The following is a 121,896-nucleotide window of genomic DNA, read 5'->3' on the forward strand; positions in this document are numbered from 1 at the left end:
TGAGGTCTCTTCCAACGCTATCATTCTATGATTCTATGATTCTATAACGCTTGCTATGCTGGCAAGAGTCATGACAAACACCAGAAATCTGTTTACTCAGTGTATGAAGAATAGAGAATTGGAGACATCACCTACCTAATTTGATCTTCAAAACTACGTAAAATTTTAGGTATGCGCCTACATTATTAAAAAAATTAAAATTCTGATTCATACAATGCATTTTATTAAGTTTTGAAAAAAGGAAGTTATGCTGTCTCACCCTGTATTACAGAAGAGGGACTACCATGATTGAATGTTGTCTAGAAAACAAACATTCTAGGCAAACCATGATTGTTCCTCTAGAAAACAAGTATTCTAGGACAAGAAAACAGTTTTGCAAGAAATATTCCACTCTACCCTTTTATCTCAACATGTTTGTTTTTGATAAACTGGAGCATTCAGTCATATTCCCACTTGACAAATGTACAGCAAAGTTGTAAATTTACCACTTCATAATTGAGGAAGTTGGCCCTGTTCTATCTTCATCTATGAAATTTTCAAGTGACATGTTTAGATCAACCAAAGAGAATGTATTGTATTGTATTTAAGCATATATTACATCCTTCACAACAATAAATTTTGAAATAATTTTTGGGCATTTCATTGACAAAATATCTCTTTCTCACCCAGTTTTCAAGATCTCAAAGATGTTTTACATTTTGCCTGTTCCCAAATACCTACTTGCAATGACATTCACATTAGTTCTTATATAAACAAGACTACTTTCAGGCCCTATAGTTAAGTTACCCCATTTATTTTTCACAGCTTTGACCATGTATTTTTGACCTTCTTTTGTCAAATGAAGCTACATCTAGACACTTCAGACTGCAGAATATATATGGAGATTGAATATACAGACAGTGTGTACAGATAGTGTATGAATCTATTTGTTTATACAAAGACTCAAGCTATGAGCTAGAAACCAATGCAGTCCTTGTATTTCAAAATGATACAAGGCTGGTTTAGTTCAATTGAGCCTGAACGCATACTTAAAATCAGCAGTGTCCCATGAGCCACAGAAGCACAAATAAGGGATTGTTCAAATATTATCACCACCATGATGCTGTACGCATAGTTCTTCATAGAATAAAGGACCTAGAAGAAAGCACCATCTACAATTTATAACAGATACTTTTTTAGTTTTTTTTTCTGCTTGTGTTGACCTCAGTACATAAGTCTGCATTTTAAAATTAGATGCCCCAGAAGAAAAAGGAACAAGTTTATGAACAATTTATTATTTAACGACAGCAAGAGAACAAGTCTTTGGGGTGCACAAAACATTTCCCCAGTATATTAGAGAAAACAAAATCTGGTTTGCTACTACTATGGTTAAACTGTCAAATCATCTTCAGTTTTTAGATAGACACAAATATTTTTGGAAACTAAGTTCCTCATACATTCTTTTAGATACATAGTTACATAACTTGGAAATAAATAGTTAGAGTTAGTTCTTTACAATAACTTTGATGCAATAGTGAAAGTAATAGTATTTTTCTTTACTACAAAAACTTATGTTACCAATGTCTTTCAGTTAGTCTCAAAGATGGTACAAGATGCCTTTGCAGAATGAGCTGGACTAACATGCTATGTCTTTGAATTCTACTGTAACATAACAAGGGATAATTTCATTCCTTTTAACAAGAAACTTTACAAATATATATGTTTTGGAGAACGGGGTGTCAGAACTTGACCCTCTTTCATGTTTTTATCCTAGCTGCTGCTGATACCTTTGTTAGCTTTTACAGAAAATCACACCACCTAGCATTGCAACATCTAAAACTACTGGTAGCAGCAGTGGCACACGACTACTTTTATCTCTGTTCTTGTGACAGAAAATACTAATATACCAGTGACTATTCCTCATGTATTTTCTGTGCTTGAAGAAATCTTCAAACATGAATTCATCAGAACCCTTTGTACAGAATGATTAAATTCTGGCTATTGTAGCCCTGTTTATAAACCCTAATTTTGTGTTAAGTGCCTCACTTCCATAATTGCCTATTTAATATACCAAGCAACAGTGAGGAGAGAGAGAGAATGAATATACTTAGGTGGCTGCTTGCACCTTTCAAGCATTGATACTGTGTTTACTTCCAAGGCTGCCATTTCTCTGCCTTTCAAAGGAGCACAAGAAGGGACCCTGTGAATCCACTATACCACCACTGGAAGAGTATCCTATACACATTCACAAATGGGAAGAAGGAATGCAAAATGGCTAGTGAGCACCTGCACATAATACAATATCCTTTTTTTGGAGAGCAAAGCAGTACAAAAGACAATAGTGAGGAAGGGGACACAGACTATGCAATTGTTTTAGATGTAATTAAAATATATTTAAAATAAATTTACAGAAAAATGAAATACTCTTTAAATTTAAATATACATGCATGTGTATGTTTACATAAAGCTATTCTTGTATATTATCAAGTTCTAGCTAATTAGAAATGTGAAAATATTTTCAAAGTTCTATAGTCACCTGCTTATATACTTCTAACTAAAATATCTGAACTCTCAAGACAAAAAGATTAGACTTATCACAGATTTCATGTTTTCTTTCCATTTCTATCCATAGAAAAATAAAACGTATTTTACTAAATCTAATCAATGGGAAAATGTGAAGTTTTAAATGGGTTTGACTTGATAAAATATTTCAGCTGTAGTCATTTTTTTCAGTGTGGGGTGCTTTCTAAAAAGCTAGTTTATTTTTATTAATATTTTGTTGCATTTTATTTATTGTACCAAATGAACAATGGCAAGCTGGATATTGAAAAAATAGTATGTGAAAACTCAGTTGGTGGATAAGACTTTTCATTACATGAATGAACCAACGGCTATCAGAGAATGCATTTCTAAAGACCCTTTCATATGTATATCTCCAAACTAACAATGGTGCCATTGTGGTCTGTTTTTGTGAGGGGTTTAGCTTATGTGTAGGGAAAGAAGGACAAAGATTATTCCTTCAAGATGTGGTTTGTTGAAAGAATATACTAGCACTGCTTCTTCAGATTTCAGTATAATAATATGCATAAATTATCATGTATGTTGAGATGGGAGCATTATCCAAAACTATAGTTAGCTTGACCGCTACATAACATAGAGGATATTAAATGCATTCTGTGAAGAGTTGGAACAAATCCTGAAAGTTACATGTGAATTCTTCATACTATGAAGCTATGCAGAAGAACTTTATGTAATAATAATTGAGGGACAGTAGATCATAAATTGCAGTACTTTAGAACCATGGTATACTAAATAAGAGACATCAGTTGTGAGATGTTTAGCTGTTCATAGTTTGAGTAACTAATACAAACCTAAACACCTATAAAAACAATAGAGCCATGAGTATATATAGTACCTAAACTAGCAAAGTCATACTGATGCCAAAAGCAGAAAAGCCTTATCCCATCTTCATAGTAAAAGATACAGTTGCAACAGTGTAAAACTATGTATCAATTCACTGATCATTTATAATATAAAATCAGCTGCAAAAGTGACTCCTTGTACATTCAGTGAATCACCTCTCACACCATCAACACCCACAATATTTAACAAGAAAACAAACATGGTTGTTTGTTTGTTTGTTTAATGACTATTAATATTTTCTGTTCAGTTTTCAATTCTGTAAATCTGATTTTCCAAGAGAATACTGCTATTTAAATTAATATCCCATGATTTAAAGTTTAAAAGTTTCCTTTCACCTTTCTAAAAACTATATAACCCCAGGGCAGGAAAAACTGCACAGCAACAGGTGTTTGAAACATATATACACACAAAAATAACATAACTACAAAGTTATTAAATAATAAATCATTACTCGAGATGTTATTTCATAAATACTACGATTGCTAACACTTAAAAAAAAAGATCTATCAGACATTTTATCTGCAGAAGGCTGATTTAGAAAATTAACTTAACTGGTATAATAATACTGCTCATGTCAAGGAGCTCCCAGAGTACATTATGATGAAACCAAATTTCAGCAACATGCACACAATCTCAGTGTCTCCTAATCTTTTCCTTAGCAGGTACATTTTTCCTGAAATCCTACAACTAGTTACCTATAAGTAAACTCCAGTTGTCTCAGTGAGCTTTCATGCTGCACATACAGACACAGCATTACACTAAGGCTGGATCTACACTGTCATATAATCCAAGTTATCAAATCAGATAATCCACATTATCTGCTTTTAACCAAATTATATGAGCCTACACTGCCATATAATCCAGTTCAAAGAAGATAATCTGGATTTTATATAGCAGTGTAGGTGGGGCCTAATAGTCAGTTTGAGTAAAGCTCTAGCATCAGATGATGCAGAACCACGGTGGCTCAATGGGTTAAACCCTTCTGCTGGCTGGACTGCTGACCTGAAGGTTGGGTTGCTTACCTGAAGCTGCCAGTTCGAATCTGTGAGATGGGGTGAGCTCCTGCCTGTCAGCTCTAGCTTGCGGAGACATAAGAAGAGCCTCCCAGCAGAATGGTAACACATTTGGGTGCTCCTGGGCAATGTCTCTGTAGACAGCAAATTCTCTCACACCCGAAGTGACTTGCAGAATGTTCTCAGGTCACTTCTAACATGATAAAAAATGCAGGAAAAGAAAGCATAGGTATAGACTAATCCCTTTACAAACACCAAAACACACACAGACACATACTGCTTCCTTTCTGAACACTGCTTTGCTGATCAGAGGCAAAATATAAATGGAATATCATCAAAGGCCTAGCCCTTATCCAAGAGAGATGGACACATAAGTTTTAAACATTGTGCTCCTTAGGCATCATAATCTTAACGTTACCCTTTTTTAAGAAAAACAAACCAGATAAAATGTGGTAAGGATAATATGCTTTCAAACAAAAATAGCAACAAACCTTATTTACAGGAAGTAAGGCTAGAGAAGGAGAAAAAGTGCACACCATAATTCAGTCATCCCTTATAATTGATCACTAGGGTGTAAGCTTCACATGTAATTGTGAGATTTGCTAATTCACTTCTGTGGATCGTGTGTGTATGCACATGTGTGTGCCTTCAAGATGGCTTTTGTATTAGAGCAACCTCATTATTTTCATTGTGTCCCCTAACCAAATTGAACTAACCTAAAGACAACAAACAAATTCAGACACCAAATGGAAAAACAAAGGGAACACTTCTCAATCAAATAATTCATTCCATAAATACCAGAGTTTGTTTTCCAAAGTGTTAAAATGTTCAGAGCTCAAAATTCAATACCTTAGCAACACTCATTCTCTTTTCATCTTCTAGCAGTGGTTCCCAACCTTTTTTTGACCAGGGACCACTTTGACCAGGGACCACTCTCCAACATTAGTACTAAAAGGGTTATGAATCAGTTTTTGATCAATTTTAGATTCAGTTTGGGGTGTTGATTCAGAAAATTGCATTGGATAGACCGTATCAGCTCTAGTTTCTGATGCTATGTTATAGTCAGCGACAGGGAAAAAGTGGCAGGCAGCACGAAAGGAGTGGAAATAAAATAAATAAAGAGGAAGGAGGCTTGCGGACCAGATTTTCATCCTTGTGGCCCACTGGTGGTCCACAGCCCACAGGTTAAGAACCAATGTTTTAACACTTCCAGTTAATCATAATGAATTAAATTGTGAACAGGGATGTTTTACTCCATTAACTCTTTTGCTTGAAACAGATATGCTAACCATTTAAAATAAATAATCAGCTATAGTTTCTCATATTTAGCAACATTTTCTCAGAACTGATTGCCACAGACAAAAGGTAATTTTCCAAGAATCATTAAATACATTAAACACACATTGCTCAATTCAAATGGTATATTTAGTGTGATGATATAAAATGCTATTAACATTAAACACAGAGAACTGACTCTTTTGGTGTATGCAAGTTTAATCTGAAATTAATCAATCTTGTGGATCAGTAAAAGAATGCACTCAGCTATGCTGCAAGAGAAGACAAATCATTATTACACACCTTAAGTGATCTTCTAAGATCAGTACTGAATTCACCAATAACTTTTACTCAAAACAATCAAAGTGTCATTTTATTTCCTTGAAAACACCTTTTCCCATTACTATTATAACAGTGGTAACTATACAGTGGGGGGGGGGGGGGGAGGCTGAGTGCATTAAAAAAAGAGAAAGTTCCCGATAGGAGTTAAAACACTGATCTCATATGTTTTTCTTGCCTTCTTTTGCTTTTCATCCCATTCTTTTAAAGCAAGTTTGGTCCCTACAGCACAGTGCTGCTTTAACACTCATTGTATAGCCCAGTGGTTCCCAACAATCTTACCAAGGGGACCAACCGATGGAATTTCATCTTTGTTTGAAACCCACTTAACCTAGAAGTGAACTCTTCCCTTCCCTTTATATCTTGGTACTGCAAGTCACACAGGGCACACTACTAGGAGACTAGTGATCCATAAATAAAGCCCTCATGACCTGTTGCAAAAGCCTAAGAATCTACCCAGGAGCTATTGGTTTAATCTCTTACAGCTTTCTATTCAATGCATTTTAAAAAGATTTTCTCTACTAAAATGGTTTTTGGTAATTCTTTTGAGTTGGTAACATAAATGCAAGATATGTTTTAATGAGCAAATACTGAAAGAAGTACACTCCAGGTCTTAAAATACTGCCCACATGTTTCATCTGAATTCATATCCTACTTGAAATTTTACCATGTATTCTCAATATAAAGTTTATCCTAACCAAATCTAAAACAACAGTAAGAAAAAGAAAAATGATCCACTTAATACATCTCATAAAGGTATATAGATCAGAACTGACAGAAATCATAAAATAAAGCTATTTAAAATGTTGGAGTAAAATTTATAACACTTCAGTGTTTCTCAGAGACAGGTTATTTGTTGCAGTGAATAACTGAGTCTTTTAAAAGTGAAAAGGTTTTAACACACTGCTCAGGATGGTAAAAATGTCGATGGAATTTATAGAATTCTTAAGGACTTTGCTAGAGGGGAAAATTCCCCAGAAACTCATACTATATAAATTAATTTCATGGAACTAGTTTTCAGACAAGAAGTAATTTACAACAAATTTATGATTACAATTTTGATTTGCTTATATTTAAAGCTCTTGGAAAATGTACAGGTTCATTTGCATTACATAACTTAATATCAGCAATGTAATAGTTACAAAAAAAAAACCTTAAGAGAACTATTCCTTCTCTATAGCTGGATTTAATCTTTAATATTAGGGGAGCGGGGAGAATTCAGCATTTCAGTGTCAGACCAAGCCACACCATTTTAGCTGCTGAAATGTCAGGACCATCAATTAACCATAGAGAGAAAGAAAAACTAAGGGGCAAGGAACTCAGGGTCAAGAAGGTCAAAGGAAGATCTTGGAGTCCTTGTGGACAACAAGTTAAACATGAGCCAACAATGTGATGTGGCGGCAAAAAAAAGCCAATGGGATTTTGGCCTGCATCAATAGGAGCATAGTGTCTAGATCTAAGGAAGTAATGCTACCCCTCTATTCTGCTTTGGTTAGACCACATCTGGAATATTGTGTCCAATTCTGGGCACCACAATTCAAGAGAGATATTGACAAGCTGGAATGTGTCCAGAGGAGGGCGACTAAAATGATCAAGGATCTGGAGAACAAGCCCTATGAGGAGCGGCTTAGGGAACTGGGCATGTTCCCTAAGCCTGAAGAAGAGAAGGCTGAGAGGAGATATGATAGCCATGTATAAATATGTGAGAGGAAGCCACAGGGAGGAGGGAGCAAGCTTGTTTTCTGCTTCCTTGGAGACTAGGACGCGGAACAATGGCTTCAAACTACAAGAGAGGAGATTCCATCTGAACATTAGGAAGAACTTCCTGACTGTGAGAGCCGTTCAGCAGTGGAACTCTCTGCCCCGGAGTGTGGTGGAGGCTCCTTCTTTGGAAGCTTTTAAGCAGAGGCTGGATGGCCATTTGTCAGGGGTGATTTGAATGCAATATCCCTGCTTCTTGGCAGGGGGTTGGACTGGATGGCCCATGAGGTCTCTTCCAACTCTTTGATTCTATGATTCTAAGAGAAGGCTACAGAGTAGGCAGTGAACCTAGATACACAAATGGTATATAGCAGGGAAAGAAGCTTTAAAGAAGAGAAGAGAATTGTCCAGGAGCTGAAGTAGGATGGTGTTTATGAAAAAGGAGTGGAGATACCACAAGTGTTCTGCAATTCTGAAGGAAACAATGGAGGGAGCTGCATTTCAGATATTCACAGGAAGTAAATAAGCAAATGATTTACTACCAGCTTTTAAATCTTATTAAATGTACTTTATTTTAGAGCTTTACTGTTTTCAGCTGCTGTGAAAAGGATGCAAAATTGTTATGACTCTCACTTCACTCAGATAAAGATAGCACTGGGATGGGGGTGGAGTCCGGCATTTCATCATCACTATAAAGTTTAATTACCCTTATTTCAGGAGAAACAGTACCTTTGATTAATCTCACTAGTTTATAAAAAAAACTTACATTTTTGAATGTCCAAGGACAAGAAAACATTCATTAAAATGAACTTTTGAAATTAAGCGAAGTAGTAATATTATAACACAATATTGTATGTTCTCATCCTGTAATAATATCAGAAGGAATAATTCAGTGAGTTCATGGAAAACAATTGAGTATGTACTACTGCCCAACTGTCTCCTTCCTCCTGTTTAGCATCTAAAATATAAGAGTGACTATTCAGAAAGAAAAGTGAACTAGCCTAGAACTGATAGATTTGGGGAAACTATATCTGGAAGGCACAATCCTTATACAAAAATATTTGGACAGACTAGCTCTCCGGGAGTTATATGGCAAGCGGACTTCCTCTACCCAAACCATGAAAATTCAAATCCAAACTTCCTCATATCCATCAACAGCCCTACCTTATAAAGATTTTCAAACAAGCTGATTGCAACCAATATAATAAAACATTTAAAATATTATATTCCCAGTGATTGCTACAATACCCCTAATTATTAGAATAAATATACCTTTCTGCGACATTTTAGTTGCAAAGATGGAACAGTACTAAGAAAAATGATGTCTAACAAATAATTAATGATCCTCATTGAAACCTGGAACCACCACACAGGGACTATATCTTTATGAGTCATAAAGGAAAGCAATTTCTTCTCAAAACTACACCATTCCCATTTGGCCAAATTGTTGGGTTTTTATGTCTTCACCCTGAATTGCTGTTTTGTGTGTTCAAGTCATTTCTGATTGATGGTGACCCTAAAGCCAAACTTGGCAAACCTATCACGTGTTTTCAAGGTAACATGAACAAAATAGCAGTAACACTGAATTGCAAAAATTGTTATAAAATGCAATGATAGAGAAAAACACAGTATGTCCACAATTAACAATTTGGAATTGTTAAGTATTTATGCAACTTGATCTCAGTTCTTCAACATCAAAAGATAATTATTGAGATATCAGACTACTGTTTTTTAGTATGCCCCAGTCATGAGTAGTACTATTATTGCAAAGCTCAAACAGTATATACTGTGCATAATTTAAGTTCAGTATGATTACTTGTCTGAACGCATCCACCCCCATGTCCCACCTCATAATTTAAGATCATCCGGGGAGGCCCTGCTCTTGCTCCCATCAAAAGCACAGATGCGTCTGGCGGGGATGAGTGACAGGGCCTTCTCAGCGGTGGCCCCCCGCCTATGGAACACACTCCCAAATGAGGTAAGATCCACTCCCTCCCTCCTGGCTTTTAGAAAAAAAAATAATAAAATCATCATTTCAGAAAGAGAATGGCTGGAATGGTGATTTGACAGACGAGACTGTTTTATTGTTTTAATGATTGTTTTATTGCTTGTGGATGTATTGTTTTTGGGATGTTTTTAAGCAGAGGTTCCACTGCACATACATCATATCTGTGCTGAAAGTAAAACCCAATATATAACAACATATTTCATAATGAGCACGCCATATCGTGAAAGATGCTTTAGGGAAAATGTGGAGAAGGAGTCAAACCACTTTGCAGCTTAACTGAGCCGCTACTTCTATATTTAAGCCCTTCCATCCTTTGTTTCTAGACAGTCAAAATACAACTGGGAAGGGAAAAGGAGTATGCAACCAGGTAATGTATTATTTAATTTCCAGCAGTTGGAGAGAGTCAAAAATGTTCGAAGGTAATCTCATACCTACAATGGCCTAATAAAAGCTGGATTTTCAACAAAGTCCCCCAACAATGACTACGCAAACCTAGAAGTTATGGGATAAGAACAGTGGTCTTCATTACTATCAGTTTTAAAAACCCAGAAAGAAACAAATACAAATGGACATCCATTAAAACAGTGGAGTCTCTCAAGATATAGCAGCACATCTCATTTTAAATTATAGATTTTCACGATGTTATACCCAGTACCCAGAGAGTTTCCACAATGCAAGGGACTTGATGTTACAAGTCTCATGTTCCATTAGATCTTTTATAATGCAGAATGTATCCACAGTTTAGTATAATCCACACCAATGAAATGGCTGCATACATGGAGATAATTTGGTATAATAGAACTTACATTCCCTGTGGTGACCAGTTTGCCTGAATGTATCATCAGGTATACACTGAAACATCAATTACTGTGGCCCTGTGAATCAGGTAGCCAAATCACCCACTTGACTTTCATTAAGAAATATAAAGGACATGGAAAGCACAGATCTAATCTGCTACCCAGTGGTTCTCAACTTGGGGTCCCCAGATGTTTTTGGCCTACAACTCCCAGAAATCCCAACCAGTTTACCAGCTGTTAGGATCTCTGGGAGTTGAAGGCCAAAAACATCTGGGGACCCCATGTTGAGAACCACTGTGCTACACCAAGAATTATGTGGCAGAATCAGAGCCTAAAACTCAGCAAAGTCAATGCTTCATATCAGGGTCGATATACTTCAAATCAAAACTTAATTGCAACCTTATCAGAAGCAGTTCATCCAATGTATTCTAAGATGTTGAAATATGGCTAGAGTATTGATTTACAAAAGGAATTTCACACAAGGAAGGGCTTACATTTCAAGTAACAGATTAAAGCCTTCTATAACCTTTTGTTCCACTACAAGAAAGCATCCCAATTTGTCACTTTATCCAACAGGCTGCGAGATTAATTTCAAAAACTGTTTCTCCAACTCGATGGTCTTAAAATGCATATGCATTAGAGTCTCACTTATCTAATATAAATGGGCCAGCAAAATGTTGGATAAGCAAAAATGTTGGATAATAAGGAGGAATTAAGGAAAAGCCCATTAAATGTCAAATTACGTTATGATTTTACAAATTAAGCACAAAAACATCATGTTTTACAACAAATCAACAGTTCAATACATGGTAACATTATGCTGTAATTGCTGTATTTACAAATTTAGCACCAAAACATTGCAATGTATTGAAACAGCTGTGGATTTGGGCAGCAGGCAGACTGTGTTGGATAATACATAGTTAGATGAGTGAAGGCTGGATAAGCGAGACTCTACTGTTACATAGTTTATTGTTAACATATTAAGAGCAGGATAAGTATCAGAAGATGGCTAGGTCTCTAAAATTTGCCACCATATTTCACCTCCATATTTCTTACTCTCAGTTAACCTAAAGCAAAGGTATTAGCATCCATTTCTTAAATTTCTGTTTTTCCTGAAAAATCCTGAAGAATATTAATCAGAGCTGTGTAGATCTGTAATATATTACAGACTTTAGAGTGCTTTAGCAAATTTCATTTGGTCGGAGTCTACGCTTCCAATTCTTCTTCAATTGCTGGATGTATAAAAAAATGTACTTTTTAAAATGCAGCAACAATGAAATAGTAGCAATGGGAATGGATAATGAATACTTCAATTTTTTCATGTCAGATGTCCTTGACATAGATAAAGCCATGTCAAAAGTCCTCTTACAGGAAAGCCAGATGGGAATCAAATTAATTATAAGTATCCAATATCCCATAGCCTACTTTGAACAAGAAATTATGCATATAACAGAAATGTTAGATTGAGACACATAGCTCTTAGGATTTGAAAAATCTACTTTTTAAAAGACCTGATAGCAGACAGTAAAGGTTATTTTTTTAAAAAAAGATAGAAAAGAACAGAAATATCACTGGGTTATAATACACACATCATACTAATCGCAAACTATTATGTGTTTTTAATTGAGCAGCTCACATTAACCCATAAATTTTGTAATGGAAAATCCTAAATGACCTTTAAGTAAGATAGATCATAAGTGGAAACATTGAATACAGTTTAGTTTAACAATGGGAAAGCCAACTTTAAGTCCTTTTTCTAGACAAAAAAAATGCTGATTTTGCATATGATCAGTTTCTAATAAGTAATGTCATTGTCATTTAAATACTCCAACGTAGCACATACAGTCTTAGGACACTAACAACAGTGGGATCCAAGAGATCTTTTGGTCCTCAAAAAAGGTTTATTGGCAATGGCTTTTTAACTTTGCATGAGCAAAGCATAACACTCCACAAAAATGTTGCTATGAACTTTCATGTCATGGTGACCCAATGGCAAACCCATCACAGGGCTACCTGCAGCTGAGAGTATATGACTTACCCAGGGTCATACTGTGGGTTACAGTTGTGTTTAGTTGTGTTACTATACTGAGATTGCATTTTAATGCCTATTCTGTGTGGGAGAACAGCACTATATTGTTATCTAGTTTATATATTGTGGAATTGTGTGCAATTGGACCTTAATATCCACTGGGATTTCTTTCTAGCACCTTCCCCTCAATCCATGGATACCAAAATAAGTGTATGCTCAAATCCCATTATATGTAATTACATTGAAATGTTGAAATTGGACTATTCCTGTTTAGATTTCTAGCAACTACATTCCATTATTCTTTCTTCATTCCTCTGCCAACAGGCAGTATTGTGTGCCCAGTAGCATGATGAGATTTGTAATCCAATGGCATATGAAGGTTAATGGTTTTGCCACTCCTAACATATCATATGCTAATATATTATCATCATTTGAATCTTGAATCTTGACTGGCCAAGAAACTGACCCAGCAACAAGAGTCGGAAACTCCATTTGAAATCTTGGAAAGGAAATAACTGCTGACAGACTAGAGTTACTGGACAGTTGGAAGTGATAATTAGGTCACTTAGGTAACAGAAAAGCACCATGCTAACTTTGGCAGGACCAAACTATCAGAAAAGCTACACAATATATAAAAATAGGATGACCAACATTAAATTCATTTTAATTATTATGATACAGAGTATCATTCAACAAAGTTAAATAATGACATTTAAAATCTAAAATCTGGATAATAAATGAGAGCAAGCAAGCTATCCCAAGATGAATCAGAATCCTGAAAGGCTGCCTTAACAGGTGGAGCATAATCTTGATATGCCACTGATTTCAATTGAGAAATTGAATTTACACACACACACACAAGAGAACAAATATGACAAGGCAACAGAAATGTTAAATAGTGTTAGATTTAAAAGATGGATAGATTAAAACATTGGTTCTTAAAACACTGGCCGAGACCCTGCATCCTTAGATACTGGTACGATAACAGAGTTCTATAATCATTGCTACGTCTAATGTATTGATATGCACCTTCAAGCCATTTCTGACTTATAGTGACCATAAGATCAAGGGTTTTTCTTGGCAGAATTTGTTCAGAGTGGTTTTGCTCTTGTCTTCCTCTGAAGTTGAGGGAATGCAACTTGCCCAAGGTCATTCAATAGGCTTCCATGGTCAAGTAAGATTCAGACACTAGTCTTCTAATCACCAAATCCAACACTCAATTCACTACAACACATTGGTTCTCTGCCCACTTGCCAAAACCGTACCTCTTAAACCATGGAGGAATCCAACCAAAAAATGTCCAAGACACTATAGATCAGGATACTGATAAGGGGCACAATGCTCTCCCATTTACAAGGCACATTGTGACAGACAGCTGAAAAATTCCCTTGAGGTCCTGCTGCAGCTACTTGTCTCTCAACACACCCTGTGACTGGAAAAGCAATTCAGTCATAATTACCTCATATTCAGATGTACAGTACCCTGTAAACCCTTTGGTTGAGATCATTCCTGGCATCATCATAACAACAGCAACAACAAATATCATTTGTTACCCACTCCTCCTCACAGTTGGGTACAGTGCACTTAAAAACCCCAGATAAAACACAATACCCCAAAAAACACATATTGACGTACAAAGCACAAAGATTAAAATACAGTACAAATAGAATGTAATTTTATAATTGTTTAAAATTGACTGAGTAGGCATGCCAGAAGCGATGTATCTTAATTGTATCTTAAATTTTGACTCTCTTCCAGCAGGTCATTTCACACTCTAGGGGCAGCCAATGAAAAGATCTTCTGGCAGTCAGGTGCTTGGTGGTTGAAGTAAGCCTTCCCCTGAGACCCTGAGTGTCCAAGGAAGGTTATATGGGAGAAGGTAACCTGAACCCAAAACATGTAGGGTGTTAAAGGTCAAAACTAACACTTTGTACTTTTCAGGGAACGAAAGTGACAATCAGTGGAGTGATTTTAGTATAGGTGTAATATGCTTGCTCCTAGCTGTTTTCTAAAGAGTCCGGCCGCCATGATTTGAAGTAATTGAAGTTTTCAAACTTGATACAGAGATAGCTCAATGTAAAGTGCATTGTGGAAGTCCAACCTTGAGATGATCTGCATATGTGCTACCATCCTGGGTCTTCCAGTTCTAGGAAGGGCATAGCTGGCATAAATGCCAAAGCTATTAGTAAGCATTTCTGACCATCACGTCTACCTGGACTGACATTTGAAGAGATGGATCCAGGAGTACTCCCAAGCTGCAAACACAGTCTTTCAGATGAGTGTAACCACACCCAGAACTGGTTGACACACCTCCAACCGTACATTAGGACCCTTAATGGCAAGCATCTCTGTCTTTTCTAGATTCAGTCTGAATTTGTTTTTCTTAATCCATTCCATTCCCTCCTCAAGGAATTCATTCAGGAGAGACACACTATCCTTAGCTAAGGCTGTTTTTGAAGGCATGGAAAATATATATGTATATGTATATTTTTTGCATGCACTCTTTAATGTCTAATAGAAGTGATGCTGATTATTTGATTGCTAACGAATTTAGGATTTCAACATACTGAAAGCACCTTGCCCCCTATGGATGAACTCTCCTAGGAGTGTCATGTAAACATTAAAAAGCACTGGGGATACAATGGCCCCTTGTTGTATGCCATATAACAGCTCGTTTTTTGAGGAGCAGCTATCCCCAAGGACCACAATCTGGAACCTGCCTGAGAGGTATAATTGGAACTGCTACAACACTGTGCCTCCAACACACACACATACACACAGCATTCCAGAGGGATACTATGTTCAGTGGTATAAAACGCCGCTGAGAAATCAAAAACTATACTGCTTATATTCTCCATTTGTTATTCTTTCTATTGTTGTTCAGATACATTGTTACTATTCTTAACTGGTATGTCAGTTTAACGTTTTCCATATAATTACAGCAAAACTATTTTTTTAAATCACGAAAAAGATGCAAGTTTTAATTATCATGTTTGATAGCTAATGATAATAAAATTAATCCTAAAAATTATGAGATCACAAATCCAGTTTATGACTGCACAAATACAGTCAAATAACAAATATATTTTATAGATTGTTATTGTTATATAAATATTTATTTAGAAGAGTTACTGAAAATATTTGGAGGAAAATGCTTATTTTATTCACATGTTGGGTTGTTGTTGTCTATTATTTTGGGTTGCTTTTAATAAGACTATTATCTCATGCATTCTGCAAGTAGTGCCATCTAACATAAGTATTCAGTATCTGTAAATACATGTTAGGCTTTATATTTAATTTCCTCAGTTTACTTGGCTATATACAGTACATACATTATGTACACATTGCATACCTAACTAATCATCTGGCAAGGAAAACCTACAGTGTTCTCCACTCACATGAAAAAAAGTGTTCACTGCCCATTGTGCACACAGTCTGTTCTTATAATTTAAGCCTTACAATTAAACATTGCAGTTTAAGCATCACAAACAATGTAATTAAGTAGAAGGGAAACCAACTTCCCTTGGGCTTCACAGAGTATCTGCAGTCCATTTCAATCTGCACAAATAAAAACTAATAAAAGTATGGCTAGAAAGTTAAGAATAACAATAGTTCTGCAAAACAAGCATTTTAAAGAAAAAGAGAAAAATTAATAATTTTCAATATATCCCCAGTGTGTAGATAACGTGGGAGGCAAGTTCATGATCCTCAACAATATTAATAATGCATATGTGTTCTGTTTCTCCTATTTTCATCAGCACCATGTGTGTACAGAAACACATTAAGTATTGCAACCGATTTTTAGAAGTGACAAGATGTCTGTGTACGCTATCCAAACACATCTCTTCCCTTCTTCTCAGTGTTCATCTATACCAGATTCGCACAACATATGGCCCATGGGCCATTTGCAGCCTGCCAGAGGAGTTTATTTGGCCCAGAGAGATTGCCACTCTTCCCAGTTCCCATACCATCAGCATACATACATACCCCTGAACTCTAGTGACTTGCAACCTACCTCCCACAAAATGCATACTATATATCCAACTTTACAGTCCTAATCCTAATCCCCCATGTCCTGAAAGGTCTGAACCAGCTAATAATAATAATAATAATAATAATAATAATAATAATAATAATTTAAAAAACTACCATCTCCCCAAGGGACTCGGTGCGGCTTACATGAGGCCGAACCCATAGAACAACAATAATAAAAGCAATTAGAAAACATCAATACAAAACAATAAAAAAAATTTGTCGTGTCAGGAGTCACTCCTGGTGTGAGAGAATTGGCCGTCTGCAAGGACGTTGCCCAGGGGACGCCTGGATGATTTTGATGTTTTTATCATCCTTGTGGGAGGCTTCTCTCATGTCCCCACATGAGGAGCTGGAGCTGATAGAGGGAGCTCATCCGCCTCTCCCCGGATTCGAACCTGCGACCTGTCGGTCTTCAGTCCTGTCGGCACTGGGGTTTAACCCACTGCACCACCGGGGGCTCCTTAACAATCAAAATAAATCTCATAAACAAAAAAAACCAATAATTGCTATACCAAAGTGAGGAAGCACATTCTGATTGGCTAGCTGCTCTTCCTTCATCTCGCATATTCCCTCTTTCTTTCCCTCAGTTTTCCCATTTGTTAGGGACAGGGTTTATACATTGCCCACCTCCTCCACTATTGAACTTTGGGAAGTGTGCGCACACACGAAATACATGCAAGGCAGCCACACATCCCACCCTCCCTCTCTCCCTCTCGTACATGAGCATCCTCCTTTTCTTTGTGTCTCCCTTTTGCACAACTTTGCACATGGGGGAATGGCGGTCATTGAGGCTACAAGAATCTGGTGAGCAAAGCAGGTCAATGTGTGGCTTCTTACTCTCTTTTTCTTCTTTTTGGCTTTGCATTTTGCACTGCATAAATATTCACATGATTTTTCAGGATGCCCCCCCCTCCCAATGCATGAACCCCTCAATATCTAATAACTGATAATTTGATTGCTAAGGAATTTAGCTTTTAGGTGAAATCACTTCTTGTAGTTTGAATCGATTGCTCTCTGCCTTAGGCCCCTTCTACACTGTCCCAATATCCCAGGGATCTGATCCCAGTTTATCTGCTTATCCCAAATTATAAACCAGTTCAAAGCAGATAACCTGGGATCAAATCCTGGGATATAAGGACAGTGTAGAAGGGGTCTACATTGTAGGAGTGATGCAGTTTGACACCACTTTAATTGCCATAGTTCAGTGCTATAGAATCATGGGATTTGTAGTTTGCTGAGGCACTAAAAACCTATCTGCAGCCAGAAGATGTTTCGTCTATTTTAATTTTGGTCCCTACCTACTGCTGAATTGTGCAGGTTTGATCTACATTGAAGGAGGAATGGATTTCAATTACAATGTCTCTTTGCTGTGATATCCTGGCAGTTGTCGTTTGGTGAGGCACCAGCACTCTTTGGCAAAGAAGGCTAAAGACCTTGTAAAACTACATCTCCCATGATTCCATAGTATAGTCAAACTGCATTCATTCTGTAGTGTAAATGCACCTTAGATATAGGTAATGAAATTTCAAAGTTGCTCCAATGCAGACAGTCCAGGAGAATAAACAGGGTTCTGTAAAATCACAGTTTATGGGAAATTTTGAACTGGGAAACTCTCAAGTTTTTCAGCACCATAAACATAGTGTGGTTTTTTTACTTGTTTATTACAAAAACATTTGTAATGTCCTAAGTATTTTAATTGAAACATTTGATAAAGTGGTTAGCCTAACAAAGAAAGGTGAGATAAATAAAATGTCAGACAAGAACTAAGGTAAAAGGTAACGGTAAAGGTAGTCCCCTGACATTAAGTCCAGTCATGTCTGACTCTGAGGTGTGGTGCTCATCCTCATTTCTAAGCCGAAGAGCCAGCGTTGTCCGTAGACACCTCCAAGGTCATGTGGCCGGCATGACTGCATGGAGCGCTGTTACCTTCCCGCCGGAGCGGTACCTATTGATCTACTCACATTTGCATGTTTTCGAACTGCTAGGTTGGCAGAAGCTAGGGCCGACAGCGGAAGCTCACGCCGCTCCCCGGAATTGAACCTGCGACCTTTTGATCAACAAGCTCAGCAGCTCAGTGCTTTAACCCACTGCGCCACCGGGGGCTCCCTATGAACTAAGGTACCTGCGTTCAAATCCCCACTTAACCAGTGAGCTCAGTTTAACTTTGGATCAGTCACTGTTGTTTTTCTTCACTTTCCTCACATGCCTATTTTCTTACCCTGTATATGTCAAACACACATGAGTGGATCAAAGAAAAGCTTAACTGAATCACCAGTATGATGTAATAATTAAAGTCATAGGTCTGTTTAAATTGGAACAAAGAGCTCTTTCTAAATTAGCACAAGCTCTTGCAATATGTTTCTGATGGATTTTGCCAGGTTTTTGTTGCCTCTGCACCCACCTAATTCTCTGTTGCGACAATGTTTTCTGTTCTTCTTGGGCTGTTGGCCCCTGGACTTGGGGTCTTCAAAGTTTGAAGAGTTTGATCAAGTTGATGAGAACTCTAAACTTTGAGATTTAATGGAACTTTTATATGGTTTGAAGGACATTTTTTTCTATCTCTCTTTAAACAAATTATAGTCTCACAGATAAAGGGTATCATATAGTAATATGGTAACATAAGTCTAAATAAACAAATAAGACAGAAAAGGAGGTGAAGAGGAAGATAATAAGATTAGATAAGATTAGAGCAGAATCAGGTCAGGAATGTAGAAATTCAACCAGCATGCAAACATTAAAGTCCATGCCTCCATACTATTATTAGAGTGGTAATTCTCAACCTGTGGGTCCCCATATGTTTTGACCTTCAATGGTCAGAAATCCTAACTGATGGTAAACTGGGAGTTTAAGCCCAAATAGCCAGGAACCCACAGGTTGAGAACCACTGCATTAGAAAGAGTGCACACAAACAATAGTGTGAAGCAGAACACCTACAGAGATGTTCACCTACTGCTTGGGAGGTTTTTGTTATGTCTTGATATGCATCGAAATCTTTTTTAAAAGATTAAAGAAGATTTCAGGGCAGAGATTAAAAGTTGCATTTGGTGCTGGGAATTGCCAGGAAATACTGCAAGGGAATAAGAATGTTGTTTGCATGTTTTGTGGGAGAGGTACAAAAACTAGCATGAAATACAACCTTCAGCCATCTCCCAATACATTTGCTCCAATATTTTAGTTGTAGTTTCACCTGCATAGCCAAAGATGAATTCATAACTTGGTTGAAGTTATTACATGTAGCAATGCATGTAATTCTAACAAGTCATTAAAATACCCTCTCACCCACTTCCTAGCAATAATCACCTGAAAAACATTAAGCATATAAAAACATGAGCACATCTAATCTTAGGTCTGACTTCAGCCTTGCATAAGGATTTAAGAATAGCTATGAGGAATAAGGCAACTTTGAAACTCCCGCTTATCTAATCAGCCCTCACTCATTGTTATAGGCTTTATTAAAACTTCTTTTAAAAAAAATGAAACATTGGAAAATGTTCTACTTTATGTATTAAGTTCTATGGAGAAGTCTCCACAGTTAGTTGCAGTCACACATAGCATCAAGAGATCTCATTAATCTCTGCATTACATTGCTATAATGAAAAGATTCTGCCAACAATGAACTTTTCTGTTTAAGAGCATTACTTACATGCACACACATTTGCTGCTTTCCTCAGAGTTCTCACTTGTTAAACATAAAAAATAAAGTTTCTCACCTTCTTTCCCCATTCAAAAAAGAATTGGAGTCACTATGGTGAATGGTCTGCAAATACATCAGTTTCCACAACTATTTTGAAACCTACTGCAACCTTAGAAATGAATTCTAAGTATTGTATATACATATATGTAAGTCTAGACATTTTAGTGAAAAAAATCTATCAAAAAAGACAGGTCAATTTATCCATGGCTCAACGTAAGTATTGTATCTTATCTCCTATCAAAAAAAGAACCATCAGATTGTCTTATTAGAGTTGAGAAAAATGAGAACCCAATTTATCCCTGAAGAATCTAAAAAAAAGCATCAACCCCTCTACTTTCTCTACCACAGCACTGTTCCAGGCCTTTCTGAATGCCTGGGGAAGAAATGGGGGTGGTGTCAACGAGGGGCAGCTTGCCTTCTTAAGCAGAGCTGGCACTTTCCTCCCTTCATAGAATGGCCCTTGACTTATTCATGGGATATCAAAATCCACGATTTTTGCATGAAGATCTTCATTCGACTTGTACATGAGGTCAACTTATATACATGACTATAAATGACAAATAAAATAATTTGTTCTATAGACAGTTTGCAGAGATTATCTGAGGTGTGCTTCTACTAGATCCTGCTTTTCCAACCAGAATTCACAATGCCCTATACCTTCTGCAACCACATCTGCATCTAAAAAACAGAGCATTGGGAAGCCCTCCAGGTTTGGTCTGCCATAACATCCCAGACCTGAGAAAGAGAAGAAAGTGCTGATTTTACTGGTTACTGCATTCTGATCTATATCACTGGGAATTTGTCATTGGAATTTCATTTAATATTGTGGAGTATTGTGAAATGCGTTATGGAGTGGTTTCTGTTTATAAAACAAAATTAACAGCACTTAGTTTCTGTTGTTGGGTTTAAAAATCCACTCCTTAAAAGCCAAAATGAGTTTTCCATCATGCTCACAGTGGATAATGATCCATACATGTAAGTACCCAAATACCATAGGTATTTCTCTGCCACCATTCTTTCTACCATGGCCATTTAGCAGCTGGAGAGGGGCAGAGAGTATTCAGATAGCATCCAGCTATGATTCTGCAACCAGGAGAAAGCAGTAGCCATCAAACACCTGGACCAGTCTTTTCTCCCAGGTCTTTAGGCATCCCTGACCACTCTTGGCCTTCTAATGGCCAACTGTCTCTTCTTCAGCCACTGGTGCACTAATAGCACTACACAGACAAATACAAGGGTGAGGGCACAAAGAACAGACAGAAACAAGTATTTTCGGGATAGAGATAGACAATAGCTTTCTTTGGTTACAGCTGTCAATAAGCCAAACTGCATGGATTCCTGACCTGCAACTCCATAAGAATTCAACCATCCAACCAGATTAGAAGGCAACATCTGGTCTACTCCATTCAACAACAACAACAACAACAAAACTTTATTTATATACCACTCTATCTCCCCAAGGGGACTCAGAGCGGTGTCCAAGTGACATAATGAATACATACAAAGAGAACAGCATGAACATAAAATTAACAAGACAGGTGGCTAAACATATGGGACTGGAGTCAGACATTGACCAACCCAATATCTGTGTTGTTGAAGGCTTTCATGACTGGAATCCCTGGGTTACTGTGAGTTTTCCAGGCTGTATGGCCATGTTCCATAAGCATTATCTCCTGACGTGTTGCCGACATCTATGGCAGGCATCCTCAGGGGTTGTGAGTTCTGTTGGAAACTAGGCAAGTGAGGTTTGTTTATATATCTGTGGAATGTCCGGGGTGAAAGAAAGAACTATTGCCTGCTTGAGGCAAGTGTGAATGTTGCAGTGGGCCACCTTGATTAGCATTTAATGACATTGCAGCTTAATATTGATGAACTTGAATCTCTGAACCAATCTCAGTCTCTAGAATCTTCTTTGAGGATACCACTATGCAGGTACCCAGCATTTGTACATTCACCCTCCAGCTGAGCAATGTCACTAAAGACCACACACCCTGAGTCTCCAGGGGTAAGCCTCTACCAATACCTGAGAGACACTGGTTATCTGATCCTGGCTTCATTATGGGGAAGAGGAAAGGAAAGGAAGGGAGGGGGTGGTACAAAGCTCAGCCCAAACTGCATGGACTCCTGGCCTGCAACTCCATAACATTTCAACCACCCAACCAGATTGGAAAGCAACATCTGGGCTACTCCATTCAGGTGGCTAAACCCAGTCAGACAATGGATTCAGACCCTACATTGAAACCCATTGGCTGGCACTTCCCATGCTGCCAGAAATCAAGCCAATGATTAAAATGCTTCTGGGCAAGTGAAGTGACAATGTCTTCACACTATAGACCAGGGGTGTCAAATTAATATTCATCAAGGTCCAAATCAGCCTTGTGGTTGCCTTCAAAGGGCCATTGAATCCATGAACAAAGAATCTGTGGATACAGAGGTCAACTATAATTTTTTTTAAAAAAAATATGGTGATCGGTGCTCTTTACTTTTTACCCAGTTTGGATCCCCAAAAGTTGTTGAATGACCATAACGTTTGATTATCCACCTTATGGACTACAGATAATGGGAACTGCAACCCAACAGTCTGTGTGGCTCTGAGGTAACCTTTCCTCAGCCTCAGAGCCACAAGTGCTGTTGGGCTGCAGTTCCCATTTTAAGTCAGGCATCATATCCACAAGCCTTGTATCTAAATTCAAACTCTACTATCCTGATTAAACAGAAGCCTTCTAAATGTTACTGTATCACAGCTCCCATCAGCTTTAGTCATGATGTATAATGATGAGGAATACAAGAGTTGTAGTCAAGCACCTTGAGGGCCACAAAAAATGTCATGGTGGGCCGGATTAAGCCTACAGCCCTTGAGCTTGACACATGTCCTATAAACAGTATATTCTGCTTAAAGATTACTACACAAAGGAAAACCAAAGGAAAAGATACTGTTCATGCAGAACAAAACTGCATAATTTGTCCAGATAATGTAATTCCTAATCTTATACATCCCAAGATCTGTGTAAGAAAAAATCATAAGACAGTATACCATCAACACTGCAGAAACATTATCAGAGAGGCTCCAATGTAATGTAGATGAAAGAGGAGTTAAAATTCCCTCTGCAGCTTAGAAAGTCTTGATAATTCTCACCTCATGCTAATAGCAGCCATCCTCAATACTTTCCTTAAGAAATGCATACTTGACTGCCCTACATCTTTTATAGACCTCAACAAATCATTTGGGAGAAAAATATGCATATCAAAAGCAGCTATTTTTATGAAACTCCTGCTGTGCCCTACATACATAGTGAACACACAAGATCGACAGACAAAAATCTGTGCAGATATTGCAACTCAAACATTTCTGGAATTCCTTTTATTACATCTGTATTTAATAGATACAGATACAGTGAAGACATCTGCCCTTGCGCTGTGCTACTCTGCTGCTGAGTATGCATGCCCAGTGTGGAACACATCTCACCACACTAAAACAGTGGATGTGGCTCTTAATGAGGCATGCCGCATTATCATGGGGTGTCTGCGCCCTACACCACTGGAGAAATTACACTGTCTAGCCGGTATTGCACCACTTGACATCCGCCGGGAAGTAGCAGCCAATAGTGAAAGGACCAAGGCAGAGACATCTCCAGCTCATCCCCTGTTTGGGTATCAGCCAGCACGTCAATGACTTAAATCTAGAAATAGTTTTCTAAGATCTACAGAGACACTCGCTGGAACACCTCAGCAAGTGAGAGTCCAAAAGTGGCAGGCTCAAACCCAGAACCTCAACCAATAGCTGATACCAAATGAGAGACTCCTCCCGGGCACACAGAGGACTGGGCGACTTGGAAGGCGCTGAACAGACTGCGTTCTGGCACCACAAGATGCAGAGCCAACCTTCAGAAATGGGGCTACAAAGTGGAATCCTCGATATGCGAATGTGGAGAGGAGCAAACCACTGACCACCTGCTGCAATGCAACCTGAGCCTTGCCACATGCACAATGGAGGACCTTCTTGCAGCAACACCAGAAGCACTCCAAGTGGCCAGATACTGGTCAAAGGACATTTAATCAACTACCAAAGTCACAAATGTTGTATTTTGTCTGTTTGTTTGCTTTGTTCTGTTAGAAATGTAATATAATTGACTGGTTGCCCTGACACGACAAATAAATTAAAAATAAGCTGCCAAATCTTTAACATTGTTCTGAATGCTGATAAGTTTTTTTCCCCAAATCAGCCATTTTAACTATTGAAAACTATACCATTTCAGTATATCTACTCCATTTATGACAATTCTAGATCCAAGCCATAATGGCATCTGTAGAGTGATCAGAATTACATAGTTCCAAACTATAAAGATACCAGATTGAGTTGATCCCCCCCCCCATTTTTTTCTTTTCTTTTTTATTTGTTGCTCTGCTACTTCCTCCCCTAGTTCCTTAACTTTTTCCTGATACTTTTCCTGGAGCTTTCCATCCCCTTTTACCCTCCCCATACCCGCTTCCCCATGATCTTTCCTAACTCTATCCCAACCCAGCTCTTGCTACTGCTTTTAACAATATTCCCCCATCCCATTTTTTTCAATAAAGATGATTTAAAAACAATTGCAACAGGTTTCAGAAGGAAAAAATCATGTACCTTTGTACAAAGCAAAACGGCTTCCCAGTCTGGAAGCTTCTATGTTTGCACATAACAAGCATCAGAGATCACATGATATATGCTTCCATATTAAAATCCATTTCAAACATACATTCATCATTCATCCAGTGGATTGCACCAACAAGGTCCAATGCCCCTAAAGTCATGTGATGTTACTTCCAACTGCCATTGGGCTGATATTGTGTGTGTTTTTGGGAGTTTTGCAGAGTTAGGGGAAGAAAAATACTGCATTTTGGCAGTTTTGCTCAATTTGGGGACAAAAATCTCCTCAAATCAATCTCAAATCTTTTTAATGGAAAGCTGGGACTGTGGAGGTCTTCTAGAGCAGTGGTTCTCAACTTGGGGTCCCCAGATGTTTTTGGCCTACAACTCCCAGAAATCCCAGCCAGTTTACCAGCTGTCGGGATTTCTGGGAGTTGAAGGCCAAAAACATCTGGGGACCCCAAGTTGAGAACCACTGTTCTAGAGTATCCCAAGAGCCCCATTACAACCCACAGACCACACTTTACCCATCCCTTATTAAATAATTGTGAAAGGTGTTAGTAATACTGAGACAGATTTAAAATAATCCACTCCTAATTGATTTCTTATTATTATACTACTATTCTGTACTACAAATGTTTTTCGAAAGAAAACCTATAAATTAAAGTTGACCCTCTACATTTGCAGTTTTGACTTTTGCAGATTTGATTATTTGTGAATTTGGTTAATAATGTTATCTCTAGTAATCTCTAGAACCTCCAGTACAACTCTATAGTTAACATCTGATGGAAACTGATGCTGGAAAACTTAGAAAGAATACCTCTGTAGGAATGGCTAGATCCTCCAGTATAATTCTATGGTCAACTTCCATAGTGCTGAAGAACCTAGAGGGCTCTTCCACACAGCCATATAACCCAGAATATTAGGGCAAATAATGCACAATATATGTTTTTAACTGGATTATCTGAGTTCACACTGCCTAAGAAACTTCATGAATGTAGATTTTATACAGTTGAATGTGGATGTTATACAGTTGTGTGGAAGGAGGCAGGGATTCCTAGAGATAGGTGTCCACTCGAGGAAAAATTACCATTTTTTTCCTTAGCAGTTTTTCATTTTTTGTTCATCTAACTTCAGTGAACATGGAGGGTTGGCTGCATACAGTATCAATATTTAAGAATGCTGAATTTAATAAATAACATTTTTATTTTAGAAAGTGTAAAGGACAGTCTGCAATAAAACAAAATATCTCATTCAAAAGAACAAAGTAAATAGTGTCTGGAATTGTTTCTCTTGCAATTATCAGAAAACATGTACCTTTTCTGAACCACAGACGTGCTACATCTATATCATATCTACCAAGCCAGATGCTATAGCTTTTCATATGCCTTCATTTCCAGAAATTCCAAACAATTATAAATCCATGTCTTTTTGTACTTGACATATAGTTGTACTTGACATAGATTTTTATATAGCATTTTGGCACAATTCTGTATGACTGGGATCCTCACTCTTCACCTATTCGAGATAAACGAATATTTAAGTTTGGAATTAATGTATATCAATAGACGCACAACAAAATAATTATCAGGCTCTAATTATAGCCACGCAGTAAAAATTAAGTCCCTTTAATTTCTTAAAGGGATCCATTTTCAGTTAAACTCAGCTGTAAGAAACCTGCACTTGCATTTCAAAACACTATGAAAGTTATCCCCAGGTCTCATTAGAAGCCTTTATTACAGCACAATCCTGGATGTATCTCTGAAGAGCATTCACTAAATACAATGAGATTACAGATTATGATATTTTGTTTAACAACTAAATTGTTTTCACTAACCATCAAAGACACCAAGAAAATTTAAGAAGCAAGCTTTACTAGAACTGTCCAGGTGCATTTAACTTTAGAACCTTATCCTTATCACTGAGGCCTTATCGTTGCATGATAAGCAAGGGTAACACTTTCTTCCAATCTGTGTTCAAATAATGGATTGCATTTAGCACGCAGTGGAATACAAGTTTGCTTCTTAGATAATTCACAGCAAATTATCTGTGAAAGCAGTATCACCACAATGCCTAAAATAATTTGAATTGAGCACTTGGATGGTAAAATGGAAGGTCTGCAAGTCTGAAAAGTTACAAAACATTTCAATTGCCCATTAGAGGGAAGTCACTAACAGCTCCACCAATATGCAGGCAGAGAACAGAGTGAAAGATACTAAACTGGACTATAGAACCAGACACAAAACAATAAAAAGATGTAAACCAAGAATTAATATTTCTGTTTTCTTGATTTGACAATCTGCAAATATCTTAGTACTGTTTCTGTTCAAATGTATAAGCAAGTTATGTACTTTACTACATTATAAAGCACCAAAAATGCTTCAGCAGAACATGCTCAGACAGGCCCCTTCTCACAGCTGTATAAAATTCACAGTGAACTGGATTATATGGCAGTGTGGATTCAGATAATCCAGTTCAAAGCAGATATTGTGGATTATCTGCCTTGATAATCTGGGTTATATGGCTGTGTGGAAGGGCCCTTTAATTGGACAAAGAATGGAACAGCAAGGAAAGGAATGTTCTAGTGACTTCCCTGCTTATCAAATTTCACCAACCCAACTGTCTTTTTAAATGGTTTTGAACTCTACAAAGTTCTATATCAGTGTTTATAAAGCGTATGTGGTCCTGCAAGGTGCTTAACAACATTTAGTGACTCCCATGGATTTCATGAAGTTTCTTAGGCAAGATTTGCTAGTTCCTTCCTTTGACATATAACTCACAGTGTCTGAAGGTGAATCTACACTGCACTATATCCCAGGATCTGATTCCAGATTATTTTCTTATCCCAGATTATCTGACAGTGTAGACTCATATAATTCAGTTCAAATAAGATAATCTGGGGTCAGATTCTGGGATACAGGGAAGTGTAGACCCAGCCTGATATTCACTGGAAATCTCCCATCCACATAACTAACCAGAGTTAAGCCTGCTTCGCTTCCAGGATCAGAATGGATCTAGCAGTACCTTCAGGGCAGTGTTTCTTAAACTGTGCTTCTCCAGGTGTTTTGGATTACAGTTTCCAGAAATCTCAGCCAGTTTACCAGCTGTGGGAGTTGAAGTCCAAAACATATGGAGAAGCACAGTTTGAGAAATTTTGCTTTAGGGGATTTAAGGCCCTTCCATACAGTCCTATAACTTAGAATATCAAGGCATGATATCTTAGAATATCAAGGCAAATCCCATAATATCTGCTTTGAACAGAGTTATCTGAATCCACACTCAGAAAATGTGGGGTTTTTTGTTTTGGTATTCTGGGATATAGGGCTGTGTGGGAGGGCCCTGGGTTATCTGAGTCCACACTGCCATATATTCAAGTTCAAAGCAGAACATGTGAGATTTTATTCAGCTGTATGGAAGGGGCCCTAGGCCCTACAGTACTAATAGAGAGAAAGGAAGATTGAAGAGGGGAAATTTTGAAGTAAAGTATACCAGCAGAAGAACAATTGGGTGGTCCTTTCCTTCTCATGTCTTCTCCAAATTGACCTCTTTCAAGCAGCATTTACAAAAGAAAAGGATTTAAGTGTATGTGTAATATCAGTTACATAACAACTTGTGACACCAATGTCAGAAGGACAATAGACCTGCTCCAGGTTTTAGTCCAGATATTAGGGACCTTAGATCTCTGAAGTACAGACTGAAGCCCAAAACAAATCTACTACCCCAGTGATCCTGCAACAACCATTGTATAACTTCTAAATAGCATTGTAATTATGCAAATAAGCTTGTTGTGATAGTCTTTCCAAATGTAGTTACAATTTACTCAGAAAATGGCTGAGAACTTGAGAGTCTCAGCAGTTTGCCCCAGTCATGTATGCTGGGCAACACGCACTTCGTGGAGGACTTGTTGAACTAGAGTAAAGATGGACAACCCTTTCTTCTCCCTGTTAAGGTCACATTTCCTTGGGGAAATTTGTCAAAGGCCCAGTGCTGGTGATGGGTAGAACCAGCCCAAACATAATGTGTATTTTTCTCTACCTGTCCCCTTCCTCCTTGCTTAGCCAGCTACAGCAAATGAAATAGAGGCCCTAGTTGCTCACTTGTACACTTTAGGCATACAATCCCTTCAAGTTGCATTTAGTTTTTTTCAAATATAAATACTAAAGTTGTCTACTCAGAAGTAACGCTTATTGTCTCCAAGAGGACCTACTCCAACCTCAATATGTACAGAACTGTAGTCTCATTTTTCTAACCAAACTGCACTGCTGATTCCTACAACTCCAACATTATTATAATGATGGAAGTTGTATGAATCAGCAGTGTCATTACATCACCATATACTATAACATCAACTTCCCTTTTCATAATTTACTAAGATTTTGTTAAGCACGGAGAAGCCATAGGATAGCTGCAAACAGCACAATGAAGTACCAATTGCAGTTTCTTAAACCCAAATCACAAATTACTTAGCTAGTCATTTGAAACTACAATGATGCTTTTGAAAAGCCATAGAAACCTGCACTTAGGGCCCTTCCACACAGCCATATAACCCAGAATATCAAGACAGATAATCCACAATATCTGCTGTGAACTGGATTATTTGAGTCCACACTGCCATATAACCCAGTTCAACGTGAATTTCATACAGCTATGTGGAAGGGCCTCAGTAGAGTGTCTTTGTGTGATATGTGATGTTATTTTATGTGCTGTGTTTAATAATGTTTAATGTTTTATCTGGGGAGGGTCAATTTTGATGTTTTATACTGTTTTTTATCAATGGCATTGAATTGTTGCCAACACTGTAAACTGCTCTGAGTCCCCTTTGGGATTGTGAAGGGCTGTATACAAATGCCATAAATATAATAAATAAATAAATAAATCATAAATAAATAAATAAATAAATAAATAGATAAATTGAAGAAGTTTGGTAAGGGGCAAATTCAGATAAATACATTGTATGAAGGTACAAACAGGAAGAAACAGAATAAAATAATAAGACACACAAGGATTTCAGGAACAGAAGTCAAAACTTAAAAGCATCAAACAGTGGAACAAGTTGAATGTATATATACTGCTCAATAACAACTGCTTTATATATACCACATTAATCAGAATGGCTCCATACTATGGAATCCTGAGACTGGTAACTCTGGGCATATCTACTGTAAGCATAATGACAGTCACTTTATTCACCATAACTTAATTCTATGGAATCCTGGGAATTGTAGTTTGGTGAGGTGCCAAAAAAGACTGTAGTCCTTGTAAAACTACAGGCCTCAAGATTCCATAGCAATTAACCTCGGTAGTTAAAGTGGTGTCAAATTGCATTAATTCTACAGTGTAGATGCACCCTTTGTGAGAGACTCAGAATTCCCTGAAAGAGAATTTGTCTGTTGAATTCTACATACCTACATCATGCAGAATCAAAAAGATCTTGAAGCACCTTAGAGAGGGATAAAATGAAATTGGTAGTATATTCTACTAATTTAACTATTTCAGGTAGTCCCTAAAATGCTACAAGATCCCTTTACATATTGATTCCAGACTAACACAACTATCTCTTAAATTCCATGTAATGCAAAAAATAAAGTGTTTTTGTTTTCATTACATTGTAATTTATTATCTCAAACATTGCTGCAGCTTTCATTTAATAAATTGGCACAACATAAATACTATGCTACATGATTCAGTGTAGGGCCTAGTCACAAAAAAGTAACCAACTTGCCAATGATCGCTCCGCATTAGTCATTTTTCCAGCCTGGCTTTCTACCAGTGTTTACAACAGTAGGAATTTTGAGAACAAATTCCAGTACAAACAAGGCATATGACAATGGCAAGGAGGATCTGGTCCTTTAGATATTGTTGAAAGGCAATTCCTATAATCCCTTGCCAACTTAGTCAATTGAGAAAACCATAGGATGGGGCAATAGCTGAAGGGTCACACATTTCCCGACACTGGTCTGTGTGCTACCCTTGTCAACCATATTAGACCAGAGTATTAGAATTATTAGTATTAGAATTATAACAATTCAACAAGAATACGTGACAAAGGAAATGATCTGTCTGGATATAGGACAGTCTGAAGATACTTGTGAAAGAAACATGAGTGGACAGCCACACTTTCATTTTAAACAGAAACCAGTTTTATGCTAGTAGAGTTAGAATGGATTTTGAAACAAACCTGGAAATTTGGGAGAAATAGCTGAAAATTCAGATCCCAGGCCACCGACAATACTGGCTTGAGGAACATAAGAATCTGTATCCAACCATCTGACTTGACTTCAGGTTGGAAAAGACTCTATTATGTTGCTGTTTTCACAGCTCAATTATAGCAGTGTGTTACCACTAACGTCCATGGCTCTATCCTATGGAATCTTGGAATTGGTAGCTTAGTGATGGATATGAAAATCTCTGCTAGAAAGTGGTTATTAACCCCACCACCACACCCAATTGTAAATATCAAAATATTCCAAGGGCCCTTCCACACAGCTATATAATCCAAAATATCAAGGCAGAAAATCTCACAATATCTGCTTTGAACTGGGTTATCTGAGTCCACACTGCCATATATTCCAGTTCAAAGCAGAAAATGAGAGATTTTATTCAGCAGTGTGGAAGGGGCCTAAGTGTCTGTCTACGTCATGGAATTAAGCTTATTTAATCCTCATTAACTGTTTTCCATGCAGCTTGTTATATAGCTCAACAAACTACAAACCCCCATGATTCCATAAAATGGACCAAAGTGCTACCAAAACACTCTAATTGTTCAGTGTAGCTACAATGTGTCTATCTCACAGACCAACATGTCTCAGGGCCCTTCCACACAGAATATCAAGGCAGAAAATCCTACAGTATCTGCTTTGAACTGGGTTATCTGAGTCCACACTCAGTGTGGGATTTTCTGCCTTGATATTCTGGGATATAGGGCTGTGCGGAAGGGCCCACAGAATTCCCAGTGAGATGAATTGATTGCTAACCTCTGATAAATCCGCTTTATGGATATTCCCTAAACAAAGGATTACGGAAAAGCATATTTTAGATAAGACCAGTTTGTTGAAAAATAGGTATGTTTAAAGGAACATGGTATTTTGAGAAAGCAAAGATAAACAAGGGATAGAGAGAAAAGTGGTTGAAGAAAAGTTATGAAAAAGTTCAGATTAGACAAGATAAGAGTTAAACAAAAATAAGAGTAAAAGAAATAACTTGGAATATAAAGCAAAATAGCAGAACTTCCAAAAGTTAGTTGGAAAGTGAAAAATACTTGAGCTCTGTGATGAACAATGAAACACACTTCTCAGAGGTACACCATGAAGTGGCCATGAGTTAAAGTTCTTTTGAAAACGCCCATCTTAATCATTGTTAGTTCTACCACAATAAGAGAGTCCTTACACAATGATTCAATTCCAGGTAGGCTTTTCCTTTCATAAAAGTACAGAGATATCTAGTGATACCTCTCTTAGGTTTATCCTTCTTACACCAACTCACAAATCAATAAAGAACCAATATTCACCTGCATCTTACCATACCTGCCATCATGCCCACCTTTCCTTCAGTCTGACCATTTCACCATAGCATTTTTCGATCCATCAGCCTCCCCATAAGCTCTAGTTCAAATCTATGAGAAGCCCCATCTCAGGGACAGGCAGATCCCCCTCACTTGCTAACTGCCCACCAAACTGTCTTACATAAGCAAACTACCAGAATAGCAAATATGAACATAATCACCAACAAAAGTATTGAATTTTAACAACTCTTAGTACTTCTACTCCCTCCCAAGAACCTCCTAAAGCACCTTCCACTTCACACTTCCAATTGATCACAAAGGAACAAGAGAGAAAGAGATACACATATCTTTGTATGTATGAATACTCACCTTGCTTTTTTTCCCCCTCACAGTGAAAAATAAAGACGAAACCCCTTTGGAAGAGAAGCTGGAAAGTTTTTCTGGGTCTTTGGGGAAGTTAAGAAAGCCTGAGGGGGAGAAAAACTCCTGGAAGACCAGATAGCCCAAAAGAGGAGATGGAGAGTTCATCCGAGTTTCCTCTTTTGTTCAAGTTCCCAGAGCAAACAAAGAACCAGCAAGCGGCAGCAGGTTTCTCCTTCTCACCCCTTTCCCCTCCCACCTCTCTCCCCTCAAATCCCCCCTCCTCCTTACCAGCTCAGGTCTAACTTCAGCCTTCTCCGATCCCCCTCCCAAGCTTTTGCTTGGGATCCCTCCGATCCCAGCAACTTTGGGGAGGAAGGGGGTGGGGGGAATCTTTCCTAGACTTTCTTCATCCCAGCCTCTAGTTCCAAACTTCCCTCTAACTGAGCCTCCCAGAAAAACAATTTTAATGGAGGCGGGAGGGGGCAAGGCAGCGAATCTCTCCCATCATTATTTCCGGTAGATGCACCTCTTTGTTTGGATCCCCTTAACAAGTCACTGAGGGCAATTCCCTTGGCAATCCGATTCGGCTAGGTTTGATTTCCTTTTTTTTCTTCCCCTCCAAGCTTCTCCCTTAGGACAAGTTATTGATCTCACGAAAATGAGTGGAAGGGATCTATTCCATACCCACAGTCCGGTTGGGCGGGTGAAGGAGGGAGGGGGGCGGAGTGAGACTGGGATAGAAAATTTTGGCTACAAGGCTTCCCGCTCCCCGCTTTCACTTTTGGAAAGGCATCCAGCCGAGAACAAAGGCGTCAGCCCCCCTCAGCTGCACGCGCGTCGCTTTGCTTGCCCAGCTTCTGACATTTCTCTACCTGTTGCACGCAGAGAGAGAGAGAGCGCGCATCCATCCCATGATACACCAACCCTCCTGCATTTTCACCTGTCCTCCTGGCTGGGAGAGCCCTGGGCTCACTTTTAGCCTCCACTTTAACTTTACTAAATGAGGTAGATCGTTTTCATTCACCTCCTCACGGGCCATACACACATACACCCTAAAGCTGCAAAATATGACATAGCAACACTGCTATTGATAGACTGACCTACTGCCTGAGTTATTCTACGTTTTTGTTTGGAGCCTTCCTTTAGTAAAAAAATATTTTGTTGTTCATTTGTTCAGTCATTTCTGACTCTTCATGACCTCATAGACCAGCCCACACCAGAGATCCCTGTCGGCCGTCACCACCCCCAGCTCCTTCAAGGTCAATCCAGCCACTTCAAGGATTCCATCCATCCATCTTGCCCTTGGTCTTCCTTTTTTCCTTCAATTTTCCCCAGCATCATTGTCTTCTCTAAGCTTTCCTGTCTCCTCATTATGGGGCCAAAGTACTTCATCTTTGCCTCTACTATCCTTCCCTCCAATGAGCAGTTGGGCTTTATTTCCTGAAGTATGGACTGGTTGGATCTTCTTGCAGTCCAAGGCACTCTCAGAACTTTCCTCCAACACCACAGTTCAAAAGCATCTATCTTACTTCACTCAGCCTTCCCTAAGGTTCAGCTCTCACATCCGTAGGTGACTATGGAGAATACCATTGCTTTAACTATGCGGATCTTCATTGCCAATGTGATATCTCTACTCTTTACTATTTTATCAAGATTGGTCATTGCTCTCTTCCCAGGAAGTAAGCGTCTCCTGATCTCCTGGCTGCAGTCTGCAACCAAAATAATAAGCTATTTTTCAGAGGAAGGCAATATTCCTGGCCAAATCTATGAAATCCATGGGATCATTTTTGCCAATTGAAGGCATTTACTTTACTTTTCTAGAATGAAGTAAGTTTTTTTCATTCATCTCCCTGCACACAACACATGCCCCAAATTGTATGCTACACAAGCAGTCCCCAAGTTACAAACATTTGACTTACAAATGATTCATAGTTAAAAACAGGGGTGAGACAACAGGAAATGGGAGAAATCTACACCTCCTGAAAGTTATCATGGGGAAAAGGTATCTCCACTGAAGCTTTCTCACCAATCTTTGTTTCCATAGCAAGCCACATTTTTCAAAATCTGAAAGATCTGAGAAAGGAAGGCGTCAGGGTGGGACAGAGTCAGCATTTTCACCCATCACCCCATTTTTTTTTCCCAGACTGTCTCAAGTGCAAAGCAAAACTTTTCTGGCCTGGCTCGTACTTTGAAAGGAGACAGCTGGCAAATTGTAGGCTACAGTAAAATAGATGCCGAATGGAGTTTTAAAGACTCCCCTTTACTTTTCTAAGGAAAGTAGGTTGTTTTTCATTCAGCTTCCCATAGACAAAATGGGTGTGTGCATCTACACTGCAAAATTAATGCTGTGTCTGACCCAGGCAAGGGTAAACTTTGGCTGGTAGGCTGGTAGAAATTGTGGGAGTTGAAGTCCAAAACACCCAGAGGGCCAAAGTTTGCCCATTACTGGTCTGGCCCAACTTTTAACCACCATGGCTGTATGCTATGGAATCTTGAGGGTTGTAGTTTTACAAGGTCTTTAGCCTTCTCCACCAAAGAGTGGTGGTGCCTCAAAAAAACTACAACTTCTGGGACTCCATAGCATTGATCCATGACAGTTAAAGTAGTGCCAAATTGTATTCATTCTACAGATGCATTTTAAGTCTCTCAGCCTCCAACCCATCTCCCAAGCAGGCTTCCTCAACAGGACCTCAAATATCCTATCTGATCTGCAAAGGAAAACCAGATATGTCCCAAAGACTATATTTCAGAGGAAGGCACAACCAGACACAATGAAGACATCTGCCCTTGCGCTTTGCTACTCTGCTGTTGAATACACATGCCCAATGTGGAACACATCTCATCACATTAAAACAATGGATGTGGCGCCTAACAAGACATGCCGCATTATCACAGGATGCCTACACCCTACACCGCTGGAGATATTATACTGTTTAGCTGGTATTGTGCAACCTGACATCTATCAAGTAGCAGCCAATAATGAAAGGACCAAGGCTGTGATATCTCCAGTCCATCCTCTGTTTGGATATAAGCCAGCATGCTTAAATCAAGAAATAGCTTCCTAAGATCTACAGAGGTACTCGCAGGAACACCTCAGCAAATGGGATTCCAAGAGTGGCAGGCTAAAACCCAGAAACTCAATCCATGGCTGATACCCAATGAGAGACTCTCTCCTAGGCACACAGAAAACTTTTCAAAGATACTGAACAGGCTGCGCTCCGGCACAATAAGATGCAGAGCCAATCTAAAGAATCTTAAGAAATGGGGCTACAAAGTGGCGTCCACAACATGCAAGTGTGGAGAAGAGCAACCCACAAACCACCTATTACAATGCAGTCTGAGCCTTTTACTTTTCAAAGGAAAGTAAAGGACCAATGCACAATGAAGGACCTTCTTATAGCAACACCAGAGGCACTCCAAGTGGCCAGCTACTAGTCAAAGGACATTTAGTATAATGTCAAGTTTGTGTTTTCAAATAAATTATACCCTCAATTCGCTTCTGACACGATAAACAAAGAGGAAGACAAAGGCCAGCCTCCTCTGAATATTCCTAGCTGAATCCATGAAATCTATGGGGTCGGCTTAAACCTCCATTTGAAGGCACTAGGTCTTTTTCACTGGCCTCCTTGCAGGCAAGACACACTCACACATCTCAGATCATAAACTATATTTCAGAGGAAGGCAATGTCCAATCCCATATGAGGATCCAGGCAAAATCTATGAAATTCATGGCCTCACTTTTAGCCTCCACTTTAACTTTACTAAATGAGGTAGTGATGTCGAGCACCCCCCCCCCCCCAATAAGGTATAGTGACTTATAATTCTCTAAGGACAAGGGCAGCATTGGGCCAGCATTCACTTCCTCACAGGCCATACACGCACACCCTAAATAGTAAGCTATTTTTCAAAGGAAGGCAAAAGCCTTCGCGGCATATTCCTGGCCAAATCTATGAAATCCATGGGGTCATTTTTTGCCCCCAATTGAAGGCATTTACTTTACTTTTCTAGAATGAAATAGGTCTTTTTCATTCATCTCCCTATACGCAACACATGCCCAAAATTGTATGCTCCATAACCAAGCTACAAACATCTGACTTACAAATGATTCATAGTTAAGAACAGGGGTGGGACAACAGAAAGTGAGAAAAATCTACCCGGGGGGGGGGGGGGATTCACTCTTGGAAGTTATCATGGGGAAAAGGTGTCTCCACTGAAGCTTTCTCACCAATATTTGTTTCCACAGCAAGCCACATTTTTCAAAATCCAATTGTCAGATAGGCAGAAAGTGGGGTGAATCTTCTGAACTGGAACACAGACAGCAAAACAAACACCACAGGGGTGTTAACCCTTCCCTATGCTATCCAAATCTAAATAGTATATCCTTTTGGCTGGAGTTATACTTAAAAAATGTATCTGTTCCAACTTACAAATTCAACTTAAGAACAAACCTACCGAACCTATCTTGTTCATAACTTGGGGACTGCCTGTATTTCAAAGGAAGGCAAAAATCAACCTCATGAGTCTTCCTAGCCTAGTAGTTCTCAACCTGTGGGTCCCCAGATGTTTTTGGCATTCAACTCTTAACAGCTGGTAAACTGGCTGGGATTTCTTGGAGTTGTAGGTCAAAACATCCGGGGACCCACAAGTTGAAAACCACTGTTCTAGTCCAAGCATGGGCAAACTTTGGCCCTCCAGGTGTTTTGGACTTCAACTCCTACAATTTGGAATTGTGGTAGTGGAAGTCCAAAACACCTGGAAGGCTGAAGTTTGCCCATGCCTGTCCTACTCATCCTGGCCAAATGCCTTAACCTTCCATTTGAAAGTACTAACTTTACTTTTCATCCCCATCTGCACTGCCAAACAATGTAGTTTCATAATGCAGTTTAGTTGCATTGAACTGCATCATATGGCAGTGTAGACTCATATAATACAGATCAATGCAGTTAGACTACATTACCAAACTGTCTGACATGGTAATGTAATCCCCTTCCACACATCTGTTTAAAATTCACATTGATCTGGATTATATGGCAGTGTGGAATCAGATAATCCAGTTCAAAGAAGATATTGTGGATTATCTGCCTTGATATTCTGGTTTATATGGCTGTGTGGAAGGGCCCGTAGATGGGGCCTTCCAAAGTGGATGGTTTTCATTCTCTCAGGGCCCTTCTACACTGCCATATAATCCAGTTTATCAAAGCAGATAATCCACATTGCTTTGAGCAGGGCTATATGAGTCTACACTGCCATATAATCCAGTTCAAAGCAAATTTTTGGATTTTGTATGGCAGTGTAAAAGGGGTCACAGACTTCATACGCCGCTGTCTTCCAAACACCCTAATTTCCCTTTTTAATTTTTTTATTTTATTTGAAGGCACTAACTTTACTGAGTCAAGTAGGTCTTTTTAGTCACCCCTCCCCACAGGCAGCAAGTCTCTCAGCCCCCAACCCATCTCCCAAACTTTTCTAAAATTTCTAGTTCTAGTTTCCTTTTTCTAAAAAAAATGTGTTATGTTATTTTAATTGAACAATGGGGAGGAGAGGCACTGCTTTTCCCCTCAGTAAGCAGCCCTTGGCCACGCGCCACACAAAAAGAAGGCGGGGGACCGAGAGAAAAGCGCGCCAACTTTTCCCGCTCGACAAAGTTCCGCCGAGAGAGAGAAGGAGGAGGGAGTGGAGAGAGTGAAGCGAGCGAAGTAACAAAAGGACAGACGCAACAGAGAGGCAGAGAGGAGGAGCAACAGCCTTCCCCCACCCTTTGCCAAACTGTTGCATGAGGGAGCGGAGGGGACAATGCAACTGCTGTCCGTCCATCCACATGAAGTTAAATGTCTCCCTCCCCCTCCCCATAAAACCAAACACTTTGCAACATCGCGCCCCCCCCCCACCCCTCCAAAAACAATGCCTCTGGATTCGCTTAGGCTTTGAAGTTTCTCGTTTGGACAACCTGGCCCCCAAGTTTCTCAATTGACTTGCTGTTGCACTGGAGGAGAGAGCATCTTCCTTTGTGGTTGCATACAGAGTAGTTTGACAAATTGAAAGGCTGCCCATGGATTGCAAGAAGGCTCGAAGTGCAGTTTTATTATCCACAGGGATGCGGAGGTCCCTCTTGGAAAGAAAGGCTTTTGCTTTGTTTAGGCTCCCCCAACAAAAGTCACCTGTGAAGATGATGAGATAAAAATGCCCAAGTGAATGGCCCTGAAGATGAGGGTAAAAATGGCCAAGTCAGTGGCCCCCAAGCTGAGGGTAAAAATGACCAAGTTCATGAGGTAAAAGTGGCCAAGTCACTGGTTCCCAAACTGAGGGTAAAAATGGCCCTGTAGGTGAAAGTAAAAATGGCTAAGTCAGTGACCCCCTTTTTTTTTCCGTGTCAGGAGCGACTTGAGAAACTGCAAGTCGCTTCTGGTGTGAGAGAATTGGCCATCTGCAAGGACGTTGCCCGGATGAATTGATGTTTTTATCATCCTTGTGGGAGGCTTCTCTCATGTCCCCGCATGAGGAGCTGGAGCTGATAGAGGGAGCTCATCCACCTCTCCCTGGATTCAAACCTGCGACCTGTCGATCTTCAGTCCTGCTGGCACAGGGGTTTAACCCACTGCGCCACCGGAGGCTCGTCAGTGACCCTGAAACTGAGGGTAAAAATGGCCATGTTCATGAGGTAACAATGCCCAAGACAGTGGTTCCAAAGCTGAGGGTAAAAATGGCCAGGTTGAAGGCATAAACATGACCAAGTCAATGGTCCTAAAACTGAGGGTAAAAATGACCAAGTGGATGAGGAAAAATTGCCCAAGTCAATGTCACTGAAACAGGGGGTAAAAATTGCCAAGTAGATGAGGAAAAAATGACCAAGTCTATAGCCCCAAAGCTGAGGGGTAAAATTGCCAGGTCGTTAGGATAAAAATGCCCACGTCAATGGCCCTCGAAACAGAAGGTAAAATTGCCAAGTGAATGAGGTAAAAATGCCCAAGTCAATATCACTGAAACTGAAGGTAAAAATAGCCATGTTGAAGGAATAAAAATGCCCAAGACAGTAGCCCCCAAGCTGAGGGTAAAAATGGCTAGGTCGAAGGGATAAAAATGCCCCAAGACAATGGCCCCGAGACTGAGGGTAAAAATGACCAAGTGGATGAGGAAAAAATGGCCAAGTTCATGGCCCCAAAGCTAAGGAGAAGTTTTGAGAGTCACAAATCCCTGCCTCCTGCCCTTTACATCAGAAGTTAGCCAGGGCCCAGAGAAGAATTCAGGCCCCATGTACACTTCCTTATAAATTCAGATAATCTGCTTTGATGATCTGGATTATATGGCAGAGTAGCTCCAGCCTCAGAGCAAAGCTGGGCAACCTTCCTCTCCAAGTCCCTGCAAAGTTAGTGGGATCTCGCCTTTCAATTTGGATCCCCTACATTATCCCTAACTACTCTAAATATGCCAGATCCCCTCTGATCTTGGAAGCTGATTTAGCCTGATTTGTACTTGTCTGGAAACCTGCCAAGGAATACCAGGTGCTGTAGGTTGTATTGAGGAAGAAACTGGAAGAACTATCTCTTGAGTATTATTTGCCTAAGAAACCCCTATGACATTCTTGAGGTCACCATAAATCAACAGACAACTTGAAGGCACATATATGCACACTCCCATCCAGGTTCTATCCAGATCTTAGGGATATTCTATTTTAGCACAATCTTCTATGTGATATGTTTGTGGAAATGGAACAACTCAACAATAATTGGTGGCATTTTCACTGATCCAGTAACTCAACTAAGTGCAATAGAGAGTAGTGGTTCCAATATTAACGGGCCAGTGAATTGTTCTGGATGTAATCTAAACTTTAAAGGAGAAGCTCAAGATGGTCAACCTATTCTGTTCTCAGAGCCACCAGCCTCCACTGGGAAACCAGAACAAATGCCTCCTCACAATTGAACTCCTTGCAGAGTTTACTGTAGGTGACTTGAAGGTACACACACATCCTATCCCAATTTCTTTTCCTAGCAATAATAGTGAGTATTTTAAGTGGTAAGCAGTCTAGCACATCACCTTCCCAAATCAGTTGAGCTCTTTAGGTTTACCCAAATCTTAAAAAGCACTCCATAATTTTCAATCATTTTCATTAATTTTTCAGTCATTCAGAACTTGAAAAGCCAAGTTCAGGACAGATCTACCATTAGCCAGAGTGAGATGGACAGAACTGTGTCTGCCGTCTGCATCTGCCACCTGTTCTGTCTTTAAAGTTAGCTTCCCTAGATGCAATTGAATCCCAGACCATGCTAATGTTGAAATCAGGTTCAATGGACAATTCACTGGCTTCTATATATGGAACTGGGGTAATGCAGGAGGAACATTCTTGTTCCATATCAGGGTGGACATCTAGCATTATTGGACAGCAATTCCCAACACCTCTCTCTACTAATAATGCTTGGCTAAACTTGTTTAAAGTGGCAGTCCAGGATCTAGACTAGAGGAAGGATGAGAACTTCGCTTCTCTCCAAACGTTGCTGGGCTGCAACCCCCAACATTCTTCAAAACTGACTGTGCCAGGTGCTTCTGGGACTTGCAGATCAACAATATCCAGAGGGCTGCATCACTCTCTCCCTCCTCTGTCAGATCTAAAAGACCACAATTGCTCTTGGGTACTCAAATGTCTGTAACCATCCCTTTGTCCAGTGCCTACAAGTTCCTGAAACCTAACACTCCTTTCCTATGAAATAAAATAGAACTCACTATGGGGAAGCAGAGGGCAGAAAAGTAATGTTCTGCTTGAACTTGGCTGCACACTTGCCTCTGTTCTCTTTGCAAGAAGCATCCATGCTGAGATAAAGGATCTCATCCCAATTTAGAAGGATCTTCTGTTGTCAGCTCACTAAGTTCTTCACCATGTTCTTAATATTTCTCTTACAACTCTGCTATGAAGTGACCTTTTACTCAGGTTCCATGCAAGGTGTTGAGAATAGAAGGCAGTGAGTTCCTTAAGGTCTCAAGTGAAAGAGGATCTAAATAAAGATTTCAGTTTGGGTCTTACAAGTCGGTCCTGAAACCAAAATATTACAAAGAAACAGACCCAAAAGAACCTGGAGACTAGTTAATCCAGTCACTAATGAAATACAGGGTGATATTGGTACCTCTCTCAGTTCAGTCAAAACATTCTGCATTTTAAATTCTGTTGTTAGTATTAACTATAGCCAAGACACTGAATCAACAGAACTTTATTTATTTATTTACATTATTTACATTATTTCTATCCCACCCATATCAGCCCGAAGGTATGGACTTATCATGTCCATACTTAGTTAGGACTGTCCATTGGCTTTGGGCCTGGATTAATATATACTACAATTAAAAAAACAACAACAGGTGCACTTGGAAAGAGCCCTACAAAATATTAATTGACTGATATTTTTGAAAATATTTATACCCACCTTATATCAAAGATCTCAGAGCATGATTTTATATGATAACTCCAGTTAACAGTAGAACTGTTGCATTTTTCAGCTTCCAAGTCTGCTTCCAAGTTTAATGTTGAGCACATTACAGTATTCTAACTAATACTTACCAGTACATGGACTAATGTGGATAGGTTAACTTTGTCTAGGAAAAACCACAGTTGAATCAATTCTTGAACGCAAGAATCAAACAGCTACTGGCTGTTAAAGCAAAAGCATGGTAGCTTCTCACCAAAAAGGTATGTTTTATCATTACAGTATGTTTAACAAACCATGGAATCAGAAACATCTGCAGAATGAGCTTTCCTATTTTCCTACTAGGGAACATAATATGTGTTTTGTTTTACAGGTTTTAATTGATTTATTTCTTGCTGCTGCTGCTTTGGATTTGATCATTTCAAGAGTATCTTAGGCTTTAAACTGTTACTGTTTAGACAAACTGTTCATTACCTTAGTTACATTGTAAGTTTTCATTTATTCTGACTTAAAGCATAGGTGTTCCCTTCTGATATCTGTTTGAGGTTTGTATTGTTTTATATCCCACTTTTGCACCAATAGAGGATCTAAAACAGTTTATAATACAAGTTTTAAAACTGTTCAAACATAATACGAAGTTAAAACAATTAAATAAACATTTTACATGTTTGGGAAGAGAAATATGTTTCTACAAAATTCAACCATCTACTCAAACATAAGAATGTGCCACATATTTTTGAAGATTACAAAATAGCTAGAATCCGCTTGGTCACTGGTTATAATGAAAACCTTTAAATATAGAAAACGTTGCAAAAATGACAATAATACCTAGCCTTAAAGCTGGTATACTTATTGGACTTTTTTGACTTAGACAAACAGACAATAAAAGAAATTGGCAATTGTTTCAGGACATGGTGACAGTCACAAAATAATTTATGTCAAATACTGGAAAATATCCAAGATCCTATATTAAGACAAATGGATAAGCAAATTAGTAGAGCTTGCAGGATGGATAAATGAACTCAGCTATTGAAAGATAAGCCTAATGAATAGTTTTCACAAGACTGGAACCTTCTTATGTTATATTTGCTGCTAAGAGAAGGAAACGTGATGTCAGCAGGCTTTAAATACTAAGTGACCATTTTATTCATTTTAAGAAATATATTAAATAATAAGTGTATTTTTCTTGTTTAAGTTAGAAAGAATAGAAATTTAAAATGAACTTAACATAAGAATATAAGATATGAATTGAATAATTAAAATATAAAGTGACATGTTGTTTTCTTGCCAAATTGGAAGCCAACTTTTAAAGGTGGAAGATATATGTATATAGGTAGATGTAGATGTGGACAGTGAACAGATTCAGATTCAAGTTGGTCATACTGTCCACACTCTTCCCAGAATGTGGGGCTGCTATAGAGTTTTGACAAAACTCCGTAGCATTCCCTAGTTTTATGTACCTGCATTAAGGGCCAGAAATCCCTGGATGTCATTTTGCACATCCATGTTCAACTTCTGATCCAGTACGGTGGATAGGGCCAGTGTAGATAAGCAGTAAGTAAAGCCTTTTGGCAGCTTTTCCAAGCATACAAAGCAAGGTTGTGTGAGCCCACCAACCACACATCTCTTCTACCATGTTCTTTCTTTCTTTCTTTCTTTCTTTCTTTCTTTCTTTCTTTCTTTCTTTCTTTCTTGGATTTATGTTTTATCTTTCTCCTAGAATAAGATTCAAGGAAGCTAGAATGGGATTCAAGGCAGCTTCACCATCTAGCCCAGTATTCTCTTGGTGAATGTGGTGACAATTACTGGGAATTATGATGTCCATTGGTAATAACCAAGCAGACAGATTCATCAACAAGAAGATATATAATCATGTGATTATGAGAATTGATTGGCAACCTGAATAAAATAGATCAAACATAAACAGGCAGAGGTTATGGCCCAGTTATGGTTCCATGGTCTATACTTTACAATCTTGCAGCAGATATGTGTATGTGCTCCATGATACAAGACCTCTAAAACATAACATGCAGGTTTTATTAAACCTGCATGTTATGCATGTTAAAACTATTGAATAATTTGATTCATCTCCAAAATTGTCCCTTACTATAATTGGTTACTCCATGTCATCGTAAATATAGGAGTCAGTGCACTGCATTCCATTTATTATTGTATATTTTAGTATCTTCATCCAGCTTACTGAATTTGAATTATCAGTATAATAGAGATTAATGGACGACAAGAAATACAGATGCATTTGTAACAAAGTGGTCAATACATATATGAAAGAAGGCTAACAAATAATGTCATTTATTCGCATTTCAACAAAGCTGACCTTTCCAGATTATAGATGCTTGGAAGGTGGACATTTCTCTTGTCTCTTCCAATCCACAAACATAATAAAAGGGTGCCAGGCAGAATCAGATGAATTTTGCTCAACTAGTATATTTACCAAACAAATTCCATGTATGTCTGCAGTCACATCACCATTCAGTGTGCTGGTCTTCCATTTCAGCACAGTTTCCTGCCAGTCTGAGATCATTAATGTGGTATTCATATTCAGCCTTGTATATAAAACATCTTCATGCTGACCATCAAAAATATTTTAACAATTGCAAGAAAATTCCATTTATTTGCCTCTATGATGATGATAATGATGGTCTTTATTTATATTCTGCATTTCTCTCTATAGTGATTCAAGGCAACTAACAACCACACAACCTAATAAGAATTTAAAACAAAACAAATACAAAAATGAAAAAAATGCATACCTACAAAGCTAAAATACAATTAAAATACAATACAATTAAAATTACATTTAAAAAGTCACAATTCTCCCGAAATCCTATTCATAACCACCCTGGCAGTGTATCCCTTATCCTTCCCCAAATGTCTGGTAGCAAAGAAATGTCTTTACCAGCTTACAAAAAGCAACCCTGATCTCTCTTTGGAGGAAGTTCCAGTTAGAAATTTACTAATCTGCTTGAGCAAGTGATGGGACAGAGAGAAGGCCCTCCCCGGAGAATTGGAAATGTCTAACATGTTTGGAAAGAGAGATGTGGTCATCCAAATAGCCTGGACCCTAAGCCATAGAAATATGTGCAGGTTGAAGTAATTGCACAGATTTCTCTGCTACTTGAGAGTAAGGGAGAGCCAAGAATACTGAAGTTGGTGTGATCTAGCCTATCTCCACACCCTTCTCCCCAAACCTGAAGGGGATACTCCACAACACTGGTATGACAGCACATATGCCTTGTCTTTCACTGCACTGGATCCAATCACATGTCATAACAACAAATGCCTGATAAGTTGGAATTAATGTTTGATAAATGTGTTTCACTATTCTCCCAGAGCCTGGAGAACCATTCAGTATCCATAGAAAGAAGAATGGTAGCACGTCCTCAAAAGATGTTATCCAGTTAATGCAGCATCCCCGTACCTTCCGATGAATCAGAGGACAACTATAGATAAGAACTACATGTATATGCACCATTTTATCAGTTTCATAACACTTTACTTATCCTGACTCCATGCTATGGAATCCTGGGATTCATAGTTTGGTTAGAAACTTTCTACCACAGAGCTGTAAAACTGTAGTTAAAGGGAACATAGTAGAAAATGCTAATTCACCAGGCTAAAAATTCCAAGATATTGTATGGAGCCATGTCTATTATAATAATAACAATGTGCTATAGTTGAGTAGTGTTGATGGACCAAAATGAGTATGCCAGCATAAGACCACTTTCATTGGACCAGGGCTCTTTCTTTTTCCTAGAAATGCCACAGCATAGTATCACTGTAGTTTTGTTTTATTCCAGCTAAGACAAAAACAGAAGCTTGCAATTCAATGTTGGTCTCATTAGTGGGGTTGTGATCCTTAGCATACTTTGAAAGCAAAAGCCCTTTTTTGCAAAGTAAATTAATTTAGGGTCAGGGCATCTAAATACAGTGCATGTTCAAAGTTTAATCCTTTAAAACTTAGAAGCATTCAACATGATACATTGATTTGGGGTACTTTGTTGTCAAGCGTTTGTTTTTAAATGTTCTAATTAGCTAATTATATGCTGTTATACTCAATAGTGGATAGAAGCATACTGGGTAATAATAGCGAGTACTTTGAAAAACCTGCTTATACACAAAGGCTCTGTATTTCTCCATTCTCACTTTGCCCTTCCTTTCTCCCCTGCCCGCCCCTTACTACACGCAGTTCACTCTCAATCAATATAATTATAATCTAATTTTAGTCATTTCAAAATTTGTTTGATAACATCTGCCCACAAATGTACCAACTTAATTTTTAAATAAATGTTTCTATATAGGAATAATTACACTCAAACTAGATGACTGTCATACATAGCATGATAAAATAGAAATAAGAAAGTCCAATGCCACTTAACAAGTTATGTTTGGCATAAGCTTACATGGATTGCAGCCCACTTCATCAGGTGTAACAGTCCATGAAAGCTTATGCCAACTAAAACTCTCTTAGATGCCACAAGACACTTTGTTGTGTTTTGCTACAGACTAATACAGCAGCCAACAGGAAATTAAATGTAAAGTTAACTAAGCAAAAAATAGCAACACAGTGTCTGAAAAAAAATCTGTATGGCAGGCTTCCTGACAAAGATTGAAATGTAAAACTATAGTTTATTTTCCAGAGAATGAGAGGCTGGTGCAGACTGTGGTTAATCTTAACTATGGTTAGCTTAAAGCAAATTTAGAATACATTTGGCCCCCACAGGTTCTGCATCCACGGAGTCAACCAACCACTGCTCAAAAATATTAGAAAAAACACCAGCATTTGTTTCAGTTGTTTTCTGTTTTACTGTGTTATTATATATTATGGGACATGCACAACCATGGATTTTTGTGAACTAGATTTCTTTTAAAAACAGAAAATCTGGAGGAAATTTTCCTACAAGATTTATTAATTGGGGCAGAGTTAGGTGCTCCTGTTGCTCCAGTTCCTATGGCACCATGATGATTCTACTAGATTAACATAGGGATTGTCAGTGTTCATGGCAACTCCAGCTTTGGTAGGCCTTTGTTATGCACTTCAATTGTTCTCTTAACATAGGGTGAGTCTAATACAGAGTTTTCTTGGCATGATGGATTCAGAGAAGTTTGTCATTGCCTTTCTCTTAGGTCAACCAAGTGTGACTTGCCCAAGATTGCACAGAAGATTTCCATGACTGAGCAAGGATTTAAGCTCTGGTCTTCCAGAATTATAGCCTAACATTCAAATGAAGTGTATTGATACAAAAAGCCTTAGCTTGAAACCACTCTACACCTCCAATGTAGTGCATGCTTGCTTGAAAAAATGTTCAATTTAATTCATTGGAATTTGCTACAGGATTGATATGCAGATGTTCCCCTTTTGAACAGGAGACTTCAGTCAGAAACTCTGGAAATATGCAAATCACAGTAAAGGGGCCAAATAAAATGTAAGAGTTCTCTAACTGCCCGTTCAAGTTTTAGAGGAAAAGATATAGCAAAATAGCAACATGAGTCAACAAAGGAAAATATATTTATTAATTAGCAACATGTTTTGTTTTGCTGTTGATCACAACCGAGCATTACTGAAGCATCAGATTCAAAAAGACGTTATAGCTGATCCATACTTCTTGGTTCGTCTTGGAGTTTCTTTTTATGTGTAGGGAAGATGTATAATTTCCTAGGATGATCTTAACAGAAAGTTTTTGTGTCTGTTTTACCCATGCCCTTTTAAGAACTCGAATAATAGAGGAATTACTCCTTTGAACACAACTGTAATTCTTCTCCCCTTTTCCTCATACTTCCTATTTCTCATATCTCTGTCACACTCTTTGGCTATATAAAATCAATTTCACTTTTCCTTACAAGAAGGATCACTGAAAAAGAAAAGCAGTATATCCTCAGGTTTTATTTCATTCTTTAAAACAGTGGTTCTCAACTTTCTTAATGCCATGACCCCTTAACACAGTTCCTCATGTTGTGGTGACTCCCAACTATAAAATTATTTTCATTGCTACTTCATAATTGTAATTGTGTTACTTTTATGAATCGTAATGTAAATATCTGATATGCAGGATGTATTTTCATTCAATGGACCAAATTTGACACAAATACCCAATATGCCAAATTTGAATACTCATGGGGTTGGGCAGGGGGAATGATTTCATCATCACTTGGGAGTTATAGTTGCTGGGATTTATAGTAAACATACAATCAAAGAGCATTCTGAACTCTACCAATGATGAAATTCAACCAATTCAATTTCGCACACAGAACTCCCTTGACCAACAGAAAATACTGGAAGCACTGTGGATGCAAACAATGATGGATCTGGACCAAACTTGGCATGAATATTCAATATGCCCAAATGTGAACACTGGTAAGAGTTTGGGGAAAATAGACTTGACATTTGGGAATTGTAATTGCTGGGATTTATAGTTCACCTACAATCAAAGAGCATTCTGAACCCCACCAATGATAGAATGGGCCAAACATCCCACACAAAACCCTCATGACCAACAGAAAATACTATGTTTTTGATGGTCTTTGGCAATCCCTCTGACACCCCCTTGCAACCCCTCCCCAGGGGTCCCAACCCCCAGGTTGAGAAATGCTGCTTTAAAATCAGAAGTGGTCATCATGTGGTCCTCTTCTGAATTACAAATGCTAGTAATCCTCACTGTTAGTTAGGATCTGGATTGAGGTAGTTTGTTAGTTCTTTATTACTTCTGTGTTGATTTTATTGATTTTATTGTTTATTTGATTGAATGAAATCCTGCTTTTGATCGCATACAAGACCCCAAATAGTATATTTTGTCTCAGACTGCATTCATCATGCCAGTTAGCCACATCATTTATAGCTGGCTCTCCATATCCACAGATTCTGTACCCATGGATTCAACCATCCATGGGTTTAATTTTTTTAATTCCAAAAACCTTAATTTTTGGCATTTTATATAAAGGATACTATTTTACTATTATTCTTATACAATGGGACTTGAGCCTCCACAGATTTTAATATCCACAGCGAGCCCTGGAACCAAACCACAGCAAAAATCAAGGACCTACTGTAATTGTAAATAATTGAATATAATTTGAAAACTAAGTCTGCTTGCTATGAGGGCTTGCTCAGCATGACCCTAAGTCAAAGGAGTGAGCAAGGGCAGTGGGTCCAGGAGCCAATATTCTGCTACTGAGGCTTTTCAAGTACTGCATGAACTGCCAAAAAAAGAGAGATGCAAAGCAGAAGTTTGGGGCCCAGGGCCACTTCTGGTTTTAGAAAACAGGTATTTCTGTGTTAAATAGTGTGTGTGTGTGTGTGTGTGTGCGTGTGCTACTTATTTAAAAGGTAACCTCCCACTCCCATAGGCATGGTCTATTTAAGGAGGACCTCACTAAGCATGCATTTGGCTGGATACCACAACAAAAGCCGGGGGAGGGGGGGTGCTCAACCCTACCCAAAATATTAATCAATGTGTGAGGAAATTATTTCTTCAACTGCAGACAGCCTGGTCCAGCATAGCTAACAAGGAGGTATTGTGAGAATTGTAGTATCAAAACACCTGGGCCAACATAGCAGCACAACCCTGATATAGGCAAAAGGATTAAAAACCTGAACACCTTGTCCAATTTGTCCCCTTAAATCTCCATTTAAATTGCCCCTCAGATTCAATCTCCATCATAACATGTGGTCAGTTGTCTTACAATGATGGGGGAAAGGGCAGTAGTCTATGCAATATTTCTTGGTGTGCAAAAGTATTGAAGTTTGTTAATTATCTAAAATCTAAACAGAGGTTCTACTTCATGGCTACAGAGAATGTTGAGGTCACTGAGATAAGAATTCAATTGTTTGGAGAGGAAACTTCCAGTTTCAAGCTGAATGCCACATTTTTCTGTGGCAAGGTCTCATTTCCACCCCAGGGAAGTTAACAAACCAGATATGGAGCTACACTATCAGAAGGTAAAAAGCTGTGTCTGGGGAGGCTGAGACTTCTAACCTTTCATTATGTGTCTGACAACAAAGGCCAGGGAAAGCCTGTTCTCTCTCTTCTCATTTCTGTTTGCATGACTATAGAGAATCATAGCTGAAATTAGCACTGTGCATTCCATGCTGCTAATTCAAAACTTACCTAGGAAGCAGGAAATCAACACCTTTCTCTGCCCTCCAGCCCCTCCAAGGGTAAAATGAGCTGGCACCCCCCCCCCACTCCATTCCTGAAAATGATTTAATGTTTTGAAAAATTGGTACTTGGATGTTTAATCTGTTGGGTGGGTGGGGGGCTACAGCCTATTTTAAAGGTAAATTGTTGCTCAATGAAACAACATTTTTTGAATAAAAAGAACAGTTGGGGGAATCAAGAGCTTGGGGACTTTATGAAACCTCATTGTCACACATTGCCAATTCTTGATGTATAAGATTGTTCGTTTGCTCAAGCTGATTATGGCTGACATTACCAGATTTCTTTCCAGAAGCTGCTCCATCAAATAATGTCAACCCTTGAAGGCTGGTATGTACATCTGGAATGTTTAGGCAGAAAAAAAATGAAATATACAGATATAGGATGAATAATACCTGGCTTGACCATTGTACATGTGAAAGAGGTCTAGTCTTAGTGGGCCACAAACTGATCATGAGTTAACAATGTAATGTGGCACTCTAAAAAGCCAATGTGGCCATCTGTCGGGAGTGCTTTGAATGAGATTTTCCTCCTTCTTGGCATAGGGCTGGAGTGGATGGCCCATGAGGTCTCTTGGCACAGGGTTGGAGTGGATGGCCCACAAGAACCCTATGATCCTATGATTCTAGGCTTCATTATTAGGAGTATAGTGTCCAGATCAAGAGAAGCAATAAAATGGTATTTTGCTTTGGTAAGACCTCACATAGAATTCTGTCCAGCCACCAGAATTTAAGAAGGTTCTTGGGTATGCTTAGCTTGGATAAGAGAAGGTTGAGGAATGACATGATAGCCATGTTTAAGTATTTGAAAGGATGTCATATTGAGGAGGGAGCACGTTTATTTCCTGGTGCTCTAGAGACAAAGAGTGGTCTACACTGGCACCAGATCAGCCCTGGGATGGTTTTCACCACTACTACTCCCAGCCACTGTGGAGGTGGGAGGGAGTCCTGACTGTCTTGTGATGCCAAACCCATGTTTTCCAGCCCTTTCCATTTTTCTCGCAGTGGTCAGAACGCACAACATGGAACCTGCTGGTCTGTTGTCACCTGGAGTGACATTGGCTGGGATGCCAAGTAAGAGGGGAGAAATTGGCCCCTTCTCTCCCCCACTTCTTTGATTGCCTTGTCACTCCAGGAGACATCATTCCAGGTGATGACAAACCGGCAGGTCCCATGTCATACCCATTGACCACTGCAACAAATAGAACAGGAGGGGATGAGCCTGGGAACATGGGATGTACACAGTTGTGGTCAGTTCTATCTCAAAACCAACCCAGTTGTTTACATGTGCCCAAAATCATGTGCTGCTCCAGATTCTGGGGCAGAATTTTGAGCAATCCACAATTTTTGTTAATGTGCTAAGCAGTTTTGCTCCGAGTTAACCTGGATGAACTCTGTGCAACATGGAGATGATTTGGCCACCCTTCACTCTAAGTAGTCAGTGCAGATGTGTCATAAGACACAGAGAAATATATTAAATTTACAGGAAAAGCAATTCCACCTTCTGTTTAGAAACCTCCAAAGAAGGAGCTTCACCACCCTCCCAAGCAGTATATTCCACTATTGAACAGCTCATACATATGGTCAGAAAGTTAGTCCTAATGTTTATGAGTTGTTCAATAGTGGAATATACTGCTTGGGAGTGTGGTAGAGCTCCTTCTCTGGAGGTTTCTAAACAGAAGCTGAATGGCCACTTGACAGGAGTGTTTTGGGTATTCTTGCATCGCAGGGGGTTGGACTGGATGGCTCTTCAGATCTTTTCAAAGTCTGATTCTGAGTGTGATATAGCTGCTATCATAATGACTTCCATAATAGTGTAGGATGCTTGCCTATTCACAAAATGGTTGTTAAAGTAGTTGTGACCGGTCACAAAAACACTGATTACCTACCTAGAAGAGAACTGATGATGCCCAAGTGCAAGGCTGTGGTGAGAGATGAGCTCCAAAGCATGAAATTGTTTGCAGTTTTGTGGTCCGGATGGCAAAAGGATGGTGCTCAAAGACAGTAAATTCAACTAAGATTGTGAGTGCAAGACAGATGTGGGTTCTCAGCTCTAAATGCCAAACCATATTTTTGTTCCCAAGAGCATATGCAGCACCCCACCCCCTTTCATTGGAGAAAAGTAATAATAGTCAGATATGCAGCCACACACCTTCCATCCACAATCGAGCAGAACACAAGTCACACTTAAAATAGGTCTCAACTACCCTCCAACTCAGGTTAAACATGCATTCCCAAAGGCAAAGGAGATGCAATTATTATGCAATCCTCCACAGCCCAGTAGTGGCCCTCCAAGCTACCTTCCTAGAATACTCCCTCTGTCAATGCCTCTCCTTCCCTGAGCACTCCTCCTCCTCTCATTCCCCCTTTTTCTAGGCAATTGGAGACATTCATAATACAGCTCAGTCACACACTACTTTCTAAGAATTAAAATGCTGGAGGCCAACACTTTACTTTGCAGTATACCAGCTTGCCAGTTTCCTAATTGGAAAAAGTATTCAGTAGAGATAGGGAGACTAACATATGCCCACGGGCACACATTGAAAACCCCAATGCTAGATGACCTGCCAGAACATGACCAGCTGTCCACCAGAGGACCATGGAAACCTTTGCTCTCAACATCTGCTGTAAACAGAGCATTTGCAAAAATGTGATATTTATTTGAATCTGAATTTTTGAATGTATGACATCATCAATTTTTATTCCTTCTGCTTTGCTATTTTATGAACACACATTTTTATAGTTATTTAAAGCACTTACTATTGAAATGGGGACATTGTTCCTTACTATCTCTTTATTTTCCTGACCACAGATTTTGTTCCACAATCCAACTGACTGTTTTCAAAGTTAAAAGAGAGACCCATGAATTTGTAAAACCCAGTGTGCCTTCATCTCACTTAGAAAATTAAAAAATCAGCATTTATATTTTTTCTCTCTGAAAATCCTAGTGTGTCAGCAGCATTTTCAATTTATAGGTCAATACATTTACAGAGCAATTAACGGCTAAGCTTGAATTCATGGTCCTGTGTATGCATTTTCCATCATGCTCATCTGCAATGCAAATTCTAAGCTTCTTCGTCAAAGCTGCCACAGCACTGAACATTTCACCCACTGACCTAATATTTCGCATCTGCTTAAAAAGGATTATCTGAAGGCCAAAGGAACTGCTAGCCTGTGAAGTAATCTTGAGGAAGAACCCAACTTAGAGAACACTATTTTTCAGTTTCCACCTCCCTTCCCCAGCCTCCCGTTGCATGAATATAATTTTTCCCTTACAGGCTGTGTCCTAATTGGTTTTCCATGCCTTTTCCACATACATATTTGCAATGTGTGAGAGGAGAGAAAATGATTGAGTTGGTAATATGTTGGCAACACACCAGACTAAGAGCATTTAAAAGGCACTTTCTACACTGTCAAAGGAGGAACCCTAAGATGTCTGGGCTCTGGCGTATGGATGTTTTTAAGTGTTTTCCAGTTGGAAAAGCCTGGGAATCACAAAAGCATGTTTAAACCATGTGCCTTATCCATATTCAGCATGGATGAACGCCCTACAATGCAAAGCAGAATCCAGAGCAGAAGACCACTGAAAGGGCCAGGCATGATTTTTACATTGAGGACAAATGGTTTAGGTCAGCAGGACCGTTTAAAATCACATTCCTTGTAGTTGTGCTGCACCAAAGGTTTTCCCTCTGACTAAATGTAGCTAAGCTCATCTTGCCTCCCCTCTCCCTCCTTTTATTCCTCCAGTGAAAATGCTATTAGCATTCGCTTAATGCACACAAATTCCTAGATAGCATGCAGCCAGCAGCAGGCATTCAAAGAGGCACAAAGGGGCTTTGGTGGGAGGGGAGGGAGACAGGGAAATAGGATGAGCTTCTGCTTTAACAGTTCTGCATGTCAGAAGCATTACCACAAAAGATGTTTCCACTGGCAGCAACCAGGAATAGAGAATGAGACCCAAAAAGGGACAACCTGGAACAATGACAACAAGAACAGCAGAGTTTTAGGGCTCAGTTCCAGCTGATTTTATTTCCTTGGGGGGAGGGAGGGAAAGAGGTTATTTACAGAAAGTATATTGACAATCTGACAGGCAGTGAACTTGGCGTGATCAGCCAGCTTCCCCCCCCACCCTATCATGTTATGGGCAGATTGTTAAACAAAGATATTCCACATATTGCACAGGATGGGTGACCAAGAACAGAACAGAACAGAAAAACCCTTAACGGAACCTCTTCTTCTTCGTTAGGCAGATGTCCTAGCGCCTGTCATGTTATATTAACATACATAAACACACAATCTTTTTTTTTGCTTATTATAATACAGACTTAAATGTACAAAGATGTTTTCACTCTTTTTTTCTCATCTTAAACACAACAGCTATAAACCTGAATACATATGCTATCATCATGCCATAAGAGACTAAAACAATTATATTTAGCGACAAGTAGAAAGGATTAAATAGTCAAATACAAGAATGAAAAAATGCAATACATAGTGTCGCGAACTCAAATCGGCATTTAGATAGATCCAGTGATTTCAACGGCAAAGGTTTTTTTTGTTTTTGTTTATTTAAAAAAGTGCAAAAGATGTGGTTTACAAGTTAAAGCTACAGGATCCCTTTTATTTTTTCTTCTTTCGAAAATACTCCAGTTGTTACTGTACAATATACTATTTACTTTGAGAGGGGGGTTAGAAATTAGCCCTACAGTGAATGAGTTTAATCCCTCTCTCTCTGTCTCAGCTCCTCAACAGAGCGAATACAAGGGATGCTGTCTCTTTAAGAAGCCTGCAGATTGGGAGTGTAAACATGATGAAAGTAGGGGGCTGATTTTGTGTCTGAGAGAGATTAACCAGCAGCCCTGTCTAAAATCAGGAAATCCAAAACAGCGATTTTATACACCCCTTTATATATTTTTTACAAAAATACACTGAGAAAATAATCAAACGTTTTCATCTCTCTTCTTCTCTGGTTTTTAAAAGTGTCAAAAGTCTACATTTAAATATAAAAAATTAAAAGTTAAAACTCTAGCCCTTCAGGGGAAGGTGACATAAAAATGGTGCGGGGAAACAACAACAGAACTACCCAAACAAAACAAAAAAACAAAAAGGACAAAGTAATACAAGTAAAAATAACGTTTGGCCAGTATAAATACTTCACTTATAAAATGGCATCCGATTTCATTTACAAGGGGACAAGGAAAAAAAAACATTTCAAAGGATGGATCATGGTGTGAAAAGTAAAGCATCTTCATTGACAACTATAGAGGGACACGCACGCACACACAATCACACAGACACTGAGGAAAAATTTGGTCCTGAATATTTCTTCTTTTTTTAAAAAAACAAACAAACTCCAGCACAGATTTGAGTTGCGTTTGAATCCTTTAAAGAGTTAAGAAGGAGGAAAAAAGCTGGTGATAATCTTTGTAGGAATCAAACATAGCGCCATCTATCTGCTTCTTATATTATTCTAACACTATTTTTATTTTTATTTTAAAAAAAACAACTGTTCAACAGTCTTAACAGAAAGATAGAAGAGTAGAACATGCTATATTAAAAACCCCACCAGTGAAATAATCCAACACCATCACGATTCGGAGTAAGAAAAACACATTTTTTTTTTGTCGCAAAGGAAGAGCCTTCGCCTTCTACTTCCCCTTGTACCACAATCCAGACAGACACTTGGTATGCTCTAGTATATAGTATACAGCCTTGGCATGGTCTACTGTGTTTGAAGTTCCACACATACTGATTTCTCAGTCTAGAATATCTGGTGGACTTCAGAAAACAGCTGCCAGCTTCACCTTGATGCGTGCAAATCCTTTATTATCATTTTAGCTGAGCTTCCAGTTCAATTTTCCCAGCTTCCTCTTCACTATCACATCCCAGGAAGGAATGTCAGTCCCAGGGCCTCTCTCTCTCTCTGAACTCGCCTCAAGATACAAGACTCCCTCCCCCAGAAAAGCGAATCAGGACTCCCTCCCTCCCAATGCAAGTCTTTCAGATTGGTTTGAAACAGATTTAACCAATTCCTCCCCCCACCCCCAACCCCACAAAACTCCCACCCGGACCCCAAAAGAGACATGTAAATGTACAGAAGCACAATCTATTCCCCGCCCCAAACAAACCTTTTCTCAGAGATGTGCGTGATTTTCAAACACCCCCCTCCCCTCCCCCACACAAAAAAGATCTGTAGTTGCAATGCTTCTTTGAAGCCACTTGAGTCTCTGGAAACGTGGAAGTCATTCTTCGGCTGTGGGAAAGGATGAGGGGAAAAAGAAGAGCGTGGGAGGCCTCGGTGGGGATCTGTTTCATCTGGGCAGAGGGGGAAAAGAGCCCCCCTTTAAAAAAAGAAGGTTGATCTCTTTCGTCGTTCAAAAAAAGACACACATTCCCCGAGTCCGTTTGTCACGAAAGATGTGGGGAAAACACACACTCACACACATACGGACACTCACTTGGACACGCGCGACCGCGACGCCAGTGGCTCCCCAGTCTGTCAAAAGGAGGGCGTGGGGGAAGGGTTGCCTGTCTCTGCTTCCCCCCAATTTCTTCTTCTTCTTCGCCTCATTCCCTCAATACGTGAAGACCAGGTTGGAAATGCTGGACTCGAGCCAGTCCCCGGAGATCATCTCGCTGACCTCCGGCGTGCAATAGTCCGGGAACTCGAAGTGCGAGCCGGAGCCGGGCTCCAAGTTCAAATCCAGGTCCCGGTCGAGGACGGCCGAGGCGCCCAGGCCGCCCAGGGCCATGTCCTCGAAGCCCGGGCTCGGGTGCAGGTCCAGCAGGTCGTCCTCCAGCTCGTCGTCGTCCGAGGAAGAAGAGGAGGAGGAGGAGGCGGAGGAGGAAGAGGAGCCCGAGGAAGAGAGCGAGGAGGAGGGCGCCGGCGAGGGGGCCCTCAGGCTGGCGTAGCTGCGGTGGTCCGGCGGGGAGCAGCCGCCCCGAGGGGAGCCCGGCCCCGCCAGCAGCCCCACGCCCACGCCCTCCTCGTAGAGGCTCAGCGGGTCGCTGGTGTCGGCGCCCAGCGTGGGGCTGGAGGGCACCGGGGAGGCGTGGGCCGCCAAAGGGGGGCGCTTGCTGCTGGCCTTCTTCCCGCCGCTCTCCGAGGAGGAGGGAGGCAGCGCCTCCGAGGCTTTGAGCTTGGGCTGCGGCCTGGCGCTCTTCTTCAGCCCAGCTTTGGAGGAGGAGGAGGAGGGCGAGGAGGAGCTGTTGGGCCCGGGCGCCGCTCCCGGAGGGCCCTTCTCGCCAGGCTTGCCCGCGCCACTTCCCCCGGCCTTGACCTTCTTCCGGGGCCGGTACTTGTAGTCCGGGTAGTCGGCCATGTGCTTGAGGCGGAGGCGCTCGGCCTCGCGGATGAAGGGGATCTTGTCGCCGTCCTTGAGCAGCTTCCAGCGCTTGCCCAGCCGCTTGGAGATCTCCGCGTTGTGCATGTCCGGCGACTGCTCCATGATCTTGCGCCGCTCGATCTGCGACCACACCATGAAAGCGTTCATGGGGCGCTTGATGTGCCCGCTGGGCGTCTTGCACCAGCTCGGGTCGTCCGCCTTGCCGCCCGTCGAGGCCGAGGAGGCCGGCGTGGGGGAGGAGGCCGGGCCCAGCAGCTCCAGCCCCGACTCCGAGGCGGCGCTCTCCCCGGGCGCCAGCAGCTGCAGCGCCTCCGCGTTGGGCTCCGCGTTGCCCGTCTGCTGCACCATCGCGGCGGCGGAGGCGGGGGGCGAGCCCGGCCCTAGGGCCCCAGCCCCGCCGCTCCCCACGCTTCTCCCCTCTCCGCCGCTCTGGGCAACTTTGGGGAGGCAAACGCCCCGAAAGGGAAACTACTCCGCTCCAAGTCCCCCCTCTCTGTGTGTATGTGTGTGTATTTTGCACTCTTCTGCTCTTCCCGTCCAACCAAGCCAAGTTGTCTTCTCTTTCCCTGGAAAAAACGCTCAGTTCACGCCCACTCGGTCAAGCAGCGAGATGGGTATTATATATATAGATACACACACACAGTCTTTCTTTCTCTCCCTCCGTTACTCTCTCCTCAAGTCTCTAGTTCAAAGATATCGATAGAGAGAGAGAGGATACCCACCTCCCGCAAAATAAAATGTCACTCCAACTATCACAAAAAGTGTCCTCCTCAGTCCCAGACTCGTGGCAAGAAGTGTTCAGGAGGAGTTTGTGACTCGGCGGCAAGCAGCAGGAGCGGCGGCAGCGGCGGCGTGGTTTTGCACGGGGGGGAGAGCACCCTTCCGGCCATTTCAGCCCGGGAACATGAGCGCGGAGGGAGCGCGGGGTCGGGGGCAAGGAAGGGGCAGCTCCGTCTCGTCTCGCCTTCCTTCCGAGGATGTGCAGCCCCAGAGAGAGAGGCAAGAGACATGTACGAAGCGGGGGGCTCGCTCGCTTGCTCTCTCGCCCCTTTGCTTAGCCCTGCTTTCCCTCCCTCCCCCTGGCGCTTGAGAGAGGGAGATAGAGAGGACGAGAGCGCGCGCCGCAACACGCCCCCTTCCGCGCCTCTCGCGCCGCAGCTTCGAGCGAGGGCCCCGTCCGGCCCCGCGCTTCTTTATCCTGCCACCGACATTCCGCGGGCCAATCAGAGGCTGTATCCAACGCTCCGCCGTGCCAAGCCCCGCCCCCCGGGCCCCCATTGGCTTGGAACCCGAGGCCATAATAATCACCGCGTGCAATGAGAAGCTCCAAATCTGACCTCATTCCAATTTACACAAACTTTCTCCAAAGGAGCCGGGAATAGGGAGGGAGGGGAGGAGAGGGGAGGGGGGGCAGCGGCGGAGAGGGCCTCGTCCCGCCTGTATTTGCATGTCCCCGCCCACTTTCTCTCTCTCACTCTTCCTCCCTCCTCCCTTGTGTGTGTGTGTGAGAGAGAGAGAGGGAGAGGGAGCGCGTGCGGCTGGATGGGTAGGTGGGTGTGTCCACGCGCGAGTGAGGAGGAGGCGGCGGCGGGGTGAGACTATACTACACAACGGGCGGGGAGAGGAGAGGAGAGAGAGAGAGAGATGAGTGCTTTCCGTTATGTGAGGGGAAGGGGAAAGCGGGGGATGGGGACTTGCTCCACTTCCGTAGGGAAGGAAAAGTCACCGAGAAAGGAGGGAAAAAAATCATAATACCACGTGGTCTTCACACATTATTATTATTGTTGTTGTTGTTGTTGTTGTTGTTGTTATCATCATCCCATTTTCCTCTCTCCAAAGACACTCCAAGCAGCTAACCACGCTCAAACTTGCAACATATAAACTCTAAAATAGAATTGAACATAGGGCTATCAATATAAATAAAAATGTAATGTTTGTTTGTGGGATCAACATAACTCAAAAATCACTGGATGAATTGAGACCAGATTCGGACACAATACACCTATCAGGCCAACAAGTGACCATCCCTCTACTGAAAAACACAGCAGAAGAGACTTAAAAAGCCAAAAAACAAAAAAAGCATTACAATGCATGCTCAAAACCACATATATACACAAATGCACATGCATACACATATACACAAACACCAAACTTGGAGGACAATCTTACTCGGACAAGAAGGGATCACCCAAGTAAGTAACTAAGTACACAAACATACATACATACACACACACACAAAACACATATTCACAGACTGGGCCACAGCAACGCATGGCAGGGAACAGCTAGTTAAAAATAAACTGTTAAAGCCATCAATACTATGAAAATGCTTAAATCACTAAACAGCACCCCATGGCTCCTTAAAAACTGCTCTCTTCAAAAGTGCCTGAATAGAAAGCCTGGCAGGGAAGAGTCAGCTGAAGACATTTCAGTGTTACTGGCAACATTAATCAATGACTTTACTCTTGGGTTGTGAGTTTTCTGGGCTGTGAATGGCCATGTCCTAGAAGCATTCTCTCCTGATGTTTTGCCTACACCTATGGCAGGCATCCTCAGATGTTTAGGAGTCTGTTAGAAACTAGGTAAGTGAGGTGTATATATCTTTGAAGAAGAATCTTTCTCCCACTGTGGGCATTCCACAGATATCTAAAGTTCACTTGCCTAGTGTCCAGCAGACCCCTCAACCTCTGAGGAATTTTTGTGTGTGTAAGGAGCGATTTGAGAAACTGCAAGTCACTTCTGGTGTGAGAGAATTGGCTGTTTGCAAGGATGTTTCCCAGGTGATGCCAGGATGTTTTACCATCCTGTGGGAGGCTTCTCTCTTGTCCCTGCATGGGAAGCTGGAGCTGATAGACAGGAGCTCACCCCACTCCCTGGATTTGAACTGCTGACCTTTCAGTCAGCAATCCTGCCCACAAGGGTTTAACCCATTGTGCCACCTCTGAGGATGCCTGCCATAGATGTGGGCAAAATGTCAGGAGAGAATGCTTCTGGAACATGGCCATACAGCCCAGAAAACTCACAGCAACGCAGTGAAAGCCTTCAACAAGACCTTGCATTTGTTTGTTTTTTCTTCCCCTAAGCACCTTACCTAAGCAATCTCTCCACACCATTAGTTCCAGCACAATGGAAATATATTATCTTGTCCTTGCCTAGGGTGCGTCTTCACAATACGTTGAATGCATGTTGATACCACTTGAACTGCCATGGTTCAATGTTACGGAATCCTGAAAGGTGTCGTTTGACAAGGCAGCAGCACTCTGGCAGAGGAGGTGAAAGACCTTGTAAAACCACAACTCCCAGGATCCCATAGCAGTGAGCCAGGATGGTTAAAATGGTAGCAAAGTGATTTCATTGTACTGTGTAGACACACCTATAGTTTTACAATTAAAAACTTAAAACAACCTAGTGATTCCAGCCATGAAAGTCTTCGGCAACACATAATACAATTATTGTTCTTGCAGTTTCTCCCACTCACTATTGTCCCACTCAAGCATCTTTTCACAAAATTAGTGTTTTCTATTTGTTGTTTGGAAAGAGGAAATGAGAAAGTTTTTTTCCCCTATCGAAACTCTCCTTACTTTGTTTCTTTGCTGAGCTTCAATGTTTCAAAACTATTTGTGGTTTTGACTCTGATTATGCACAGATTTGATTCTCTCTAAGAATTTCTAGGTCCTCCAACATGATTCTAAAGCAGCCATGGGCAAACTTGGGCCCTCCAGGTGTTTTGGACTCCAACTCCCACCATTCCTAGCAGCCTCGGACCCTTTCCTTTCCCCCCCTCAAGCAGCTTAAGTGGCTGAGGGGTAAAAGGAGAGGGCCTGAGGCTGTTAGGAATCATGGGAGTTGGAAGCCAAAACACCTGGAGGGCCCAGGTTTGCCTATGGCAGCTTTAAATTGAACTTCCTCCAGTCTTTCTTCAGCCATATTGGATGGTTGACAGATCCTTAAGAATGTCTTAAGTGCCACAATGCACTTGTATGGTCAGCTTCCAAGGAAAGTAGTCCATAGAGTCCTTCTGGAAGACCTAGATATTCCTAGAGACTAATTTTATATGTGTATTGTACCCCTAACTCCAATGAATGCAGAGAGCTGACTGTACATTTGGTCAAGTAGATCATGTTGGGCAGACTGGTTTCTCTGTCAGACATGTAATCTTTCTTCTAACTCTTGAGGAGCCACATTTAGGGACAGTAAACTCTACTTTCAAGCTCCAACAGTGGCTTTCCTCTTGAAGTGTGCCCTTTATTTCAGGGACCTCAACAGTGCAAAATAATAACAATGATAATAATTATTAGCACATGCACTGTCGTTTCAGAATGAGAGTGTGTGCTTCATCTAGAAACTCACATAAGGACACTACTTGCTTTGACACAAATTCCTTCTTAACAAAATCAAGAAAAACAGAAACACAAACTTTGAACCTTCTTAACAAAATCAAGAAAAACAGAAACACAAACTTTGAAAGAAAGAGCCATAATTTGGCAATTAGGGCTGATGATTTGCAGCCAGATAGATATTCAGCTTCCTATTCCCATTCTTGTAAGGAATGGGTGTTTTCTTGGTCCCTTCTACACTGCCCTATATTCCAGGATCCGATCCCAGATTATCTGCTTTAAACTGGATTATATGAGTCTCCATTGCCAGATATTCTGGGATAATTTGGGATATAGGGGCTGCATGAAAGGGGCCTTGTGTGACATATATGAATACTTGGATCAATGAGGTACTAAGTATTTGTGTTTTTGTACTTAAACCCACTTCAAGGCATTATAGTGCCTTAGCAGCTAGCTCTCTTCTGAAGCTGTAACATCACAAATATGCCCAGTGTCTGGTATTTCTTATCAGCTGAAGGACACAATATGCTACAATCATGTTGTAGTGATGTCTGTGTTGAATCACAAACAGTGGAATAAATGTTCAGACTAAAAAGTTGCAACAAGAATTACAAAGTGACTGTGGGTAGATAACATCATTCAAATCTGAAACTTTCTTATACAATGAATCCAGTCTCTCTTGCTTAGCAATAGCAGATTGCTGTGTGTGGACCTGCAAGGCTCATAAGTAAGTAACTTAATTACAATTTCCTGAGAGTAAATTTCACTGAACTCTGTAAAACTGACTTCTGAGTAGACATGCAGAAGATGTGGTAGTCCAGTGTACACTTGCTCAGCAGCAAATTCCACTGGATTCAGTACAACTTACAACATATACATAGTATGGGTTGCATAGAATATAATGCAAAAACCCTATGCTATTGTTCTGTTGGACATTCAAATATAATTCTGACTGGACACATGTTTTAAACATGGGACCTTACAATTAGCATGCCATAATTTGTATTAACATGTCCTAGATCTGCTGCAGTTAACAAACAAAATTTCTATCCAGCTGTTCTTATAAATAAGACTTAGATATTACTTTCCATCGTGCTTTAAATCTTGTAGTTAGCAATTCAGTACTGGAGGTAATTTAACTGATTATGAGATTAAGGTCTGGGATATGAGCATAGTTTACAATATGAATGTATAACTTATTTACTTGATTACAGATAATTTTACCTTATTTTAAGATTGTAAAGATATGTGATTACTTCTGTAATGCTGCATGGATAACATTAACTCTGATCCTATTCAGCATAATGTGTGTGTGTGTCTGTTTTAAATCACCTATTAACTTACGGCAAATCCATACATTTCATAGGGTTTTCTTAGGGAAGAAATACTCAGAGGTGGTTTTGCCAGTTTCTTCCTCTAAAACAGTGGTTCTCAACCTGTGGGTCGCCAGGTGTTTTGGCCTTCAACTCCCAGAAATCCCAGCCAGTTTACCAGTTGTTAGGATTTCTGGGAGTTGAAGGCCAAAACATCTGGGGACCCACAGGTTGAAAACCACTGCTCTAAAATATAGTTTACAGCACTATTTGTTGGTGGTCTCCCATCAAAGTACTAACCAGAGATGACCCTGCTTAGTTTCTAAGATTAGGCAGCATTTTTAGGGTATCTATAGCGTACATTTATTTCATGAGAGAAACCATAGAGGGAGAGGCCTAATAACACATTAAACCACTGGCCCTTCTTAATCAGGATTGTTACTAAATAGTAATATTGGGAAACTTTTGCTCAGCTCCATGCATCTGTGCTATGCACGGGCAATTCATAGATGGGGAGGTAGGAAGGACACATCTCCTTATGCCCATTTAAAAGTCAGTGCCTGAATTTAAGGGCACTTCCACACAGCCATATATTTCAAGGCAGAAAATACCACAATATCTGCTTTGAACTGGGTTATCTGAGTCCACACTCAGATAATGTGGGATTTTCTGCCTTGATATTCTGGGATATAGGACTGTGTGGAAGCACCCTAAGATGAAGCTCTCTGGGGGCCCTTCCACATATCTGAATAAAATCCCACATTTTCTGTTTTGAACTGAAATATATGGAAGTGTGGACTCAGATAACCCAGTTCAAAGCAGTTATTGTGGGATTATCTGGCTTGGCATATCATTGTGTGGAAGGGCTCTGGGAGTGATTCCAAGGACCCATCCACACAGTCATATAACCCAGGATATCAAGGTAGAAAATCCCACAATATCTGCTTTGAACTGGGTTATCTGAGTCCACATTGCTATATATTCCAGTTCAAAGCAGATAATCTGGGGTTTTATACAGCTGTGTGAAAAGATTAATATTGCTCTACAATAGGCAAATATTTACAGAAGTCACTAATTTCTAGTTAAACAAAATCTAGATCAATGACACAATAATAATTGTATATCCACATATGTTGAGAGGCAAATTGAAGGCACGTAAACACACACAAATGTATCTAAGATCAGACTTCACAACCAGTGAAAGCATTTCCATTTTCTAGCTTTCATTCACTGAACCAAGTTCTATAGGAAATTATTTGACTAAGTGACATTATATGAAATGATATAAAATGCATGTAGAAGAAAAAAAAGTGATTATTTTAAAACTTGTTTGCACTGAATAATGCATAGAACAAAAGACTTGTTATCTGTCATACAGTCCAAATTTTGTATGTTTTTAGGTCCACTGGGTTCACCAGGACTCCCAGGTAATTATTAATAGAATTTCACCATTAATAGGAAACAAACCAACAGTCACAACCAATGTCATGGGAGCAGACCTGTGTCTGTTCAATGGGACTTCCACTCACTTTTCTGTGGCACACCACATATTATATACCAAGTGTGCTCTGAACGGTCCCCAGTTCTTTGTATTGGAGATTTGAGGGTCATGTAGAGCTATATATGGGAAGAAGATGGTACCCACTCCTCCAATGAGGTCTGTTTTGCTGGCAGGTAAACAATTTGATACCTGACATTGATATGGCAAAGTGAAATGCCAGTCATTTTTCTGGTATTTAATTATTATTGCTTTTCTATGCACCCCAACCCTAAACACATTTATATTAAACTCTCATTTATGTAAATGACATTCATTCCTGAGAAAGTGTATTTAGGACCCTTGCCTAGGTGTTTGCCAAGTCTGCTGGAATAACACGTCTTTAAATAAGCAAATCAACTGCTTAACTTATTATAATAAGTCTATACAAGAATTTCAACATGTATCAAATCTTTGATGCACACCACATTTGTACTGCCAAATAATGCAGGTTTAGAATGCAGTTTAACTGCATTGAACTGGAGTATATGAGTCTACACTGCCATATAATGCAGCACTCTGAAATTGCTGCATTCTGAAATTGCATTATATGGCAATGTAGATGGGGCCTCAATTTTGATCTAGTGCTTTATTCACGAAACAATATCAATAACACAAATATCTCAACATTTTGTGTGCTGTCTGAAAACATAGCTGTCCCAGCAACTATGCCAAGATCTGCTTTTGAGGTTTGATTCCTTCCTGAATTATCAAAAAATAGAGATTTCTGGGTAAGATTCACCTCCAAAATGTCATTTTGAGTGCCATTCAAATGATTCATTTCAACACTGACCAAAATCAAGAAAAGTGAACTGCATTGATATTCAGAAGTAGATATTGTAGTTTAAAACATTTACAAACAGACCTGGAACCTCACAATCAGTGACAACTGATAGACTAAGCAGGAAGGGTGATTCACCCATGTGATGATGCTGGGGAAGCCCCTTGCTTGACTGCATGTTACCCATGGTTGCTCACCACAAAATATTTGTGAAATTAGAGGATTGAAAGAGGTAAATTACATGGGAGAACTGCACAGGAATGTTGTGGCTCAAACAAGGGGAAGGTGGTCTTCTCACCCTTTCAGAATGGGATGCCCTCCTGCTTGGACCACAACTTAACATTTAATTCACAAATTGCCACAAGCGGTCACTTTCATCCAGTTTGAATTTATGATCCATACACTAAATAACACCTTCCCCTCTATTTTTTCTGTTTTAGTGACCTAAAAACATACAATACCTATACCTTGTAATGTATAAATGGACCAACAGAGCCTAATGTTCAATTGAAGGGACAAAATATGCTCATGAAAGTCAATGGGGATACATACTGACAGCAACCAAATACTGTAAGTTGCACAGTACATAAAGCCTTACAATTTATTTGCTAGCACACTATAGTGGGAAAAGTGTAACCTAAAGGTACATTTCTAGATTTGTGATAACTGTTGTCAGAAACAAAAGGATAGGTGGTGAAAGCACACTGACATACACAAGCGGGCACTGGCATAAGCCTTTCTGAATTTCACTGTATTTAGCTCCCTGTTTGGTCTATGGGGTTTTGGGCTTTTCATGCTAACTGTATCGACTTACAAAAGAATGCCTACACTCTGGTGACTACTGTAGGGTCTGTATTAGATACATCTGCATACTTTCAAGTTGCCTGTCAGCTTATAGCATCCTATGAATTCGGTTTTCATAGGCAATGAATATTCAGAGGTTGTTTGCCTCTACTATCCTCTGAAATATAACCAACCGTATCTGAAATTTGGTGGTGGTCTTCCACCATAGTACTACCAAGCCTGGCCCTATTTCACTTCCAAAATCAGATTGAATATGATGCCATCAAGTTATTTGGATCTTTTTGACTCATGGAGCTCTATTTTTCAAAATGATTATATTTTCATTCTCACCCATATAGCCTAGGAATGGCAATTAACTAGTGAGGGTGTATCTCTTGCCAGGCATGTAGCTGGGGGGGGGGGGGGGGGGGCTCGAGGGGCTTCAGCCCCCCCCCCCCGAAATTCTCATGGTGGTCCACGAGAAGGCCTTACTGGTGCATTATTTAAACTGTTATGTTTATTCATATCATGATCTGATCACCATACTCAATATATCCCATATGCATGGGGGTATTGGGGTAATGATACAAAAGGTTTGCTAGGGTAGACCTTCTTTCACTCAGACTCATCCCCCCCCCCAAATCAAACTCAGCCCCACCCACCCCCACCCCCCGAATCAAAATCCTGGCTACGAGCCTGTCTCTTGCTATTTCAGAGCATTATATCATCTTCACATAATATTAGTATTTTGCCTTTAATTTTCTGATACAATTTTTAACAATTCAGAACAAAGCCACCATATAAACATTATATACTAAGTTGGTTGCCTATTTGTCTAACTTGAATTAATGATCGCATAATATTTTTATACTAAAGGAAGGCTCCAAACAAAAACAGAGGATAACTCAGGCAGTAGGTCAGTCTATCAACAGCAGTGCTGCTATGTCATATTTTGCAGCTTAAAGAACTGGACCTCCTGCTCACCTTCCTAAATCACTTACTCCACAGGAATTTTGTTGGGATCAATACACTGGAGCACATGGTTGGAGGCTTTCACTTCTAATTAGATTTCTTGCAAATAAGCAAATTATGTCAAGGCAAATATGGCACTAGGTGGCAGTGATGAGCCTCAACTGTAAAAAAAATGAACAGCAGACGTGGGAAAATTTGGATGCAAGTAACACAAGGTATTATTTTTTCCATGATTTATTGAGCTGCATACAGCTGGACGTTTCTGCCTGAGCTCCAAAGGGTTTTAGAAATGCTTTCTTAAGGGAAAACACCACACACCTCCACACATCTTCAACAGTTGGAAGATAACTTGAAATATTACCCTAGTGTGGGAAAAAGTACAGTATTTTGTGTGTGCAAAAGCATTCCAACCAATACATTATGATTTTGAGGGTAAAATGTTAGAAGTTATCTCACTGGCTTCAGGGGAAAAAACTATAATAGCTTCTGAACCATAGTCTTATTTATAGTTAGTATTAACCTGGTAGCACAGAGGATAAACCACTGAGCTACTGAACTTGCTGACCAAAAGGTTGGTGGTTCGAATCTGGGGAGCAGGGTGAGCGCCTGATGTTAGGCACAGCTTCTGCCAACCTAGCAGTTAATAACATGTAAATGTGAGTAGATCAATAGGTACTACTTCTGAAGGAAGGTACCTATGTGCTCCGTGCAGTCATGCTGCCCACATGCCGGCTCTTCGGCTTAGAAATGGAGATGAGCACCACCCTCCAGAGTTGGACATGACTAGACTTAATGTCAGGGGAAACCTTTACCTTACCTTTATTAAGGAGGGGATCTAGTGATTTCAATTAAATTGTTAGGAAAAAATTATAAACTATTAACTTAATGATTACTTTATTAATAAGTGAATGCAAAGCTCTGTACTGATCACATTAGCAAAGTGACCCAGAACACAAACTGTGGCTTTATATTGTCCTTTGTTTGGAAAATGTTATAAGGCAAAAGGCATGCTATAAATTCAAATAACAATGCAACCATAAGCAAGCCGATCAGAATTCATACTTATTTCTAAATGTGCATGCATAAGATCACAATATAACACTGCAGTCCCATGTATACATATCTGAACGCAAGATAAATTAATTCTACATAATATTCCAGTGAAAGAACCCCTGTTTGAAATTTATCTACTGATTTCATGTATAAGGTTACTTAAGGCAAGCTGCTGCCAGTTTATGTTGTCAAATATACATACCTACATGATATTCTGCATCTGGAAATATACATTTTCTTTTGTTTATAGCAACAATTCAAATATGTACCCATTATAGTTTGTTGCCTGGGCAGCCAGGAAAATATAATGCTTAGTGTCAGTCAATCAATACTGGAAATTGTGAATGGCTTAACATAGCCTTCTCATAATTTTACAAGCTGCTCAGAGGTTCCCCCCTCCAAATACTTCAACAACACTCCACAGGATCCTAGTCATCTTCCCTTTGGTTTGCTTCCTTCTGAATTGCTGTGACTTTAACAAGTGAAATGTCAACTCTCATACACTTTTACCTACCACTGCATTTCCATGACAGTCTAATATGTAACCTCAGGGCTATTGAATATACAAAGTAGGGAAAGTTTGGACTTGTCAATGGAGTATGCAGTCAAAGAGAAGCAACAGCAATCCTGAGCTAAAATCAGTGTGAGTTCTACCTTGAACAGACTGAATTTAACAAACTTTTAGACACAATTCAATGTGTCTTTCATATTCACGCTTCACCATGTGTAACCTGAGAAGAGGCCTTCGCCAAATGCAGGGAATAACACTATGTAACACATTTTTTGTTCCTGGGTTATAAATGCCATTTCCTAATTGGTTCTAATATAAAAACATGGGAAATGTTTATTTATTTATTTGTGGTATTTCTACCCGCCTCTTCTCTATCCCTGAAGAGGGACTCAGGACGGCTTAAATTTAGTAACGGTACAATGCCGCTACATAGCCATTACAATAATATAATATAACCACAATTAAATACAAAGCAATCATTAAAACAGTACATACAACATTAATTAGAAACAGTAAAACAGTATCGTCAGCTGTGTCACCATTCCAGTCAATGTCCAACTAAAGTGCTAATTATGTCTGCTGACCAAAAGCCTGGTCCCAAAACCATGATTTTGATTTCTTCCTGAAGGCCAGGAGGGATGGAATCGATCGTATTTCATTTGGGAGCGTGTTCCACAGACGGGGGCCCCGCAGCCGAGAAGGCCCTGTCTCTCATCCCCGCCAAATGCATTTGCGATGTTTATTAAACTGCAAAAACTTTGTTTGTTCAAGACATCCTGCAGCACATTTTGCTATAGTTTTTCAATGAATATCTCATCGAGTCTCAATCAATTCAACATAGTTTGTGGCAGCCACAAAAACGAAGTTTCTGGAGTATAACAACTATTTTCCAAGTAGGTACCTCACAATTAAACAAGAAATAACACTTTCAAACCAGGAACAAAAAATCTTTTGAATTTTGTTTCATAATCTAATCAATGAGCTTTCATTGTAATAAGGGGTCCATAATAAGTATGTTCATGTCAGATCACTGTTATGCCATATAAACAAAGTCCGAAGTGCACTCCCATATTCTAGGAACGGACAACATATAGTTCTCTAAATGTTGCCGTACAACTCCCATCGTCCACCACCATTGTACTTTCTATGGCTGCTGCGAATTGCAGGCCAGCAACATTTCCCATCACCTCCTTAGTATAAAAGGAATCTCATGTCCTGAAGATCAAGTGGTTGCTACCTTTGGGCTACATTACTTTTCTAAATGGAGACCCTAAGGTTTTGGACTGTGATTCTGAGACCAGGGTTTGAACACCCCTCCCTGTTCAGGAAATGGAAGCCCAGTGGGTAATGCTGGGCATATCACACACTCTCAGCCTCAAAGGAAGGTTAAAAGCAAACCCTCTTTGAATAAATCTTACCAAGAAAACAATGTGATTGAGTCCCCAAAGTTGGCACACAACAGCACTGTCCTTGAATGATTTATTTGTAAATCTGTGGTACTGAGATCAACAGGATCAGATCCAAGATTATGTGTTACGTTCAGTCTACAACTCTTAAGACTTCTCCTCCAGCAGGACTTGCTCCAGAAAATCTCTTTGCCAAGCTCAGTTTAGGATCACAGCCTTTAAAGCAGTTCTACTGTTGAGAGAGTTACTGTCTGGAACACTCCTCATTTCACCCTCATACAAACTTAGTCACTCAACTGTTCTTGGGTGCACCTACACTATAGGATTAATATATGCTATTGAATCATGGTCCCCTGGTGGCACAGTGGGTTAAACTGCAGAGCTGCTGAACTTGCTGACCAAAAGGTTGGCGGTTCGAATCGGGGAACAGGATGAGCTCCCGCTGTTAGCCCCAGCTTCTGCTAACCTAGCAGTTCGAAAACATGCACATGTGAACAGATCAATAGAAGTGTTGTTACCTTCCCATCAAAGTGATACCGGGGCGGTGGTGGGAGATGAAGTCCAAAACACCTCGCTGAAGTTTGCCCATGACTGATCTATACTGTAGAAGCAATGCACAATGCATCAGGCACCACTTTAACTGCCATGGCTCAATGGTACGGAATCCTGGGAGTTGTAGTTTTACCAAGCCTTTAGCCTTCTCTCCCAAAGAATGCTGGTGTCTCACTAAACTACTTTGTACTTTTATCTTTAAAAGATAAAATAATTAATTCCTATGTCAGGTCCTGTCTCAATGTCAGTTGGTTTTCTGATTCACTTTATCCCATCCCTCAGTTGAGAATAACCTCATTATTTATCCCACCCGAGTCTCTCTCTAAATATAGAACTTTATTTATCTACCTCACCCACAGGTTTTTAATTTGTTTTCACTCCTTGCACTTGGCCTAGCTCGCCCTCATTTAAATTCTTGTATTGTTTTTTATACTCTGTTTTATTATGTTATTGTTACTATATTATTGTTTTATTATGTTATTGTATAAGCATTTTTACTTGATGTTGTCATGTGTCTTGCATGTCTTTCATTTTGTTTTATTATAATTGTTTGGGCTTGGCCCCATGTTAGCCACCCTGAATCTTCTTGGGCAGATGGAGGTAGGGCACAAATAAAGTTGTTGTTGTTGTTGTTGTTGTTGTTAGCCTACAACTCCCAGGATGCCAGGGCAGTTGAAGTACTCTCAAACCAAATTAATTCAACAGTGCAAATGTGCCTACTGATCAGTTTGCACCCAGGACAGAAGTCTTTGCAGAGCGGCCAACTTTGGGTGCATCTGCACTGTACAATTAAGGCAGTTCAACATCACTTTGACTTCCAGAGCTCAATGTGACAGAATCTTGGGAGTTGTAGCTTTACAAAAGTGTTTAGCCATCTCTGCCAAAGAGTGCTGGTGCTTCACTTGACTACAGCTCCCAGCATTCCATAGCCTGATCATTAAAACTGTGCAATCTCACCAATAACAACATCCACTTTGGCTTGACTCATAGATCTTACATTCCAGGTTCCTATGGTGTGTTGATCTTTAGAGCATCAGATTCGTTGTTCATCTCCAGCACCGTTGGCTGCCAGCCTTCATTTGGCTTTGAGCTAGCTGCGTCATCACATCTTGAACGTATCCTTTGCTCCTCCTCAGTAGCATTTTGACCATCTTTTGACCCGGGAGTCCCATCTTCCAATGGCATACTGACATACCAAGCTGTATTAACTCTACAGCAGGGGTCCTCATACTAAGGCCCAAAGGCCAGATACCACCCTCCAAGGTCATTTACCCAGCCCTTGCTCAGGGTCAACCTAAGTTTGAAACAACTTGAAAGCGCACAATAACAGCAATCTTACCTCATCAGACAAAAGCAGGCCCACACTTCCCATTGAAATACTAATAAGTTTATATTTATTAAAATTGTTCATTTTAATTTTGTATTTTTCCCCCACTACAAATCAGGTATGTGCAGTATGCATAGGAATTCATGTTTTTTTCAAATTATAATCCGGCCCTCCAACAGTTTGAGGGACTGTGACCTGGCCCTCTGCTTACAAAGTTTGAAGACCTCTGTTCTACAGTGTAGACTAGTTATGGGCAGATTGGCCCTCCAGGTGATTTGGACTTCAACTCCCACAATTCCTAACAGTCAGTAAGCTGGCTGGGATTCCTGGGAATCGAAGTCCAAACTTCAAAGTTGATCCACCCTTCATTTTCCCCTTTGCCAGGCGTTTCTTCTCCCCCCCCCCCTCCGTTTGCATTTGGCTTTGGCCTTAAGTTGGGTGGGGCTTGCAAAATAAAGTAAACGAAAGGCGGGGAAGGAAGGGGAAAAGAAGGGAGGAAGGGAAAGCCTTCAAAGGGAGATGCCACGCGACTCTTGGCGAGGCGAAGGGGAAGCCAGGCGCGCGGGCGTGGCGCGTGGCTCCGTGAGAGAAAGAGAGAGGCAGGTGGCGCCGGGAGTCCTGCCTGGAAATCAGGAGGGGAGGGGGAGGTGAAAGAGGGGGGGGGAGGCATTGCAAAAGCCAGGCTCGTAACGCGCGAACACCTGGTGCCCCGTGAGGCGAAGACGGAGAAGGGCACCGAGGTTCTGTGGGATGGAGCTGGAGGGAGGCTGGGAGGCGCGCCCTCGGCCCAAACACAACACGTTTTGGCGCTCTTTGGAGGGAGAGAGGGCTCGCCAGCTGATGACGGGGAAGCCAGGCATCTCCTCCAGGCCAAGCTCAGCCCTGGCGCCTGGCGTGTGGAGGAGCCAAGCGCCAGCTGGGGAAGCAAGGGGAGGGACAACGCCTACAATTGGGGCCTCCTTGCCATCTGTGGGCCTTCCTGCCAGGAATTCAGTGCTTCCCAGGGTGTTCGCATGAACACCAGAGCCATTCTACAAAGCCAAGGTGATTCTAGGCTGCCTCAACAGATTCAAAGAAGTCATAAGCCCAGTCTAGTCTCACAACCTCTGAGGATGCTGCTATAGATGCAGGCAAAACGTCAGGAGAGAATACAGCTCAAAAAACTTACAGCAACCCAGTGATTCAGGCCCTGAAAGCCTTCGACAATACAACTTCCCAGAGGAAGGCAACTAAAACAATCAAGGGTCTGGAGAACAAGTCCTATGAGGAGCGGCTTAAGGAACTGGTCATGTTTAGCAATAGGAAGAGAAGTCTGAGAGGCGACATGATGGCCATGTACAGGCCCGTAGCCAGGATTTTGATTCGGGGGGGGGGGGGCTGAGTTTGATGGGGGGGGGCTCAGGATCTACTCTAGCAAACCTTTTGTATCATTATCCCAATACCCCCATGCATATGGGATATATTGATCATGGTGATCAGATCATGATATGAATTAACATAACAGTTTAAATAATGTACGATTAAGACCTTCTCGCAGACCACCCTGAGAATTTCACGGGGGGGGGGGCTGAAGCCCCTCAAGCCCCTCAAGCCCCCCCCCACCACCACCACCACCACGGCTATGGGCTTGACCATGTATAAATATATGAGGGGAAGTTTTCTGCTGCCCTGGAGACTAGGACGCAGAACAATGAGTTCACACTGCAGGAAAGGAGATTCCACCTGAACATTAGGAAGTGCTCCTAACTGGGTTGCTATGAGTTTTCCGGGCTGTATGACCATGTTCCAGAGGCATTCTCTCCTGACATTTTGCCTGCATCTATGGCAGGCACCTCAGAGGTTGTGAGGTCTGTTGGAAACTAGGAAAATTGGGTTTATATATCAGTAAGAAGTCAGACCTTGAAACTGCTAGGCCGTTAAATGCTAATCAAGGTAGCCAATTGAAACATTCACACCTACCTCAAACAGACAGTTCTTTCTCACACCCTTGACATTACACAGGTATATAAACCCAACTTTCCTAGTCTCCAACACACCTCACAACCTCTGAGAATGCCTGACATAGATGCAGGTGAAATGTCAGGAGAGAATGCTTCTGGAACATGGCCATACAGCCTGGAAAACTCACAACAACCTAGTGATTCCAGCCATGAAAGCTTTCAACAATACAATTTCTAAACTGTGAGAGCTGTTCATCAGTGGAACTCTCTGCCCTGGAGTGTGGTGGAGGCTTTTAAACAGAGGCTGGATGGCCATCTGTCAGGGGTGCTTTGAATGTGATTTTCCTACTTCTTGGCAGGGGGTTGGACTGGATGACCCATGAGGTCTCTTCCAACTCTGTGATTCTAAGGATATTGGCAAGCTGGAAGGTGTCTGGAGAAAGCAATAGGAATAGAAACCATGCCGTATGAGGAGTGGCTTTGAAACTGGGCATGTTTAACCTGGAGAAGAAAAGGCCAAGAGGTGACATAGCCATGTTTAAATAGTTGAAAGGTTGTCATGTGAAGAAGGGACCGAGCATGTTTTCTGCTGCTCTAAAGACAGAAACTTGGGACATTGGTTCAAACTGCAGGAAAAGAGATTCCAAGATTCCACCTTAACATTAGGAAGACATTCCTAACAATAAGAGATATTTGGCTGTGGAATCTGCTATCTGGGAGTGTGGCAGAGGCTAGATGGCCATCTGTCAGGAGTGCTTTGATTGTGTTTTCCTGCATAGCAGGGGGCTGAATTGGATGGCCTTTGGAGGTCTCTTCCAATTGATTCTTTTATTCTAGGAATTAGCTTTTGTTTTGAATCTGGGGAGTAGGGTGAGCTCCCGGCTTCTGCCAACCTAGCAGTTCGAAAACATTCAAATGTGAATAGATCAATAGGTACCACCCCAGCAGGAAGGTAACGGTGCTCCATGCAGTCATGCCAGCCACATGATCTTGGAGGTGTCTACGGACAATGCCAGCTCTTCAGTTTAGAAGTGGAGATAAGCACCACCCCGCAGAGTTGGACACGACTAGACTTAATGTCAAGGGGAAACCTTTACCTTAGCAAAGTAGCAAGGCAAAGTGTGCTCCCTTTTCTCGGTGTTGCTGTACTGAGTTTCCCTTTCAACTTCAGAAACAAACAAGGCAGTTTTAAGAGGTTGTTAACTTAAAAGTTTTCTAATAGATTGCATTGACATATGCACGGAGAACCAACATCCTCACTAAGGAAAAATTAAGTAAAGTCTTTTGATGGAGGAGGGAAACATGGCTAGAGATTACAGAAAGAGCAGAGGGAGAATCAAGAGAAAGTGAGCAGACTGAAGGTGTGTCTACATTGTAGAATTAATGCAGTTTGATACTGCTTTAACTGCCATGACCTCGTGCTTTAGCCTTTTCTATCAGTCTATTCCACTGGGGTTTTTTTTTTGTGTGTGTGCTTGTGCATGTGTGTTTATGGGTGATGGACACTTGTTGGACTGTTAGGTGTATTGTGTCCAAATTTTGTGTCAATTTAACCAGTGGTTTTTGAGTTATGTTAATCCCACAAACGAATATTACATTTTTATTTATATAGATGGTGTTTTATTATGCCATTACATAGATGGACCTGAGCATCCATGGATCTTGGTAACCACAGGGGATCCTGGAATCAAATCCCAGTTGATACCAAGAGCCCAGTTACTGCTCTGAAAAGAAATACATCATGTTGTCCCCTCAAGACTTCACTTCCAATACTAAGCCTGGATTTATCAGTGCACTGTCAGACCTGCAACTAACCCCAGCCCATGAGCAAAATTCAAAATGCTGGTTATGATCTATAAAGCCCTAGATGGCTCAGGTCCAAGCAGTTTGGCAGATCATATCTCCTTGTACGAACCTGCCTGGACCGAGATCCTCAGGAGAGGCCCTTCATTCTGTTCTTCCACCATGGCAAGCATAGTTTGTAGAGATACAAGAAAGCCACTTTCGGCCTCTGTCCAGAGAGAAAAGGGGGTACAAATATATGATGAGGATATTTAGTGTTGTTGAAGGCTTTCATGGCCAGAATCACTGGGTTGCTGTGAGTTTTCCAGGCTGTATGGCCATGTTCCAGAAGCATTCTCTCATGACGTTTCACACACATCTATGGCAGGCATCCTCGGAGGTTATTTGTGAACACAGAAATGCTGGACCACTCTAACAACTACTATGTCAGACTACACAGAGAAGCTATTGAAATCCACAAATGTGGGCAATTTCAACAGAAAGGAAGAAACAATGAAAATAAACAAAATCTGGCTACCAGTATTTAAAAAAACTCTAAAATAAGGACAGTAAATAAATAAAGAACAACACTCAAAAACAGGGGAATTCCAGACAAGAAACAATCGGTGCCAGCTGATCAGCTCCCAAAAAAGGATTCCCTCAGGCAGGAAACAGCCAAGCCTTGAAGCTGCAAGGTTATTCAATTCTAATCAGTGTGATCAATTACGACATTAATACTTGCCTCAAACAGACAAGAGTTCTTTCTCCCACCCTGAACATTCCACAGATATATAAACTCCACTTGCCTTGTTTCCAACAGACCTCACAATCAGAGGATGCCTACCATAGATGTGGATGAAACGTCAGGAGAGAATGCTTCTGGAACATGGCCATACAGCCCAGAAAACTCACAGCAACAGAGGATATTTAGGTTTAGGATGTGGCAAATCCAATATGCACTTTTCCTTACTAATAGTGGTAAAATGCAACAGGAAGGACATGACTTAGCAGCCAACTTTTATTTTCCTGAAAGACACTGCCTCTGATACTGAACTGACAAGTAGAAATTTTAGCGTATATATTTTTTTATACCAAAGATTGAAGTGATAAAGAGGGAATGCCTTACATTGATATAATTTAAGACATACTTCAGCACCAGAAGTTTTGTCAAAAGAACATTCACAGTATCATCAGCTATTTCACATAGCTTGTAATGTGCTGCCACCTATGATTATGATTATCTTACTGGTTTTTCAAGAAATCTGATTTATAATTGTTTTTGTTCCTAGGATCAAAGGTGCCGAGGAGTCATGTCTGCTTGAAAGGGAAAACAACCATTCACTTATGCTGCTGGAATGGATGCAGTGTTCAACATGTGTTTAGCCCAGGAGGGGGAGAATGCAAGTAGAAAATACAACAATAGCATTAAGAAAGGCAAATATACTCCTAATACTCTAGAAACTGCCAGAACCAACAAATCAGGGGCTGTGTCAGCAATACATGCACAACTAAGGGCCAGAGTGGTTTCCTAGTTTGAGCATGAAGTCTGGAGCTCATAGATTGAATCTCTGTTAGGCCATGGAAACCCATGGATGATCTTGACTGAGTCACACACTCTCAACCCTGGAAAATCTCATGATAGATTAACTGTAGGGTCAACATTCATTGTGAGTGACTTGAGGGCACACACACACAATGACAACACTTACAAATAACAGAGTACAGGTCAACCAAAAGGATAAAATGAGTCCTTCCAACTATTTTCAGTTTCCATTCTCCAGGTTTTAATGTACAGCCAATACTTACAAATATGAAAATGCATTTATGGCCATGAAAATTGTACACGATAGGCACCACAGTCTGGTAATCAATTGTTGCACCGTCTTATTCTATTCCTTCTATCCCCAAACATGCCTGAATCTGTAGACAAGTTTGAACATTCACTTGAACAATCGGTATGAACCAGACAGTTTATTTCAAAATCAGTTTATACTGTCAACAGCTAGAGCTGTTGGGAAAATTTCCACTGATCTTTCCCAGCCTGTCTTCTGAAGTGAAGCAGTTATGGATCAGTTGATACTGGAGCTCAGGTTTTCTATAGTTGCATCAAAAGTTAGTCTGCTGACATTTTCTTTATTGGCTTTTTAGTTTGCTGCTGTTGTTGCCACTTCTGCTACCATTATTACTACCACCACCAACTCAAAGTATTTATTCCCTGAACACTGCCCATTGTGGTCATTTATTGTCCAGCTGTCTATCAAAGTTTGCAAATATTGTACTTAACCATGGCAGTAAAGCAGCTATTCCTTCTAACATGCAATATTATTTTCTCAAATATGGTTAAAGTTTTATTGTTACATTTTGTAATGACAAGCTAATGAAGAATACTAAAATTTTGAAACAGGATAAACGCTGACAGAAATGTTATGTTGTAGAAACCAATTCATGGAGATGTGTTTACTCTGTACAATTAATACAGTTTGGCACTACTTTAACTTCCATGGCTCAGTACTATTGAACTTTGGGACTTAGTGAGGTACCAACGTTTTTGGTAGAGAAGAATAAAGGCCTTGTAAAACTACAACTCCCATGGTCTCATAGCACTGAGGCATAACCGTTAAAATGGTCTCAAACTGCATTAATTCTACAGTGTAAATACCCTCCAATATAGGTAAATTTGTTAATGATATTTGCAGTGGATTTGGATGTATTACTGCATTTTGAAGCAACGCTTCCTCCAAGGCCCCTTCCACACAACTGAGTACAATCCCACATTATCTGCTTTGAATTGGGATATATGGCAGTGTGGACTCAGATAACCCAGATCAAAGCAGATATTGTGGGTTATATGGCTGTGTGGAAGGGCCCCAAGATGGTTTGAAAGATGTAACATTATAAAATAATATGCTACAGAATACAAGCAAAGCATCAGCATAAAACATTTCTTTAAAATAATTCCAAACATTGAGATGAACATTTTAAGCGCTTTTAAAATAAACAGCGATTAATGGACATATATTAAATCCCATGGCAAGGTATTCAAAAGAATCTAGGCTCTCATAAAACAGGCCTTGTCTCTCTTGCCTGCCAATCTTAATGGGCCTTTTTAGCAAGTCCATGATATAAAGACAGGTGCCTTGGGGAAAATTAGCTGTGTAAATACTGTCTCCTTTTACTGAAAATGGGTTATTGTTTTCATCTGAGAAACCCCGATCTGGATAATTCAACCAGTGCATTTCACTTTAGCTACTAACCTGTTCTTTGCACAGAGCTTCTCATCTTGTAAATTACAAATCTGCTACTCGGACAAAAGTTTATGCTAAGTGGAATGCTGTAACAGCTGTCCCTACCAACAACAGGCCTTCTTAAATAATTATTTACCAAACTGGAAAGTGTTCACAATCTATAGTGTAAATCACAGAGCATTTTATAGAAGGCCAGGTGCAATGTTATCGCTCATTTGTTTTACCCGCAGCTGCAACAGTTGGTGTCAGTTAATAGTTTACTTGCTATCAGGTATTCTATTTCCTTTACCTGCTTCCTGATTCACTTCTGTTACATCGTCTTGGTTTGTGTGATACCAGTTTAGTGGCAATTAATTGTAGTGATTAATACTGTTTGTAGTTCAGAGATGTAAAACACTTCTGTGCGCAGTGAGCATTACCTCCTTGAATATAACCCAACTTTGAGCTTAGTCGTGATCTTAAGCATTTCAACATCTGAGGCCAGAATTTTGATCTTCCACTAAAGAAGAGGCTATATCAGTTATGGGCAAACTTCGGCCCTTCAGGTGTTTTGTACTTAAATATTAAAACAATGTCAGGAAGTTTATGAGCAGAAAATCATGATGGCAGAGTTTCACATTCTTTTTCCTACTCTTTCCTATGTTATTTTCCAACAGGTAGTATTAAAAATTACTCCTGCTTACCTAGATGCGTTGGGGTGAGAAGAAATTAGAGGGTTCAGAGAAGCAGTGAAAAAACCACGGGGTGACCTTGGACAAGTCAAACACTCTCAGTTCCAGAAAACCCAGTAATAGGGTCGCTTTAGTGTCTCCATGAGTTAGGCATGACCTGAAGACACACAATAATAATCATCCTGTTGACTGATTTCTTCTCTGGTCAAAATTCTAAGAGGTCATTAAATGAAATCAACATTGGAGCTGATATATGTATAGCTGTTAACATGCAGTTAGTTTGTTGTCAACAGGCTTTTAAAGTACATTTTGTTGGTATGTGCTGCTTACATACTTAGGGTTTGCCCCAAATGTAATTCCTATAAGAATTGTTATTGTTGTTGTTTAATTTGCTTAACCGTTTTGATTTGCTTCTGGTATTGTTGTTGTATTATGTTTTGTTGTATTGTGTTTTGAGGCTTCGGCCTATGTGAGCTGCATCGAGTCCTACGGGAGATGCTAGCGGGGTACAAATAAAGATAATAATAATAATAATAATAATAATAATAATAATAATAATTTTAACAGACTCAACAAATAATAAATCAGTTTATTATGTGACTGAACTTCACTTACATACATACATGAAATAAGAGATCAGCTGTGACATTGTGTATACGTGCACATTTTCACTCTAATTCACGTCTTCTCAATATGCCTACATACTACATAAGAATGGTGATTATTACTTTTAACTAAGCACAGTTATATAGTTCATGCATTATATAGTCCATGTTATCAAAATCTGTAACATTTATGTCTCCTATGAAAGGGCACGGTGTCTGTTCTCTCATTTCACAATACTTGGAATGCTGATTGTGCCTGAGGTTTTGTCTACATGTGCTTACATAAACCAAATGAAGTTGGCAGGTGGCCTACTTTAAATTGGCCTGGTGGGGTGAGGTTTTTTTTTAATGGTTTGGTGTGGTTTGATTTTGTTTTTCTTCCATCTGAGCAAAGGTTACCACTCAACCCAGATATATGTGTATGCACTAGCATCCAGTTAACAGAAATGTTAAAATTCCATTTGGTAGAAGTGGCAATTCTAGACTGATATTTGATCTTGGCATCACAAGAAAAAAAACCCACCAATATGTTACGAGGATATTAAAGTTGATTTCAAATGGTTCCCTTTTTCAATTGAAAGTCAGTTTTATCAGTGATTCATTGCCCTCAAAACATTCTTCTTCACCTATACAACTTCTAAGAAAGCATGCTGTACTTGTTTGTGTGGAGCACATTTACTTATTTCCTGCACAGATATCCAGGATAGTGGAATAGGGCTCTGTCAGGGCCCCAAGACTTGCATGGCTGGGTAATACATGTGTCAAACAGAGACCAGATATCACTGTAAAATTCATCCTGCTCCATAGAGATGTAGAAAAATATTGGATCATTACATGTCAGTACTTATGGTACAAAGAACAGGAACGTAATGACAAAGATAAATTGACTTTGGGCACATGTATCTTTTAAAGGTTCCCAGGTATTCAAAATCAGTGTATCCCTGGGCATGATGGTCCTGTTCTGAGTACCATGAGTACAGACATGTGAAGCTCCATTCGACTTGATTTCACCCCCGCCCCCCACCAATGTTTCAGCTTTTAAAGCAACTGGTTTACTCATGAAGTGGTTAACCAGTTAAAATTCATATGTTCTATCCAAGGTGGTTCCTTGCCAAGTGGTTCCCATCCATCATTGAAAGAAAGGACGTGCATTTGAACCACCATGTTCACACTGCCCCATCATCTTTAGACTGAAGCATATCACCCTCGTGAGCCTAAATTTTTAAGTGACAGAGTCCATCTCTTCTGTCCATATAGGTGCCTAGTTCCTTTCTACTATAGAGATATTTGATATTTGTATTAGCAGAGTACAGCAGACTGGTGTAGTGTCTATGATAGAATCAGGAGTTATTATTGTAAAATTACTATAAAGAGTGAAAGCACAATACAAACAGGACAATTATAATTTCATATCCCCCTCCCCAGAGTGGTCAAAAACCATAGCAGTCTACTTTGATCCTGTAATTCAGTGGTTCTCAACCTGTGGGTCCCCAGTGTTTTGGCCTATAAATCCCAGAAATCCCAGCCAGTTTACCAGTTGTTAGGATTTCTGGGAGTTGAAGGCCAAAATATCTGGGGACTCACAAGTTGAGAACTACTGCAGTAATTGTTACAGACTAGTGCATCTGAATAAGGCATCTACCTCTTCCTCAAATTCCAGTGGGTCTTGCTTTTTATCTTGCTTTCTGTTGTATACTGAGAAGGGCTATCCTTTATTAAGCCATACACATTTGTTTAGACTTTTGGTGAGAATCCTGTGGCCCTTCAGATGTTATTGAAAGGCAGCTGTCAGTGTCCTCAGCATTGGCTAATCTGCTAAAACTTGCAGTCCAACAATGTCTGGTTGACTCTGCAATATTCTTATCCCTAGTCTTAATATTATTTTCTCCTCCTCCTACAGGGTTTCAGGTTTTCCTTGTCATTATAACCTTCCAAATCTCCCAGATGAGCATTCAGTCCAAAAGACTGATATATGCAATTCTGAAAACCAGTGTGGTATAGCAGTTTGAGTGTTGGACACTGAGAGGCAGTTTGATAACCTCGGGCAGGTCATGCTATCAGAAGAAGGCAAGGGCAGATCTCCTCCAATCAAATTCTGCCAAGAAAACCCACAGGTTCACCTTAAGGTCACCATAAGTCAGAAATTATTTGAAGGCACACAACAATGACTAGCTATAAAGTTGAAATTTATTTAAGGTTTTGGAAATAAATAAGTAATACAATACTTCTTTATAGTAGCAGAAGCAGGGTGGCATGTTTCCTCCATACATTATTGCTTAATAAATTAAAACAGAAGCCTGCAATGACTGACCAAAACCTTCCACTGAAATCCATTACCACCCAGAATAAAGAAGGAAATAAGAGAAGAATGTTATTTTGTTGTGGAATTGATCTCAGTCCCATTTATGACTGATCCTCTATTCTCCTTCCAGGTGTGTGCGCGCATGCGTGCACATGTGTTTTAGTGTAATTGATAAAACAAGTAAAACAAGACGCATTACTGTGTCAGAACCTGGCATTAATACAGAATTAACATGGAACACACACGAACACACAGCGTGTACATTCCTCGATCCCAATAAAACACAAATGTTTAAAAACAAAATGAATGTATCCAAGGAAAAAAAATTAAAATTACCCCCCAAAAGTGCTCAAAACCCACAGCTATCCAATGCACTTAAGAAAACAACAGTGCTGCTTTGTGCAAGAGGGAATAAATTATTACATTAATCATATGCAAATTTACTTGGCAGTAAATCCCTTGAACTTTTAAGTAAACACAATATAAAATTGTTGTTAGCTAAATTTGGTACACAGGGTTACCTCCCACCATCGTTTTGTTTTTAACTGAGCTATTAACTGTTCCAACTGCATTATTAAAACTCTTTTCTCTATTCCAGGGTGGGATCCAGTTTGTGCTTGTGAGGCCTTCTCATCCAGCTCTGCACTGTCTTCTTCTCTGCCCTATCCATCATACTTTTAGGATCTTTTTTTAAAAAAACAAACAAACATTGTTTCCTCAGGGATTATTTTCAGAAACTGCAGCTGGAGTTGGAAATATTAATTTGCCCCACATATCGCAACATATGTACAGTTGGGCCCTCAGTCGCCACTGGAGTTTGGTTCAAGGACCTCCCATGGATACAAAAATATCTGGATGCAGAAGTCTCATGTATACAATGGAATAGTAAAATAATGTTCTCTTATAGAAACTGGTGAACAACTCACATGAGTGGCATTGAGAGTCTGAGGATCTGTGAAATGGTGGCAGGCAGCAGCAGGGGATGCCAACACATGAAAGTAGTGTTCAGGATGCGGCAAAATCAAGATCTGTTTTGGAAGTATTTTATACAAATAGGTTGGGTCATGTTAGATTGAATACATGGATGCAAAGGGCTGATTATATCTCAAAGGGACAAAAAAGAGAGAAAAAGTGAGAAAGTAGGAAGGAGAGGAAAAGTGTGAAAGCGAGAGAGTGAGAGAGAAAGCGGGAAAGATGGAAAGGAACAGAATAAGGAAGCTGTGGCATTCCTCAGGATCGAACTCAGGAGAGCTGACAGATTTACCCAAGGAAAATCAAAATCCATACTGAGTAAGGGGAACTATGTTGACCCCTTCCATGCAGCCATATAACCCAGAATATCCACAGTGGGTTTCTATAGCTGAGTGGGGTAGAGATCCATAATGCTGTTTGTCCCTGAATATGTTCTGTTAGCAAATGTTATGATCAGAAGCTTTTTCTACCAGTTCCCCAAGCCATGTTGTTTTAACCCAGTATAAAATGGGAAGAAACAGAAATGAAATCAGGGACTTTTCAGTCAGTCTGGGTGTGCCCTGTGTTGGGAGCTGCAGTCCAGGAAAATCTGGTAGACCTCATTTTGCCCATCTCTGGGTAAGAGATGAGACGTATGTGCCTTTGCTCTGATAATTGGACAATGGAATGACTTAGAAATACAGGGCAACTGACATTAAAAAAAATAAGGGTTTTTTTTTAAATAGTGAGGGATATGGCCACAAGCTGTCGACTTATGGTGAATTTCATAGGATTTTCTCAGGCATGGAATACCAATTCCTTCCTCTTAGATATAGCCTACAACGGTATTAGTTGGTGGTCTCCCATCCAAGTACTAACAGGAAGCCTGCTCAGCTTCGAAAATCATTTTGGATCAGGTGGCTTTAGGGTATTTAGGCTCATATATGATACTTGTCTTCTTTCCGCATGAGATTGATACCATGTTAGAAGCACAAAGCAAGAATTAAAATTGTATAATTCAAGTAGGTAAGTTCAGTTGCAAACTACATGTTTTTACTTATTGTTTACAGCATGGAAAAGCTAATTTTGGACTATAACCCCCACCCCACAGAATCCAACTTTTATGGTATGGGATTTGGGGTGTTGTCTCCCAGGAACTTTTCTAATCACTACATAAAAACACACGTGTGGGCTTCTCAAAACATGCAGGGCCTTTATTATGTCAATTAGAAGAATCCAAATTCACCATGTCACTACAGGCAGTCTCTAAGTTACAAACATCCAACTCATAGTATTGCAGTTTTTTGGGCTGTATGGCCATGTTCTAGAAGCAGAGGTTGTGGGACCTCACCACCTCTGAGGATGCCTGCCATAAATGCAGGTGAAACGTCAGGAGAGAATGCTTCTAGAACATGGCCATACACCCCAAAACTGGATGAAACAAGAGAAAGTGAGAGAAATTTACCCCTTGGAAGGGAAATTGACCCCTGAGAGAGTTATTATGGGGGAAAGGTGTCTCCACTGAATTTTTATCACCAATCTTTGTTTCCACAACAATTTAATTTCTTTAAAAAAATCCAATAATCACAGGGACAAAAAGTGAGGTGAAATTTTCTGAAAAGGGGCACAGGCAGGAAAACGAACACCACAGGAGTGATAACCCTTGCCTATGCTATCCAAAGTGTGTGCGTGTGTGTTTATTGCTGGAGTTACACTTTAAAATAAACCTATTTCAACTTACATACAAATTCAACTTAAGGACAAACCTACAGAACCTGACTTGTTTGTAACTTGGGTTAAAAGGTAGTTTAAAAATGCAGCAGAAAAAAGTGGCATCATCACAGGACACATCCGTATCTTGTTTGCTTGGGATGTTATAGAAAGGTGGCATGTGATCACAAGTTTCAGACCATTCTACCCTTTCCACAAAATAAAGGTGACCAGGTGCAAAAGACATTAAAGAAAGCAATACAATCCCTTATTCCATTTGAAGCCACAAGATGTATCTTTTGTGTTTATGAGCACATTGTTGAGGAATTAAACATGTTGAAGTTATTAAAATTATTGATAACACAAATTCCCTAACAGATCTCTTCAGAAGTTAACAACACTGAATAGTCACAACAAAAGAATTCTAATCAAAACCTTTACAGCACTAGCAAAATAAGAAAAAGTGCATTAGAAAATGTTTGTTTTATGCACTGTGAATGTGAGTTTCTACTCAGAGGGACAATCAGTGAATCCTTGGCAGAAGACATGAAAAACATGCAAAGCAGATGACTTAAGGAAGGTAACCTACAGGTTTTATATCAAGTGAATCCCTAGAAAGAACTCATAACTTTTTAAATGCACATATATAGCCATATTTACCCAACATGACAGGAACAACTGCTGTCACTATCACCCTACTTTCTTTCAAGGCTGGGACAGAAACCACACATAAAGCTCTTGATTCTTTGGTTATCTTGCAACCCTAACACAGCTACACCTTGCAAAGAAAAATACTTTAAGGAAATGTACTGAGCATTTTCCAATCTATGATCTTTCAAGTATTTGCTCCTTGGCATAGCTTTGCCCATTAAAAGGCAGAATCTGAGGTGGTCAATAAAGCCTAACTTCATTTAAGTTGACCAGATGTCAGTCAACTTAATATGTTAACATTTTCCTACAGCATATCAGAGAGCAAAATGTAGTTTCCATTTTTATAGTATGTTTCACTGATACCAATTAAACAAAAAAGCAAGGTGTGAAATGACACTTGGACGTTCAAATGCCCTGTTGATTTCAATAGAATTGTTTCACAGCTGGCTTGCCCCCATTTTCTCACTGTATAAAACTGAGCATCCCGTTTGTGTCATACGAAGTGTGATTAAAAAATCTTGGAAACTATCAAAAGGTGGACAGCTGCTGAATTTGGGATAGGAGATGAGTGAAGTAGACGTAATCACATATCTGAATGTAATCTTGAAGTTGGCTTTCGAATGAAATTTATTTCTAGCCCATGATCTTCCTCTCCCATCTTTTAAAGGCAATGTCAAAATTGGGACAAAAGAAAGAACAAGTTGGACTAAGGGAATCCACAGAGAACTTTGGATACTTTGGACAGGTGCTGCTCTTTCTTTCGCCCCTCAGGTAGATTACAACTGCACCTGACTGTGTAGATTAATTATGTTATTTAATTGCTTGCATGTCTGCCATTTGATATGCTTTCATATACTACTTGACAAAGTAATACTAAAGATGCATTGTTATATGCCGTTGTGTAATTTCTGGCATATGATGACACAATGACAAAGCATATCACTGGATTTTCTTGGCAAAATTTGTTCAAAAGGCTTTCTTCTGAGGCTGAGAAAGTGTGCCTTGCTAAAGATCTCCCAATGTGTTTCCTTGACTGAAGGGGGATTCAAACCATGGCCTTCAGAGTCATAGTTCAATTCTCAAACCATTACACTCTACTGGCTCCTTGATACTGGAAGTACATTAGAATGGTTACATTTGTTCAGCAACTAAAATATAACGCAGGTCTGGAAAGCGCTGAACACTTTGTTGCCAGAATAGTCATTTTTTTGTAGTTTGTTGACATTTCTACATATGGAATTAATGAAAAGAAAATATTTGTTTTAAAATTATTTGTGGTTTTCATGGAATATTTCTTCTCTCTATAAACCAAAGATTTCCATAAATTGTTTACAAGTTGGCTCAATGTATTTTTCTGGATTAAATCCAATTGTTAGCCTCCACCAGGGTAGAACTGATGAATGAATGGAAATGTGATAAACTGGTCATTCCAGACTCCACTGATTTTTATCAGTCTATTCTACCTGGAATATACAGCTAGATTTTAGTTTCTGACTCCTATTTATTTTGTCAACAATTTATAAGTTATTCTAAGACCTTTTTTTTTCAAGGATGCATTTAATCCCCCAATTTCTCTTTTATGAGAATTCTATATATAGCATGATCTCCTTATGCAAGGATTTGATATCCATGGATTCACTTACCCATGCTCCAAAAATATTCTCCTTCTAGAAACTTTGGATCTTCCAGTGTGATTCTGTAGTATGTTTCCAAACCATACATTGTCAAAGTATAGAGTTCGGTATTATTCACCATTTTCAGGTATCAAAAACACACAAATATTATAAAACATTCTGCAAACATGTATATTAAAATGCAGTTTCATAAAAGATGTCTATCATAGCATTTCTATAAAATACAAAGCAATGACATAAGACAGACACCAAAGCACAGGACATGAGTTTAAAATCCATGCTTTCAACTAGCTCGGTAGGCCTATGGATACAGGAGTCATAGTATAACTCTTTTCCTAGGTGTTGAGAACTCAGCTATATTTCTATTAGGTTGTAAGGAGACCTTTGAGGAGAGGATATTTCAAATTATATGCTCCTAACAGAAATCCTGCAAAAGGAATTATTTTGTGAATAAAAGACCAAAGCAACTGAGAAAGCGGGCTATTATTTACAACCTACAGTACCTTTTAAGGCCCACACAACTCCTCCCTTGTTCCAGACATTGTTCTTTCAGGAGAATACGGAGTCTTCTTTCACAGGGAATGTGCTCTTTTCATTCCCAGGATGGTGCAATGGGTTAAACCCTTGTGTTGGCAGGATCAGCGGTTCAAATCCAGGGAGAGTGGGTTGAGCTTCCCCTGTCAGCTCCAGCTCCCCATGAGGGGACATTGAATCATAGAATCATAGAATCAAAGAGTTGGAAGAGACCTCATGGGTCATCCAGTCCAACCCCCTGCCAAGAAGCAGGAATATTGCATTCAAATCACCCCTGACAAATGGCCATCCAGCCTCTGCTTAAAAGCTTCCAAAGAAGGAGCCTCCACCACACTCCGGGGCAGAGAGTTTCACTGCTGAACGGCTCTCACAGTCAGGAAGTTCTTCCTAATGTTCAGATGGAATCTCCTCTCTTGTAGTTTGAAGCCATTGTTCCGCGTCCTAGTCTCCAAGGAAGCAGAAAACAAGCTTGCTCCCTCCTCCCTGTGGCCTCCTCTCACATATTTATACATGGCTATCATATCTCCTCTCAGCCTTCTCTTCTTCAGGCTAAACATGCCCAGTTCCCTAAGCCGCTCCTCATAGGGCTTGTTCTCCAGACCCTTGATCATTTTAGTCGCCCTCCTCTGGACACATTCCAGCTTGTCAATATCTCTCTTGAATTGTGGTGCCCAGAATTGGACACAATATTCCAGATGTGGTCTAACCAAAGCAGAATAGAGGGGTAGCATTACTTCCTTAGATCTAGACACTATGCTCCTATTGATGCAGGCCAAAATCCCATTGGCTTTTTTTGCCGCCACATCACATTGTTGGCTCATGTTTAACTTGTTGTCCACGAGGACTCCAAGATCTTTTTCACACGTACTGCTCTCGAGCCAGGCATTGTCCCCCATTCTGTATCTTTGCATTTCATTTTTTCTGCCAAAGTGGAGTATCTTGCATTTGTCACTGTTGAACTTCATTTTGTTAGTTTTGGCCCATCTCTCTAATCTGTCAAGATCGTTTTGAATTCTGCTCCTGTCCTCTGGACTATTGGCTATCCCTCCCAATTTGGTGTCATCTGCAAACTTGATAATCATGCCTTCTAGCCCTTCATCTAAGTCATTAATAAAGATGTTGAACAGGACCGGGCCCAGGACGGAACCCTGCGGCACTCCACTTGTCACTTCTTTCCAGGATGAAGAGGAAGCATTAGTGAGCACTCTCTGTGTTCGTCCACTTAACCAATTACAGATCCACCTCACCATAGTTTTGCCTAGCCCACATTGGACTAGTTTCCTTGCCAGAAGGTCATGGGGGACCTTGTCGAAGGCCTTACTGAAATCCAGGTACGCTACATCCACGGCATTCCCCGCATCTACCCAGCTTGTAGCTCTATCGAAGAAAGAGATCAGATTAGTCTGGCATGACTTGTTTTTGATAAATCCATGTTGACTATTAGCGATGACTGCATTTGTTTCTAAGTGTTTGCAGACCACTTCCTTAACAATCTTTTCCAGAATCTTGCCCGGTATCGACGTGAGGCTGACCGGACGGTAGTTGTTTGGGTCATCCTTTTTTCCCTTCTTGAAGATTGGGACCACATTGGCCCTCCTCCAATCTGCTGGAACTTCTCCTGTTCTCCAAGAACTCTCAAAGATGGTTGCCAATGGTTCCGAAATGACTTCCACTAGTTCCTTCAATACTCTGGGGTGTAGTTGATCTGGCCCTGGGGACTTGAACTCATTAAGAGCGGCCAGGTATTCCTGGACGACTTCTTTCCCAATTTGGGGTTGGATGTCCTCCAATCCCTCATCCACTCCATCTTGCTAAGGTTGAAGACTCTTTTTGTGAGAAGACCGAGTCAAAAAAGGCATTAAGTAGTTCTGCCTTTTCCCTATCCCCTGTCAGCATTGCCCCATCTTCTCCTCGAAGAGGTCCTATCGCCTCCTTGTTTTTCCTTTTTCTACTGACATAAGAATAGAAGCCCTTTTTTATTGTTTTTAATGTCCCTGGCAAGTCTGAGCTCGTTTTTTGCTTTAGCCTTGCGGACCTTTTCCCTACAGGTGTTGGCTATTTGTTTGAATTCTTCTTTGGTGATTTCTCCCTTTTTCCACTTCTTGTGCCTGTCTCTTTTGTGTCTTAGCACAGTTAGAAGTGCTAAGACACAAAAGAGACATGCACAAGAAGTGGAAAAGGGGAGAAATCACCAAAGAAGAATTCAAACATGAGAGAAGCCTCCCACAAGCATGGTAAAATATCAAATATCCAGGCATCCCTTGGGCAACATCCTTGCAGAGGGCCAATTCTCTCACACCAGAAGTGACTTGCAGTTTCTCAAGTTGCTTCTGACATGAATTTTTTTTCCCAGGGAGCCATTATTTAACACTATGACACTGAAAATGTTTGAAACTGTTAAATTTTGACCATGTAAGCACACTGTGCCTTATCACACTACTCTGTTATAGCACTATGATTCAATTTTAACTGCAATGGCAACAGGCTATGAAATCCTGGAATTTACAATTTAGGGAAGGGAATTTATAATTCTAAGCTAGAGAGCTGTTGGGCCTCAATAAATTCCTATCACCAGATTCCACAGAGTGTTATCATGTCACTTAAAGTGGAAAAGTAACATTATAACAGTGTAGTGCGATATTGACTTGATTTAAAAACTGATTTGCAACATCAGCAGCTCTCATATTTTTTAGTTGGCAGTTCTAATGAGCATTTGTCACCTAACAAAGGACTGCCAACTTAGGGATGCAAGTGACTTCAATTAGACTTTTACTTTTGTCCCTTATATGCTTAGGACATTGTCACATAAGGCAGTGCAATTTGCTAGCCAACTTGCTTCTTATCATTCAATTAACTGACTTTAGACAGTTGTTTCTTCTTCAGTAGCGGCTCTTATCTTTATTTGCATTTTATTCATTGCAATAACACTTACTTGTTAGCATGATCAGATGAAAGGGAGAAGACCAAATATTTATTGCTATATTTACACCCCACTGTTATCAGCTCATTAATTCAGTATCCAGTCTCCTAGTCTATTGCAACATCTTTCTTGTCTGTTCCACACATGCTTCATAATTTTCCAAATATTAACTCTTTCACAGCTAGAAGCATGGACATTTTAAACTTGTACAATATATATTAACATTACACTGATATCTAAAATGGGCTTTAGTGTTGCAAACTCATTTGTTGAGAGCTGGGGCACACTATAATAGCCTCTCTTCTTATTGCACAATCCTATTGATAAGTGCTTTCAGAAAGCTGAAAGCACTTTTAGATAATCACAGCTGCTGGGACGTAAGCTCCCCCCCCCCCAATCCATTCATTGCCTCTCTTTGTCCATGTTCACCCCTTTTTATGTTTCCCCAGAAGAACTGTGCGACTTCAAGAGTTCCGAATCCCATATGATTTGGACTTAACAGTTAATTACTTCTACATTTTCTGAGTTCACAAGCAGCCCATACAAACACTTAAAATTATATATATATATATATATATATAGTTAACTTTTGATTGACAAACTTTGTTTACCTATATGGAAATGTACAAGCTGGAACTTCTGGAAAAGAAGGAAGAATGAAGTCTTGCAAAAAGTGACAAAATGCTTTCAATTAATAAAAAAAGAATGCATTCTACAATTACAAGTGTTTTCTCTATTTTATATATTCTGCAAGGTGCAGTTATGATTGGCAAGCCTTTTTTAGGGCTCCACAGGCATGAGTGAGCTGGCGCTTTTGCAAAATGGACAAAGGAAGTCTTCCAATCAGTAAGCAAATGCTTAATCAAGAAAACAAAACCCTATCAGTGCTTGGAATTACCCACACAACTGCACAGTTTCTAATGTATTTTAAAGAAGCAAACAGGCCGCAAAATGGGAAGATATGACTTTACAGTCAGAGGTCCTCTTAAAAAGTGGAATGGCAAGGAAGTTGGGGATGGGGAAGTGAAGTGTTTAAACAGTGATGCCCACAAAAATACATTTCCAAAACCTGTTGCAGGAGTGCTTTACACTTATTGCACCTTTGGAAACACATTGGAAGTGCCTTCTAAAGGCTAAAAATGGGAGTTTCATGTTTATTGAAAAGACTGTTTTGAGGTGGGTTTAGAATGATGTGCAATCATTAGCACTTCCGTTTGCAATTAGAAAGCGCTTAATGCACCCTGCAAGCCTTTTGCAATAATCTCCTTAGTCTGAATTTTCTATGACAAACACTTGGCAGGACATTCTTGGTTGCAAATAATAAACATTCATTAACCAGTGCCTGTCTATCTGTTGATCCCCTTCTGCTAAGTGTCAAACCAGGGCTTCATTGATTAGGCTCTTACCAAATATTGGGAACAATTTTCTGTGCCTGAAAACAACTTTACTATAAAATAGTACAGACCCCTGTATCTGTCCCATGCAGAGCAACCCAAAACAAGAAACGTGATGTTGAGATAAGCAGGAAATATTCTGATACCAGGTCCTTGCTTGCCAGTTTGAGGGGCTGCGATTTGATATACCAGGTCATCCCTTTGGTGCTACCTTAGAAACTGGCCTTATTTTTTAAAGAGAGGACATTGAATTATAACAGTGCAAGTCAGCTGACTGCTTTGTCACAGAGCTGCTGCCTTTTACATTATCGCAAGTGCCAGAGCTCTCACAGCTGCAGTTTTCTAGTCGCAGTGCGGCAAAGCAGACGCCTAGAACCGGGCACAGAGCAGCATAGGTTTTATTATTTTTATAACCAAAAAAGAGAGAAAAGTATCTGCTTTAAGCTTCTGTGTGTTTTTTACTTGCCTTGCTATACGGGGGAGCAGCATGCCACTTGGATGTGCCTGTTGGCTCTGACATTAGCAGCGTCTCTGAACTCAAGCAGACACACTGCTTGGAGCCTTTTACCTAAACTGCCTCAAATGAAGAACAATTGGTTTTTTGCCTTGTAGGTGAACAGGTGCTCCTGCCACCGCAGTATGCACCTGCAAGGAGCAGGACAAAAGACGGGATACCTGTTACTGTTTGGGGCCTTTCTCCCCACATTTCCTTTCCTCTTCTCCCTTTTTCTTCAGGTGCTGCACCGCTGAAGCCGTCTGAAGTATCCCAGAGTCATATGCCAATCCTGCTACTATAAGTAACCACAGTTTTCTCATATCGGTGAGAGCAAAAGCTGAAACAGAAAAGCAGCCTCTTTGACCTAAATCAACACCAGCCCCTTCGGATGGATGCAGGGTAGCAGCCAACTAGCAGTGACACGGCCAGCCATCAAGTGGAGGATTTCTGGGATTGCAATCTATTTCAGTTTCAGCCTGTGAACGCTCCACTTTTGCTACCCAACTGCTGCTGCTGACTTTTTCCCATTCAAACATTTCGTTCCTATAAGTAACAGCATTTTGGGTCTCTTAAGTGTACATTTGTGTGGATTAGCCTGTCAAGAGAGTAGCCCTCGTCTGCGTCATGTTGGAAACAAGGGCACTGAAGTCTGCCTGCGTTCACAGTTGTTTCGTTCTGCGTGATGCTATGCAGCTAGAATGGGTTATACTGACAACAAAGGAAGAAGCACAAACCATCACTATATGCTGGCTTGTTATTTCAGGGGGAAAGAAAGACAGAACTCTTCTTCAGTGCAGTATGCTCTTTTTGTTTTTGCCTGCTTCTTTTGTCTTTGTCTTTTTCTCTTTTTAAAACACCTAATCAGAGAATCTCAGATGCACCGTTGTGGATGTGGGTTTTTAAAATGCTGTTGAGGGGAAAGACAGCTCATGGAAAACTGCGATTTGAGCCAAGGATCACATCTTTTGCATTCTTGCTGATCTGAAATACTCAGGGGCTTTTTTCCCCCGAAGAGGAAATCCTAAGGGACAAGTTCAGTAACTAAAAAAGCAACCGTAGATAAAAGAAATAAAAATGACAAGCGTAATGGAGGCTCAGCAGAAGAAACTGTCAGAGAAATCAGTGCCTGGATGGCAATCTTACCCAGTCTGAATAATTATGAATAATTCATAGAACAAAATTACTCTGCTTTCACCTTTTCCTCATAAAATGGCATGATTGGAATCTGTAATAAATTTTCAAGATAAAATATAATGCCAATTTGAATCTGAAGAGCTTTTTGCAGCCAGATGCTACATCCTGATTTTTTTTCAATACCTTTCACAATTATTCTGTGAAAAACCCACTTCATCACGAAACACCATTACCAATGAAAATTACTGTGATTACAATGGCAACAATAGAATGCCATCAAACAATTTCTAATTTACCTAATTTACAAAGGCTGACAGCACTGGTTTTCACGCCCAAGTCTCCTCGTCATGCTTGGCACCTTGGATCCATATCAGAAAGAGACGCAAGTGGCTTCGTAATGTGGATCGTGTTCAGCACCGTTAACTTCAAGAGCCCAGGAAAAATCTGAGCAGTCTGTTAATCATGGTTATAGCCATATATGTAACAGGCTTCTTTTCCAGCATTCTTGATTGTTTTTGTTTAGCTCCTGGGCACAGGATGGCACACAGGTACAAGTTTGTTTATATCATAATGCTGAAACACTTGAACTGCAGTATATTTTCTATTGAACAATCTGTGCAGCTAAAGAAACAGTATATGTTGTTAAGTCCAAATATCTCCTTCCATGGAAGGGTTGACTGCTTTGAAGTTGGAAAAGCTTTCCTCTGCCACTGATCCTTATTTCAGTCAGACAATTGGTACAAATGATAACTATGTACATGTTTGTTGTTGGTATTTTTAAAACCTTTCTATTTAGCCTTGATTTTGTATTACAGTTAGGTGTCATATTAATATGTGTCGATCGTCTAAACTTTTTACTTACAAAATGAACCAGACTGCATCATACGATAAAATCAGATTATGCTGTTATTCTCCATATGCTGTTCTCTAATTGGGAATTAGCCATAACTATAGAAAATATATGGGTTCCTGAAGTTAACATACAGTGAAATATTGCAAACGTAACTTTAGATTCAGATAGCTTTTTAATGCAATAAGGACATCTGCACTATATTAGGTTAAATATTCCTCTTGGATAGAAAGCCCTGTTAAATTAATTTTATACCTTTATTTTCTATTTCTTCATCAGATGCATTGAACCTTAACATATTGCATTATTTTGTTGTTGTTTTTTACAAAACTGTAGAAGATCTTTAGTAATTCTTCTTAATTATGTGTTTAGACACTCTCTTACTTACTAGAGTGGAAAATATCCTGAGCTTCTATACCTAACTTATATGACAAGATGCATGTTTCACTCTATGTGCAGTTTTATAATATATTATTTTAAAATGTAGTTTTCATTTACACACATTATTTATTGTTTATTTAAATAATGCATTTCCATTGCATTTAGTTTTCAATTAGTTTAACTGAACATGTGACGAAAAGAGTGATATTCGAGCTCTAATAATTTATATACAACAGGTTGAACCAACTATAGATGCCACCCTATATATGTGCTATTTTTAGCTGATGTCTCATTTCACTCCATAATTCAGTCTGTGAGCAACACTTCCCTTATGGTTGATTCTTGTGCGGTGGTCCATTGTACTACAACAGGAACAGCACTGAACAGACAAAGGATGGGGTTCCCTGAAACAAATTCTTAAAACATTGAAGATAGTTGAACTACTAATTGCACATTCATATAGGCAATAATGTGATGCCATTACCTTCCAAGGAGCTGTAGTCAGGACTGGTTTATGGACAACCTAAGGTTGTCTCAAGTGTATAATGGTATTAAAATGGCAACTCTCTAAACTATAGTTTGTGCTGTGGTGGACGCACGAGGAGAGGAAATCCCAGGTCTATCTGCAGAGCAGTCCTAATACGAAGCTGTGCTACCTGTATAAAGAGCTAGAATTAAATACAAGTGGAGACTCAGGAAATGTTTTTAAGGTTCTTCTAAACAGGCAAACAGGTCATTGTGAATTTTGTGTACTTGCATGTATGTTTTTATAAACCAGCAAAAACATAGATTACACCAAGTAAATCCATTAACAATGTGAGTACAAGGAAGACAATGAGAAAATAATCAATGAAATATTATATAATTGCTTAAAGCATTACATTAATGCAGCCAGGCATGGGGAAAATAGATATAACTCTATACATGGAATGCAAAGATGGCTATCAATTAGAATGTTACTGATTGGCAGTTCCTCAGAGAGGGAGGGTTACTTGGAGTCTTGCTGGTCCTGATCTTTGATGTCTGTTTCAGGGAAACCCAAATCCCTTAGCCTAGATTTGGGAAGGTTCAAGCCTTCCTCCTCACTCCCCCTTCCAGGGCCTATGGGTTCAAACCCTTTTGCTGGTCCATCTAGCAATAACCAACAGAAAAGTTCTGCCTGACAAGTTCTTTAAGATCTGCTTGCAGAAGACAAACACAAAAGAGGGAGGTACAGAGTGATGGAGGGGCTGGATTACACCAGGCCCAAACTAATACCAGGCCAGGAATGTAGCCATAGTGCCAACACAAAATGGCCTATCCTAAGTACAGTAATTTAGCAAGAATATTCTTAAATAACTTCCAACATCCCTACACTGGGTAGGGCTTGGATTCAGCATAGTTTCATATGGCCTAATGTCGACCGAGGTGGTCCTTGGCTATCTTGGCAAATTAAGATTGCATTTTATAGAATGATAGAGTTATAAAGTTGAAAGAGAGCCAAGGGCCATCAAGTCTAGCCCAGTTTTGCCCTGCACAATCCACAATCAAAGCAGTTCCATCATGTGGGCATCCAGTCTCTGTTTTAAAACCTCCAGAGAAAGAGACTCCATTACAGTCCTTGGCAGTATATTCCACTGTTGAGCAACTGTTTCCATCAGGAAGTTTAGGGGAAGCTCTTTTCCTGCAACTCCATGTCCTAGTCTCTAGAGCAGCAACCTTGCCCCCTCCCTAATATGACATATTTTCACATATTTAAACATGGCTATCATGTCCTCTCTTAACTTTCTCTTCCCCAAGTTAAACATACCTACCCAAATCCCTGAGCCACTCATTGTATGACTTGGCTTCCAGACTTTTTACCATGTTGGTCAATTTTCTTTTGGACACATTCTAGCTTTGTCAATATCCTTCTTGACTTATGATGCCCAGAATTAAAGAACCAAGAATTAAGAACATACAAGATTTATTTGCTAGTTCCAGCTACTTCAGTTAGTGTAATATTTCTTAGAGTGTTCTCTAGGAAGTCATGGAGAAAAAGATAGAAATTGCTTAGTATTAATATTATTATTTCTGCTGGATGCAAAAGTATGAAAACTGTTGTTCCTATCATTAATCTGCCTCTGGAGCCAAATTCAAATCTGTGAGTGTAATGAATTGCTTTAAAGGGAGGTGTATAAATTCATGGAGATGAGGAACTTCCTAGCAGTAGAATGTTTAGCAGGGGAATACATTGCCTCAGAAGGTGGTGGACTTCCCTTGGTTGAAGGTATATAAAAAGATATCCATCTCTGAGGGATTCTTTAGCAGGGACTCAGTGCCTTTGTAGAGGGTTGAGCTAGATGACCCTTGATATCATTTCCCGCTCTGTGACCAGTAATGGGTATTAGTCAGAATGACAATAATCAGTACTAAAAAAAAATACAAGGTTATGTATGCCAGTACCTAGAGAACACAAAAACCAAGATAAAGTTACACTAACATTCTTCTGCAAAGCTTCCATAAATAACCATTCGGTCATGTTGTGAACAGAATTTTGGACTAGATAGATGTTTAGTCTGATCCAATATGGCTCTTCTAATGAACCAGACAGTTTTATAAAAATTATCCTGCAAATACATCTTCAAAATACTAAAAGATGAAATGATCAAAATTGATCCAGCCTGTGGGAAATACAATTGAGATGAAAAATCAGATTTAAAAATATACTCTAGGTGTTGTTTCACTATGTTTCAGAATTTAAAATAGAATATTATCCATATATGAAATCTAAACATTCAAGTTTATGTATCTAAAACAACAAATGCTTCTCTAGTACCATCCCTTTGGATCATCCCACATATTCAGCATCACAAGGTGCTAAAACAGCATTCAGTGGAGAAGAATTTGAGAAACTGCAGCCCACAAACCACAGGCAATTGTTGGGGATGTTTGGTGGTCTCTGTTTTCCTCTCTAATCCCCCAAAGTTCTGCATATTAAAAAAGGGGGTGGGGGTGGGGCAGCAGAAATCATAAACCAAATAAGGAATATAAAGTTACATCTTAAATCAATAGTTACTTATAAAATTCATATAAAAGTATTTCTGTCTGCAGAGTCATATTAAATCACATATCAAGACATTTGATTTGAACTATGTGAGTGTATCACAATCCTAAAAACATACTGTGTCTGGCATTGTGTTAGTGGCACATGCAAACCTAAATGCACCTTTAATGTGAGTATACCGTATGTCTCTTTTCCTATCATTGTGGAGATTGGTATTCCGCTCCTCTCTATGCAACATCAAAAGCCCTTCTGGAACTTATGGTTGAGCTGCTGTTGTGCACACACTTATTTCGTGGCAGGTAGAGAATGGTAAAGATCAGAGAAACATGGCTCTGTCTCCATACCCGTACATGAGATGAGAACATTATCAATTGAGATCCTGGGAGGATCCAGCATGTCATGGATATTCACTCAAGACCGAGTATGATTGTCTTCCAGAGATAAAGTCTTGGTGGTGGATCTGTAAATGATTGTGAATTCCTATTCTGGATCCACATGGCCTTTCACAATGAGGACATCCCCTGAACCCCTGCAAATATGGATTGTACTGCACTATGCTGTGCCATGCAGTTTTCTGACACTGTCTTTACTATTGCTTTAATGGGATTTAATGGGGCAAGAAGGCAGAGGGAACTGTGAAACAACTATTTTGAATTCTGTATGGTTGATCTAATTTTTATTTATTCTCTGTCTTCTATATAAACATTTCTCATATATTCTTTGGATATAATTCCATTTTGTGCCCATGATATAATTCTACTCTGTGCCCATGAAATATTTCTTTCATGTTACTGTAAAGTATCTCTAGGTTTGAATATACATTTTAGTTAAACTAATGTGGGAGAGTGATCCCTGTTCAAAGTGGTATGCATTCAAGTGATCTGCATTCAAGTGGGCCCTGGTTAAAATGGGCCCTGGTCAAGTGGGCCCTGCTTTAAAAAAAGGCTGGGAACCTCTGTTCTAGAATATGAGTCTTTGGTTCACTGCACTTTTACTGGAATGGAGATAAGCAGATGCCCCTAGCAATTAAGTGAATAAAAAGTCCCCATCACCTCTTTATTTAATATGACATACTTATATCCTACCACATTGTAAGACAGCTTACAAGCACATGAAAATTCATAACATCCCTTATTTATAAAACCCATATCACTCATAACTCAAGCAACTGGCCAAATATCACATTCTAAAAGCCAATTGAAACCAAACATTTATTGAACCTCCTCCATAAGGCTGTTCCACATCCCCCAGGCCTTCACCAAAATGACTCCCTCTGTGAAGTCAACACACTCATATAGTGATGAAACAGGGACCAGAGAACACAAAGAAAATCATAAATGTTAGACGCAAACACAGTATGTTTGTCCAGGCCATTAAGTGCTTTTGAAAGTTAGATCTTGGATTGGTCACTTGCTTCCCAATGCTGTATTGTCTATTAGGCAGAGGAATGTCAGCATTAAGAGCATCTTAAATTTTGGAATGTGAGGAAAATTATATTACAGAGAAAATATAATTCTTGTATCATAATTGTTTTATATATTTATTATGTAAAATAATTAGCTTATGCTTCTATTCATGTCTTCAGATTGCTCATATCACAGAGAGTGTATCCAGGTAGATTGAAACCTCCCAGATTTTGTTCCTGATCTTTCTCCTTTCACATTGGGTTAAAATAAACTGACCCAGGGAGCTGGTATAAAAAGTTAAATGCTTGTGACCGCAAAGGCCTAACATCTTCCCCTGTGACAAATCAAGAACTAGCAACAAGCCTCCAAGGTCCCATAGTACTTAAGAGTATGCCACTATATCTGTATGTGTCAACATGACTACTTTGGCCAGGATCCAAATGGCTACTTAAGCTGTGGAAAGAAATCCTATTAGAAGATGGAGTAATGGGTGACTGCGTCCTCTTCCTGCACTTGTGATAAAATATTCTTCTCTCCTTCCTTTCTCCAGACCTCTACACAACCAGAAACTACTCTCCAAAGGTTTCTCAGCCAGTTCCTTCAAGCAAATTGAGATATAGACACAAGGGAGAGTGGATGGACTCTTGGAGAATCTGCCTTCTCTCAGTGTAAGAACAAGTAAGTTGGATTCTGGCCTTTCCTTTCCTGTTTAACAATACTGATTACTGACATGAGATGTCAAATTTAGTTCATTTCTGTTTCACATAGGTGATTGCTTATTTTCATTTTATTTATAGTACCATTTTTAGGCCAGTAATCAAAGGAAAACAAAGTGGCAGCTGTGGAATGTTAAAAGTCAGTCATTCCTTTACAAGCTTCCATGTAACAGAATAGACTTTTCACATGGGGGAAAACAGTGGAGCATTCAAGTTTCCTCAAATTAATTTCATACCAAAGTTGCTTTTTTTGGAACACTAGAAGATTAGGGTCTGTCTGGGCCAGAGCAATTTGTTTCCTTTGTTCCTTGTTCTTTGTTGTCTCTCATTTGTTTCTATATTTGTCCTTATGCTTTTACGGTATTCTCAGTGAGACTGTGCATAGTTATTTGGGAGTATAAGCTTTTAATTTCAGTGGGACATACTCCCAGATAGAGCTTGGAAAGTTACTCTCAGGGGGAATGAAGACAGGTGTCCCTCCCCATGTGTGGTTTTGACTTTTTGTGAATTTGATTATTCATGGATTTGATTGAAAATATCCTCCAGTATGTTTCTATAATCAGCTTTCTCTAGTCATGTTGGAGGACCTAGATAATTCTAGAGGGAATACCTCTCTAGGAATGACTAGGGGCCCTTCCACACAGCCATATAACCCAGAATATCAAAGTAGATAATCCACAATATCTGCTTTGAACTGGATTATCTGAGACACATTGCCATATAACTCAGTTTAATGTGAATTTTATACAGCTGTGTGGAAGAGGCCTAGATCCTCTTGTGCCGTTCTGTGATTAGCTTCTAGCCCAAGTCACACATAGAGTCATGCAGAAAGGCCTATAAATTTCTAGAGAGAAGTTCTTTCAGGTAATAATATAGCATTGTCTTTATTCACAATTTTTCACATTCATAGGGATCTTTAGCTCCTAAATCCAGTGAATGTGTAGGGTTGGCTGTATGCAAACCCATCCATATCTAAGCCATGATAGGATGATACACTGGGATCCACTGCTCAGTTCTGTATAACTTCAGAATGCTAGTATATTCACTGTTCTTAGAACTAACATTTAAGGTTGTGCTCCCAGATTAATGTGTACAGGATTAGAACACAAAAAACAAATATTCAATTGCAGCTGAGAAGATTGCACACTAGGTAGATGGGCCAGGTTTCCTAAAAATTCAGTAAATGTTACTCAGAGATATGAGGCCATGTACCTTTGAGGTATACTGCAATAAAGCTCTTTAATAACATGATTACACCCGCTGCTTGTGCCTTGGGATGTATGACACAGACAGAAGCTGATGTGGGCAAAGCCTTAATTTAAAACAAGGGGAAAGTTAGAAAAAAAAAATCCCAGCTCTTGGAGTATAATATTGCTGAACAATTTCCTTAGTTTCCAACCAAAGTACCACATTTTATTCCTCAAAGAAATTACTTTTGACATACTTGAAGTTTAGTTCCTATGATAAATAACAGTGTTATGAACTTCAGAATATATGAACAGGTTGTTTTTCTTTCGAAGTTTTAACCTACAGAAGTAGCATTTACAATAAAGCCACCCTTGAATTCCAGCTACTGAATAACCTACAGCCACTTCCTGTGTTAAAGTTTTTATTCACAGGTGTGTTCTTACAGATCACTCCTGAGAGGGAAAACCTAATAACATTAGAAGGATTTATAACCATGGCTGCCTATAAGAGTTGGATATGTTCTTGGGCATTCAGAATGTTCCTTTGGATATAAATACATTCAGTGAAGGGAATTATTTCTTCTTTAAACTTATTTATTTATTTTATTTACTTTGTCTTATATCCCGCCCTCTCTCCTTCACTGAGGGACTCAGAGCGGCTAACATTCGGCAACAATTTGATGCCATTCAACATAATACAATACTAATAGAAAACACATAAACTCACAAACACAAAAATTAAAACACGATTAACAGTATTACAACCATATTAAAACCAATTATATTAAAAGTCAATTTCATCTCATTGCAATATTCGAATACAATATCCATATAACATGGTTACCCATTGTCTTTCCCAAAAGCTTTCTGAAGGATAACAGGGAGGGAACCATTCTGATGTCCCTTGGGACAGCATTCTAGAGCTGGGGAACCACCACTGAGAAGGCTCTCCCTCTCATTCCCACCAACCACACCTGAGATGTGGGTAGGACTGAGAGTAGATCTTCCCCAGCAGATTGTAGAGTTCGAGCAGGCTCATATTGGGAGATGCAGTCGGATAGATAAGTTGGGTGTGAACTGTTCAGAGCTTTAAAGGTTAACACTAGCACCTTGAATTGCGCCAGGAAGCAAACTGGTAGCTAGTGGAGCTGCTGCAATAAGAGAGTTGATAGCTCCCTATATGGCAGTCCAGTAAGCAGCCTGGCTGCAGATCTTTGGACCAGCTGAAGCTTCCAAATCAAGGGCAGCCCTACATAGAGCGCATTACAGTAATCCAATGTTGACATGACAAGTGCAGGAACCACTGTGGCTAAGTCCTACTTCTCAAGGTACAGACGCAGCTAGCACACAAGTTTTAATTGTGCGAAGCTCCCCTGGCTGCTGCTGACACCTGGGTCTCCAGGATCAGTGATGAATCCAGGAGAACACCCAAGCTGCAAACCTGTGTCTTCAAGGGGAGCATAACCTTTTCTAACCCAGGCTGTAACCCTATACCTTGATCGGCCTTCTGAGTGACCAGGAGGACCTCTGTCTTGTCAGGATTGTTCACCTTCATCCAGTTCGTTACTGCCATCAGGCAATCGTTTAGGATTAGAATGGTTTCCTTGGAGTAGGTGGAAAAGAATAGTAGAGTTGGGCATCATCGGCATAGAGGTGACACTGCACTCAAAAACTCCAGATGAGCTTACCCAGTGGCTTCATGTAGATCAGTGGTTCTCAACCCGTGGGTCCCCAGATGTTTTGGCCTTCAACTCCCAGAAATCCCAAGAGCGGTAAACGGGCTGGGATTTCTGGCAGTTGTAGGCCAAAACACCTGGGGACTCACAGGTTGAGAACCACTGATGTAGTGGTTCTCAACCCCATCCCCAAGAGCATCCTCAACCCCATCCCCAAGAGCATGGGGATAGAACAGGACAAAGGCCAGGGGGTTGAGCAAGAGTCCCCCAGCACTACCTTTTGGGACTGGCCCTTCAGGAAGGACTGGAGCCACTGCAAAACAGTGCGCCCCAGCCCCACCCCGGTGAGCTGGCCCAGGAGGATACCATGATCGATGGTATCAAAAGCCACTGAGATGCCCAAGAGAACCAACAGGGACACACTCCCCCTGTAATGCTCTCTGTGGAGGTCATTCACGAAGGAAACCAAAGCCGTTTCCATTCCATGACCAGGCCTTTGTATTGTATAGAAACCATAACCCTGAGACAGAGTAACATCACACATATAGAAGCAAACAGAGAGGCAGACTTTAGATACCTTAGTACAGTTGGTTCTCACATTTGCGAGCTTAAGTTTTATGGATTTGATAAATGTATTCTATCTAATAATACCAGTCTTTCAGGGTGACACAATTGTCAACCTCCACTAGAAGAGTCATCTTGGAGGACCTAAAGATTCTTAGAGAAATGTTTTCTTGGATCAAAAAATAGATTCACAGTATTTTTCAGTTTTGCAAGGGATCCTATGCCCTAAACTCACATGAACATAGAGGGTCAACGGTTCATTCTGAAATAATTCCCTCTGCCCCAAAAAAGTTTTTGTTTTAGATTTTCAGAAAAAGGTTGCCAGATTCCAGGGTCTGGCCTGTAGTGTCTAATTTTGTGGGTAATCTCCAGATGTGAGACAAGTGTATAGATTTTCTAGGGGGCTTTCTTTGGGGGGGGGTCTCAGTTCTATGCAAGCAAAAAGGAGGTTTAATTGATTTGTTGCTGCAACATGCAAAGACTCTCCAGCACAATCAATGCTTTTTTATTTAGTTAGTTTCCTGAATCCCTCACAGTTGAGGTCTCAGGGCTCATTCCTTGTTTGGCATTGACCTTCTGGCTAGATGCAAGTAGGCTAGATTAAATACCCCTTATCCCATCTGCCTAATTTAAGTTGGGAGGAATCACACCTCATTTTACCTTGAACTCAGAAATACAGATTTCTGTATTAATATTCAAACAGGAAAGTATGTTCTTTCTTTGTCTCTCCCTTTATATGTGAGTATATGTGTTTGAATGATAAGGTGTGACCAACTGTGCTAAATTATAAGGTGTGACCACTTCACCAGAAGTTGCCCTTAGGTCTCAGATTTTGACCTGGAAACTTCAGGGCTTGGAAACATCTTGGACTGGCAACCCTAGAAGCAAGCCTACATCCTAAAGTGCCCTATGAGAAATACTATATAGGAAGTTTCTTAAACTACCTTTCTAGGATTACCACAGACCAATGTTCAGTTATTTTTCATGGTAGAGTGTAATGCTTTTTTAATATGCAGCATTATCTACTGTATGCCTTTGTTGTGATGGCTAATTATATTTCGTTCCTTTATATAAAAGTGAGTTTACTATTTCTTATTGTGCCAAACCACAGGCTGTTGATAGGCCTATCGTGGGTCTGGATGGAAAGATCACTTGGGCTTCAGCCATTTCTGGGAAATCTGCACCACCATTTATTATTTTAACTGGCCGCTTGCCCTTTGTTCCCACATTAACAGTTTCCCTGTGGTGCCCCTAACCTTGGTATTATTTTCACTTCCATGCTAAATTTCTACAAATGAAAGACATAGACCTTCCGGTTTTACAGCGTGGGGGGAAAAACCATGTGCTTTATTAAATCTGAATTCTACATTCCAGTAATAAATTTGGAACAAAATCACAAGCTGTATCCCTTGGCCCCAGTTATGTTCATATAACCCATCCTGATAGTTGTTCCAGTAGGCAAAAGGAAACATAACAACTGATTATATTCTGGAAGTTTGTTTGTTTTTCCCTCAGGGTAAAATTCAGCTTGTTTTGTGTAAGCTTTACAGGTTAAATCAATTTTGGGAACTGATATATAAATATAGATGCCCTGATGCTGTAACTGGTTCTGAAACTTTAAAAATGGATTGGTTGAGTGTCTAAGCAAGGTTGCATTTTAAACATTTTCCTATTTCTTTGGTTGTTTATAAGTTATATTGTGTTTATTTTATTTGTTTTGCAGTGATTGTTGTTATTTATTAGGCATTGCATGTTAGCCATGTGTGTTATTCTTGTAAACCACCCTGAGTCCCTTCAGGGAGAGAGGGCGAGTTATAAAGAAAGTTTTATTTATTATTATTATTATTATTATTATTATTATTATTATTATTATTATTATTTGTATCTGTTGCTGAATGTTTATGAAGTAAAATAGAAATGCAATATGCCCCCCTTATCTAGGAACTTGATATACATGGTTTTACTTATTATCTGTGGTTTCTGGTATCCACAGGGGGTCTTGGAAAGTATTTCCCATGGATAGGGAAGATGTATTGTAAATCAGTTTTAATGATAAGCATTTTGAGGAGACAGAGAAGGCTTAACCCATATAAAGCAAACATTTCCATTAATTTTCATCTGGAATCATAGGGAACTGTAGAGATGGATTGTAATTCCTACAGTTGTACCTCATGCAAATGTACCAAGGTCATCTACATCTAGAAAATATATGTCATCTACATCTAGAAAATATTGTTTTGCTTTGTTTGCTTGGAAAGATTTATTCAGAGGAGTGTTGTCTTTACCTTCTTCTGAGGCTGAGAGATTGTGACTTGCCTAAAGTAACCCAGTGAGTTTCCATGGCCAAATAGAGATTTGAAACATGGCCTCAAGAGTTGGTCCAACACTCAAAACCATCATACCATGCTGGATCTCTGAAAAAAAGATACCCATATGAAACAAAAAATGTTTCTGCTATTACTGTTGGCAGTTGGAGTTTTCTATGTTCCTATATCAGTTCACTATATTAATCCAGCTAATGTGACATTGTACACATGTACAGGCAACTGTGGAAGGCATTGGGCTCTTAGGAATCCTTACGGTTGCAGCAGGCCCGTAGCCAGGATTTCATTTCGGGGGGGGCTAAAAAAATTTCAGGGGGGGTTTCGGGGGGGCTGAGTTTCGGGGGGGGGGCTGAGTCTGAGTGAAAGAGGGTCTAGCCTAGCAAACCTTTTGTATCATTACCCCAATACCCCCATACATATGGGATATATTGCCTGGGTTGCATATACATGCCTGGGTTGCAGCCCTACTTTACCCAGTCCCACAAGAAGTTCCTTTTGCTTTCAGGTACCATGTATGAGACATGGGACTATTTTCACATTGGGTTTGCGTCTTTTTAAAAAACAGGGAGTGAGCAGAGCTCATCCTGTTACAAAAAAACCCTAACCATTGGTCTAAATTGGTCCTGGGGGCCTCCCAATGGTGCCTTGAAAATGCTTCCAAAATTCTTTAGAGCATATGTTGGGACATCTTGGGGCAACAAAAAAGTTTTTGAAAAACATTGCAAAAAATGTTGTTTGACCCCTAAGATTCACACTCACAGAGGACATTTTGGAGCAAAGACTAGCAGACTTTGCCCATTCATATGATATCCCATTAGTAGGGATGTTCTTTTAAGCCAAATTTAGTTTCAGAGATTGCTGGCATGGGCCAAATACAAAAGGTGGAACAAAAAATACCAGTATACCAATAGTTTAACTCTTACTTGTTGTAACTGAATGTTCGGAGATGGATATCAACCTTACAAAATAAGGAAAAGAAAAATACAAACACCGGGAAACCAAAAAGTCATGATGTTTTGGGGATGGAGGTCAGAAGGCCAAACTGGGACCTTAGGAGGGGTAGATTCAATCTCAGGATCTGAAGTTTCCAACCCCTGCTCTACATGCTCTCGAGCATAGAGGGGTTTTACCCATCACCTGCTATCACCTATTTTTCTCTGGAGATGCTGAACAAGAAACTATGCCTCTGTATGCAAAGCCTGTGCTCTCCCATTGGGCCATGGTTTACTCTCTCCTGAAATCAAAGGGATTTAGAAGGTCTTAAGTAGGATGGGAATGTACCTATTTTTAATATGAAGATCATTATCAATACTCCATCATAACATAATGAAGCAGATGAATTCCTTGTGATTAATACATGAATAAAAAAACATGGGTTTCAAACCTCTGGTGTGAAGGAGGCTCACCACTTCTAATCAGGTAACTGGGAGTTGGGGGCATAACCTAATTACACCTTTTTGAAAAGAAAGTGCTCCAGTTATACATGGTAATTAGAAGGTGAATTTGAATTAAGGCAAATTATTGTTAAATATTAAAACAATACAGTTTGATGAAGATCACATTATTTATTTAAGGTGAACCTTTTTCAAACTGTAGTCTGGGTAGTGGAGCACTCTGAATTACTCTTCAGTGCTGTTTCCCAAATTAATCTGAAAATAGCTCTTGAGCAGCATGTTAAGACTGTTAAGCATGGGCTTTTATGCATGCAGAACATTTGCTTTTGCGTGATTACAGTTTTTCAATGTTAATATATGCAAAATAAAATTGTGTTCTTTAATCTCAAAGAGATTCATATTCTTGAAGAAAGTCTTTGCTTTTCCTGTACTTGGTTTGGAAAACATGGCACAAATTTGCATATTAATAATTAACCCACTGCATTCCCATTTTCTTTAAAAAATTAAATTTACCCATGAATCATAAAAAGCAGTGGGAAGAGAGCTACCTGCACGAATACTAAAATCCTTTACATTTTTTGTCTGATGCTGATTCTTACATCTTCCTTAGTTTTCATAAAAGTATTGTATTACAGTTCTGGTGTGTACTAAGTCAATTTCTTTCAACTGTATCATTCCAGGAATTGCATGAGGAGGTGGCTAAAAGAAGAAGAAGCTGGAGAAGCAGCAGTGTCTCCTAGTGGATGGAAGGCATGTGCTATTATCATATTATAAAAGTGGAGAGCATTTCCTTATGACTTAAATGCCCCTTTGAGACAAATGGGATCCTTCGTATTTGCACTTTGAGGTGGCATCTTTCTCCCTGTAGTTCCAACCCTTGGACTCCTATCACATCCTTTCTCCCTTTACTTTCAGGAGTCCTCTGTGGATCTAGTTTTCAGGCCTCATGGTGACCTTAATAACAGACAACAGGTTGTTGTTATTCAATGGTTAGCGCATTACCACTTCTCATCAATTAAGATAAAAAATCAAAACACAAGATGTAGAAAGTAAGCCCAGTAAAGAACCCCTTGAACTCTTTCCATACTTCATACTCCCCAATCCCCCCAAAAGCTAAAGGTTTCCCCTTGACATTAAGTCTAGTTGTGTCTGACTCTGGGGGTGATGCTCATGTCCATTTCTAAGCTGAAGAGCCATTATTGTCTGTAGATGTCTCCAAGGTTATGTGGCTGGCCTGACTGAATGGAGCACCATTATCTTCCCACAGAAGCAGTACCTACTGATCTACTCACATTTGCATGTTTTTGAACTGCCAGGTTGGCAGAAGCTGGGGCTAACAGTGGGACCTCACCCTCTCCCCGGATTCAAACCGTTGACCTTTCGGTCAGCAAGATCAGTGGTTTATCTCACTGCACTACCAGGAACTCATCCCAAACCCTACACATTAATTGCTCTCTTCCTAAATGATATTTCTCTCTGTCTCTGATTACCCAAGCTCTTTTTGAACCAATTTGTATTTGACTTAATAGAATTGCCTTATAGTCATATCCTTTGCTCTGTACACCCCCCCCCCCCAATTTTCATGACACTTCATGAGCTGTTATTGTCTGTCACTACCAGATTCACCTTGCTTAGCCACAGGTTGATTCATTTATCAAGGGTCTCTAGCATTTTCTAGGGGCTGGAGGAATTACCCCCACCTATATCACAAGTAGCAAAAAAAATAGACCAAGACACACTGACAAATGTCTGGGTTATTTTTTTAAATGCCAAATCATTCCAATTCCAGCAGAAGCAAGGAAATTACTTTCTAAAAAAATATTGTTATGCAACATGTTGCAAAACCTTAAAGAATAACTCCTTATCATATATACTGCAAAACAGATTTAATTATTGGGTAGTTAACCAATAGTTTTACTGACCACACCAACAACCACCATGTCAGACTACACAGAGAAGCCATTGAAATCCACAAGCATGTGGACAATTTCAACAGAAAGGAAGAGACCATGAAAATGAACAAAATCTGGCTACCAGTATTAAAAAACTCTAAAATTATAACAGCTAAACAACAGAGAGGAAAAAACCAGGCACAGATTAACACCTCCCAGCAACAGATTTTCCCAGACTCAGGCAGGCCTTCAAATGCTAATGAAGGTGATCAGCTAAACATTCACACCTAACAGCAGCAGGGAAGAGCTCCTTGCCCCACCCCAGCCATTCCACAGATATATAAACCCACACTTCCAACAGACCTTCTCAACCTCTGAGGATGCTTGCCATAGATGCAGGCGAAACGTCAGGAGAAATGCCTCTAGAACATGGCTCCATAGCCCGAAAAAACCCACAAGAACCTAATAGTTTTACTGTTAATTCTCTGTTAAACCTGAGGGCGAAAGGAGTGGCAGAAAACTTGGAAACATGCCTCCAAAAAGGACACTTCGGAAATCACTAAAATCTATAACTTACAAACACTGTAAAAATAGAGGGGTGTATAGTAATTATAATATTACTTGGAATGTGTTATTACATAAAAAAACAGAAGGAGAGAGTAAACAGTTGCAGATGATGATGTTACTTGCAAGAGGTCTCTTTTTAAATCAACTCATTCTTCTTTTTACACAAAAGGTCCATAAAAGGATCCCAGTCTCTTAAAACAATGGTGGCTCCTGAGGCTTTCCCATTCATGGCCCATATCAGTTCAACACATCCTGGACTAGGTATGTATGATAAAGGTGTAATACAAGTACAATAATAAATTATTTTGGGAACGTTTGCACTGCTGTGTGTTTTGTAGTCAACCTGTATGGATCATGGTGTGTTTCCTCTGGACATGATGACGATGGTTGATTATGATGTACCATGAACAATTCTGAAGGGAAGTTGTTACAGGACACACAATTAGAACCAATTAACCTTCTAGTGCAAGGGAATCCCATCAAAAATCAAGCATATAGTTGGGCTGTATTAAAATTCATTAAAATATACCATTAGAAAAATGTAAACAAAAAAGTGGGGGGGGGGGAGGCAGAGAGAGAGAAATACATTTACACGCTTTTTGTGCATTGTTACTTTACTGGAAGGTTTCTCAAAAGACTCCCAACATATCTCTGGAAATAAATACAGGGTGATAGTATGAGAAGACATCTGTTTGGATCTGCTTTTATAAACATGTAGGTATCCCTGATGACATATAGTTTGTTTTTCACCAATTCCTATGTCTCCCCACCCTCCTTGTTTCTCTTAATGCCCTTTCAGGGTCATTTGACTTTCTTCCCTATCACTTCTGCTGTCTTTAACATTTCCCTCACCTTATGCTCTCCTCCTGGAAAAAGGGAGCTTTAGGCTACTGGGCCCCTTCCACATCAGAGCTTCTGGTCTACATTTCTTTGACAACCTGGACTAGCCATGAACAATATCACCCCTCCCCTGCTTCCATAAATCACAGCACTATATATGTCTTGCCCTTGGCCCTTTTCATCAAGGCAATATTCGTTTTGACACACGGGAGTCAAAGAGATTGGGGTTTTCCAAAAAATCAGATGCCAGGGAAGGCATCAGTATAGTATTTCAATGGCCAGAGGAGGTTACGTTTCCTCATATAAAGAGGAGCCTGTTTTAATTATTAGATCTAAAAGGGGGCAAAGTGGCAGAAGGAAATTTAGCAACATTTAAAAAGAGCATTTTTAGACTGCCTTTCAATACTAGTGAACATCTCCATTATATAATCGGTGTATGTCAAAAATGAATAAAATAATTTTAAAAACCAAGTTTCCAGGGCCAGATGAACTACATCCAAAAGTATTGAAGGAACTAACAGAAAATATTTCAGAACCACTGGCAATAATTTTTGAGAATTCTTGAAGAACAGGAGAAGTCCCAGCAGACTGGAGGAGGGCAAATGTTGTCCCTATCTTCAAGAAGGGAAAAAAGAGGATCCAAACAATGATCATCCAGTCAGCCTGACATCAATACCAGGAAAGATTCTGGAGCTCATAATTAAAGAGGCAGTCTGCAATCACTTGGAAAGGAATGCTGTGATTACTAAACGTCAACATGGATTTCTCAAAAACAAGTCATGCCAGACTAATCTTATGTCTTTTGTCAAGAGAGTTACAAGCTTGGTAGATGCAGGGAATGCTGTGGATGTAGCATATCTTGATTTCAGTAAGAAATCCACGATCTTCTTTCAAAGAAATTAGTCAAATGTGGGCTAGGCAATGCTACTATTAGATGGATCTGTAATTGGTTAAGTGACCGAACCCAAAGGATGCTCACTAGTGGTTCCACTTTATCCTGGAAAGAAGTGACTAGTGGAAGCGGGTATACTGGATTGGGACATGTTTTGTATTGGGGCACACTGCATAATAGGACAACTCGTAGCATGATCATGCTTCTGACTCTGCTTTTGCAATGCTTTCAAAGGCATAGTTACAACTCCCCCCTCTTCTGAGAATATTAACATTGTACATCAGATTTACATGATTGTAAGTTGGTTTACAATGATGTAACTTTTCAATAGGATACCAGTCCCAGTTTTGAAATGTTAACCATTTAAAAAAACCAGCAGCACTGAACTGTATCTTTGAGTATAGGCACATGGGACTGGGCTGTGCATGCACATACATCAGGACCTTTGTACCCATTAGATTTTGGTTCCAAGTCCCTCCATGGATACCAAAAAGCCATTGATGTTCAGGTACCATTATATACAATGCTGTAGTAAAATGATGAAGTTGTGTAAAACGACAAACTAAATGTATCCCAGAGAGAGCCCAAGGAGCTATGAAATGACAATGAGGGTGAAAGAGAAAAACGTGCCAAGAGGAAGGCACATCAAGCCAACCCTGACTGGGACTGCTTTCCACCTGGAAACCGATGCCCTCACTGTGGGAGAACATGGAGATCAAGAATAGAGGTCCACAGTCACCTACGGACCCACCGCCAGAACACCAAACTTGGAGGACCATCATCCTCGGACTACGAGGGATCGCCTAAGTAAGTAAAGCTCATTATGTAAGTCCCCCCCCCCCCAAAAAAATATGTATAAGGTGTGGGTGGTTGAATCCATGGATGCTGACCCATGCATATAGAGAGTTGACTTTATAGGTATTCAAAATACTATTTGAAATAAAGTGTCATATAGTGCTTTGTTTTCACTGTCTGTAGGTCTTCCCTAGGTTTTGCCACATTAGTTCATTTCTTTACAGAATTATCACCAAAAAAGCTGTTCCCGAAGTAGCTTATAAGGCAATTCTTATCATCAACATGAAGAAGGAGTGGGAAGGAAAACTCTAATATAGTGATTATGTTTGGTTGTTCAAATGAATTGATCTATATCTTTTTAGGAACTGGTTTCTTCTCGGGTTTACATTCTTTCTCCTTGCGTATTCTTTTGCTGACCTGTTTTTGCTTATTATTATTTTGCTTTTAAAAAAATATTTGCTCTGTGTTTTTTTTAATGAATAACCTTGCATAACTACATTCTTCAACTATAAGGTCAATTGACCAGGACTAAGAAGATGTTAATTTTTAAAGATGTCAAACTTCTTGGGCTGCCAACTATTCGGGAAAGTCGAAGCAAAAGATATGTGTTCATCAGATGAAAGAATTATGTAGTCCAACCAACCATTTGCACAGTAGCCTAGTCACTGTCAAGCAGGCCACGAGGAGATGCATCCTCCTTCCTGTTTTATCCAAAATGGGTCAGACTATTTCAGACAATTGAGGTAATATATAGTCACAATTTGATCTTCAGTAGTTACTGACACCTTTATCCTCAATTAATTTGTTCAATCCTCTTTTATAGTTCTCAGAGTTAGTGGTCATCTTTACATCCTGATATAATGAATCTCGTACTTTCTGCCCCGGCAAGCAGACCCTTGGTGAAATAACCCTAAGGAAAGTATACCCTGCCTCCTGCAGTGCTCTTGCTCCTTCCAAACTAGCTGCACGAGGTCATTTTTGGCTGGGGGTGGTAAAGGGAACACACATTTTCTGCAATCAGTTTAGTGATCTGGAAGAAGAGAGTGGCCCTGTCAACTTGAGACAACAACAGTGGAAGTGATTTGTGTTGCTGCTGGAGTCTAAAGGATGGCTCCTCTTTGTCCTTCCTGCCTTCTGGATGAGGGCAGCACTAAATCAGTGCCAGTTTATGTTACTAGATGACCTGATTCTTCAGATAGACTAACTGAATACTGTCCATGCTGAATCTCCACTGCCCTAAACCAACTGTTATGCAACTGCCAAGCCAGCTCATTCACAAATATGTACATAAACTCTTACTCTGTAATATTGCCATTAGTTGTAGTTTGCTATCACTACCAATCCTTCAGCTCTCATTTAAATATAAAAAAGAGATATAACTTGCTGACATAAAGAGATATCTATATACTACAGCAGCCTTGATAAATACTTAACTGCTAGTGCCTCAAGAGCTTAGCCTTTTATTTATAATGTTTTATCAGCATTGTATGTTCACAGTATTTATTCCAAAACACTACAGAGACAACACATTTGATGAAAGTTTCTGCAGAACTCAAAAACATGCATGCGCTTTTGTGCCACTCTGATTGGTTGGAATAAAGGTTTCATTCAATTGTGGAGCTTGGAGTTTGTGAAGGAGTTTTCCAAAGTCTATACATTCAGCATAAAATGTCATCATAATGTCATCATGACCTCTACCTCTGAGGATGCTTGCCATAGATGCAGGCGAAACGTCAGGAGAAATGCCTCTAGAACATGGCCATATAGCCCGAAAAAACCCACAAGAACTGAGTGATTCCGGCCATGAAAGCCTTCGACAATACATGTCATCATAAGTCTTTCTTCTTCTTTTCGGTAACAAAGAAAGGCCTTCACGTACTACTGCTTTATGCCATGTAACTCCATTTGAAATCCACTTAGCCATTCTTGTGAGGGTAACTGATGGCTGAGACTGTGTATCATATCCTTGCCTTTTTTGTGCTTTAAGAGTGTAATTGCATGTTTTTGTGCATATTAATGGTGTCATTACCCACTCCTGTATTTTATGTCTTGCTTTCTGATTGGCTTATCTATTTTTTTTAAAAAAAGAACACAATGTAGCTAGAAGAGTAGCATAATACTATGAATGTGCTATAGCCTTATATTACGATATAACAGCAAACAAACAACAAAATCAGTTCTCAGAAGAAGGGCATTAGAGTTGTTAAAACATACTAGAGAAGTAATCTTTCCGACCAAAGCACCAGAAATAGTTTGGAAGTTCTTGGGAATCCTTGAGGGAGGGATAAACAAGTGCTATGAGACACTTGAACTAGTTACTGAATTATCGTGGGAAAGGGAGGCTGGATAAAATGGAAGTTAAAATGGGACTACTACATTGCTATAGCAGTATAACAGCATGGTGTGATAATACTTTCAGCAGGGATGGCTGGTGGATCTATCTCTATTACAGGTCTACTCTCAGTTTATGTCAGTTTCTCCTACAGCTGCTCCTGGTTGTGTGGGAGCTATCTGGGTTCTGGTCCTTATTTTTAACAGAGGATTAGCCATAGGGAGAGCTTCCCTACAACTCAAAGCAGCTGGAAGAGGCATGGGTGCAAAACTGAGAGTGGTTTCACTACACCTGTGCTAACTGATTTACTCTGTATTGCCATATAATTCAGTTTCAGAAGGCAGTTTGACTGCACTGAACTGGATTATATGAGGGTTGAATGAAAAGTAATGCCTCCACCTTCGTTACTTGGGTTTGGATGGGAATATTTTAATAAATCAAATGCAGAAATGATCCTTAGAATGTGCTCTTTAACTACCACTATTCACTTTCCCACATAATCACCAGACAACTGGATACATTACTGCCAACGATGAACAAGTTTTCTGAAGCTGTCACGTAAGAAGTCGACACTCTGTTTCCGCAACCAGCATCTCACAGTTCTTTCATCCTGGGTACCCATTGTGCACAGATCTTCTGATAGCCAAGCAAAGCAATAATGTGACCCACATATTACTGTGAAATGCAGATTATGCTAGAAATTTCTCTCTGAGTGATATGACCATCATCCTGAATCAATTTGTCAATCTTTTGCTTGTGAAGCTCGGTGGTTGCTGTCACAGGACGTACAACTTTGTTTGTCACGCAAGTCAGATGTTCCCACCTCAACATCTTTAAACTTATTCGCCCAACAATGCACAGTACTCATATCAACATAATCATCATAAACAGCTTGCATTCTCTGATGAATCTCCTTTGGGGTGACACCTTCTGCTGTCAAGACTTCAATGACTGCACATTGCTTAAGTCGCATTGCCAATCATCTGCGCAGGGTTCCATACTTCGCATTTTAACAACACAATCATTCAATGCTAAGGCTTCCCGTCAAAATGGAACTGTAGAGGAGAGTCTACTGAACAAGCCAGTACATGCCGCATACCAGTACTGCCATCTGTTGAGGAGTTACGAAGGTGGAGGCATTACTTTTCATTCAACCCTCATATGTGTCTACACTGGCATATAATCTAGTTTAATGTAGTTTAATTGCATTATATGGCAGTGTAGATGGGGCCTATTTTTTTCCATTTCTGTGACAGCATACAGTCTCTGAATTAGATGTTTCTTGCTCCATAACCTACCATTCTATGTTTTCTGAATGTATGTATAAAAGGCAAGAAAGGCCAATACAGACAACTGCATTAAATTCTTTGAAGAAGCTTAAATATACAAGTCAGTATACATTCACAATATCCACTCCTGCCAAACTTGTAAACCCCAACAATACAATTTGTTTAAAAAACTGGCAGCTTTTTTCTCCCATGGGAAGACATTGACACAGTAACCTCAAATGCATTCTGACTAACCCAGCTGGAATGAACAAAAATTAAACTATATGAAGAGCAGAAAGAAATCTTGGCTGCCTTTGCTTCTTTGCCATCATACTCAAAAAGGCGCACATGCGAAGTGAGTGGGGAGCCTAGTAAACACTATGAAATTACAGTTGTTGCTACTCAAGTACAAAGCATGAACAAAACTAATATTCTTCTTTGGATCAAAGAGAACCTTGAGAATTGCTGTTTATCAAATCAGCAAATAAATATCAGAAAAACCATAGACTCGGATACTTCAGCCATTGTTCTTACCTCTAATATCAGTGATATCCCTGTTTTGTGGGAAAATCCCAATGTCCTACATGAAGAATTTATCACCTCTTGCATTTTTATAGGTAGTGAATTCCCAAAATACACAATGGTATATCTTCTGCCAGCAATATCATAAATCTCAAAAGCCCAGTAAAATATGCAGTTTGACATGATCTAGTTTTGAAGTTTTCACAATCTGATTTTGATTTATTTTCACTAGGTTATTATTGAAATGTGGAGCCCCCGATGGCACAGTGGGTTAAACCGTGTGCCAGCAGGACTGAAGACCGACAGATTGGAGGTTCAAATCTGGGGAGAGCATGGATGAGCTCCCTCTGACAGCTCCAGCTCCCCATGTGGGAACATGAGAGAAGCCTCCCACAAGAATGGTAAAACATCAAAACATCCAGGCGTCCCCTGGAGAATGCCCTTGCAGAAGCCCTACTCTCTCACACCAGAAGTGACTTGCAGTTTCCCAGACATTGAAATGTAAAGATTTATTTGTGCCTCTTTTAATATGCAGTCATAATGATTTTAAAACATTCAAATGCATATCCAATGATCAGAATTGTTGTACCACTTGTATGTTTCTCATTATATTGGTAAAACCCAAAGTACATGCAACAAATCATGTAGCATTTCAGTTAGATAAATCATCAGTGTGAATTATGCAACACAGTTGTTGCTGAATTGAAGTTGTTACTGAATTGCACCTCCCAGCATATCTCACGCAGTTCCATAAGAACTAGAGGTTTGCACAATTCTGCAATAATCACTTATAAGCTTGCAAAGATTACTGCAGACGCAGTCTGCAGCCAGGAAATCAGGAGACACTTTTTGGAAGGAGAGCGATGTCCAATCTTGATAAAATAGTGAAGAGTAGAGACATCACACCAGCAATGAAGATCCGCATAGTTAAAGCAATGGTATTCCCCATAGTCACCTACGGATGTGAGAGCTGGACGATAGGGAAGGCTGAGTGAAGGAAGATAGATGCTTTAGAACTGTGGTGCTGGAGGAAAGTTCTGAGAGTGCCTTGGACTGCAAGAAAATCCAACCAGTCCATACTTCAGGAAATAAAGCCTGACTGCTCATTGGAGAGAAGGATATTAGAGGCAAAGATGAAGTACTTTGGCCACATCATGAGAAGACAGGAAAGCTTAGAGAAGACAATGATGCTGGGGAAAAAGGAAGGAAAAAGGAAGAGGGCAAGATGAATGGATGGAATCCTTGAAGTGACTGGATTGACCTTGAAGGAGCTGGGGGTGGCGACGGCCGACAGGGAGCTCTGGCGTGGGCTGGTCCATGAGGTCACAAAGAGTCAGAAACAACTGAACGAATAAACAACAATGCTCAGAAAATACACTTCTGTTCAGAAAATAATGGTTTCTGTGTACAAAATTGCACCCCAACCAACAAAGCCACAGGCTAAAATCACAGTATTGCATATCTCATTTCAATTCTTGTGTGTGTTTCCTTGCTTTCAAAACACAGTTACAACTTTATTAGATTATCCCTCCTTGTGCTAGATATAATGTTGGCTGTACGAGTAACAGAATGCTAAGAAATTGAGTTGAGGAGAATCCATAAAATACATAGAAAAGCTTGGGAGTATTTGAAAAATAATGCATGGTGTGAAAACTATGCATTGCCTGTATTTATCCTTGGTGGGCCTTTTGAGGAGAAAATTTCACAAGCAAGATGTCACCACTGAGTCACAATTGGCATTCTCTTTGATGATATGGGAGCTGGAAGAGAGCTTCTCGAGATTCTAATAAATCAGTTAAAACATTTGTGTATTTTGTTGGATCTCAGTTTTGGGGAACAGAACCTTTTAAGCATCCAGACACTGAGGATTTTTCCACTATGACGTTTAGGAAGAATATTATCTCACATGGAAATTATTTTTAATCAGCTGGGAGTGGTTCCCTAATCTCTCCTGACTGTGATATCCTATCCAGTCTGGCATTTGTTAGAGACTACACCCAGCATGCAGAGTGACCTCTATCCATAAAGAAAAAAGACCAACCCTGAGTTATTGGTCCAAAATAAAAAAGGAAACTATGAAATGACCACTTCAGCACACATGACTGTGGAAATAACAATGGGATATCTGCTATATAACTTTTGACCAAATGACAGCTACAAACTTCCAGTTAAAACATTGAATAAATGTGCATTATTGAACTGTATTGGCCTGACACAATGTTTGGGTTTATGCAGTGCATTGCCATTTTTAAGTAACAGTTCTGTGTCCAAATGGGATGCCCAGTCCTAGTTGTTGAAATCAGAATGAAGACAAATTGATACATACAATGAACCAAGACTACAATTTCAGGCTGGAAGTTACAGGAACATTGATTGGGGGTATGACATTTCAGTGCAATTGAATGTAAACAGGAGAACAGACACATCATAATTCTTACAAACGCACCAGTGTTTCTGAAAATTTTACAAATTATCTTCTAGTACAACACGCATGGTAAAAGTGCAGGTCACAAACTGATCATATCCTCCACAAAGCTGTTTCTGCAGGTTTGACCATTCCAAGTCCTGTGGAGTACTATTTTTCTAGTCGTATAAAAACGGCTTTCCTCTTCTCATACCTTTTCACCTTTCCAGAAGGGATCAATGATCCCTTCTGGAAATATCCAGGTATTTCAATTCACTCAATTCCACAAACAGAATTAAACTTCTGGCTACTTCTAATAGTAATGAATGTAAATGCACTTGCACATCTGTATTTCAGTTTTACATTATTTTCACCTAATTCCTAATATTAAGACTGTGTGTATTGGAGAAGGTTCTACTCATAACCATGTTAATAACAAAATGGACACCGAAGAACAATATCTTTAAAATTATCACAAAGCTCTAAAACCTGCTCTCGGTCCCACCACCTTCACAGGTGCAATTGGTGGAATGAGAGACAGGGCCTTCTCAGTGGTGGCCCCTCAACTGTGGAACTCCCTCTGCAATGAGATTAGATCGCCCCCCTCCTTCTTAGCATTTAGGAAACATCTTAAGACTTGGTTATTTAAGCAGGCATTAGGTGAATGATAGAAATATGGAAATATGGAAGCAGCTGAAGATGCTCCAGGATCAATGCAAGGTCTAAAGGTTTTATGTTGGGTCTGTGATTGTTGTTACAGTTTTATAGTTTTAATGGTTTTGATCTATTGTCATATGTTGTCGATTTGATATGTGATGTTTTATACATGTATCTCCCCAAAGGGACTCTGGGCAGATTACAGAACAAATATACAGCAATCATTCAATGCTGTTATACAATTAACAGGACAGCCAATACATAAACAGAGGTAAAGGCTTTTCTCATCTTTTCTATTTTCGACATCTGGATGCTGTGTTCAACTCCAGCCATGGGATGGGGGGGGGGGGTTGCTGTTACATAATCTTCCATGCTGAGGAGCTTCGTTAGATGTCCTTCCGATCAAATCACCGGCACATCCTTATGGGCACATTTTATTACCTCCCCTCTTAAAGCAGTACCTATTTACTCACATCTTTGTTTTTGATCTGCTAGGTGGGCAGGGAGCTGAGGCTGACAGCAGGTGCTCACCCCAACCCAGGCTTGAATTGCCAACCCTTCGATTGGCAGGATTTTCTGTGGCTTAGCGGTTTAACCCGCTGTGCTTAGCCCAGCCCCTAAGTTATAATAAGTTAAAAGCAGTACAAGATCAGAATACAAATCTACAATTGAAAGCAATTAAACACATAGTAAATCAAAACATTAAACATTTAAAATATTAAAATTTGCTTTAAAAATTGCATAAGAATCCTTTAAAAACCTTCAAAATAGTACCACACATCACAAGAGATACGTCTTGTGATGTGTGGTACTTTAAATCTTTAAGTGCATAATAACACTCTATTGTATCAACTTGATAGATTTATACTGGGGTCAAAGTCACTCAGCTTTGGTTATTAACCAACACTGCTATAGTTGAAATCCATATGCATAGCTAAAGAGATAGACCCCAGTGACCAAGCTGAAGCTCTGGAAGACAGCTGGCTCTATTAATTTTATATTCTGTGGAAGAAGAAGGATATTATGAAGAATTCCCATGGATCTAGAGGCCGAATAAAAAGTTTAAAAGAAATGCCAACATCTGCAATGGCAAAAAGTGAAGGGTTCTGCAGTCACCAGACCTTTATTATATCTGGATCCATCCTTTATTTCACTATTTGCTTTCTATGCCATACTTTGTTCCAAAGCAAATACATAGCAGTTCATTCATCCTGCTGCCCTATGAGCATACTAGACAGTGTATTCTGTGAGGATATAAATACACCACAGTCAAAGGAGACAGGCCTGTTGGCTACTATCCTTCAATCTGCTTCAATTGGTTCGTTGATCTTATTCAAGTGTTGGGGGAGATCAAATCTGACAGGGTTGAAGGGAATGGTGCCTTCAGACTTCAGAGAGGAATATTGCTCCTCTAGGTCTTCTGACAGATATCAGCATCCTCCTTTTAAGCTGTTACTTTGGCCTATAAGCCAGCTGGCTTCATCGTAAGACAAACTTGGCAACTCTCGAGGCATCAAAAGCCTGTGTGAGTTTAGTACGGTATGATTTATAGCCCTCTTTATCGTACAGTATGTGCAGAAGCCAAAAGTATGTAATCCCCTCTTGGAAAGCAAGAATTCAATACTTTTTTCCAAAGTAATAACCAGCATGAGGCAACTGGCCCCTGTGCCCCTGGGATGGAATTATGTTTTGGCAATGATTCCTTTTCCTTTTGGGGCTGACAGTTCTGGAGGGGTTTCAGACTGTTCCATGACTGCCTGCCATGAACAAACACTGGAAAGAAAGCATTTATTTCTATCCACTTCTATCTGAAAGGCTCAGAGAGACTCCGAGCACATAGAGCACTCAGAATATCCCATTCATTGTTGCTTTTCAGTCCCCGGTTCATCCAAATTAGGGATCTAGGAGGGAATGCTCAACTTTTGGTGGCTTCCATGTCAAACTGCTCTGGGT

The 121,896-nt window shown here is 40.0% G+C and overlaps 1 protein-coding gene and 1 long non-coding RNA gene across 3 annotated transcripts; one reads left to right on the forward strand and one right to left on the reverse strand.

Annotated features, from left to right (window-relative positions):
* Positions 1 to 54,365: 54,365 nt before the first annotated feature.
* On the reverse strand, positions 54,366 to 58,899 carry SOX4 (SRY-box transcription factor 4). The gene has a single exon (XM_060774898.2). It carries the CDS (start codon positions 58,056 to 58,058, stop codon positions 56,940 to 56,942), a length of 1,119 nt encoding a protein of 372 aa, XP_060630881.2. The 5' UTR covers positions 58,059 to 58,899; the 3' UTR covers positions 54,366 to 56,939.
* A 34,032-nt stretch (positions 58,900 to 92,931) lies between these two features.
* LOC132774632 (uncharacterized) lies at positions 92,932 to 117,724 on the forward strand. Of its 2 annotated transcripts, XR_010909816.1 has the most exons (5): positions 92,932 to 94,799; positions 100,464 to 100,591; positions 108,455 to 108,524; positions 110,403 to 110,494; positions 117,115 to 117,724. It is a non-coding gene; the product is annotated as an uncharacterized lncRNA (long non-coding RNA). The 2 variants fall into 2 exon arrangements; XR_009631406.2 differs by lacking the exon at positions 117,115 to 117,724 and having other exon boundaries at positions 110,403 to 110,545.
* Positions 117,725 to 121,896: the final 4,172 nt, after the last annotated feature.

This window comes from Anolis sagrei, chromosome 4 (assembly GCF_037176765.1).
Source record: "Anolis sagrei isolate rAnoSag1 chromosome 4, rAnoSag1.mat, whole genome shotgun sequence".
NCBI lineage: Eukaryota > Metazoa > Chordata > Lepidosauria > Squamata > Dactyloidae > Anolis > Anolis sagrei.

What these genes read in the sequence shown, in the direction of transcription:
- SOX4 (XM_060774898.2), bottom strand. Translation starts at nt 58,058, where the DNA reads ATGGTGCAGCAGACGGGCAACGCGGAGCCCAACGCGGAGGCGCTGCAG.